At 39.9% G+C, this 121,896-nt stretch overlaps 2 protein-coding genes across 5 annotated transcripts; one reads left to right on the plus strand and one right to left on the minus strand.

The window, feature by feature from the left end:
* Positions 1-3,198: 3,198 nt before the first annotated feature.
* LOC124645009 lies at positions 3,199-8,815 on the plus strand. 2 transcript variants are annotated; one of them, XM_047184733.1, is made up of 5 exons: positions 3,199-3,393; positions 4,526-4,658; positions 5,857-5,994; positions 7,193-7,363; positions 8,522-8,815. In XM_047184733.1, the coding sequence occupies exons 1-5, from the start codon at positions 3,199-3,201 to the stop codon at positions 8,539-8,541; spliced, it is 657 nt and encodes a 218-aa protein (XP_047040689.1). In that variant the 3' UTR covers positions 8,542-8,815. The 2 variants fall into 2 exon arrangements, with proteins under 2 accessions (XP_047040689.1, XP_047040690.1); XM_047184734.1 differs by having other exon boundaries at positions 3,268-3,393; positions 7,193-7,354.
* Positions 8,816-16,145: 7,330 nt separating this feature from the next.
* Positions 16,146-121,634, minus strand: LOC124644798 (titin). 3 transcript variants are annotated; one of them, XM_047184370.1, is made up of 48 exons: positions 121,264-121,634; positions 107,994-109,653; positions 107,675-107,904; positions 106,213-107,577; positions 103,913-105,769; positions 103,683-103,826; positions 102,955-103,356; positions 102,458-102,856; positions 101,945-102,340; positions 101,062-101,862; positions 100,734-100,985; positions 98,144-100,647; positions 97,837-98,031; positions 96,311-97,718; positions 95,936-96,223; positions 95,576-95,807; positions 95,318-95,489; positions 95,054-95,240; positions 94,390-94,720; positions 92,983-94,309; positions 92,661-92,790; positions 77,063-81,511; positions 75,426-76,331; positions 74,861-74,910; positions 74,555-74,640; positions 73,985-74,205; positions 73,516-73,590; positions 72,872-72,976; positions 71,439-72,463; positions 71,274-71,334; positions 70,886-70,912; positions 63,476-69,574; positions 57,100-62,133; positions 26,678-29,626; positions 26,027-26,071; positions 25,714-25,824; positions 25,443-25,595; positions 24,277-25,248; positions 22,764-24,140; positions 22,374-22,661; positions 22,047-22,188; positions 19,376-20,088; positions 18,938-19,240; positions 18,553-18,849; positions 18,373-18,477; positions 17,651-17,845; positions 17,062-17,367; positions 16,146-16,739 (listed from the first exon to the last, which is right to left on the minus strand). In XM_047184370.1, exons 1-48 carry the CDS (start codon positions 121,418-121,420, stop codon positions 16,543-16,545), a joined length of 40,728 nt encoding a protein of 13,575 aa, XP_047040326.1. In that variant the 5' UTR covers positions 121,421-121,634; the 3' UTR covers positions 16,146-16,542. The 3 variants fall into 3 exon arrangements, with proteins under 3 accessions (XP_047040326.1, XP_047040324.1, XP_047040325.1); XM_047184368.1 differs by having other exon boundaries at positions 55,696-62,133; XM_047184369.1 differs by lacking the exon at positions 75,426-76,331 and having other exon boundaries at positions 55,696-62,133.
* Between the last annotated feature and the right edge of the window lie 262 nt (positions 121,635-121,896).

The following is a 121,896-nucleotide window of genomic DNA, read 5'->3' on the forward strand; positions in this document are numbered from 1 at the left end:
CTTAATTGTTCTCTGAAATGTTTTCAGCAAAAAATCTAAGTAGGAGAGGTACACCATACCTGTAATAACACTATTCCTACCACAATATTTTTACAAGTAACACGTACCTATATATTTTCCTTATGCATTGAGGTAGGTAAATCATCATATCTACTTTCCTCACTTCATCGTTTCAATTTGTCAGTGACAGAATTATACATTAAACTGTATTTAGTCTTAGAAACATGATATTTCACAAACGGTACCTAACTCGAGCCGTCTTTATTCGATTTGTCAACTTTCATCAAAAGACAGATTTATCAAAGCCGTTTTAACTAGGTACTTAATAACCTACGTATCGAAATTAGCAAAATTCGTAAACATAAACGATGTAAACGCCTAAGCATACATAGGTTATAGAAAGTGTAGATAGGTATGTACATATAATGCAAGTAGTATCGATGTTCTGAGCGAGACCTTGGACTAGTTTCTTGTAGAGTAAGTACATGAGCGGCTAAAGGTTTCCGATAACATTTACAATATATGAAATGCTTAGATTCATCTTAGTATTTCTAAATTTCGATCTTCCTATATTATAATCTCTTTTATGTTATTCAGTGACAGTGGAACTGCATCTTAAATGTACCTAGTAATAATAATATGCAATGGCGTCCAGGTCGAATATCGGCCAAGGCAGCTGACCTCGTAAGAGATCAGCTACGCTGGACATGTTATTTTCCACAAATGTACAGACATATCTACAAAGTGCACTCTGTCCCCCAACAGGAGAGAGGCGCTAATCAGGCGCTGGACCGACCATAGAAGCAGGTGTTTCCACTACTTTCTAAATTCCTGCTTTCCATGAAACGGATGTTTTGTGAAAATTCGCTAAAACCCGCAAGGCGATTTCGGCCCGATCGGAGAAATACTTACATAACTCCCGCGCACAGCGGTATCGCTTTGCGATTAGTAGACCAAGAGGATTTACCTATTATAAAAATATGGTACAATAAGACTAAAAAAGTACTACGAAAATAATCATTGGGAAACGCGGAACCAATAGCTAGTATCCATCTAAGTACCCTTTAATCCCTTAAAGGATAATGAAAATTTTTCATCCAATATTGAATATTGCACCGCGGCTTAACTTTTAATAGTATTATGGTATTACATTGTGCTCCGACTAATCGGATTTCACACAAATTAAAAGCTTTGAAAAGAATGTCATTAATTTATTAGCACAAAGCGATTACTAGATTGATTTTGCTAGCGGCGAATATTTAATTGTGGTTGAAATGTTTTATGCGGGATAGAAACGAACAAACGATCTTTATGAAGAAACAAATAAAATATTTCATATTGTTTTACACAATATCCCTTTGTAGAAATACTTAATTCAATTATTCTCTTTTTTATGTTACCTAATGTTTTGTTGATACTTATCAATAATGTAGTTTAATTTTCTAATCAAAAGAGAAGGTAAGTGCTTTCACAGGATGTGCAAAAACAACGTTACTTACCGAGTCACCGTACTGCTAAAAACCGCAATCTTTGTAGCGTCAATTAATATCTTACTTTCGAAAGCAAAAACTACTATATCTTTAGACATGACTTCTTATGTTTTCAGTACAATGCGCTGGAAAGAAAAGCTTTCAATGTACCATCAACGATAGTCTTCAAATAAAATATAATAATCCTTAAAACTATTTGTATTTTTATTTTATAGGAAACCTGTTTGTTATATGTGCCTTTTGTCGTGCACTTCTGAGAATTACTTGCTTTCTTCGCTCAATAAATACAACGAAGATGTTGCTCTGCTTCAAATATTATATAATGGCTATTGTTCGAAGTATTTCCAACTGCATGTACGCTTCAAACGTCTCAAGAGTTCGTATTACAGCGTTCCGCATAAGATGTAGCTTGAGTATCGTTAGGACCAGATAGGTATGCTTTTGAACATAGATCAAGGGCCATTTGATCCATCGTGATTGTCAGACGTATGCTGAATATTCGAACATGTAATTATTATATAAGCGTATTAACACACCAACTGAAATTCAATTGAGCATCGTTTTAGTCACGCTTTCCTAGAGATCTTGTACGAGCATACCGTAGCCACTTATATCTTCATTATCTACAGTAAAAGCAGTCTACAATAATAATTAGTCGAGTAACGAAAAAAGAGACCAACCAAGGAAACTTGACACGAAAAGCAAGAAACAAGAAAATATTTCTGCAGTTGTCGCCTCCGACCAGAACTATGTAAGTACCTACTTAAGTTTTCTAGAAGTCTTTTCAGTAGGAGTTTTTCCGTGAAATCACTAGGTATTCGACTTCAAGAAAATCCCGCATTTTGTGACGTATTTTATTTTTAATTCCTCGCAACCGTCTGAATAAATAGTGCTTATTTATATTAGCTGGAACGTTTTTTCTTCACTTAATGTAGATGCTTTTCTTAGAACCTTTTTAAGATGTTTTCTTAACTACCGACTATTCCTTTGCATTTAACATGCAGTTGACATTTATACCTGAACAATTTTTGTACAGTTTGACGCTCAACAAACCTTTTCGTGGAAAAATCGTGCAATATTTTAGCTATTACTTTACTAAGTTTTTTGAGATCTGTGTATTTACAGCAATCGTACAAAAATAATGGAAAGTATTCATACGAAGAAGATTCTAATTAACCGAAAGCTTTTAACTTCACTTTAGTTTGGTTATGAAAATGTAAGCAGGTACTTATGTGCGCTGCGAGACGCAAGCGAGCTCGGCTAATTACAAACTGTAACGCTCCTGCATAAACCTACATGCAAAGTTTTCCTTATTTATACAAGGCTATGTAAGTACGTACCTACGTATTATCGTATGTAATCAATCATAGTTTCATATTACCATAGCAGATACGATAACTTACTTAATTGGGGCCGGCTAAAGCTTATCGTGAGTATAAACTATTACATTACTCCAAAACATCCACTGAGTACATAATTTTGTGCGTTTATTTGGTAGGTATTTCATGAATACATATTTCGAGAATTACGAAGGGAATATGCTTCATTATCAAAGTTTGATCCATACAAAAGTTAATCTGCATTCCGGCGCAAAAAGTCTCACGTCGTATCATACTGGAGGAAATCCGGCCATTCCCGGAAAAAGCAATAAATCTTGCCTAGCCGCAGATAGAGAGATCGGGCGGACTCGAGGGGAGGGGGTGTAAATATGCGTACAGGACTGACTACTGAGTGTATAGGTGGTCCCGGGTGCAAGAGCCCAAGAGGCAGATCAATAGGCAGGCGTCCTGCGTGTCCCCGGTCCCGCCCGGCTCCGCCGCGCCATTCGCAGCTTGCTCTCCGCGCCAGCCGCACGCCGCCGCACCGCGCCGCACGCTCGCACTCGCGATACCAAGTCATGGAGGTAAGCTACCCAAACACTTACTCCACGATGCCACTAACAAATATTCTCCTTTATATTCATTCATTTTAAACTTTTATGTGCTCGTCTGCTAGTGCCTTAAAAAAATAATTAGTCACAACTAAACAGCGAAAGTAGATTTTTAAATTAGACATAATTATACCATTGTGCAAAATAAAATATGAACAAGTGCAAAGCCATTGATGTAGATCAATAAGAAGGTATTCATTGCTTGCAAGTATAAAAAACATTTTCTTATTTCTTAAAATGACAATTAGCAGAAGTAAATTGTTATAGTGAGGTTCTTGATTCGCATTTGGTTTTCTCGCATTGAGAATCGATTTCTCGGAATAATGCTTTGTGTTAAAAAAATGTTACTGAATATTCAAATTTGTTACATAATATAAATTAGTGCGCAGCATCCCGCTACAATCAGAGAGGGACGGTGGGGGTGGGGTACAGATTTGTTTGTGTGAGTTTACTCCGGAAAGTCGACAGTGATACCGTGTATTTTGTTCCTACCACTAAGTCTTACGACAATCTATCGGCAAATGAAAACATTACTTAGAATTCGGTGAAAGAGTTTGTGTACAAACATTACCTAGAGCCGAAAAAATGTTGATTACACAGCAATAAATATTAATGTATCCAGATGTTATTGTTCTGTTTATTTGTTGTTTGGTCTGCTATTTATGGACGCGTTAAAGGAGGACAATAATAAGAAATAGCTGTCAACAGTTAGCATAACATGAGTCAAACTGCATAGCGGCAGGACTGCCTATCGCGCAATGCCACTGGGTAGTGACCCCTGAGACATCCAGTTAATTTTAGCGGGCGCCATGACTGACTTATAATTAAAGTCATTGACTGAGCACAGCTAGTTATCGCTGCCACCTATCTATTGCTATGAGTCTTTGTTCTTATAATTCTTTACGCGTCAACTGGCTTCCCGATATATGCTGCGGTCAATATAGTTGTGTTGTTTCATCGTTCACCCATATCCTTAGGTTTATTTTTCCAAAATGCTACGCGTGCGAAGGTTTAGTAAGGATTGCAGCCTCGGCGATATTTCACAGCGCGCGTTATTGTCTTTCTTTGACTCGGACGGGATATTAAGGCCTGGTATTGTTTATAGGCTAAATACGTGTGGCGCCTGGTAGCAGGGCTGATCCTGCTGTCAGCTGTGATCGTGTCTGCCGAAGGTGAAGTATGGGAGGAAAGCGAGCACGAGGTTCTCATTCGCAGCGAGAGGGGCGCTAAAAATAGAGGTTAGTATTTAGAACGCACGAAACTAACGTTGCTTCCGATGCAGATGCATTATATTTCATCAAATATTGCATTTGACTAGGAAGAAGTTTCAAAACCTGATTCCAGTTGCAGCAATTCTTAGATCTGGCATTGTGGTCCATAGAAAATCAACAGTCTTCTCCAGTGCAAGGAAATGCATTTAATTGAAACCAAAACTTTTAACTCGTGGTATTTTTCTAAATTTGTATTAACTTACCGGTTTTTTTTAAGAATTTGGGCTTAAGTAATTCAATTGTTAGCTTTCCAAAAAGTTAATAACGTTTTTAGTTCTAATCCTTTTAAAGAATTTCCTTTGAAGAAGTACCGCTAAGAAAAATCTTGTAACATTAGAACAATGATCTAAGTAGTGGCCATTCGACGATGGCGTATATTCGTTCGGGTCCTTTTGTTTTCTTATTTGTGTTGCGACCCTACTCGCAGACATCTCGAAATAAATCTCTCGGGTCGCTGTCGGTCGCCCATCTGCACATGTTTGGGTTACTAAAAAACTCTCACAATTTTTACAATAAAAAGCCCTTTTTATTTAAATTAACGAGTATTGGAGCTCTCTACGCATGGTTAATTAAAATCTAAAGACCTTTTATAATATTGTCAGGAAATTAATGACATACTTAGTAACTAATTAATTTGTTTTGGTACGTTCACGGAAGTTGTTATTGAGTCTGTGTACATAAACATAGTGAACATAGTTTCTGAACATTAAAAGTGCTAACATACATCATATCAAGCTATGAAACTTAAATGTTTACTTGATTCTAATTCTGAGTAATCAGATCAATAGAAATAAAAACGGTGTAATTCAGTATACCTTGTAGTTTGAAAAATAAATCGCGATCAAACCGTAGATCTCTCTTTTCTCTGATCCCTGAAGGATATATTGGTGGTTTGTGGGAATAGTACTAATTTTATCCCTCTATAATGTTTTCACTGGACTACATATATTGATAAAACAATAATTAATCAATAAGACAGATTTATAAACAACAACAACAGCAGATGAAAGCTAATGCAACTCCAATTAGTAATTAGATTCCCCTCATTAGAAAAACAAAAGTAAACACTACCTAATGTTATCTGTTTCAAATTAACTTTTAAAGTAGAGGTGTTCTTACTTCCAAGTAATCTCACATGTAATTATTTGTTATTTAAATAACGTAGAGACTTGCCGCTACGTGCGCGGCGCTTGGAGCGAATGCGATTCGAAGACCAACTTTCGCTCTAGAAAACTGACTCTGAAGAAAGGGGATCCAGCCAGCTGTGAGAGCATCAAGACTATCCAGAAGAAATGCAAGAAAGGTAGGACTAACTTTGCAGGATTTTGGATAGGTACCTACCTCATTAAGGCTGGGTTGCATCATGTTACCATAAGGATAACCAAGCTATAATGAGCAGTCAAATCGCTGATTTAACTAACTTTGGCTTGGAAAGGCTATAGAATGCGAAGAAGACTGGTTTCTTATCGCTTTTGTGGTTAAGGTTTAAAGCTGCCTTTTCTCGATGCCTTTTCAGTGACTTCTACATCATGACAAGAAATAAACGTTCAAAAACAGCTGCAAAATACGGTTGAAATACCAGACATTTTATAGAAAGAAACGACTGCAGGAATTCCTGAAGTTCAGTCTTCCAAGCTAGCGTTCTAAAATACCTCAGGAAATATTATTTACCTCACCTCGGCTCAAATACTATTTCCGGGAAACTTGCCATTCAGGGAAACTGAGTTTGTGCGCACAATTTTCTGCAACTTTTATATTATTTTCCATTTACACTAGACGATCTTATGCAGAATTTTACAGCAATTAGTGTGCATTAATGCTCAATCCTTCTCCGTGTGAAAGAAGGCCTGTGCCCAGCAGTGGGACGAAAAAAAAGGCTGTAACAGTAACAGTGTGCATCAAGTCTTTGAATACTTAGTGTTTCTTTGTGTTGGTTGAACAAGAGAAGGTATTATGGTATTACTGCTGTTTTTGTAAAACTACTACAGAAATTAATATGATTAATCATTTAGGTATGTAACTTTAACCACGAAGTATCGTAAATAAGATATTCGTAACAAGTGACCTCAATAAACAAATAAGGAGGTGTTACAATTTTTTTTAACTTATCGAAAAAATCACGCTTAACTAAGTCACTACTAAGTTAACAAATAATAAAATAAAATGCTATGGAAAATTTACTACCATTTAAGTTAAATTAAACAGTAAGCTTCGATTGATTACTTTGGCAGCGAATGCACAATTGCATTAACAGCTGCAAGAGAGCTATTTCACACGAGCAATGGCTCGAACGAGCACCTAGCAATTTATCAACATTGCCTCTGTTTCGACTGCAAGCAATTAGAATTTCCGCCGTAGTCGGATTCAAAGCTGTAACATACAAGCCATGCTTCCGCTCAGTGATTGATGGCTGCAGATAGGTAAACTGGTAACAGTACCCTGCACAAAATTCACACGTGTTACAAATTGGTTATTAATTTTGAGCATTTTGTAAATGATAGCCTGCCGTTATGAGAAGTCTTCCTGGAGCGAGTGCAGCCCCAACGGTGAGATGTCGCGAACTGATATGCTGAAGGCCAACAGCGACTCTAGTTGCGACCAGAGTAGGCGCATCACTAAGAAGTGCAACAAGAACAAGCAAGTCAAGACTTCCAAAGACAAGGGTAAGAAAGGTTTGTTACCCTCCCACATTATTATTAATTACCTATTAACGGTGGTTCGGAGATTATTAACTTAGAGTGCTGCTCAAACATCATTGCTGTGACAGAAAAACTTTTAAGTAAAACCAAGAATTTTGAGTGAGGGTGGGTGAATCCAGTAAAACTTAACGTTAAGTTACGTTTGAGTATTTTTTGGTAAGGGATTTGGATTTTATTCACGGAATATTCCTTCTTTGTACGGAATCAGAAAGTAAGTTATGGTTTCTCTAGGGATCTTGAGGAAAATATTTTTACTTAGGTATCATTCATCCGAATTCTTCGTGCTCTTGGAGGTTTTAAAATATTTTAATACTACTTAAATATTAACTGGTCAATTTCACGTGTGCAAGTTACTATAATCTGTTCGCTAACATGAAAGTTATTAAAATGTAATCAAATTTCGAATACCAGGGCGCATCCTAACTGTGTTTCATTAATGACTTGTCACTTTCATATTAGATCAGAATACTGGCGTTCTTCCAACTGTGCCATTTCAGAGCTCTAAGTATTTCTCACTAACTGCTTGTTGTTTTTTAGAATTAGGTACAATCATTACCTTCGTCCAAATAATAATAAAAATAAGTAAGTAGGTACTTGCAAACTACCGCTTACCACATTGGTTACGGGCACGCAGTGCTATTCATCACGCTAGTACAAATATTATTACACTTTGTATTTTAATTTCATCAAGGAGAACTTTGAATACTTACATCTACGCCTTTAAGTTGTGAAGATACTTAAAAAGAAATAAACGACACTCAAAGGAAATTCGCATAGAATTTTTAAACATGTTCAAACGTCTGTTTAAACTTTTGTGTCGTCTGACTGGTTGGAAGGTCCCCTGCCCCGACCCCTTACCTGTCTTCGGTGATATGAAGACCCTTCGGCTTCATTCTTCATATCACTAAGCATTTAAATGAGAATTTCAATTCTTTCGACTAGTTCACATACCTATTAGTCTTATTTAAACAATTTCGTTAACAAAGTCCCTTTCAGTTTCTAACTATACAAATATTAATTTCAAAATAACTATATGTTAAACCGATCTCCTACGTGTAACGTACTAGTTTGTTACCATCGGATATCAAACATTTCTGTAATGGCCCGTTTTAATGTATTTCTCTTTTACAGGTCGCCGAAATCGTCAGTAAGATGAGATGCTCCTTGAATTATTTTTGAACTTTATTATTGCAATGATCTTGGTGCATCTGTTTATGTAATAGTGCCAAAATAGTGACAACACTTTTAAATCGTTTCTTACAACAATTCATTACTATAATTAGCTACAATATACACAGTACAATTTATCTCATAATATTGAATTGTATGAACACTAGATAATGTTAAGTAGTACATATTCATTTTATTAATGCTGGTAAATCGAAGTAATTCTTTAATATTAAGATAAATAAATAAGTACTTAAATAAGGTTGTTATTTATTTATTTTCCTGAGAGTACCTACCTTCCTACAACGTTCTTTCATACCGAGGCAGAAGCAGTTCTTTGTCATATTTCGTCGAGTCTGCTGCTTAGATTTCGGTAAGCTAGGCCTGCAAGCCCCTCAGTTCAATACTTATGCGCCAACGAAAACGAGGCCATGTCTGTCTTTCCCTGAGAAGCACTACTTATCTACTTTACCTTTATCTATAAGCTAAACTCAAGAATTTGATATTTATGTAATATAGATAGACTTGAGACGCAACAGGTTACCTATGTTAAAAGCCTGATGTACGTAGAATCGAGCTAGAATCACAGATGACTAAATTGTGCCACACTCTCATGCAGATGAGCGTCAAAAAAAGAGAAGCAAGTTCAAGATGAGAAATAATAGTTTAAAAAACTAGCTTCCAGCACGTACCTACTAAACATAACAACAAAATAATTCGGACATTTAGTTTGGTGTAAGTTTTGTCCAAAAACTTTTTACAAAAAAATAAAACCGTCTCCCAAAATCCATATCAGACCAATCCATATATTTGTGTGCGTTCGCGCAGCGGAATGTTGTTGAATTTAAAGATTTTAATTATGCAGATAATTAGTGTAAGACGTCCTATAATTGTGTATGGTAAATAAAAATTTGTGTATGCAGCCATTGTGGAGAAATTCACCAAAAACAGATTCCGCTGGGCGAACGTTGGCGAACGTTGTCCTGGCGGAACTTTTTTTAATCCATAGACTTTAGAAGAAAAGAGATGTGTCCGAAAATTAGTGTGTATTTGTGTATAATTGATTATGTATGAATGAAATCAGTGCATGCATAAACTTCGGAGAAATTCAAGTTTCCGCTACGCGAACGTTTGGCCATTAGCTAGTTTTCATATAAAGCGCTTACATAGAGAGCTGTAGATTTTTACATACGTTGTTTTGAATTTGTTTATATTTGTTTAAAAAACAGATTTAGAAAAAGTCGTAGGGTTTAAAAGATAAAAATATAAACGTAAAATACACTTATTAGGTCTTAGTTCTTAAAGTATGCAGTTTGGGGTCTAGATTTTCACGTTTACACAAACCTTGTAAGTGTCTCCAACATGTTGCCAAGTATCAATGATGTTCCGTTAGTAATTAAAAAGTTATAGGATATTTTACCATGAATAGATCACTGTTTACAAAGCAGTCGAATATCACGACGTTCTAAAGGAATTGCATGGTAAAATGTATGCCAATAATTAGTTTAATCATTCAACTATTCACTTGCAAAATTTCATGTCATTAAATTCAGTAATTAAAGAAAGACAATTATAATACTGACGGAGCATCGAAACCCTACATAATCCGACCAAGTTCGGATAGCTACAAAAAAGCGGCCGTGACATATGTCTAAGCAACGTTCTTAACTTGGTAGGTTAGTATTTATTAATATGGTACAGTTGCGTACACAAGCGTTAGGAAAAAATAAAACAATTGTATTTCTTGATTGAAAAATATTTTTTTAATAATAATACCACTATCTACGATAAAAATAAATCTTCAATTAACAAGTACTTCTCTATTTAAATATCCGTGTACAAAAATATTTTTATCATTATTACTTACATAAATTACTTAACTACGTGATTAAAAATAACGTTAATAAACGTTACGTATTTTAACTAAAATGTCGTAGATAGTGGCGTTATTATTAAAAAAATATTTTTCATTCAAGAAATGCAATTGTTTTATTTTTGCCTAAAGCTTGTGTACGCAACTGTACCATATTAATAAATATACTAACCTTCCAAGTTAAGAACGTTTCTTAGACATATGGCACGGCCGCTTTTTTGTAGCTATCCGAACTTGGTCGGATTATGTAGGTTTTCGATGCTCCGTCAGTATTATAATTGTCTTTCTTTAATTACTGAATTTAATGACATGAAATTTTGCAAGTGAATAGTTGAATGATTAAACTAATTATTCGCATACATTTTACCATGCAATTCCTTTAGAACGTCGTGATATTCGACTGCTTTGTAAACAGTGATCTATTCATGGTAAAATATCCTATAACTTTTTAATTACTAACGGAACATCATTGATACTTGGCAACATGTTGGAGACACTTACAAGGTTTGTGTAAACGTGAAAATCTAGACCCCAAACTGCATACTTTAAGAACTAAGACCTAATAAGTGTATTTTACGTTTATATTTTTATCTTTTAAACCCTACGACTTTTTCTAAATCTGTTTTTTAAACAAATATAAACAAATTCAAAACAACGTATGTAAAAATCTACAGCTCTCTATGTAAGCGCTTTATATGAAAACTAGCTAATGGCCAAACGTTCGCGTAGCGGAAACTTGAATTTCTCCGAAGTTTATGCATGCACTGATTTCATTCATACATAATCAATTATACACAAATACACACTAATTTTCGGACACATCTCTTTTCTTCTAAAGTCTATGGATTAAAAAAAGTTCCGCCAGGACAACGTTCGCCAACGTTCGCCCAGCGGAATCTGTTTTTGGTGAATTTCTCCACAATGGCTGCATACACAAATTTTTATTTACCATACACAATTATAGGACGTCTTACACTAATTATCTGCATAATTAAAATCTTTAAATTCAACAACATTCCGCTGCGCGAACGCACACATATATTTTTAAAAAACAATCGGACATTGTAATTCGTAACCGTACGAAAAATGATTGCCTCAGTATAGTGAGTTCAAAAACTACCTTAAAGAATAAAAGTATTTTCTGTTTGGCGCCCAAAATATATAACAAAGTACCCAAAGCAATAAAACAAATGCCAGATACACTGTTTAAAACCAATCTCAAAAGGTATTAAATAAATGCTACTATAGCATACAAGAATTTTTAAGTGAGTGATACACACATATTTGAAATTCTCTTTAGTGATTACAGTTATTTTGATCTCGTTTTTTCTTTAATTACCTACATATTTTAGTATTGTTTTTTTTTTTTTTTATATATATATTTAATTTTAATATCTTAAGCTAGCTTAAGAACCCTTTGAATTTTTGTGCGCCATAATAAGGCAAAACATGAGTTGATACTACTTATTATAACACCTATGCTTTGTACCATGTTTTACAAAATAAAGTATCTTTATCTTTTATCTTATCTTTAAAGACACTGAAAAGCAAAAAAATTCTTCTTCCACGCTACCCCGCGCATTGTCTGCGCGATTACCCTGGATAAGACCACGAAAAAAAGAAGCGCGTAAAAAATTAAAATAAATTGCTTTAAAAAAAAAATGGAACCTTTCTTTTCACTGAACTATTTAAAAATATTTTTTTGGTGTTCAATTATTTATAATAAATATCCGATTTATCGAACGCACACCACTAATTTAAAAATAAAACACTTTTTGTCCGTGACTTTGTCCTTGTAATAAGTAGGTATTGTCAATTTTGATTGTGTATTTTATGTGTTGACTTTTTAGTTGTGAAATATAATTACCTATATAAGTGCAAGTATTGCAAGTGGACTGAAAATGTTATAACTATGACGTGCGTGTTGTGTTTGAGAAAGTGATGCGATTATTTGTTGGTATGTTTTCACTTTTAACCGTCAAATCCGTAGCGGACCCTGATCGGACCCGAACATCAATGTCACCGTAAGCTCGGTTTAGACCCCAGATTTGTCCCCGCGAATGAGTCATACACTATCCTAATAATTTACGCTCATATTTATTTTCTGTCCAATCAAACCGTATTTGTGACTACTATATAGAATAACAAATAGAATATAATAAATAGAATAACTAAATAAATTTAACATATTTTTACGCCTTCAAACCTTCATATTTAGCATCCCGTTAGAAATATATCTTTTGAAAATCCAATCGTAATTACCGGGAATTCTGATCGAAGTCGCCATGTTTGTTTCATTTGTTGTTTTTTTAATGACGCATAGACAAGATGGCGACGGTGCAGCGGTGATAGAAGTTTTACATCGAATGATCCGATTCGTTAAATAACTTTACATTATTTGATATCATAACACGTTCCCGGACGAGCATGCTTAAGCATTCGTATTTTATAGTATAATTATGTCGCGGATGCTATAGCATTCCAAGTTTTTTGAGTATTTTTGTCAGTTATGCTTGAGCAGTTACTTTTTCCCTATAAAATATATGTAGCCTATTTCTTACTGTCACTGCTGACACAACCACCGACCGCTTACTGCCACATGAGACCTTTTATGCACACAAAGATAAAACACTGTTTACCCCTCCACTACACCTACATCCATTAGACAGCCAGGTCAGCTCCAAACCTTCACTGTTCCAAAGGTCTCGTAAATACAAATCATATTAGCCCAAACACGAGGTAATTTACATATTATTCAGTTGTCGAGTTCCCTCGAGCTTCTCTCGTCTCCATAATCAGGTCAGCTCTAAACCTTTACTGTTTCATAGTGTTATCAGACATATATCCGAGTCTCAAGTTATAACCTTATCTATGCTTACGATTTTCGTGAGTTGCCCTCGATTTCTCGAGGTTTCCATCATCAGATCCTGGACCTAATGACAATGTGACCATTTGGGAAATATACCCTTTCGACCAAAAACAAACATCCTAATATTGAGAATCACCTCCTTCTTTTGGGATTTGGTTTAAAATATTTGTTGACTTTTTAAAATCAATCAATTATTATTATTATTTCTCATCATCAACTACATTACTTTGGTAGTTACAAATTGCATTATATTTCAAAACCTTACCCTCCGCCGAAACAAAATCTTAGAATTATTGAGATAAATTATTAAGAAATAAGTAAGAATAAATTAAAATTACATAATAATAAAAATTCAACTAAAGTTAAAAATTATTACGATTGACGCAACACCAAAATAAAAAAATAATGCTAAAAACTTTCATACGTTATTTTTTTTCTAGTCGTGGTGGCCTAGTGGGCAAAGAACCAACCTCTCGAGTATGAGGGCGCGGGTTTGATTCCAGGTCAGGCACGTACCAATGCAACTTTTCTAAGTTTGTATGTACTTTCTAAGTATATCTTAGACACCAATGACTGTGTTTTGGATGGCACGTTAAACTGTAGGGCCCGGCTGTCATTGAACATCCTTGGCAGTCGTTACGGGTAGTCAGAAGCCAGTAAGTCTGACACCAATCTAACCAAGGGGTATCGGGTTGCCCGGGTAACTGGGTTGAGGAGGTCAGATAGGCAGTCGCTTCTTGTAAAGCACTGGTACTCAGCTGAATCCGGTTAGACTGGAAGCCGACCCCAACATAGTTGGGAAAAGGCTCGGAGGATGATGTCGTTATTTTTTTTCTTAACAACAAAAACAAATTGAACCCATAATTTAAAATTAAGGAATAAAATTGAAATAACTTGCTATTAAAAAAATATATTTATATGCTATTCGATTATTTTTAATAAATATCCGATTTAGGTATCGAATGCACACCGCTGATTGAAAAAAAACTCTATTCCACACTCTACTTCTTGTCTATGACTTTAATCTTGTAATATTGTTCATTTTATTTTATGCTGATTTTTTTTGTACGAAACATTTAAAATAAGTACGAAATGTATTGCAAATGGATTGAAAATGTTATAAATATGACGTTTGTGTTGTGTTTGAGAAAGTGATGCGATTATTTCTTGGTAAGTTTTCACCAAATTTGAAATGCCTAACTTTTCGATAGACTTAGAAACACGTAATTATTATCTAATTTCTCAATTAATGACCCCAATTGACCTATCGCAAGTTGTTGTCAAATAAGTGTGCTCTAAAGTTATAGATAAAATACTTCTGATCAGGCATTACGGACTTAGAATTCATGTGTTGAAAGTTAGTACCTATAATTTCTTCACTTCCAGTGTTAAGTGAAAAGGACATGCGTAATAGACTTTTTTTTCAGCAAAAAATAGATAATAATAGGTCTTTACCTATGAAATTGCCGTTTTGTATAAAAATATTTAAACGTTTTTTTTTCATGTATTTTTTATTTGTATTTATCAAAGTAATTACCCATGCAATCAATGCTTCTTTGCCAACGCAGTGGCAGTGAATTTATGTCCTTCTTAAAGAAATTAGCTGGACGGGAGGCAACCATTTGTTCAAAGGCATTTTTTACTGCCTCTCGGGTACTGAATTTTTTACCCGACAAAAACTTATCCAAATTCTGGAAAAAGTTGTAGTATGTGGGCGCAAGGTCTGGTGACTAGCGGATGACGGAAAAATTCATTCGTGTGTCTGTTGAGCAGTGCAAGGCACGTCTCGACGCGTACTTCGCGCTAGCGTTCATTGAGTTCGTGGGACACCCATTTGTTAAGCTTTTTTACCTTGCCAATTTGACGCAAATGGATCAATATTGTTTTGCCGCTAACGACGAAAGCTTTAGCCGTAGATTGTGTATCATCAGATTCCACAATCGCCTTTAATTCATCGTTGTCGACCAAAGTCTTCGGTTCAACTTTCAGGTCATTTCCAAAACGAAAGCGAGGACACCAATAACAGGGGCCCGATTCTCCTAAGTTAATAATGTCAAAATCTAATAGAAATCGAATCGCAATATGATCGTAATAGCAGTTTTAACCATATCGGGCATTCTGCTACTAATAAAAGACCAATCGTATTCGATTGACATTTGATTGGTTTGCGATTGGTCTGCTATTTTGGTGATTTTGGTTTATTCGGTAGTTTGCTCTACAATCATATTTGCTCATTTGCAGACAAAATGATTCATTATCGAATGACAGAAAAGGATAAAAACGTTTATTTCAAAGAAAAAATAGCGGAATGCCACATACGCTTCAATCGTAATCGAGTCGGGATTGGATCTCAGTCGAATCGAGTCGAACGTCAATCGAAGGCCGCTTAAGTAAAATTAGGAGAATCGGGCCCCAGGTGGTGCGTAAGTTAGCAGTGTTAGCTCCGTAAACGTCGTTGATGTTACGTGCCGCTTGTGCCGCGTTGCTGCACCACGGTACTCATATTCCATAATAACTTGATTTTTTAACGTATCCACGATGAAGAAGAAGATTGAAATGCGATGACAATGTAGCACTAATCAATAAACTAATGACTACTTTTGGAAGACGAATTCCATGTTTTTTTAATAAAATTAATTTGAAATTACAATTCTTAGCTAAACAAAAAATATTATCATTTGAAATCGCCATTACCGCAGAACGGCAATTTCATAGGTAAAGACCTAATATTATCTACCGTTTATAAACCATCCTCCTAGTCTGTATTCTGCTTATCGAGTTTAAAAGTGAAAATCACCTTCGTTCTATACCTTTCATGTTCATAGGATGTGAAAAAAAACAGTTCATTATTTTTAAAATTGCTATATTAAATCTTTTAATAGTCTGGCTGGTGATGTGATTTGAGCCTCACTCAATTTATCGAATAATAAATATTTTGCACCTATATTTAATACGTCTCCCTTAAAAAGTATTGAATGAGACTCAAATGGTCACACCAGTCAGTATTTTTACAATAAATTAGATAAATAAATAATTGATCCTTATCTAAAATAAATAATAAAATATTACATGCTGATACAAAAAAAAACATAATAATATAAAATTAAAAAAATGACAGACTTCGTGGGTGGATTCACTGTCTAGTTGAAGTAAGTGTATCTATACATTACTATCCGCCAACTATGAACTTTAAATATTTTGTCGTTAAATATCACAGGTTAATGAATGCGCGGACTTGTCGCATCACTTGAAGAGTTGCTTAGCGTAGTGCCATATTCTGAAGAAATACTCGTCGCGACGGAGCAGGGAGCCGCGCGCGTACGATCGGATGTCGGCGTCCATGTTGTGCTCGCGCATCCACGACGTCGTGGTCTGCGTGCTGAACGACGTCGGCTCCGTCATCTCGGTCTGCTCGCCCACCTCCTCGTCAGCGTGCGAGTCTGCAACAAGCAACAACAATTAACGCTTGCCGTTTGTAACAACTTGGCCTTCAACAATTTAAATATCATTTTATCTCTCTCATATCTTTATGGTACCGAGATTTAAGTATAATCACATGGACATTACGTTCAGCGGTAGTTTGTTTATGACTAGATATGAGAAGTATCTCAGGAGTAGGAACTTCAAAAGAACCATAATGTTTATGAAACTGTCGTTGTACAAAACTAACGTGGCATGCTCACCCGCCTACAGTAAAGTAGGTAAAGTACGTAACTTATGAATTAAATAATTTAGAATGGTATAAACTTTTGATCGACTTACCTTCTCCAGGTATAACCTTGAAGGGTTCATCTGACTCTAAAGGCTCACTGATTCCTATTTCATTGCGAGCGTATATCCTTATCATGTAGGTATGGTTATCACTTAAGTCTTTGATGTTGAACTTGAGCGTATGAGCATCGACTTTTCCAACCTCCATCCACATTGTTTTGGTGACATCTCGTATGGCTATGTTGTAGCCCAACAGTGGTGCTCCACCATCCCATTCGGGAGTTCCCCAAGACGTCATAACAATGTTGCTGCCCACAGTGCGTATTTCAAGAGGAGCAGTTGGCGGTGATGGCACAGCTACAACAAAAGTGAACAAGTCAGCAACACATGGCAAGAGTTAGGAAGCTCGTGTTTTTTACATACCCAGCCACTGTATGTAAGTATCGATATCAGAAGAAGGTGTGACTTAGCAAGTATGTTGGACACTAAATGTCATAATTCAGTCATTGAGCTTCTATTAGATAAACTTCATTGATTCGTTTTATAAACTGAGACGTTTTCGCATACGTATTATGGGGAGTCATGTGTTCATAACGGATATTTGTGAAACAGGTGGATGATGATGATGATGAATACTTACTCGCATGCTTCTCGAGTCTGACTCCCTGGGACTCTGCGGGCAAACTGACACCAATGGCATTTTCAGCAGATATCCTGAAGACCAGTTCCTCTTTCTCCTTAATATTTTCAATGCAATGTTCATAAACTGTACCACTTACAGTAATTACTTTGGTCCATGATTTTGCTTTAGCAGTCTTATATTCAATAATGTAATCTGAAATTAAAATTATTATGGGATAACTTGTCTGAACAATTTTTCACTCACGGTCGTTTAGCCCCATGGTAAGTTATTAATTAACTTTATTATGTTGTGCTGACCCAACTGATAGACTACATATATACATATTATAAATACATATTGTAACACACAGACCACGGCCACCAAGCATGCTTATCACACAAATGTCGACCGAACCGGGAATCGAACCCGGGACCTCAGCTTCGGCAGTCCGGCATGGTGAAATTTGCACCATCGAGATCGTCAAATTATTTGGACTATCAATATATTTTTTTGTTGGTTCACGAAAAATTTCATATTTTAATGTGTAGATGTATGTACATATGTACATGTCTTTATCACTTTTCTATACATCTGATCTGATTTGGTAGATTCCTTAGCAAACAATTGAACCTGGCAGGTGGCGTTGCTTTCGAATGAGGCAGTGCAAAGTTCGCGTAAGCTCTAGTGTTCCAGGTCAGCTCCTGCGTAAATGGAAAAAGGTATATGTAAAAATAGCTTACTTGTCACGATACTTCCTCCGTCACTCTCAGGCGCAGCCCATTGTAAAGTAACGGATCTTGAAGTAGTTTCTCTTACGGCAAAGTTTTGCGGCTGCGATGGTGGTGCTACAACGAAAACAGTATAAAATTTATTCTCTGTGCTTTTCAAGTCATTTTAGAAATAAAAAGGAAAATACATACACAAAGTCTTTCCTATAGTTATTTTTTCATCTGAGATGTAAGGCATGCTGGTTCCGATTTCATTTCTTGCGCATATCCTAAATGTGTAGGTAGTATTTATTGTTAGCTTCTCGATCTTAGCGATAGTTTTGGTAACTGTCGCCACATGCTTCCATTTCTTGCCTTCTTGTTTAATTTCGACACTGTAGTCGATGATGGGTGACCCTCCGTTCTTCTCGGATGGATGCCAAGTAATAGTAACAGAGTCATTGTTGATTCCGTAGAAGCCTAGTGGACCAAGCGGTGGAGATGGCACATCTGACAAAAAATATTTAGGTTAATCATAGATATGTAAAATGTTAAGTGCGATGTTTTGGGAATAATAAATTATGCAAAGCTATTTTACCCAGAGCCGTCTTAATAATTATAGGTTCACTCTCCAGTGCTTCAGAGAATCCTATGGGGTTCTGCGCCATGACACGGAACATGTATTCACAATTCTCGTTTAGTCTTTGTATGCAATATGTATCTACATCTTTGTCTACATCAGCCACTTTGACCCATTTGTTGGTGTCGGGTTCATGTTTTTCTATTGCGTATTTTGTCAATTCTAAGCCACCATCATCAAGTGGTGGTTTCCATTCAATTGTAACTGATTCTCTGCTGATTTCTCGCATCACAACAGGACCTTCTGGCTTGCTGGGTTTGTCTGAAATAATAAAAAATATATCGTGTATGAACAAAAGTATAGTAAATGTATAGTAACTGTATTAGTGGAGCTCATTGTTAGCGTTGTAGCTGCCAACAATGTAATCAATAACAAAAAATATACTTTTACACTCACCATAAACTTTAAGCAATAGATCAATGGATGTGCTTCCAGCTTTGTTATGTGCTTCAACTGTGTATTTTCCAGAATGAGAACGAGCAAGTTTAGATATCTTTATTGTGCTAACATTTTCTTCAGTAACAATTTCAATATCCTCAAGGTCTTCAATCTTGTTACCATTAAAACACCAATTGATAATTGGCTTAGGAATACCGTTAACTAATGCCTCCACTGACCATTGTTCTCCAACTCTGTGTTTTTGATTAATTTCTTCGTCAGATATTTTGATAATAGGTTTTTGTTGTACTTCTAAGTTACATGAAGTTTCGACTTCTCCATGTTCGTTACTAGCTATACAACTGTATCTGCCTTCTGTAGTTTCCGTTGCTGTGACAACTAAAGTGGCTACTCTGTTGATATACGTAGCTTTAGCAGTTTTTAATTTTTTATTCTCTTTATGCCACGTTATTTTAGGTTCTGGCACACCACCGAAAATACACGTGAGTTCTATATCTTCATTTGGTTCACTTATAGTATCTTTCAGTGGCTTTTCTACTGTTGGAGCTTGGCCTTTAACAATTTCTTGCACAAGAATGTATTCTGTTATTTCTGAAGATTCACTTACACCAACTTCATTGACAGCAAATACTCTAAACCTGTATGATGATTTTGTTTTCAGATTCTCTACGGAGAACTGCGTCTTCTTGATGTTCTCCACCGATATCCATCTAAAAAATATGAAATATTAATTTGAAAATATGTTTACGTAATTATTTTATGTTATGAAAATACGAAGTATGCGTGTGGCACCATCTATTGGACTTAATAATGAAGCATTCTCGTTCACGAGAGTGTCGTCTATCACAGAAGTTGCGTGTTGTATATGTCACCGTAAGATTACAAACATCGTTAGATTACAATCTATCTCGAGAGATTGTAAACTGTCGAATTATTGTAAACCGTAACACCTGATTGCAATTTAACGCATTATTTTTCGCTATATTATAATCTATCGATGAGAAATTGTCAAATTGTCAACTGTCCGAAAGCTCTCCCTGATTGGTCAGTCTTTTTGACAGTCTTTTTAAGATCGAGAGCGATGTAGAGCGGTCAAATTGTCAACTGGCGTAGAACGGAATGCATCTTGCGCGCTGATTGGTAGAACGTCAAAAAAGACAATGTTCTTTGCAACTCCCGGTGTCACAGCTCTTTGACGTGCAAAAATAAGTGACGGTTTAATTTTTTATAAAATCAAAAATTGTACTTAATTTTTAAGACTCAAATTACACACAATTAAAAATTGTATTAAAAATTGAAGTTAGTGACGAAAACGAATCGCTGCAAAACCGACTCCACGTAGTCTTGTCTGCCCTACCCCTAGAGTGCAATTCAAAACCGCGTAGGCGCGGAGGGGCGAGGCGGCCTGCGAGCTGAGGCGCAGGTAGTTTCAGCGCTCGCCGCCGCGGCTGGGGCTGGCCGGCAGAGCCGGCCAGCAAGCCGAAGCTGCGGTGGTGAGCGTGAAAACCATCTGCGACGATAAGCTCGCATGGGACCGCCGGAGCCCCGCAGCGCCGGAGCCGTGACAGAAGTTATGCTTGCTGCATGTTGCATGCTTACTTCCATGCTGGGTCAATTAATATGGGATGTGTTATATTTTAAACAAAAAACTCAGTAGGTACGAGTTAAAAAATTAGAAGGTAAATAAATATTTTTATGATGTCATTTAATAGTATTTAAGAAGTTTACTGTTAGAATGCATGCTACAAATTTAGATGCAAAAAAATAACCATCATGCTGAGTTGTATTTAGAGTGGAAGATAACTCGTGGCTAAGATAGTATTATTTAGATGCTCGACGCTTTATTAATTGTGGCTGACTTAGTAATTTAGAAGGCAACATACATTTTTGGGGGCGAATAATGATATTAAAAAGAAGCCTGTTTAATTATAGTTCGGCCATTCAGAGAATGCGTTCCTGACACGTCGCGATTGAACTGACGACGTAACTTTGCAATGGCGTTGCAGTTACGATAAAAATATTTTTGCTGGTTGTTTACCGTTTTAACAATTGAGGAGCATTAAAACAACATTATTATATCAATAATCAATGAATGTAGTTACGTCGTCAGTTCAATCGCGACGTGTCAGGAACGCATTCTCTGAATGGCCGAACTATAGCACCCCTTTTATTTTATTTTTAAATATTAGTTTGTATTTGAAGACAAAATACCTAACTGTATTTTTATAAGAGTTATTTTTATATAAATTTAATACTTGAAGAATTTTTGAAGAGCATTTATTTTATTTAACTGACACCTCTATTTCATTCCTAACTCTACGGGAACTCCATGGGAACAGAACGGCTGGTCGTGATTGGTCGATCTTACAAAAAGACTGACCAATCAGAGAGAGCTTTCGGACAGTTGACAATTTGACAATTTCTCATCGATAGATTATAATATAGCGAAAAATAATGCGTTAAATTGCAATCAGATGTTACGGTTCACAATAATTCGACAGTTTACAATCTCTCGAGATAGATTGTAATCTAACGATGTTTGTAATCTTACGGTAACATATATACTCTATCATATACACACAACGCACGTCGTATCGTAATAAATTATAATTGTCCCAAGCCATATCTTTCATGTTATTTACCAGAATGAATATAAAAATATACTTACTCAGTTGTGTTAATTTCTTGGTATTCCAGAATGTAACAATCTATTTCAGCATTGCCTTTCATCTCAGGCTCATCCCAACATAAGTTTATTGAGCTGTTTGTTGTTTCCAGAAGGTTTGGTTTTCCAGGAGGCGAAGATATATCTGTAGAATAAAAGTAACGTCAGAAATCAATATGTAGAATAAAAGTTAAATTTAATTTCATTGATATGAGAGATAAGCAATATTCTTTTTAACACGCTTATTCTAGATATGGTGACAGTAGGATAGAGGAGTAGATAGTAGGATAGAGAAGAGTTTTAGTTTCATTTGTTAAATAAATGACTTACCTATAACAACAACATTTATTTCTATATTTGCTTCACCACAGTTGTTTTCGAGACGAAGTCTGTAAACTCCAGCATCAGTATTCTCAACTTTTTTAATAGTGAGACTAGCAGACTGCGAGTCTATAGAAGGTTTAGTGTGTTTTGTCTTCTTTATTATTTTAGAATTGACAACCCATTCGTCGTTGGGTTGAGGCACTGCTTCATATTGGACATGAAGAGTAACATCACCACCTCGCTTTATTCTGTACTCACGGTCATATTCGAGAATCTTCGGCGGGAATTCTACAACTTTAAAAATATACCAAAGTTAATAAAATGAAGTAAAAAGGCTTAAAGTCAAAGATGCAATGAACTAAGATACTGTACTGGAATATGTGATGAAATACGCACCTTCTACTATCAATTTCGTTGAACATTTGGCATCAAATAAGACACACGAATATTCACACTGATCTTCTTCCGTACATTTTCTTATTATTAATGTACGTTTTTTAACATCCGATATCAATGTAAACTTTTCGGTATCTTCAACAACAGTCTTCTTTTTGTACCAAGTGACGTTCATGGTTTCATCAGGCAATTCTACAGTCAAATACGCGTCGGTGTTTGCAGGCACTACAATTACTTCAGGTAGTCGCAGATCGAAGTCAATAGAAGGTTCTTCAACTATCAATTTGGCTGTGCATCTGTCATTTCCGACCTCACAAGCATATGTGCCTGCATCAGTCAAGTCACAGTCGTAAACTTTTAGTTTCTGTTTCTTGCCGTCAATTGTTAGTTGAATATGATTAGAAAATTGAATTTCTGAACCATCTTTGAACCATTGCACTAAGGCGTCTCCCTTTGTTAATTCAATATCAAATGTTGCTTTGTTACCCTTGTTTACTTTCTGGTCTTGTAGTCGTGATATAATTTCAGGTGGCAATTCTACTACCGTCACTTCTGCTGTGCAGGCATCATCACGTAGTTTACATGTGTATTCGCCCTCGTCGTGAACTGAAGTATTCCTAATAAACAGTTTTCGTACATTTCCACGTTTTTCAAGTTCATACTTGTTTTTCTTTGGTTTGATTCTTTCTCCATCCTTCTCCCAAAAGACATCAGCAGTTTCAGAATTAATTTCAACTTCTAATATAGCAATGTCCCTTTCTTTTACTTCAAAATCTTGGAGACGTCTTATAAATTCGGGAATGGTTTCGTGAACAACCAATTTTGTACTTGTTTCTTGACCCTTCACTACACATTTTATGACACCAATGTCTGTTAGTTTAGTTTTCTTTATTCTTAGTTTATGTACGCGACCTTCCTGAATGATTTCCCTATGATCCATTCCACTCACTTCCTTATCATTATGATACCATTTAGTGGAGACAGTATGAGATGTATGACATTCCAGGATTACAGTCTTGCCTTCTTCAATTTCATAAATATTTTTCAAATTCTTGACAAACGTTACTTTATCGACGTCAATTGTTACTCTTGCGCCATGAGAAGCTTTTCCGGCGCTGTTGGATGCAACACATTTATAATCACCGGAATCTACTTCCGAGTCTACGTTTGCTATTATAAGTTCAATATTTTCCCCGTCAAAGTTTTGTGTAACGGTTTCAGATGGCGTGATTATTTGATTATTTCTATACCAAGTAATTGACGGTACAGGATTGCCTGTTACTTTTGCTTCTAGTTTTATAGTTCCATTTTCTTTTACCGTTATTTCTTGGAATCTGTTAATAAACAGAGGTGGCTCAGCATTTTCTTCAGTAGGTTCTGAAAGAAAGTGTTAATTTTTATTAAACTAAATTTGTACTATAAACAATTCGCTTATTAAATTACACTTTTAGGAATGAAACCAACACTTTAATATTAACTGCATGTAGAATTTAAATAAACTAATTAATCTCACCTTCTATGTTTATGACAGCACTGGTTTCCGCAGTTCCTTCTGAGTTGACAGCCTTTAGTGTGTACACTCCATCATCCTTGCCCTTCTTTGGTTTTATTATTGTTACAGTATGAGTGTCATCATCTGATTTTGTAGTTAGTGATTTAACAGGTTTATTATTTTTATACCAGCTAACCGTTGGTTGCGGGTTACCAACAACTTGTGTCGAAAGTACGACACTTTCTCCCTCTCTTATCGTCATACTCTTGAGTGGTTCAATAACTTGCGGTTTTTCTTTCTGGCCAGTTTTTATCTTCAAAACGATGGGTAAACTAGCTTCACCTTCTCTGTTTACAGCCAGCACTGTGTAGGTACCTTCTTGGAATTTCTTTACGTCGGATATTTTTAGTACACTACAATACATGTGCATATCCGATTCAGTAGCAATTGAGACGTTTTCACTTGGAATGATTTCTTCACCTTTAAAGAACCAAGCTATATCTGGTTCTGGAATTGCTACCAATCTACACTCCAAAAATATTTGAGATCCTTCATCAACATACTGAGCTTTCGGTCTCTTTGAAAATGTTGGTGGAATGCCTTCTAAAATGTCAGCTAGAGACGATTCTCGAGAAAGACTCTTCCTTGAAAGAATGGTCATTTCTGATCCGTGGTCAGATAGTGGAGCCTCAACTATTAGCTCTGTGGTACTTGATGCAAACCCAGCTGCATTTTTCGCAACACAAGTGAATGTTCCTGCATCTTCTGGAAATACCTCCCTGATCACCAATGTGGCAACGTTGTCATCGTCGTAGTACATTTGGAAGTCCTGTGAAGGTTTAATGATAGCCGTCTGCCTGAACCACGTTATTTGGGGTCTGGGATAACCTTCCACTTGACATTCAAATTGTACTGTAGATCCGTCTGGTGTATGTTTAGGTCGTAATTTTTCCGTAAATATTGGCGCAATTGCTTGCTCTTCTGGTGTTGGTTCTGGAAATAAAATATTTGATATTTTTTAGTTTATAATCACCACGGTGAGTAACACGTATAAGAACACCCTTTTAATAGCATACAGGAACTTTAGCCTAAAATATAAACATAATTTATCTAATCGCCTTTTTTCCGTAACCAATGCAAAAACAAGATTATAAAAGAAAACTGGTATAAAACTACAGAATGCTCACTTTCGAACACGGGAAGTTTATCAATCTTTTCATTAAGTTTCTTTTGCAAGTACAGTGTATAATTGGCTTCATCCATTAAGTATTGTGCAGGAACCCATCCCTTTTCTTCCGTCAGATGTTTACGTACAAACCACCAATCTTGATTCGTAGTTTCTGAAATAAAATATCGTCATTTAATTTGAATTTGTGATATATTGTACTTTATTGTGATATATCATGTATTTTTATAAAAGATTGAATTATGTCATGCACGTTTTACTATTTTCGGTACCTAATATGTAAAGTCTTTCGCCTTCCACTAAATTAATAGCCTCGTCTGTCTCTGCCACGTAAGAATATACTGCAAAGACTGTATCACCGCTCCGCACGTCCACGGGAGTTTCTGAAAACAATAATGGAAACGTCATATTTCACATGCATCTTTTTGCTATATCTCGCTGTGAGTTGATAGTGACTTGAGAATTAACTAAAAATAATTATTAAATAAAATAATAATTAAATATTTAATAAAATATTTCTCATTCTCTCATTTCATCATTAGTTCCTAAGCAACAAACGTTGATTTATATCCAAACTTAAGTTACCTGGAAATTCTTGTTCTCTAGCAATGCTCATCGATACATCAGCTTCTGCAATAAAGCCCAAGTTTTTTGTCATTACTATAAAAATATATATACAAACCTCTATTAATAAAGCGTTTCAGCGTTTCTTAAGCTCATGCATATACAACGCAATGCAAAGCTATTTCTACCAACAGTTTCTCCACGTTTCCGAGTTTAAAAAGAACTAGCCGATTTATCGCGGTTTCTCTCGCTCGTGGGAACTACTACTCGTACAGGGCTTAAGTATAGCCCATATTCCCGGCAAGAGCGTAGCTTTTCAACAGTGAAAGAATTTTTCAAAACGGTTCAGCAGTTTCGAAGTCTTTAGGGTACAAACAAACAAAAAAGTTTCGTCTTTATTATATTAGTATAGATAGACAAGAGGTAAACACGGAGTAAAAGTTTTATTAAACAGTATACGAATTCGGGCGCGTTTTAAACATTTGTTTATTTATTTTACTAAGATTTTTTCTGAAAGCTTAAGCGTATGGCTGGTAGAAACTAAGGTGTCAACACTGTAGAAAAATATATGCTATAGATTAATGAATGAAATAATTGCAAACATTAAGCTGTTACTTTGCCGTAAGCCTTTGAAGCGGACCAGTTTTTCAATTCAGATACAGTGTAGGGTACCTTGCAAAGTTGAGGGCTTTCTAGGTTTCCTCTTAGCTAAAATAGTAAGTTGTTCCTCTTCATATGTATCTTCATTAATTCTTTTGGGCTTAAATTCAACACTCAATTCTTCTACCTCGCTGACTTCATATTTTGGTTTTTTAGGCTTTCGTTTGATAACCATTTCAACATTATCGTCAGCTTCTGCTTCGCTAATTATAACTTCTTCTACTTGACTATCATCTTCGACTTCTTGTTTCAGTTGAATTGAAGTTTCATCAGCAGCTTCTGATATTGTAATTTTCTTTTTAGGTTTTAACTTAATTTTGCTTGAAAGTGACAGTTCTTCTTGTGTATACTGATCAACCTGCGGCTTTATATCGAAACAAACTTCTTCTTGTTCATCAACAGTGTACTTTGGCTTTCTATCTAATTTGATGCTGACGTCCTGAGAAATTATCGACTCATTTTCCTTTTTCTTAGGCTTTGATACTGTTATTGAGGATGATTCTTCGTGTGTCTCCTGTTTAAAATCTTTATTCTTTTTCAGAGGCATTACTACATTAGCAGCATTGTCAGATTTTTCCTCGTCACTTTCTATGATTTCTATGATATCTGGTTTATCTTCAACGTCCTCGTAAAACTTAATAGAGGTTTCGTTGGCTTCTTCGCTGAAGGTGGGTCGCCTTTGTGGTTTCAATTTTACTTTACTTGACATCGATATTTCTTCTTCAGCATATGAATCTAATTGTATATTAAACTCTTGCTCAACGTCTTCTTTTGTTTTAGTCGATTTGGGACGGAAGGTCACATTTTCAGGTTCAGTTATTTCAGGCAAAGTGACTGAAGGTTTTCTTACAGCTTTTAGTTTCTTTTTTATCGTGACTTCGTCTTCAATTTCCTCCGTCTTCTTGATGCTTGGGCGTTTTGGTTTGATAGTGAACTGTTCAGGTTCATCTTCTTTTGTTTCATCTTTTACGCCAGATACATCTTCTAATGGTTCATCTTTTTCTGAAAGTTCGCTTTGATTTTTCGCTTCTACTATATCTTCATAGCCAAACATAGGTTTCTCCAACTCTGTTTTTTCTATTTCAGGTAACTTTGGCTGCTTGTACACTTTTTTCTTAATTTTTTCTGCTTCTTTCACATTTCTGGATAAAATGCCATTTTGCCGAACGCTACCTAAATAAGATATAACGGGCTTTATTTCTTCTGGAGGCCAGTCGCTTACATATTTTATTCGACTTTTCAGCTGGAATTTTGGGAGAGTTACTAATGGAGCATCTTGTTTAGGTTTAGCTGCTGCTTTTTTCAACTTAAGTTTTGTGAATTGAGGTCCCTCAATGCTTTCTGCATGTTGAGGTTTACTTATTTCGACTTCTTTTCTCTCAATCTTAATCGGCGTAAGTTTGGTTTTTGATGGTTTTTTGATAGGTTTTTCGTCAGTTTGCAGATCATCTTTGACTGTTATTTTTTCTGGTTCTGGTTGACTTTCTGTTTGTTTTGCTTTTCTTGTCTTCGTTTTTCTCTTCTCAATTGAAGGAATCTCCGGTTCTGGTATAGTAGGGGCTTCTGGTGTTTCTTGATCAATTTCTGAATTTTCCAAAATTTCTGGTTTATCTTCTGGTTTAGTTGGTTGCTCTTCTGCCTTTATAACTTCTTCTAAGAATGGCTTACTTGGCTTATCTTTCTTTTTTGCTTTAGGTTTCTTTTCTACGACAGTTTTATCATTTACCTCTGTTTGTTTTAAATCCTTTTCCTCAGAAATTTCTAACACTGTGGATTCTGGTATATTTTCAATTAATTGTTCTTCAGTTTTAGATTCTTCAGTTTTAATTTTAGGTTCTTTCGTCTTCTTTTTAGGTTTTTCCTTACGTGGCTCACTTTTTGGTTCATCAATCGGCTTTCCTACTTCAGTTATTTCATCTTCATTTAGAGGTTCATCGGTGCTAATTACAGGTTCGGATTTTAATTTTTGTTCAGTTGTATGATCTTCTGGTTTAATATCTTCAATTTTATGTTCTTTCTCTTTGTTTTTAGGTTTTTCTTCAATCACATCACCCGGCTGTTCATCAATTATCTCTTCTTTTCCTGTTATCTGATCCACATCTTTAAGTTCTTCGGTTTTAATCACGGTTTCTTTCTTTTTCTTTTTGATTTTTTCTACACTTCGCTTTGGTTTCGTTTCTTCAATTAGCTGTACTTCTTCAATAGTTTGGATTTCATCCACTCTATCAATTATCTCTTTCTCTGGTATTTCCACTACATCTGGCTTGTCTTCATCCCGTTTATGATCCTCAATATTCTCTTGAAGTACATTATCTGGTTCTTTTGTTTCATACATTTTTGGTTGTTCTACTGTATTATCTTCAAAAGGTTCTGGTTGTTTAACAACCCTTTCTTTAATTTTTTCTGGCAAATCTTCCTTTTCTGGTTTAATTTCGCCAGGTTTAGGGTATTTCTCTTCTTCTACTTGTTGAGGTTTTTCAACAGTAAATTCAAACTCTTCTGGTTTTTCAAGTTCAACTTTATCCAAATCGGGAATTTCTTTGATTTTGATTGGCTTCTTTTTAAGTTTAGCTGCTTCCTTGATGTTTCGCGAAAGTTGACCATTTTGTCTTACACTACCCAAATATGTAATAGATGGTTTCAATTCAGCTGGTGGCCATTCTCTGTTATACCTTATGCGGCTCTTGAGTTGCACTTTTGGTAAGGAAACAGTTTGTAATTCCTGTTTAGGCTTTTGGACAGGCTTCTTAAGTTTTAATTGAGTAAATTGAGGACCTTGAATTTCTTGAGCATGTTGAGCCTCAGTAACTTTAAGCTCTTCAATTTGAATTGGTATTGGTTTCAATTTCTTTGGAAGTTTTAGATCAGCGGGTTTCTGGACATCTGGTTTAGCGTCTGTTTCTTTCTTGCTCGGTGTTTTTATTTTCTGTGGTTTCTTCTTATCCGCTTTCTCTACTTTATCTGCAAGCATATAAATTCTCATTTTAATGCACAGTTCGTGATTTAAAAAAAAAACGATTATCCTTTTTCCTATATTCATGATACGCGTCGACGCAAATGATACATGTCTGGACCCGGCTTAAAATTATTTTATCTTGTCACTAGCGGCCGGATACTCACTTCGCTACGTATAAAGTCCCCCATTTTGTTACATAAATGTGATAAATTAAGAACTACTCAACCGATTTTATGTAAACTTCACGTAAACCATGAACTAAATTAGTCCGAACATAATAATTTAATTTGGATTATAACAAAATTTTGGACTTTAAGACCCCTTTATGACAAAATTAAGGAGCAAAGAAATGATTATAAAAACGACGCATCATTTGGTTGCTCCTCAAGATAACAAATTGTTTCATGACCATTTTTTTTTTATTGCGATTAATATATTAGAGTGTGACTTAACGTTGGTGAGGTATGCCAGATGTATAAATAAGTAATTTATTTGTTTCCTGAATTAAAAAATATTAAGTGTTATCTGAAATGTGGTTGAAGTTACTTACCCTGAAATCGTATTCACCTTGTGCGTTAAGTGGGATCAAGAACTTATACTTACTAGTTGCGAAAATCACTTTTGGATGTAAAACATCCATCTACGAAATCCCTATTTGTGTATTGTGTAAATATGTATGTGGTGTTGTAGTGTAATCAATGAGTTCCTATGTATTGTGTACTGTGAGAGATGTTAACATGTGTATAGTGATGATGGGTGTTTTTGTTGTTTACATTCTTTTGGAAAAAACTTTTAGTGATTTTCTTAACTTTAGCCTTACCATCAGGGATAATCGTTTCTTCAAATATACTCTCTTCGGGTAGTTCGACGATCTCAACCGGCTCAATGTGTTCCTCTTCTGGAGTCTTTTCCTCTGTGACAGTCACGGTTGTGATCGGAGCTTCGTCATCTTTTTCGATGGTAGTGATCTCCGTGATCTCTTGCTTGGGTCCATGTTTCTTCTTGATGACTCTTCGAGTGGTTTTGACGGACTTAACGTCCCCAGTTTCAGAACGCACTTGTGTTACTTGAACAGTTTCGGGGATTTCCTCTACGACAGTGGCCCTATGTGTTTCGTGTGAATCTGTGAGTGGTGTGGTTGTGTCATCAATGAGTTCCTCTGTTGTGTGTACTGTGACAATGGGTTGTGTGTCGTCTGTTTGTTCAGTGGTAATCTGTGTGGTTTCGACCATCGGACCTACCTTCTTTTTGATGATCCGTGTAGTGATTTTCTTTTGTTTGGGCTTACCGTCAGGCGCAGTCGTTTCTTCGACCGTAGTCTCTTCGGGTAGTTCGACGACCTCAACCAGCTCAATGCGTTCCTCTTCTGGAGTCTTTTCCTCTGTGACCGTCACGGTGGTAATCGGAGCTTCGTCATCTTTTTCGATGGTAGTGATCTCCGTAACCTCTTGCTTGGGTCCATGTTTCTTCTTGATGACTCGTCTTGTCGTTTTGATGGATTTGACATCGCCTGATTCCGTTCGCACCTGAGTTACCTGAATAGTTTCGGGTGTCTCTTCTACCACCTTAGCCTTGTCAGGTTTGTGTAAGTCAGCGAGTGGTGTGGTAGTGTCATCAATGAGTTCCTCTGTTTTGTGTACTGTGACAATGGGTTGTGTGTCGTCTGTTTGTTCAGTGGTAATCTGTGTGGTTTCTACCTTCGGACCTACCTTCTTTTTGATGATTCGTGTAGTGATTTTCTTTTGTTTTTGCTTACCGTCAGGCGCAGTCGTTTCTTCGACCGTAGTCTCTTCGGGTAGTTCGACGACCTCAACCGGCTCAATGCGTTCCTTTTCAGGAGTCTGTTCCTCTGTGACAGTCACGGTGGTAATCGGAGCTTCGTCATCTTTTTCGATGGTAGTGATCTCCGTGACCTCTTGCTTGGGTCCATGTTTCTTCTTGATGACACTTCGAGTGGTTTTGACGGACTTAACGTCCCCAGTTTCGGAACGCACTTGTGTTACTTGAACAGTTTCGGGGATTTCCTCTACGACAGTGGCCCTATGTGTTTCGTGTGAATCTGTGAGTGGTGTGGTTGTGTCATCAATGAGTTCCTCTGTTGTGTGTACTGTGACAATGGGTTGTGTGTCGTCTGTTTGTTCAGTGGTAATCTGTGTGGTTTCAACCTTCGGACCTACCTTCTTTTTGATGATTCGTGTAGTGATTTTCTTTTGTTTGGGCTTACCGTCAGGCGCAGTCGTTTCTTCGACCGTAGTCTCTTCAGGTAGTTCCACGACCTCAACCGGCTCAATGCGTTCCTCTTCTGGAGTCTTTTCCTCTGTGACAGTCACGGTGGTAATCGGAGCTTCGTCATCTTTTTCGATGGTAGTGATCTCCGTAACCTCTTGCTTGGGTCCATGTTTCTTCTTAATGACTCGTCTTGTCGTTTTGATGGATTTGACATCGCCTGATTCCGTTCGCACCTGAGTTACCTGAACAGTTTCGGGTGTCTCTTCTACCACCTTAGCCTTGTCAGGTTTGTGTAAGTCAGCGAGTGGTGTGGTAGTGTCATCAATGAGTTCCTCTGTTTTGTGTACTGTGACAATGGGTTGTGTGTCGTCTGTTTGTTCAGTGGTAATCTGTGTGGTTTGGACCTTCGGACCTACCTTCTTTTTGATGATTCGTGTAGTGATTTTCTTTTGCTTTTGCTTACCGTCAGGCGCAGTCGTTTCTTCGACCGTAGTCTCTTCGGGTAGTTCGACTACCTCAACCGGCTCAATGCGTTCCTCTTCTGGGGTCTTTTCCTCTGTGACAGTCACGGTGGTAATCGGAGCTTCGTCATCTTTTTCGATGGTAGTGATCTCCGTGACCTCTTGCTTGGGTCCATGTTTCTTCTTGATGACTCTTCGAGTGGTTTTGACGGACTTAACGTCCCCAGTTTCGGAACGCACTTGTGTTACTTGAACAGTTTCGGGGATTTCCTCTACGACAGTGGCCCTATGTGTTTCGTGTGAATCTGTGAGTGGTGTGGTTGTGTCATCAGTGTTTTCCTGTGTAGTGTGTACAGTGTGAGTAGGTAATGTGTCATCTGTGTGTTCAGTGATATGTGTGGTTTCGACCTTCGGACCTACCTTCTTTTTGCTGATTCGTGTAGTGATTTTCTTTTGTTTGGGCTTACCGTCAGGCGCAGTCGTTTCTTCGACCGTAGTCTCTTCGGGTAGTTCGACGACCTCAACCGGCTCAATGCGTTCCTCTTCTGGAGTCTTTTCCTCTGTGACAGTCACGGTTGTGATCGGAGCTTCGTCATCTTTTTCGATGGTAGTGATCTCCGTGACCTCTTGCTTGGGTCCATGTTTCTTCTTGATGACACGTCTTGTCGTTTTGATGGATTTGACATCGCCTGATTCCGTTCGCACCTGAGTTACCTGAACAGTTTCGGGTGTCTCTTCTACCACCTTAGCCTTGTCAGGTTTGTGTAAGTCAGCGAGTGGTGTGGTAGTGTCGCCAACGATTTCCTCTGTTGTGTGTACTGTGACAATGGGTTGTGTGTCGTCTGTTTGTTCGGTAGTGATTTCAGTTGTTTCGACCTTAGGACCTACTTTCTTTTTGATAACTCTTCTGTGGATTTTCTTTTGTTTGGGTTTACCGTCAGGCGCAGTCGTTTCTTCGACCGTAGTCTCTTCGGGTAGTTCGACGACCTCAACCGGCTCAATGCGTTCCTCTTCTGGAGTCTTTTCCTCTGTGACAGTCACGGTTGTGATCGGAGCTTCGTCATCTTTTTCGATGGTAGTGATCTCCGTGACCTCTTGCTTGGGTCCATGTTTCTTCTTGATGACTCCTCGAGTGGTTTTGACGGACTTAACGTCCCCAGTTTCGGAACGCACTTGTGTTACTTGAACAGTTTCGGGGATTTCCTCTACGACAGTGGCCCTATGTGTTTCGTGTGAATCTGTGAGTGGTGTGGTTGTGTCATCAATGAGTTCCTCTGTAGTGTGTACAGTGTGAGTAGGTAATGTGTCATCTGTGTGTTTAGTGATATGTGTGGTTTCGACCTTCGGACCTACCTTCTTTTTGCTGATTCGTGTAGTGATTTTCTTTTGTTTGGGCTTACCGTCAGGCGCAGCCATTTCTTCGACCGTAGTCTCTTCGGGTAGTTCGACGACTTCAACCGGCTCAATGCGTTCCTCTTTTGGAGTCTTTTCCTCTGTGACAGTCACGGTTATGATCGGAGCTTCGTCATCTTTTTCGATGGTAGTGATCTCCGTGACCTCTTGCTTGGGTCCATGTTTCTTCTTGATGACTCTTCGAGTGGTTTTGACGGACTTAACGTCTCCAGTGTCGGAACGCACTTGTGTTACTTGAACAGTTTCGGGGATTTCCTCTACGACAGTGGCTTTATGTGTTTCGTGTGAATCTGTGAGTGGTGTGGTTGTGTCATCAATGAGTTCCTCTGTTGTGTGTACTGTGACAATGGGTTGTGTGTCGTCTGTTTGTTCAGTGGTAATCTGTGTGGTTTCTACCTTCGGACCTACCTTCTTTTTGATGATTCGTGTAGTGATTTTCTTTTGTTTGGGCTTACCGTCAGGCGCAGTCGTTTCTTCGACCGTAGTCTCTTCGGGTAGTTCGACGACCTCAACCGGCTCAATGTGTTCCTCTTCTGGAGTTTTTTCCTCTGTGACAGTCACGGTTGTGATCGGAGCTTCGTCATCTTTTTCGATGGTAGTGATCTCCGTGACCTCTTGCTTGGGTCCATGTTTCTTCTTGATGACTCTTCGAGTGGTTTTGACGGACTTAACGTCCCCAGTGTCGCAACGCACTTGTGTTACTTGAACAGTTTCGGGTGTCTCTTCTACCACCTTAGCCTTGTCAGGTTTGTGTAAGTCTGCGAGTGGTGTGGTTGTGTCATCAGTGAGTTCCTCTGTAGTGTGTACAGTGACAATGGGTTGTGTGTCGTCTGTGTGTTCAGTGGTAATCTGTGTGGTTTCTACCTTCGGACCTACCTTCTTTTTGATGATTCGTGTAGTGATTTTCTTTTGTTATTGCTTACCGTCAGGCGCAGTCGTTTCTTCGACCGTAGTCTCTTCGGGTAGTTCGACGACCTCAACCGGCTCAATGCGTTCCTCTTCAGGAGTCTGTTCCTCTGTGACAGTCACGGTGGTAATCGGAGCTTCGTCATCTTTTTCGATGGTAGTGATCTCCGTGACCTCTTGCTTGGGTCCATGTTTCTTCTTGATGACACTTCGAGTGGTTTTGACGGACTTAACGTCCCCAGTTTCGGAACGCACTTGTGTTACTTGAACAGTTTCGGGGATTTCCTCTACGACAGTGGCCCTATGTGTTTCGTGTGAATCTGTGAGTGGTGTGGTTGTGTCATCAATGAGTTCCTCTGTTGTGTGTACTGTGACAATGGGTTGTGTGTCGTCTGTTTGTTCAGTGGTAATCTGTGTGGTTTCAACCTTCGGACCTACCTTCTTTTTGATGATTCGTGTAGTGATTTTCTTTTGTTTGGGCTTACCGTCAGGCGCAGTCGTTTCTTCGACCGTAGTCTCTTCAGGTAGTTCGACGACCTCAACCGGCTCAATGCGTTCCTCTTCTGGAGTCTTTTCCTCTGTGACAGTCACGGTGGTAATCGGAGCTTCGTCATCTTTTTCGATGGTAGTGATCTCCGTAACCTCTTGCTTGGGTCCATGTTTCTTCTTAATGACTCGTCTTGTCGTTTTGATGGATTTGACATCGCCTGATTCCGTTCGCACCTGAGTTACCTGAACAGTTTCGGGTGTCTCTTCTACCACCTTAGCCTTGTCAGGTTTGTGTAAGTCAGCGAGTGGTGTGGTAGTGTCATCAATGAGTTCCTCTGTTTTGTGTACTGTGACAATGGGTTGTGTGTCGTCTGTTTGTTCAGTGGTAATCTGTGTGGTTTGGACCTTCGGACCTACCTTCTTTTTGATGATTCGTGTAGTGATTTTCTTTTGCTTTTGCTTACCGTCAGGCGCAGTCGTTTCTTCGACCGTAGTCTCTTCGGGTAGTTCGACTACCTCAACCGGCTCAATGCGTTCCTCTTCTGGGGTCTTTTCCTCTGTGACAGTCACGGTGGTGATCGGAGCTTCGTCATCTTTTTCGATGGTAGTGATCTCCGTGACCTCTTGCTTGGGTCCATGTTTCTTCTTGATGACTCTTCGAGTGGTTTTGACGGACTTAACGTCCCCAGTTTCGGAACGCACTTGTGTTACTTGAACAGTTTCGGGGATTTCCTCTACGACAGTGGCCCTATGTGTTTCGTGTGAATCTGTGAGTGGTGTGGTTGTGTCATCAGTGTTTTCCTGTGTAGTGTGTACAGTGTGAGTAGGTAATGTGTCATCTGTGTGTTCAGTGATATGTGTGGTTTCGACCTTCGGACCTACCTTCTTTTTGCTGATTCGTGTAGTGATTTTCTTTTGTTTGGGCTTACCGTCAGGCGCAGTCGTTTCTTCGACCGTAGTCTCTTCGGGTAGTTCGACGACCTCAACCGGCTCAATGCGTTCCTCTTCTGGAGTCTTTTCCTCTGTGACAGTCACGGTTGTGATCGGAGCTTCGTCATCTTTTTCGATGGTAGTGATCTCCGTGACCTCTTGCTTGGGTCCATGTTTCTTCTTGATGACACGTCTTGTCGTTTTGATGGATTTGACATCGCCTGATTCCGTTCGCACCTGAGTTACCTGAACAGTTTCGGGTGTCTCTTCTACCACCTTAGCCTTGTCAGGTTTGTGTAAGTCAGCGAGTGGTGTGGTAGTGTCGCCAACGATTTCCTCTGTTGTGTGTACTGTGACAATGGGTTGTGTGTCGTCTGTTTGTTCGGTAGTGATTTCAGTTGTTTCGACCTTAGGACCTACTTTCTTTTTGATAACTCTTCTGTGGATTTTCTTTTGTTTGGGTTTACCGTCAGGCGCAGTCGTTTCTTCGACCGTAGTCTCTTCGGGTAGTTCGACGACCTCAACCGGCTCAATGCGTTCCTCTTCTGGAGTCTTTTCCTCTGTGACAGTCACGGTTGTGATCGGAGCTTCGTCATCTTTTTCGATGGTAGTGATCTCCGTGACCTCTTGCTTGGGTCCATGTTTCTTCTTGATGACTCCTCGAGTGGTTTTGACGGACTTAACGTCCCCAGTTTCGGAACGCACTTGTGTTACTTGAACAGTTTCGGGGATTTCCTCTACGACAGTGGCCCTATGTGTTTCGTGTGAATCTGTGAGTGGTGTGGTTGTGTCATCAATGAGTTCCTCTGTAGTGTGTACAGTGTGAGTAGGTAATGTGTCATCTGTGTGTTTAGTGATATGTGTGGTTTCGACCTTCGGACCTACCTTCTTTTTGCTGATTCGTGTAGTGATTTTCTTTTGTTTGGGCTTACCGTCAGGCGCAGCCATTTCTTCGACCGTAGTCTCTTCGGGTAGTTCGACGACTTCAACCGGCTCAATGCGTTCCTCTTTTGGAGTCTTTTCCTCTGTGACAGTCACGGTTATGATCGGAGCTTCGTCATCTTTTTCGATGGTAGTGATCTCCGTGACCTCTTGCTTGGGTCCATGTTTCTTCTTGATGACTCTTCGAGTGGTTTTGACGGACTTAACGTCTCCAGTGTCGGAACGCACTTGTGTTACTTGAACAGTTTCGGGGATTTCCTCTACGACAGTGGCTTTATGTGTTTCGTGTGAATCTGTGAGTGGTGTGGTTGTGTCATCAATGAGTTCCTCTGTTGTGTGTACTGTGACAATGGGTTGTGTGTCGTCTGTTTGTTCAGTGGTAATCTGTGTGGTTTCTACCTTCGGACCTACCTTCTTTTTGATGATTCGTGTAGTGATTTTCTTTTGTTTGGGCTTACCGTCAGGCGCAGTCGTTTCTTCGACCGTAGTCTCTTCGGGTAGTTCGACGACCTCAACCGGCTCAATGTGTTCCTCTTCTGGAGTTTTTTCCTCTGTGACAGTCACGGTTGTGATCGGAGCTTCGTCATCTTTTTCGATGGTAGTGATCTCCGTGACCTCTTGCTTGGGTCCATGTTTCTTCTTGATGACTCTTCGAGTGGTTTTGACGGACTTAACGTCCCCAGTGTCGCAACGCACTTGTGTTACTTGAACAGTTTCGGGGATTTCCTCTACGGCGGTGGCCCTATGTGTTTCGTGTGAATCTGTGAGTGGTGTGGTTGTGTCATCAGTGTGTTCCTCTGTAGTGTGTACAGTGTGAGTAGGTAATGTGTCATCTGTGTGTTCAGTGATATGTGTGGTTTCGACCTTCGGACCTACCTTCTTTTTGCTGATTCGTGTAGTGATTTTCTTTTGTTTGGGCTTACCGTCAGGCGCAGTCGTTTCTTCGACCGTAGTCTCTTCGGGTAGTTCGACGACCTCAACCGGCTCAATGTGTTCCTCTTCTGGAGTCTTTTCCTCTGTGACAGTCACGGTTGTGATCGGAGCTTCGTCATCTTTTTCGATGGTAGTGATCTCCGTGACCTCTTGCTTGGGTCCATGTTTCTTCTTGATGACTCTTCGAGTGGTTTTGACGGACTTAACGTCCCCAGTGTCGGAACGCACTTGTGTTACTTGAACAGTTTCGGGGATTTCCTCTACGACAGTGGCCCTATGTGTTTCGTGTGAATCTGTGAGTGGTGTGGTTGTGTCATCAGTGTGTTCCTCTGTAGTGTGTGCAGTGTGAGTAGGTAATGTGTCATCTGTGTGTTCAGTGATATGTGTGGTTTCTACCTTCGGACCTACCTTCTTTTTGATGATTCGTGTAGTGATTTTCTTTTGTTTGGGCTTACCGTCAGGCGCAGTCGTTTCTTCGACCGTAGTCTCTTCGGGTAGTTCGACGACCTCAACCGGCTCAATGCGTTCCTCTTCTGGAGTCTTTTCCTCTGTGACAGTCACGGTGGTAATCGGAGCTTCGTCATCTTTTTCGATGGTAGTGATCTCCGTGACCTCTTGCTTGGGTCCATGTTTCTTCTTGATGACTCGTCTTGTCGTTTTGATGGATTTAATATCGCCTGATTCCGTTCGCACCTTAGTAACCTGAACAGTTTCGGGTGTCTCTTCTAACACCTTAGCCTTGTCAGGTTTGTGTAAGTCAGCGAGTGGTGTGGTTGTGTCATCAATGAGTTCCTCTGTTGTGTGTACTGTGACAATGGGTTGTGTGTCGTGTGTTTGTTCAGTGGTAATCTGTGTGGTTTGGACCTTCGGACCTACCTTCTTTTTGATGATTCGTGTAGTGATTTTCTTTTGTTTGGGCTTACCGTCAGGCGCAGTCGTTTCTTCGACCGTAGTCTCTTCGGGTAGTTCGACGACCTCAACCGGCTCAATGCGTTCCTCTTCTGGGGTCTTTTCCTCTGTGACAGTCACGGTTGTGATCGGAGCTTCGTCATCTTTTTCGATGGTAGTGATCTCTGTGACCTCTTGCTTGGGTCCATGTTTCTTCTTGATGACTCTTCGAGTGGTTTTGACGGACTTAACGTCCCCAGTTTCGGAACGCACTTGTGTTACTTGAACAGTTTCGGGGATTTCCTCTACGACAGTGGCCCTATGTGTTTCGTGTGAATCTGTGAGTGGTGTGGTTGTGTCATCAGTGTGTTCCTCTGTAGTGTGTGCAGTGTGAGTAGGTAATGTGTCATCTGTGTGTTCAGTGATATGTGTGGTTTCTACCTTCGGACCTACCTTCTTTTTGATGATTCGTGTAGTGATTTTCTTTTGTTTGGGCTTACCGTCAGGCGCAGTCGTTTCTTCGACCGTAGTCTCTTCGGGTAGTTCGACGACCTCAACCGGCTCAATGCGTTCCTCTTCTGGAGTCTTTTCCTCTGTGACAGTCACGGTGGTAATCGGAGCTTCGTCATCTTTTTCGATGGTAGTGATCTCCGTGACCTGTTGCTTGGGTCCATGTTTCTTCTTGATGACTCGTCTTGTCGTTTTGATGGATTTAATATCGCCTGATTCCGTTCGCACCTTAGTAACCTGAACAGTTTCGGGTGTCTCTTCTAACACCTTAGCCTTGTCAGGTTTGTGTAAGTCAGCGAGTGGTGTGGTTGTGTCATCAATGAGTTCCTCTGTTGTGTGTACTGTGACAATGGGTTGTGTGTCGTGTGTTTGTTCAGTGGTAATCTGTGTGGTTTGGACCTTCGGACCTACCTTCTTTTTGATGATTCGTGTAGTGATTTTCTTTTGTTTGGGCTTACCGTCAGGCGCAGTCGTTTCTTCGACCGTAGTCTCTTCGGGTAGTTCGACGACCTCAACCGGCTCAATGCGTTCCTCTTCTGGGGTCTTTTCCTCTGTGACAGTCACGGTTGTGATCGGAGCTTCGTCATCTTTTTCGATGGTAGTGATCTCTGTGACCTCTTGCTTGGGTCCATGTTTCTTCTTGATGACTCTTCGAGTGGTTTTGACGGACTTAACGTCCCCAGTTTCGGAACGCACTTGTGTTACTTGAACAGTCTCGGGGATTTCCTCTACGACAGTGGCCCTATGTGTTTCGTGTGAATCTGTGAGTGGTGCGGTTGTGTCATCAATGAGTTCCTCTGTTGTGTGTACTGTGACAATGGGTTGTGTGTCGTGTGTTTGTTCAGTGGTAATCTGTGTGGTTTCTACCTTCGGACCTACCTTCTTTTTGATGATTCGTGTAGTGATTTTCTTTTGTTTGGGCTTACCGTCAGGCGCAGTCGTTTCTTCGACCGTAGTCTCTTCGGGTAGTTCGACGACCTCAACCGGCTCAATGCGTTCCTCTTCTGGAGTCTGTTCCTCTGTGACAGTCACGGTGGTAATCGGAGCTTCGTCATCTTTTTCGATGGTAGTGATCTCCGTGACCTCTTGCTTGGGTCCATGTTTCTTCTTGATGACTCTTCGAGTGGTTTTGACGGACTTAACGTCCCCAGTTTCGGAACGCACTTGTGTTACTTGAACAGTCTCGGGGATTTCCTCTACGACAGTGGCCCTATGTGTTTCGTGTGAATCTGTGAGTGGTGCGGTTGTGTCATCAATGAGTTCCTCTGTTGTGTGTACTGTGACAATGGGTTGTGTGTCGTGTGTTTGTTCAGTGGTAATCTGTGTGGTTTCTACCTTCGGACCTACCTTCTTTTTGATGATTCGTGTAGTGATTTTCTTTTGTTTGGGCTTACCGTCAGGCGCAGTCGTTTCTTCGACCGTAGTCTCTTCGGGTAGTTCGACGACCTCAACCGGCTCAATGCGTTCCTCTTCTGGAGTCTGTTCCTCTGTGACAGTCACGGTGGTAATCGGAGCTTCGTCATCTTTTTCGATGGTAGTGATCTCCGTGACCTCTTGCTTGGGTCCATGTTTCTTCTTGATGACTCTTCGAGTGGTTTTGACGGACTTTACGTCCCCAGTTTCGGAACGCACTTGTGTTACTTGAACAGTTTCGGGGATTTCCTCTACGACAGTGGCTTTATGTGTTTCGTGTGAATCTGTGAGTGGTGTGGTTGTGTCATCAATGAGTTCCTCTGTTGTGTGTACTGTGACAATGGGTTGTGTGTCGTGTGTTTGTTCAGTGGTAATCTGTGTAGTTTGGACCTTCGGACCTACCTTCTTTTTGATGATTCGTGTAGTGATTTTCTTTTGTTTGGGCTTACCGTCAGGCGCAGTCGTTTCTTCGACCGTAGTCTCTTCGGGTAGTTCGACGACCTCAACCGGCTCAATGCGTGCCTCTTCTGGAGTCTGTTCCTCTGTGACAGTCACGGTGGTAATCGGAGCTTCGTCATCTTTTTCGATGGTAGTGATCTCCGTGACCTCTTGCTTGGGTCCATGTTTCTTCTTGATGACTCTTCGAGTGGTTTTGACGGACTTAACGTCCCCAGTTTCGGAACGCACTTGTGTCACTTGAACAGTTTCGGGGATTTCCTCTACGACAGTGGCCCTATGTGTTTCGTGTGAATCTGTGAGTGGTGCGGTTGTGTCATCAATGAGTTCCTCTGTTGTGTGTACTGTGACAATGGGTTGTGTGTCGTGTGTTTGTTCAGTGGTAATCTGTGTGGTTTCGACCTTCGGACCTACCTTCTTTTTGATGATTCGTGTAGTGATTTTCTTTTGTTTGGGCTTACCATCAGGTGCAGTCGTTTCCTCGACCGTAGTCTCTTCGGGTAGTTCGATGACCTCAACCGGCTCAATGTGTTCCTCTTCTGGAGTCTGTTCCTCTGTGACAGTCACGGTGGTAATCGGAGCTTCGTCATCTTTTTCGATGGTAGTGATCATCGTTACCTCTTGCTTGGGTCCATGTTTCTTCTTGATGACTCTTCGAGTGGTTTTGACGGACTTAACGTCCCCAGTTTCGGAACGCACTTGTGTTACTTGAACAGTTTCGGGGATTTCCTCTACGACAGTGGCCCTATGTGTTTCGTGTGAATCTGTGAGTGGTGTGGTTGTGTTATCAATGAGTTCCTCTGTTGTGTGTACTGTGACAATGGGTTGTGTGTCGTCTGTTTGTTCAGTGGTAATCTGTGTGGTTTCGACCTTCGGACCTACCTTCTTTTTGATTATTCGTGTAGTGATTTTCTTTTGTTTGGGCTTACCATCAGGTGCAGTCGTTTCTTCGACCGTAGTCTCTTCGGGTAGTTCGACGACCTCAACCGGCTCAATGCGTTCCTCTTCTGGTGTCTGTTCCTCTGTGACAGTCACGGTGGTGATTGGAGCTTCGTCATCTTTTTCGATGGTAGTGATTTCCGTGACCTCTTGCTTGGGTCCATGTTTCTTCTTGATGACTCGTCTTGTCATTTTGATGGATTTGACATCGCCTGATTCCGTTCGCACCTGAGTTACCTGAACAGTTTCGGGTGTCTCTTCTACCACCTTAGCCTTGTCAGGTTTGTGTAAGTCAGCGAGTGGTGTGGTAGTGTCGTCAACAATTTCCTCTGTTTTGTGTACTGTGACAATGGGTTGTGTGTCGTCTGTTTGTTCAGTGGTAATCTGCGTGGTCTCGACCTTCGGACCTACCTTCTTTTTGATGATTCGTGTAGTGATTTTCTTTTGTTTGGGCTTACCGTCAGGCGCAGTCGTTTCTTCGACCGTAGTCTCTTCGGGTAGTTCGACGACCTCAACCGGCTCAATGCGTTCCTCTTCTGGAGTCTTTTCCTCTGTGACCGTCACGGTGGTAATCGGAGCTTCGTCATCTTTTTCGATGGTAGTGATCTCCGTAACCTCTTGCTTGGGTCCATGTTTCTTCTTGATGACTCGTCTTGTCGTTTTGATGGATTTGACATCGCCTGATTCCGTTCGCACCTGAGTTATCTGAACAGTTTCGGGTGTCTCTTCTACTACCTTAGCCTTGTCAGGTTTGTGTAAGTCAGCGAGTGGTGTGGTAGTGTCGTCAACGATTTCCTCTGTTTTGTGTACTGTGACAATGGGTTGTGTGTCGTCTGTTTGTTCGGTAGTGATTTCAGTTGTTTCGACCTTAGGACCTACTTTCTTTTTGATAACTCTTCTGTGGATTTTCTTTTGTTTGGGCTTACCATCAGGTGCAGTCGTTTCCTCGACCGTAGTCTCTTCGGGTAGTTCGACGACCTCAACCGGCTCAATGCGTTCCTCTTCTGGAGTCTGTTCCTCTGTGACACTCACGGTGGTAATCGGAGCTTCGTCATCTTTTTCGATGGTAGTGATCTCCGTTACCTCTTGCTTGGGTCCATGTTTCTTCTTGATGACTCTTCGGGTGGTTTTGACGGACTTAACGTCCCCAGTTTCGGAACGCACTTGTGTTACTTGAACAGTTTCGGGGATTTCCTCTACGACAGTGGCCCTATGTGTTTCGTGTGAATCTGTGAGTGGTGTGGTTGTGTCATCAATGAGTTCCTCTGTTGTGTGTACTGTGACAATGGGTTGTGTGTCGTCTGTTTGTTCAGTGGTAATCTGTGTGGTTTCGACCTTCGGACCTACCTTCTTTTTGATGATTCGTGTAGTGATTTTCTTTTGTTTGGGCTTACCGTCAGGCGCAGTCGTTTCTTCGACCGTAGTCTCTTCGGGTAGTTCGACGACCTCAACCGGCTCAATGCGTTCCTCTTCTGGAGTCTTTTCCTCTGTGACCGTCACGGTGGTAATCGGAGCTTCGTCATCTTTTTCGATGGTAGTGATCTCCGTAACCTCTTGCTTGGGTCCATGTTTCTTCTTGATGACTCGTCTTGTCGTTTTGATGGATTTGACATCGCCTGATTCCGTTCGCACCTGAGTTACCTGAACAGTTTCGGGTGTCTCTTCTACTACCTTAGCCTTGTCAGGTTTGTGTAAGTCAGCGAGTGGTGTGGTAGTGTCGTCAACGATTTCCTCTGTTTTGTGTACTGTGACAATGGGTAGTGTGTCGTCTGTTTGTTCGGTAGTGATTTCAGTTGTTTCGACCTTAGGACCTACTTTCTTTTTGATAACTCTTCTGTGGATTTTCTTTTGTTTGGGCTTACCATCAGGTGCAGTCGTTTCCTCGACCGTAGTCTCTTCGGGTAGTTCGACGACCTCAACCGGCTCAATGCGTTCCTCCTCTGGAGTCTGTTCCTCTGTGACACTCACGGTGGTAATCGGAGCTTCGTCATCTTTTTCGATGGTAGTGATCTCCGTTACCTCTTGCTTGGGTCCATGTTTCTTCTTGATGACTCTTCGGGTGGTTTTGACGGACTTAACGTCCCCAGTTTCGGAACGCACTTGTGTTACTTGAACAGTTTCGGGGATTTCCTCTACGACAGTGGCCCTATGTGTTTCGTGTGAATCTGTGAGTGGTGTGGTTGTGTCATCAATGAGTTCCTCTGTTGTGTGTACTGTGACAATGGGTTGTGTGTCGTCTGTTTGTTCAGTGGTAATCTGTGTGGTCTCGACCTTCGGACCTACCTTCTTTTTGATGATTCGTGTAGTGATTTTCTTTTGTTTGGGCTTACCGTCAGGCGCAGTCGTTTCTTCGACCGTAGTCTCTTCGGGTAGTTCGACGACCTCAACCGGCTCAATGCGTTCCTCTTCTGGAGTCTTTTCCTCTGTGACCGTCACGGTGGTAATCGGAGCTTCGTCATCTTTTTCGATGGTAGTGATCTCCGTAACCTCTTGCTTGGGTCCATGTTTCTTCTTGATGACTCGTCTTGTCGTTTTGATGGATTTGACATCGCCTGATTCCGTTCGCACCTGAGTTACCTGAACAGTTTCGGGTGTCTCTTCTACTACCTTAGCCTTGTCAGGTTTGTGTAAGTCAGCGAGTGGTGTGGTAGTGTCGTCAACGATTTCCTCTGTTTTGTGTACTGTGACAATGGGTAGTGTGTCGTCTGTTTGTTCGGTAGTGATTTCAGTTGTTTCGACCTTAGGACCTACTTTCTTTTTGATAACTCTTCTGTGGATTTTCTTTTGTTTGGGCTTACCATCAGGTGCAGTCGTTTCCTCGACCGTAGTCTCTTCGGGTAGTTCGACGACCTCAACCGGCTCAATGCGTTCCTCTTCTGGAGTCTGTTCCTCTGTGACACTCACGGTGGTAATCGGAGCTTCGTCATCTTTTTCGATGGTAGTGATCTCCGTTACCTCTTGCTTGGGTCCATGTTTCTTCTTGATGACTCTTCGGGTGGTTTTGACGGACTTAACGTCCCCAGTTTCGGAACGCACTTGTGTTACTTGAACAGTTTCGGGGATTTCCTCTACGACAGTGGCCCTATGTGTTTCGTGTGAATCTGTGAGTGGTGTGGTTGTGTCATCAATGAGTTCCTCTGTTGTGTGTACTGTGACAATGGGTTGTGTGTCGTCTGTTTGTTCAGTGGTAATCTGTGTGGTCTCGACCTTCGGACCTACCTTCTTTTTGATGATTCGTGTAGTGATTTTCTTTTGTTTGGGCTTACCGTCAGGCGCAGTCGTTTCTTCGACCGTAGTCTCTTCGGGTAGTTCGACGACCTCAACCGGCTCAATGCGTTCCTCTTCTGGAGTCTGTTCCTCTGTGACAGTCACGGTGGTGATTGGAGCTTCGTCATCTTTTTCGATGGTAGTGATCTCCGTAACCTCTTGCTTGGGTCCATGTTTCTTCTTGATGACTCGTCTTGTCGTTTTGATGGATTTGACATCGCCTGATTCCGTTCGCACCTGAGTTACCTGAACAGTTTCGGGTGTCTCTTCTACTACCTTAGCCTTGTCAGGTTTGTGTAAGTCAGCGAGTGGTGTGGTAGTGTCGTCAACGATTTCCTCTGTTTTGTGTACTGTGACAATGGGTAGTGTGTCGTCTGTTTGTTCGGTAGTGATTTCAGTTGTTTCGACCTTAGGACCTACTTTCTTTTTGATAACTCTTCTGTGGATTTTCTTTTGTTTGGGCTTACCATCAGGTGCAGTCGTTTCCTCGACCGTAGTCTCTTCGGGTAGTTCGACGACCTCAACCGGCTCAATGCGTTCCTCTTCTGGAGTCTGTTCCTCTGTGACACTCACGGTGGTAATCGGAGCTTCGTCATCTTTTTCGATGGTAGTGATCTCCGTTACCTCTTGCTTGGGTCCATGTTTCTTCTTGATGACTCTTCGGGTGGTTTTGACGGACTTAACGTCCCCAGTTTCGGAACGCACTTGTGTTACTTGAACAGTTTCGGGGATTTCCTCTACGACAGTGGCCCTATGTGTTTCGTGTGAATCTGTGAGTGGTGTGGTTGTGTCATCAATGAGTTCCTCTGTTGTGTGTACTGTGACAATGGGTTGTGTGTCGTCTGTTTGTTCAGTGGTAATCTGTGTGGTCTCGACCTTCGGACCTACCTTCTTTTTGATGATTCGTGTAGTGATTTTCTTTTGTTTGGGCTTACCGTCAGGCGCAGTCGTTTCTTCGACCGTAGTCTCTTCGGGTAGTTCGACGACCTCAACCGGCTCAATGCGTTCCTCTTCTGGAGTCTGTTCCTCTGTGACAGTCACGGTGGTGATTGGAGCTTCGTCATCTTTTTCGATGGTAGTGATCTCCGTAACCTCTTGCTTGGGTCCATGTTTCTTCTTGATGACTCGTCTTGTCGTTTTGATGGATTTGACATCGCCTGATTCCGTTCGCACCTGAGTTACCTGAACAGTTTCGGGTGTCTCTTCTACTACCTTAGCCTTGTCAGGTTTGTGTAAGTCAGCGAGTGGTGTGGTAGTGTCGTCAACGATTTCCTCTGTTTTGTGTACTGTGACAATGGGTTGTGTGTCGTCTGTTTGTTCGGTAGTGATTTCAGTTGTTTCGACCTTAGGACCTACTTTCTTTTTGATAACTCTTCTGTGGATTTTCTTTTGTTTGGGCTTACCATCAGGTGCAGTCGTTTCCTCGACCGTAGTCTCTTCGGGTAGTTCGACAACCTCAACCGGCTCAATGCGTTCCTCTTCTGGAGTCTGTTCCTCTGTGACACTCACGGTGGTAATCGGAGCTTCGTCATCTTTTTCGATGGTAGTGATCTCCGTTACCTCTTGCTTGGGTCCATGTTTCTTCTTGATGACTCTTCGAGTGGTTTTGACGGACTTAACGTCCCCAGTTTCGGAACGCACTTGTGTTACTTGAACAGTTTCGGGGATTTCCTCTACGACAGTGGCCCTATGTGTTTCGTGTGAGTCTGTGAGTGGTGTGGTTGTGTCATCAATGAGTTCCTCTGTTGTGTGTACTGTGACAATGGGTTGTGTGTCGTCTGTTTGTTCAGTGGTAATCTGTGTGGTTTCGACCTTCGGACCTACCTTCTTTTTGATGATTCGTGTAGTGATTTTCTTTTGTTTGGGCTTACCGTCAGGTGCAGTCGTTTCTTCGACCGTAGTCTCTTCGGGTAGTTCGACGACCTCAACCGGCTCAATGCGTTCCTCTTCTGGAGTCTTTTCCTCTGTGACAGTCACGGTTGTAATCGGAGCTTCGTCATCTTTTTCGATGGTAGTGATCTCCGTGACCTCTTGCTTGGGTCCATGTTTCTTCTTGATGACTCGTCTTGTCGTTTTTATGGATTTGACATCGCCTGATTCCGTTCGCACCTGAATTACCTGAACAGTTTCGGGTGTCTCTTCTACCACCTTAGCCTTGTCAGGTTTGTGTAAGTCAGCGAGTGGTGTGGTAGTGTCGTCAACGATTTCCTCTGTTTTGTGTACTGTGACAATGGGTTGTGTGTCGTCTGTTTGTTCCGTGGTAATCTGTGTGGTTTGGACCTTCGGACCTACCTTCTTTTTGATGATTCGTGTAGTGATTTTCTTTTGTTTGGGCTTACCGTCAGGCGCAGTCGTTTCTTCGACCGTAGTCTCTTCGGGTAGTTCGACGACCTCAACCGGCTCAATGCGTTCCTCTTCTGGAGTCTTTTCCTCTGTGACAGTCACGGTGGTAATTGGAGCTTCATCATCTTTTTCGATGGTAGTGATCTCCGTTACCTCTTGCTTGGGGCCATGTTTCTTCTTGATGACTCTTCGAGTCGTTTTGACGGACTTAACGTCCCCAGTTTCGGAACGCACTTGTGTTACTTGAACAGTTTCGGGGATTTCCTCTACGACAGTGGCCCTATGTGTTTCGTGTGAATCTGTGAGTGGTGTGGTTGTGTCATCAATGAGTTCCTCTGTTTTGTGTACTGTGACAATGGGTTGTGTGTCGTCTGTTTGTTCAGTGGTAATCTGTGTGGTTTGGACCTTCGGACCTACCTTCTTTTTGATGATTCGAGTAGTGATTTTCTTTTGTTTGGGCTTACCGTCAGGCGCAGTCGTTTCTTCGACCGTAGTCTCTTCGGGTAGTTCGACGACCTCAACCGGCTCAATGCGTTCCTCTTCTGGAGTCTGTTCCTCTGTGACAGTCACGGTGGTAATCGGAGCTTCGTTATCTTTTTCGATGGTAGTGATCTCCGTGACCTCTTGCTTGGGTCCATGTTTCTTCTTGATGACTCTTCGAGTGGTTTTGACGGACTTAACGTCCCCAGTTTCGGAACGCACTTGTGTTACTTGAACAGTTTCGGGGATTTCCTCTACGACAGTGGCTTTATGTGTTTCGTGTGAATCTGTGAGTGGTGTGGTAGTGTCGTCAACGATTTCTTCTGTTTTGTGTACTGTGACAATGGGTTGTGTGTCGTCTGTTTGTTCAGTGGTAATCTGTGTGGTTTCGACCTTCGGACCTACCTTCTTTTTGATGATTCGAGTAGTGATTTTCTTTTGTTTGGGCTTACCGTCAGGCGCAGTCGTTTCTTCGACCGTAGTCTCTTCGGGTAGTTCGACGACCTCAACCGGCTCAATGCGTTCCTCTTCTGGAGTCTGTTCCTCTGTGACAGTCACGGTGGTAATCGGAGCTTCGTCATCTTTTTCGATGGTAGTGATCTCCGTGACCTCTTGCTTGGGTCCATGTTTCTTCTTGATGACTCGTCTTGTCGTTTTGATGGACTTGACATCGCCTGATTCGGTTCGCACCTGAGTTACCTGAACAGTTTCAGGTGTCTCTTCTACTACCTTAGCCTTGTCGGGTTTGTGAAAGTCAGCGAGTGGTGTGGTAGTGTCGTCAACGATTTCCTCTGTTTTGTGTACTGTGACAATGGGTTGTGTGTCGTCTGTTTGTTCAGTGGTAATCTGTGTGGTTTGGACCTTCGGACCTACCTTCTTTTTGATGATTCGTGTAGTGATTTTCTTTTGTTTGGGCTTACCGTCAGGCGCAGTCGTTTCTTCGACCGTAGTCTCTTCGGGTAGTTCGACGACCTCAACCGGCTCAATGCGTTCCTCTTCTGCAATTTTTTCCTCTGTGACAGTCACAGTGGTGATTGGAGCTTCGTCATCTTTTTCGATGGTAGTGATCTCCGTGACCTCTTGCTTGGGTCCATGTTTCTTCTTGATGACTCGTCTTGTCGTTTTGATGGACTTGACATCGCCTGATTCGGTTCGCACCTGAGTTACCTGAACAGTTTCGGGTGTCTCTTCTACTACCTTAGCCTTGTCGGGTTTGTGTAAGTCAGCGAGTGGTGTGGTAGTGTCGTCAACGATTTCCTCTGTTTTGTGTACTGTGACAATGGGTTGTGTGTCGTCTGTTTGTTCCGTGGTAATCTGTGTGGTTTGGACCTTCGGACCTACCTTCTTTTTGATGATTCGTGTAGTGATTTTCTTTTGTTTGGGCTTACCGTCAGGCGCAGTCGTTTCTTCGACCGTAGTCTCTTCGGGTAGTTCGACGACCTCAACCGGCTCAATGCGTTCCTCTTCTGGAGTCTTTTCCTCTGTGACCGTCACGGTGGTAATCGGAGCTTCGTCATCTTTTTCGATGGTAGTGATCTCCGTAACCTCTTGCTTGGGTCCATGTTTCTTCTTGATGACTCGTCTTGTCGTTTTGATGGATTTGACATCGCCTGATTCCGTTCGCACCTTAGTTACCTGAACAGTTTCGGGTGTCTCTTCTACTACCTTAGCCTTGTCAGGTTTGTGTAAGTCAGCGAGTGGTGTGGTAGTGTCGTCAACGATTTCCTCTGTTTTGTGTACTGTGACAATGGGTTGTGTGTCGTCTGTTTGTTCCGTGGTAATCTGTGTGGTTTGGACCTTCGGACCTACCTTCTTTTTGATGATTCGTGTAGTGATTTTCTTTTGTTTGGGCTTACCGTCAGGCGCAGTCGTTTCTTCGACCGTAGTCTCTTCGGGTAGTTCGACGACCTCAACCGGCTCAATGCGTTCCTCTTCTGGAGTTTTTTCCTCTGTGACAGTCACAGTGGTGATTGGAGCTTCGTCATCTTTTTCGATGGTAGTGATCTCCGTGACCTCTTGCTTGGGTCCATGTTTCTTCTTGATGACTCGTCTTGTCGTTTTGATGGACTTGACATCACCTGATTCGGTTCGCACCTGAGTTACCTGAACAGTTTCGGGTGTCTCTTCTACTACCTTAGCCTTGTCGGGTTTGTGTAAGTCAGCGAGTGGTGTGGTAGTGTCGTCAACGATTTCCTCTGTTTTGTGTACTGTGACAATGGGTTGTGTGTCGTCTGTTTGTTCAGTGGTAATCTGTGTGGTTTGGACCTTCGGACCTACCTTCTTTTTGATGATTCGTGTAGTGATTTTCTTTTGTTTGGGCTTACCGTCAGGCGCAGTCGTTTCTTCGACCGTAGTCTCTTCGGGTAGTTCGACGACCTCAACCGGCTCAATGCGTTCCTCTTCTGGAGTCTTTTCCTCTGTGACAGTCACGGTGGTGATTGGAGCTTCGTCATCTTTTTCGATGGTAGTGATCTCCGTGACCTCTTGCTTGGGTCCATGTTTCTTCTTGATGACTCGTCTTGTCGTTTTGATGGACTTGACATCGCCTGATTCGGTTCGCACCTGAGTAACCTGAACAGTTTCGGGTGTCTCTTCGACTACCTTAGCCTTGTCGAGTTTGTGTAAGTCAGCGAGTGGTGTGGTAGTGTCGTCAACGATTTCCTCTGTTTTGTGTACTGTGACAATGGGTTGTGTGTCGTCTGTTTGTTCCGTGGTAATCTGTGTGGTTTGGACCTTCGGACCTACCTTCTTTTTGATGATTCGTGTAGTGATTTTCTTTTGTTTGGGCTTACCGTCAGGCGCAGTCGTTTCTTCGACCGTAGTCTCTTCGGGTAGTTCGACGACCTCAACCGGCTCAATGCGTTCCTCTTCTGGAGTCTTTTCCTCTGTGACAGTCACGGTGGTGATCGGAGCTTCGTCATCTTTTTCGATGGTAGTGATCTCCGTGACCTCTTGCTTGGGTCCATGTTTCTTCTTGATGACTCGTCTTGTCGTTTTGATGGACTTGACATCGCCTGATTCGGTTCGCACCTGAGTTACCTGAACAGTTTCGGGTGTCTCTTCTACTACCTTAGCCTTGTCGGGTTTGTGTAAGTCAGCGAGTGGTGTGGTAGTGTCGTCAACGATTTCCTCTGTTTTGTGTACTGTGACAATGGGTTGTGTGTCGTCTGTTTGTTCAGTGGTAATCTGTGTGGTTTGGACCTTCGGACCTACCTTCTTTTTGATGATTCGTGTAGTGATTTTCTTTTGTTTGGGCTTACCGTCAGGCGCAGTCGTTTCTTCGACCGTAGTCTCTTCGGGTAGTTCGACGACCTCAACCGGCTCAATGCGTTCCTCTTCTGGAGTCTGTTCCTCTGTGACAGTCACGGTGGTGATTGGAGCTTCGTCATCTTTTTCGATGGTAGTGATCTCCGTGACCTCTTGCTTGGGTCCATGTTTCTTCTTGATGACTCGTCTTGTCGTTTTGATGGACTTGACATCGCCTGATTCGGTTCGCACCTGAGTTACCTGAACAGTTTCGGGTGTCTCTTCTACTACCTTAGCCTTGTCGGGTTTGTGTAAGTCAGCGAGTGGTGTGAAAGTGTCGTCAACGATTTCCTCTGTTTTGTGTACTGTGACAATGGGTTGTTTGTCGTCTGTTTGTTCGGTAGTGATTTCTGTTGTTTCGACCTTAGGACCTACTTTCTTTTTGATAACTCTTCTGTGGATTTTCTTTTGTTTGGGCTTACCATCAGGTGCAGTCGTTTCTTCGACTGTGATCTCCTCGGGTAGTTCGACGACCTCAACCGGCTCCATGCGTTCCTCTTCTGGAGTCTGTTCCTCTGTGACAGTCACGGTGGTAATCGGAGCTTCGTCATCTTTTTCGATGGTAGTGATCTCCGTGACCTCTTGCTTGGGTCCATGTTTCTTCTTGATGACTCGCCTTGTCGTTTTGATGGATTTGACATCGCCTGATTCCGTTCGCACCTGAGTTACCTGAACAGTTTCGGGTGTCTCTTCTACTACCTTAGCCTTGTCTGGTTTGTGTAAGTCAGCCAGTGGTGTGGTAGTGTCGTCAATGATTTCCTCTGTTTTGTATACTGTGACAATGGGTTGTGTGTCATCTGTTTGTTCAGTGGTAATCTGTGTGGTTTGGACCTTCGGACCTACCTTCTTTTTGATGATCCGTGTAGTGATTTTCTTTTGTTTGGGCTTACCGTCAGGCGCAGTCGTTTCTTCCACCGTAGTCTCTTCGGGTAGTTCGACGACCTCAACCGGCTCAACGCGATCCTCTTCTGGAGTCTTTTCCTCTGTGACAGTCACGGTGGTGATTGGAGCTTCGTCATCTTTTTCGATGGTAGTGATCTCCGTGACCTCTTGCTTGGGTCCATGTTTCTTCTTGATGACTCGTCTTGTCGTTTTGATGGACTTGACATCACCTGATTCGGTTCGCACCTGAGTTACCTGAACAGTTTCAGGTGTCTCTTCTACTACCTTAGCCTTGTCTGGTTTGTGTAAGTCAGCCAGTGGTGTGGTAGTGTCGTCAACGATTTCCTCTGTTTTGTGTACTGTGACAATGGGTTGTGTGTCATCTGTTTGTTCAGTGGTAATCTGTGTGGTTTGGACCTTCGGACCTACCTTCTTTTTGATGATCCGTGTAGTGATTTTCTTTTGTTTGGGCTTACCGTCAGGCGCAGTCGTTTCTTCCACCGTAGTCTCTTCGGGTAGTTCGACGACCTCAACCGGCTCAACGCGATCCTCTTTTGGAGTCTTTTCCTCTGTGACAGTCACGGTGGTGATTGGAGCTTCGTCATCTTTTTCGATGGTAGTGATCTCCGTGACCTCTTGCTTGGGTCCATGTTTCTTCTTGATGACTCGTCTTGTCGTTTTGATGGATTTGACATCGCCTGATTCCGTTCGCACCTGAGTTACCAGAACAGTTTCGGGTGTCTCTTCTACCACCTTAGCCTTGTCAGGTTTGTGTAAGTCAGCGAGTGGTGTGGTAGTGTCGTCAACAATTTCCTCTGTTTTGTGTACTGTGACAATGGGTTGTGTGTCGTCTGTTTGTTCGGTAGTGATTTCTGTTGTTTCAACCTTAGGACCTACTTTCTTTTTGATAACTCTTCTGTGGATTTTCTTTTGTTTGGGCTTACCATCAGGTGCAGTCGTTTCTTCGACTGTGATCTCTTCGGGTAGTTCGACCACCTCAACCGGCTCAATGCGTTCCTCTTCTGCAATTTTTCCCTCTGTGACAGTCACAGTGGTGATTGGAGCTTCGTCATCTTTTTCGATGGTAGTGATCTCCGTGACCTCTTGCTTGGGTCCATGTTTCTTCTTGATGACTCGTCTTGTCGTTTTGATGGACTTGACATCACCTGATTCGGTTCGCACCTGAGTTACCTGAACAGTTTCGGGTGTCTCTTCTACTACCTTAGCCTTGTCTGGTTTGTGTAAGTCAGCCAGTGGTGTGGTAGTGTCGTCAACGATTTCCTCTGTTTTGTGTACTGTGACAATGGGTTGTGTGTCATCTGTTTGTTCAGTGGTAATCTGTGTGGTTTGGACCTTCGGACCTACCTTCTTTTTGATGATCCGTGTAGTGATTTTCTTTTGTTTGGGCTTACCGTCAGGCGCAGTCGTTTCTTCCACCGTAGTCTCTTCGGGTAGTTCGACGACCTCAACCGGCTCAACGCGATCCTCTTCTGGAGTCTTTTCCTCTGTGACAGTCACGGTGGTGATTGGAGCTTCGTCATCTTTTTCGATGGTAGTGATCTCCGTGACCTCTTGCTTGGGTCCATGTTTCTTCTTGATGACTCGTCTTGTCGTTTTGATGGACTTGACATCACCTGATTCGGTTCGCACCTGAGTTACCTGAACAGTTTCAGGTGTCTCTTCTACTATCTTAGCCTTGTCTGGTTTGTGTAAGTCAGCCAGTGGTGTGGTAGTGTCGTCAACGATTTCCTCTGTTTTGTGTACTGTGACAATGGGTTGTGTGTCATCTGTTTGTTCAGTGGTAATCTGTGTGGTTTGGACCTTCGGACCTACCTTCTTTTTGATGATCCGTGTAGTGATTTTCTTTTGTTTGGGCTTACCGTCAGGCGCAGTCGTTTCTTCCACCGTAGTCTCTTCGGGTAGTTCGACGACCTCAACCGGCTCAACGCGATCCTCTTCTGGAGTCTTTTCCTCTGTGACAGTCACGGTGGTGATTGGAGCTTCGTCATCTTTTTCGATGGTAGTGATCTCCGTGACCTCTTGCTTGGGTCCATGTTTCTTCTTGATGACTCGTCTTGTCGTTTTGATGGACTTGACATCACCTGATTCGGTTCGCACCTGAGTTACCTGAACAGTTTCAGGTGTCTCTTCTACTACCTTAGCCTTGTCTGGTTTGTGTAAGTCAGCCAGTGGTGTGGTAGTGTCGTCAACGATTTCCTCTGTTTTGTGCACTGTGACAATGGGTTGTGTGTCGTCTGTTTGTTCCGTGGTAATCTGTGTGGTTTGGACCTTCGGACCTACCTTCTTTTTGATGATTCGTGTAGTGATTTTCTTTTGTTTGGGCTTACCGTCAGGCGCAGTCGTTTCTTCGACCGTAGTCTCTTCGGGTAGTTCGACGACCTCAACCGGCTCAATGCGTTCCTCTTCTGGAGTTTTTTCCTCTGTGACAGTCACAGTTGTGATTGGAGCTTCGTCATCTTTTTCGATGGTAGTGATCTCCGTGACCTCTTGCTTGGGTCCATGTTTCTTCTTGATGACTCGCCTTGTCGTTTTGATGGATTTGACATCGCCTGATTCGGTTCGCACCTGAGTTACCTGGACAGTTTCAGGTGTCTCTTCTACTACCTTAGCCTTGTCGGGTTTGTGTAAGTCAGCGAGTGGTGTGGTAGTGTCGTCAACGATTTCCTCTGTTTTGTGTACTGTGACAATGGGTTGTTTGTCGTCAGTTTGTTCAGTGGTAATCTGTGTGGTTTGGATTTTCGGACCTACCTTCTTTTTGATGATTCGTGTAGTGATTTTCTTTTGTTTGGGCTTACCGTCAGGCGCAGTCGTTTCTTCGACCGTAGTCTCTTCAGGTAGTTCGACAACCTCAACCGGCTCAATGCGTTCCACTTCTTCTGGGGTCACTTCTTCTGTGACAGTCACCGTGGTAATCGGAGCTTCGTCATCTTTTTCGATGGTAGTGATCTCCGTGACCTCTTTCTTGGGTCCATGTTTCTTCTTGATGATTCGTCTTGTAGTTTTAACGGACTTGACATCGCCTGATTCGGTTCGCACCTGAGTTACCTGAACAGTTTCAGGTGTCTCTTCTACCACCTTAGCCTTGTCAGGTTTGTGTAAGTCAGCGAGTGGTATGGTAGTGTCGTCTACGATTTCCTCTGTTTTGTGTACTGTGACAATGGGTTGTGTGTCGTCTGTTTGTTCAGTGGTAATCTGTGTGGTTTGGACCTTCGGACCTACCTTCTTTTTGATGATGCGTGTAGTGATTTTCTTTTGTTTGGGCTTACCGTCAGGCGCAGTCGTTTCTTCGACCGTAGTCTTTTCGGGTAGTTCGACGACCTCAACCGGCTCAATGCGTTCCTCTTCTGGAGTCTGTTCCTCTGTGACAGTCACGGTGGTGATTGGAGCTTCGTCATCTCTTTCGATGGTAGTGATCTCCGTGACCTCTTGCTTGGGTCCATGTTTCTTCTTGATGACTCGCCTTGTCGTTTTGATGGATTTGACATCGCCTGATTCCGTTCGCACCTGAGTTACCTGAACAGTTTCGGGTGTCTCTTCTACCACCTTAGCCTTGTCAGGTTTGTGTAAGTCAGCGAGTGGTGTGGTAGTGTCGTCAACGATTTCCTCTGTTTTGTATACTGTGACGATGGGTTGTGTGTCGTCTGTTTGTTCGGTAGTGATTTCTGTTGTTTCGACCATAGGACCTACTTTCTTTTTGATAACTCTTCTGTGGATTTTCTTTTGTTTGGGCTTACCGTCAGGCGCAGTCGTTTCTTCGACCGTAGTCTCTTCGGGTAGTTCGACGACCTCAACCGGCTCAATGCGTTCCTCTTCTGGAGTCTTTTCCTCTGTGACAGTCACGGTGGTGATTGGAGCTTCGTCATCTTTTTCTATGGTAGTGATCTCTGTGACCTCTTGCTTGGGTCCATGTTTCTTCTTGATGACTCGCCTTGTCGTTTTGATGGATTTGACATCGCCTGATTCCGTTTGCACCTGAGTTACCTGAACAGTTTCGGGTGTCTCTTCTACCACCTTAGCCTTGTCAGGTTTGTGTAAGTCAGCGAGTAGTGTGGTAGTGTCGTCAACGATTTCCTCTGTTTTGTGTACTGTGACAATGGGTTGCTTGTTGTCTGTTTGTTCGGTAGTGATTTCTGTTGTTTCGACCTTAGGACCTACCTTCTTTTTGATGATTCGTGTAGTGATTTTCTTTTGTTTGGGCTTACCGTCAGGCGCAGTCGTTTCTTCGACCGTAGTCTCTTCGGGTAGTTCGACGACCTCAACCGGCTCAATGCGTTCCTCTTCTGGAGTCTTTTCCTCTGTGACAGTCACAGTGGTGATTGGAGCTTCGTCATCTTTTTCGATGGTAGTGATCTCCGTGACCTCTTGCTTGGGTCCATGTTTCTTCTTGATGACTCGCCTTGTCGTTTTGATGGACTTAACATCGCCTGATTCCGTTCGCACCTGAGTTACCTGAACAGTTTCAGGTGTCTCTTCTACTACCTTAGCCTTGTCAGGTTTGTGTAAGTCAGCGAGTGGTGTGGTAGTGTCGTCAACGATTTCCTCTGTTTTGTGTACTGTGACAATGGGTTGTGTGTCGTCTGTTTGTTCGGTAGTGATTTCTGTTGTTTCGACCTTAGGACCTACTTTCTTTTTGATAACTCTTCTGTGGATTTTCTTTTGTTTGGGCTTACCATCAGGTGCAGTCGTTTCTTCGACTGTGATCTCCTCGGGTAGTTCGACGATCTCAACCGGCTCAATGCGTTCCTCTTCTGGAGTCTGTTCCTCTGTGACAGTCACGGTGGTGATTGGAGCTTCGTCATCTTTTTCGATGGTAGTGATCTCCGTGACCTCTTGCTTGGGTCCATGTTTCTTCTTGATGACTCGCCTTGTCGTTTTGATGGATTTGACATCGCCTGATTCGGTTCGCACCTGAGTTACCTGAACAGTTTCGGGTGTCTCTTCTACCACCTTAGCCTTGTCAGGTTTGTGTAAGTCAGCGAGTGGTGTGGTAGTGTCGTCTACGATTTCCTCTGTTTTGTGTACTGTGACAATGGGTTGTGTGTCGTCTGTTTGTTCGGTAGTGATTTCTGTTGTTTCGACCTTAGGACCTACTTTCTTTTTGATAACTCTTCTGTGGATTTTCTTTTGTTTGGGCTTACCGTCAGGCGCAGTCGTTTCTTCGACCGTAGTCTCTTCGGGTAGTTCGACGACCTCAACTGGCTCAATGCGTTCCTCTTCTGGAGTCTTTTCCTCTGTGACAGTCACAGTGGTGATTGGGGCTTCGTCATCTTTTTCGATGGTAGTGATCTCCGTGACCTCTTGCTTGGGTCCATGTTTCTTCTTGATGACTCGTCTTGTCGTTTTGATGGACTTGAAATCGCCTGATTCCGTTCGCACCTGAGTTACCTGAACAGTTTCAGGTGTCTCTTCTACTACCTTAGCCTTGTCTGGTTTGTGTAAGTCAGCCAGTGGTGTGGTAGTGTCGTCAACGATTTCCTCTGTTTTGTGTACTGTGACAATGGGTTGTGTGTCGTCTGTTTGTTCGGTAGTGATTTCTGTTGTTTCGACCTTAGGACCTACTTTCTTTTTGATAACTCTTCTGTGGATTTTCTTTTGTTTGGGCTTACCGTCAGGCGCAGTCGTTTCTTCGACCGTAGTCTCTTCGGGTAGTTCGACGACCTCAACCGGCTCAATGCGTTCCTCTTCTGGAGTCTTTTCCTCTGTGACAGTCACAGTGGTGATTGGAGCTTCGTCATCTTTTTCGATGGTAGTGATCTCCGTGACCTCTTGCTTGGTTCCATGTTTCTTCTTGATGACTCGCCTTGTCGTTTTGATGGACTTGACATCGCCTGATTCCGTTCGCACCTGAGTTACCTGAACAGTTTCAGGTGTCTCTTCTACTACCTTAGCCTTTTCAGGTTTGTGTAAGTCAGCGAGTGGTGTGGTAGTGTCGTCAACAATTTCCTCTGTTTTGTGTACTGTGACAATGGGTTGTGTGTCGTCTGTTTGTTCGGTAGTGATTTCTGTTGTTTCGACCTTAGGACCTACTTTCTTTTTGATAACTCTTCTGTGGATTTTCTTTTGTTTGGGCTTACCATCAGGTGCAGTCGTTTCTTCGACTGTGATCTCCTCGGGTAGTTCGACGATCTCAACCGGCTCAATGCGTTCCTCTTCTGGAGTCTGTTCCTCTGTGACAGTCACGGTGGTGATTGGAGCTTCGTCATCTTTTTCGATGGTAGTGATCTCCGTGACCTCTTGCTTGGGTCCATGTTTCTTCTTGATGACTCGTCTTGTCGTTTTGATGGACTTGACATCGCCTGATTCGGTTCGCACCTGAGTTACCTGAACAGTTTCAGGTGTCTCTTCTACTACCTTAGCCTTGTCGGGTTTGTGTAAGTCAGCCAGTGGTGTGGTAGTGTCGTCAACGATTTCCTCTGTTTTGTGTACTGTGACAATGGGTTGTGTGTCGTCTGTTTGTTCGGTAGTGATTTCTGTTGTTTCGACCTTCGGACCTACTTTCTTTTTGATAACTCTTCTGTGGATTTTCTTTTGTTTGGGCTTACCATCAGGTGCAGTCGTTTCTTCGACTGTGATCTCCTCGGGTAGTTCGACGATCTCAACCGGCTCAATGCGTTCCTCTTCTGGAGTCTGTTCCTCTGTGACAGTCACGGTGGTGATTGGAGCTTCGTTATCTTTTTCTATGGTAGTGATCTCCGTGACCACTTGCTTGGGTCCATGTTTCTTTTTGATGACTCGTCTTGTCGTTTTGATGGACTTGACATCGCCTGATTCGGTTCGCACCTGAGTTACCTGAACAGTTTCAGGTGTCTCTTCTACTACCATAGCCTTGTCGGGTTTGTGTAAGTCAGCGAGTGGTGTGGTAGTGTCGTCAACGATTTCCTCTGTTTTGTGTACTGTGACAATGGGTTTCGTGTCGTCTGTTTGTTCCGTAGTGATTTCTGTTGTTTCGATTTTCGGACCAACCTTCTTTTTTATTATTCGTCTGTGGATTTTCTTTTGTTTGGGCTTACCGTCAGGCGCAGTCGTTTCTTCGACGGTAGTCTCCTCTGGTAGTTCGACAACCTCAACCGGCTCAATGTGTTCCTCTTCTGTAGTCTTTTCCTCTGTGACATTCACGGTGGTGATTGGAGCTTCGTCATCTTTTTCGATGGTAGTGATCTCCGTGACCTCTTGCTTGGGTCCATGTTTCTTCTTGATGACTCGCCTTGTCGTTTTGATGGATTTGACATCGCCTGATTCCGTTCGCACCTGAGTTACCTGAACAGTTTCGGGTGTCTCTTCTACTACCTTAGCCTTGTCTGGTTTGTGTAAGTCAGCCAGTGGTGTGGTAGTGTCGTCAACGATTTCCTCTGTTTTGTGTACTGTGACAATGGGTTGTTTGTCGTCAGTTTGTTCAGTGGTAATCTGTGTGGTTTGGACCTTCGGACCTACCTTCTTTTTGATGATTCGTGTAGTGATTTTCTTTTGTTTGGGCTTACCGTCAGGCGCAGTCGTTTCTTCGACCGTAGTCTCTTCGGGTAGTTCGACAACCTCAACCGGCTCAATGCGTTCCACTTCTTCTGGTGTCACTTCTTCTGTGACAGTCACCGTGGTAATCGGAGCTTCGTCATCTTTTTCGATGGTAGTGATCTCCGTGACCTCTTTCTTGGGTCCATGTTTCTTCTTGATGACTCGTCTTGTAGTTTTAACGGACTTGACATCGCCTGATTCGGTTCGCACCTGAGTTACCTGAACAGTTTCAGGTGTCTCTTCTACCACCTTAGCCTTGTCAGGTTTGTGTAAGTCAGCGAGTGGTATGGTAGTGTCGTCAACGATTTCCTCTGTTTTGTGTACTGTGACAATGGGTTTTGTGTCGTCCGTTTGTTCGGTAGTGATTTCTGTTGTTTCGACTTTAGGACCTACTTTCTTTTTGATAATTCTTCTGTGGATTTTCTTTTGTTTGGGCTTACCATCAGGCGCAGTCGTTACTTCGACTGTGGTCTCCTCGGGTAGTTCGACAACCTCAACCGGCTCAATGCGTTCCTCTTCTTCTGGTGTCACTTCTTCTGTTACAATGACGGTGGTAATCGGAGCTTCGTCATCTTTTTCGATGGTAGTGATCTCCGTGACCTCTTGTTTGGGTCCATGTTTCTTCTTGATGACTCGTCTTGTAGTTTTAACGGACTTGACATCGCCTGATTCAGTTCGCACCTGAGTTACCTGAACAGTTTCAGGTGTCTCTTCTACCACCTTAGCCTTGTTGGGTTTGTGTAAGTCAGCGAGTGGTGTGGTAGTGTCGTCAACGATTTCCTCTGTTTTGTGTACTGTGACAATGGGTTGCGTGTCGTCTGTTTGTTCCGTAGTGATTTCTGTTGTTTCGATTTTCGGACCAACCTTCTTTTTTATTATTCGTCTGTGGATTTTCTTTTGTTTGGGCTTACCATCAGGAGCAGTTGTTTCTTCGACGGTAGTCTCCTCTGGTAGTTCGACAACCTCAACCGGCTCAATGTGTTCCTCTTCTGGAGACTTTTCCTCTGTGACAGTCACGGTGGTAATCGGAGCCTCATTATCCTTTTCAATGGTAGTGATCTCCGTGACCTCTTGCTTGGGTCCATGTTTCTTCTTGATGACTCGTCTTGTCGTTTTGATGGATTTGACATCGCCTGATTCCGTTCGCACCTGAGTTACCAGAACAGTTTCGGGTGTCTCTTCTACCACCTTAGCCTTGTCAGGTTTGTGTAAGTCAGCGAGTGGTGTGGTAGTGTCATCAACGATTTCCTCTGTTTTGTGTACTGTGACAATAGGTTGTGTGTCGTCTGTCTGTTCGGTAGTAATTTCTGTTGTTTCAACCTTCGGACCTACCTTCTTTTTGATAATTCTTTTATGTATTTTCTTTTGTTTATGCTTACCGTCCGTTGTTGTAAATTCTTCAACAGTAGTCTCTTCAGGTAGTTCGACCACCTCAACAGGCTCAATCTTTTCATCTTGTTTGTCGATTGTTTTGTTTACTGTGACTTCCTGTTTGGACCCATGTTTCTTCTTTTTTATTTGTTTCTTTACCTCAATTGTTTTAATATCATCAGTCTCTGGTTTTACTTGTGTGATTGTTACCATTTCAGGTAGCTCTTCGACTTCTATGGCGGTTTCTTGTGTAGTCGTCACATGGAGAGGCTCTACGAAATCGTTGATTATGTCATCGGTACTCACTGTAACAGATTTTTTCTCATCAGAACATATTGACGTTTTACGCACGGTTGTCGTTTTAATTTTTTTCTTTTTACGTTGTTTTTTTGTCAAATCAGTTGGTTCCTTGTCAGACTCTTCGACCAGTTCTAATATTACAGGAGATTTTTCTTCATCACTTATCTCTTCAATCTGCACCTGGGCCTGCATTTTTGGTATGTGTAAAAATTCATCAGGCATTTCAATAGTACTTTTCTCGTTAGTATCAGTTTCAGATACTTCATCCCCTTCATATTCTTCAATATTTAAATCGTGAACAGCCTCTATCTTTGGCTTCTTTGTATCCTCGTCTTCTATAGTTTCTTCAATCACTATATCTCCTTGATCAGATTCGTCTTGTCTTGATCTCTTCTTTTTTCGTATTATGGTTCGCTTTGTTTTAATTTGTATGGGTTCTGAATTACCCGGAGCTTGAACGAATTTCGTAACTATCTCTTCACTTTCTTCTACATCAGATGACTTTGATGACGTCTGAGTTACTTCTGAAAATTTTATATTTGTTACAGGGAATCATCGAATTGTTTCAGAGAGTTCAATTTTGTTTTTTTTTCAACAAAATCCATAATTTTATTGCAGTAATGATTCATTTTGCAAAAGGTTAGTAATTAGTTTAGGAAAGTTATGCAGTGTGTATTGATATTTTGTTGTGTTATCAAGTTGTTATGTCATCCACAAGTGTCGAAGTTGGTAATAGTTGGTAGAGTATTGTTTACTTAGTATCTAGAAAAACTTGTGAGAATTGGTAAGTAAACGACATTTTTTCTGTGAAACATCCTGATATCAAGGTTTTCATTATCTTATTTTCCAGTTGCATATCAAATTATTAGGATTTTAAGAATAACCAAATATTTTAAATAAAATTATAACCATAAGCTCTTCTTATGTCAAATACATATTTGTTACTATAAAGTAAAAAATAACTAAGCTACTAATAAGCCGTTTCACCAGAGTCCAATAATCTATGTCAATTGTCTGGCCCTGTAGATACGCGATACCATTAAAATCGTTTCAGTATTTTCGCATTTATGGTTATTATATCAGGTGTCAAGTTAAATGCTGCCACGTCACCGAACGTCACGGTGTTGTGCTTCAATGCACCATTATTTAATTTAAAGTCTATAAGAGAAACTTGAAATACAATCCTACAATCTGAGACGGCAGCACTGATTGAATTGAAACAAAGATGCAAAACAGGTTTTTTTAGATCAAAAAACACAACAGAATAACAAAAATATGCGTTTTCACTCCTGGAGTGAATCAAAATCATATTCAATAAATGCACGTCGCACATCTATTAGTAGCTAACAGTTTCCAAGCAAGTGTTTTGAAAATAGTTATGATGTCCTCCTTGCCGATTATCGGCTACGGCAGCTGTTCTACAGCGCACAATACTATAGTGCATTTGCGCAGACACAAGTGCACTCACTATTCCTTCCCTCTCATAACCCGATGGAACGGCAATCCGATACGACCGGAGAGAGATCAGGCGCAGGATCGACATTAACGTGCTCTCCGATGCACGGGTGTATCAATCACCAACTTCCAGGCTCCGGGCTGCTTTGTGAAAGTTTCCAAAACCCACAAAGCGACTTCGGCAAGACCCAGGAATCGAACCCAAGCTCGACCTCGTGCTCAGCAGCTGCGCATGCGACAGCTAGACCAACGAGGCAACATCTGGTATTATAGCCTTTCAAATCCAGTGGATGGGGGGAACAATAAACCCGCTATCATGAACTACAATCGTAAATCTCAATGAATAATTTAACAGTCAGACAATCGTAGTTAGGGGACCGTTCTATTTTTTATTTATTAATGTTAACTTACCGTGAGTTTCAGCCTCTTGTTTAGTTATCAATATATCATGACGATCCTCGTCAGTTGTGGTGATTTTGCCCTCTAACAATTTCGGCTTCTTTTCAGAGTACGGTACTGCTTGTTCAGCTACGAATTCTGTAGAAACTTCTACTTCATTGGCGACTGTAAAACTTTTACTTATTTTTTGAGATATTATTTCTGGTATATGCAATTCGGTTTCATGTTGAAGACTTTCACTGTCTGTAATTATTAATGGTGTTACACTAGTTGATGTTAATTTTGTAGTTTCAGTCTGTGTTGTTGGTGTAATTAATTCTTTGACTTGAGTTTCTGCAACGTTTTCAGTGCATTGAACGTGTGTTAACAAAGTAATAGATTTTTCAGCTTTAGCAGTTTTTATTTTGTCTGTTTTGAAAGTGTCTTGTGAATCTTCTTGTGTAATTTCATCAACGGTTATACTTTCTGTGGTATTCAAAGCTATCGATGCTTTTTCCTTAGGCGCAAGTTGTTCAAAGTTTGTATTAATTTCACTCTCATGTACTACTACAGAACTTTGACTTATAGGTTGCATTTCAATATGTTTCCCGTGTACGTTAATCTCTTCACGTTCTGAAGTTCTCATCAAAGTAATATTTTCTCCAGCAACTACCTCCATTTGTTCAATGGGCTTCATTTCTAATAATTGTTCTGTTACTTCTTTAGCTGGTTCTTTACTTATTTTCATATCTTTTGAATACTCCTGAGCTACATTTTCCGAAACAACATAGGATTTATGAGCTTCCACGTCCAAAGATGCAGTATTCATGTCTGGTTGTAAGAAACTTGGCATGTCTTCAAGGTTTTCTACTACATGGGGTTTGATATTTGATACTTCTTGATGAGTTATATGACTTTTATCCGCTCTTTCCGGCTTTTGCTCATCTACGTTATCAAAAGTTATAGGTTTTTCCCCTGCAATTATTTCAGTTTGCTGAATAGATTTCATTTCAGTGATCGCTTTTTCAGCAGTTTTATAGCTATCGTCACGACTTAGCATTTCATTTGATATTTCTTGCACTACATTTTCAGATGTAATGTAGCTCTTGTGTAACTCGAGCTCATATCGGATTGTACCTTCAGTAGGTTCATAGTTCACATCTGTGGTTTTGACACTTTCTACTAAATGAGGTTGAATATTTATAAGTTCGTTGTAAGCAACTTGTTTTGTCAAAGCATTCTCATCTTTAGAAGGTGTGTCTTCCAAAATTTCAAATTTCTCTATTGGTACAGTTTGTATTGTTGTAATGTGCTCATTAGCTTTTATACCTACTTTTTGTTTCACGCTTAATGGAGCTACATCCTTCAGCAATTCTTGCTCCTTCTCTTCTCCTATCGTGTCCGTTATAGTAATGTGTTGTTTAGGTTCAATAATAATGCCCGGTACTTCAGGCTGTACCGCTTTGTCTGTTTTTAAAATTGCTTCCGATTCTTTTAAAGTAATTTGTTCTATTTGAAGAGGTAAATTAGTAGTGTAATTTTCTTCAACCTGTTTTAGGGAAAGAGTTTCCTTAGTATCAATGTCATGTTCTTTTTCTGTTATTTCTACTTCCGTTACAGTAATATGTTGACCAACTTCCAAATTAACGTCAGGAACGAGTTCCTTGAGCTTTTCCAAAGTTTTTATTTCTGTAGGTTGTTCTTCGTAGTTTATCTCTTGAATAACAAGAGGTTTTACTGCTTCTATAGTTAGGTCACCAGTTTCTGGTCGTCTGTTATCCACCAAATCCATTTCCTCCTCAATTTCGGAAGGTTGTAACAATTCTGTATTAAAGTGTTTATGTGTTGTTAAACTAATTTCGTTTGTGATACCTTTTGGAATACGAGTTTCTGCTAAAGCCTCTTCTTTTTCTGCTAAAACATTTTCGGATATGCTCAAGCTATCTGTCGACTCTATAGTAAATCCTATTTGTTGTGATTTCATTTCACTTTGTGACTGCAACATTACCTCTTTTTCATTCACAATACATTCATTTATTCCTAAACTTGAATGCAATGGTACATCAACAGTAGGTTTTATCTGTCTTCCTTCCGGTATTAATCCTTTTGTAAGCAAGTCTTCTTCTTTTTCAGAAGATGTTATTTGAGTTATGTTAACATGTTGCTTCGGTTGATAACTTAAGTTTACTGTTTCACCTTTGACTGGTTCCAATGACTCTAATGTGTTTTCTTTTTCTGTAACAATTGTTTCTGTAATGTCCAAAGATCTTTGCTCCTCTATTGTACCCGTCGATTTTCGAACTGTAAGAAGGTCTTTTTCATACGTATCTTCTACTTCACATATAAATGGTTCCAGTTTTTCGACGGCCTCCTGTACTCCGTGAGTAGTGGTTGCACTTGTATGTATTGTTTTAGGCGTACTTAGATCCTCAACGTCTTGACTAACATGTACTTCTGTGCTTAGTATAGATTGTTTTTCACTAATTGACGAAAGAGCGGTTGTTGAGAATGGTTCTTGCATTCGGTTCAATACATTTTCCTTTTCCACTGCTTGTATTTCAGTGATTTCTTTGGCTGTCGTTTCGATTATATTTGTTGTTGCTTTAAATGAATCTGTTTTAGTGTCTATGAATTCAGTCTCCTTCTCACCTATCAATATTTCTGTGCTCTGTATGTGTTTTTGTAATTTATCACGAGTCATTGAGGCTTTTGAAGTTTTTACAGAGATATCTTCAAACTTTTCGACCATACTAGATGGTACAACTTCTGTATCAATTGAACTACTATACGGAACGAACCCAACCGATGCGTCTTGCTTTGGTTGCAGCTGTTGAACATCAAAGTCTTTTTCTCTGTCGACAGTTTCAGTGTAGCTAGTAATTATGGCTTCAGATTCGGTGATTGCTCCACTAATAGAAGATTGAGTTAATGGTTGCTCATGTATCAGTGATTCTTTTTCACCTAAAATTATTTCAGTTTGCTCAAATGTATTTTTGAAAATAGGCGTTGCACTGGTATTTTGTAATGTTATTTTCTCATCCTTAAATTCTTTGACCATCTCACTGGTAATAACTTCTTCAGTATGAGCAGTTTTCCCATAAACTTCGTCAATTTTAGACGATGCTGTTTTGTAGTCTGTTTTCGGTTTTGAAGTTTCTTCTATATTATCCGCATGTGAAAGTACTTCCGAAGTTTGTAAGCTCCTTTGGCATATTATAGAAAGTTCTGCTTGTTGATTTTCAGGTACTTTCGATAATGGTAGTATATTTTCTTGTTCAATGGCTAAGTTTTCGTCATATTGTGGTGCTTGTAATGTTGTAAGAGATATTATGGGTTTTGTGGAGCTGTCCACTTCTTTATTGATTAACTTGTCTTCTGAGGAGTGAACAATAATCTCTTGTTGAGATATAGCTTCTGTTAATGTCGCTCCTTGTCTGGCAGTGGCAAACGATAATTTATTTATGTCTTCTAGAACTTCCGGTGCCAGTTCGGATCTACTTTCTTCAACCAAAATAGCTTGATTGGAGTCAACATTTAATGAGGCTAAAAATGAATTTGGCTTGACCATAGTATCCAGGACATTTTCTTTTTCATTGTAATTGGTCGTACTCACGATTAATTCTTTATGCGCTATATTTTGGACACTAGCCTGCTTAGGGACATCTTTAACAATGTCATCCGAATAACCTACGCTTGAATCTACTGTAACCTCTGACAGCACAGCAACTGGTCGTCCAGAAATATCAGTTGATGCTGTAAATGATTGTGGTTCGGAAATTGTATTATATTCACTTTCCTTCTCGTGTTGCATCGTTTCCGTTACATTCAAAATGCCTTCAGCTGGAATTAACTCCGGGTTTAAGAATTTGAAATCGGGCTTGATATCTTCTTGTAGAATTGATTGACTGTCTAAGGTTTCATTCTGCGATACTTGCACTGAAATCAAATTACTAGAGACCATTTGGGCTTCTTCGTAATTTGAAGTCTGTGTATCGAGACTAGCTAGTGTGTCCCGTGAGTTAACCTCCATAACAACAGCAATTTTGCGATCAGAGTCTATATCAACTTTAGCAGTTGATGTTGGTTTTGGTTTATCAGTGACAAGATTTTGTTCAGTGGAACTAACAACTACTTCCGTGACATTTAAACTTTCTTTACCGATAAAAACAGCTTGAGCTGCACTCTGAGCTATCTTATTTTCTTCAAGCTGTGAAAGCTGTTCCTGAACATTTGTTTGAAGGACTGTTATTTCTTTCTGTAAGTCCCTTGATTCTGATGCAATTTCAGACAAGTTTGGTTGTTTGGTAATGAAGTCAATTTGATCGGCTGTGTTTATTTCTTCTAATTGGGGGGTCTTTAGAGGATGGCTAGATCCTGATTGTGCATGCACCACCTCGGGTAATTTATTGAGTGTTAGTTTATTTTCGCATTCCGATAATTCAGTTTCTGATATAGTTAGGGGTATATTAGGAATAAGTGAAGAAGCTACTGATTCGGGTTTTCTAGACCTATATTCTTCTGTAGATTCACTATCGTGTATAAAAGGATAAGAAACGGTTTTAGCTTGATTAGTTATTACGGATTCTACTGCAGCATCTTCCATTGGCTTATCAGAAACTTTAATATTATCGGTAGTTGTCATTTGCATTGTTTCTGATGTAATTAGGGGCTCAAATGCTTTATAATCAAAATCTGCTTTAGCTGTAACTTTGTCTTCCTTCAGTACAAGATCTTTTTCACTTTCATGTACATTCACTTCATGTACATCATTTTTGTCTAAGACCGATATTGCAATGTCAGCATGAAAACCAATTACTGATCGTGTTTCTTCCATCGAAGTCTCAGAATCGTGTACACTAGTTTCTACATTAAAAGAATGTTGAAGTTCATTAATACCAACTGTGGCCTTTTTATGGGATACTGTGTCTGCCACAAATTCTGATTCCTTGATGTGAGATGTAGTAATTATATTATCTAGACCTGTATGCAACATTATGTCTTTATTTACAGAAACTTGTGCTGGCATTTCTTTCACCGGAAATTCTCCTTCCTTTTCATGCAATTCTCCGATGGAAATAACCAAACTATCTTTTGCTGCAATATCTACATTTGCTTCTTGTGCTGGAGGCATTTTAAGCGCTGATAGGACTCCTTCTCGTTCTTGAACATTGTGGACTTCTGTTACTATTTGATTCGAAACGAGAACGTCCTTACGTGCCATTTCCGTGGGTACAATCAGCTCAGGATAGTATTTTCCTGACTTGTCTTCAACAAAAACTTCACCAACTTGTAACGACTCTAACAAGTTGAAATTAAGCTTGGATGTAGCTGCTTTTTCTGTGTTTACGTTAACTACGTCAGTTTCTTTCATTTCTTCATTAATTTCAAGAACATTTAATCCTACTAATGGTGAGAATGCAATAGATGCATTGGATTTTTTGGTAGGTGACTCTTGTAGAGGAGATTCCTTAACAGAAATAATTTCTTCTGTTATGTTTAGAGCATCTTTTAAAATCATAGTAGTTTTAGCTTTTTCCGCGTGTTTTTCATCTTTTTCTAAATCTGTGGTTGTGACATTTGCATGAATTTCAGTTGTCACAAAAGATTCTGCTGGGACAATGCCCTTGTTTGCAATATTTTCAGAAGCGCTTTTATTTGTTTGGTAATCATCTATAGAACCACTTACTTCAACTTCTGTTACAACTAGAGGTTCAATTTCGTTTATTGATGGTTTTATTGCAAGTTTATTATTTTCTTTTATTTGCAGATGCGCTTCCTTTTCATGAACTTCTTGTACATCAGCGATCAAAGAATAGTTAGTATCTAATTTCAAATTGGCAGTAGCATCTGTTGATGTCTTGTCAGATAGTATATGTGTCACCTGACTTGCGGGAACTATCTCTACCTTATTGTCAGAAATGTCAGTTGCAATTGTTGTGAGATAAGGTATTTCATCTTTTTCAAGAATACCAGTTTCGTCTTCAATGTAATGTTCTTGTTTTTCTTTGGGTTGGTGTGTTTTAATGGTAATTAATTGTTCTTCTGTACACTGGTCTTCTATTTGCTGTTCTTCTAAAGATATTTTCTGTTTAGTGTGTTTTTTGCGTTTGACTTGTTCTTTTTCTTTGATATCTGTGGAAGTATAGTATCGTGTTTGAAGTGAAAAATATATAAATAAACATGTCTTTTATTTTCAGTTTTTGACATCAAGACAAGATAATAGAAATGTAAATGTAGGTACTTACTTTACATTTTCTTTGACTCACATAAAGTACACACATGAAGCACATTCTTGAAGCCATATGCAGTATTTAAATGCTGTATAGAATAAAATAACACACGTTTTAAGCTGGTTTTAAAAGCAAAAAGCAGATTATGATAATGGTTTTAAAATGGTTAGTGCAGACTTCCATAATTTATTTATGGACGGTGAATTTATCTCAAACATTCCGCATTATAGGTATAACATGTTATAGGTGCTAAAATATTTTTTAACCAGTGCGCAAACTTTGACAGCTTAGTAAATAGTAAATTAATTAATAGTAAATAATATAGTTAAACAAGTTTAAAGAAAAAAAATGTATATTAATAATGAATGATGATCGGTCAACGCGATAACGTCATATAACATTATTATTTAAGGTACGTTTTGGAAGCGAACTGGTGACTTCCAACTGCCAACGACACGTGCAGCGACTGCATGGGTCTTGCTCTAAATGCTTGTGAGTAGTATATTTACTACAATAAATTATTACGGCTTCAACCGCGTCCCTGATCTACTTTGCACAGCTGGATAAAAAAAATTGTTTATGTAGCCTTCTTCGATAAATTAATTATATAACACCAAAATAATTTTTCAAATCGTACCGATTTCTGAGTTAAGAGTGATAAACAAACAAAGAAACTCTGCGGCATATAATCATCATCATCAGCTCTACATTCTAAAAAATCCTTCATCGTCTACCTACAGTTAAACGTCAAATTAATATAATTGACAGCTCCGCTCACTCACCAGCTCAATTATTTCATTATTGAATGTGAGCATTTTTTGTACAAAGATCAGGCATTTAGCCGGTCTCAGACCGACTCAAAACTTTCAATGGAATCATGATTTTCTTTAAATAAAATCGTGGTGAGCATCGGGTCAAGTCTACAATCTCTAAGTCATATTTTTTTAATATCCAATGGTGAAACATTCACTGTAAAAATAATACCTACAGCACGCACGAAGAAAATAAAATTCAAAATAGAACCTAAACCATTCACTTTAAATAGTTCTATGAAAAAATGAAACCAGATAAGTAACAAAATAAGCGAGTGATTAATATTTTTAATATTTGATAGTAAGAATAAAGCGTCTGCAATTCATTCCATCCACGGTATCATGTCATCTGAAGCATTTATTTAAAACACTTATAAAATGAGTTTCTAGGGAAAACTTACCTTGAACTTCCGACAGTTTGGTAGTATCTAAAACAAATAATTTTTGATTAGCAACTTTTGTTTAACTAATTACAATTTGCTGAAACCACTTTCAGTAAACCAAACTGCTTTCTTTAATCATCAAAGCGTCTTGGTTACGAAAAGACAGTCAAGGAAATAACCCAAGAGCGCGCGCACACTATAAAGATTTAGTCAGCCGATAGTTGATTTTTGCTCAAGATGAATGGAAGTACGAACGATTAGGTTTTTGGTCGGTATAAGACCAACTAAAAACTTTGATTAAATTCACGATTTTCAAAAAAAAATGTTTTTCCTACCTAGGGTCAACTAAATAGTCTGCAGTGTGCGTGCCGTGCCTAATTTTATTTCTAAAATACTATGATAATACCTTTTATAACCGTAGTAGTATGTACTTCCGCCGTTTGTTCAGCTGCCGACTCGACTATTACCTGTAAAATAGGAACAGAACTCATTACGCTATGCCAAACATATCCTTTCACTTAGAAATCGATATCTTTTTTTGCAAAACGATATCAGTATACAGGATGCATACCTCATGTGCCTCTTTTTGTTCCCAGGACCGTGGTTTAAAATCTTCTGGATAGAAATGCGCAATTACTTCTTCAACCGAAGAATGCTTCAGTTCCACCATTTTCAAGAAAGCACGGAATCCAACTTTAGCAGCTATTACATCTTCGTCCTGCGTAGTTTCTTCCGTAAGTACTTCTGTAATAAGTGCTCCGTGACCTTGTCGCTCTACCAAACGAACTAAAGCCGACTGGGATTGCGGAACTCGTAACGCTGGGAAATATTGAGAATCGTACAGACTTTCGATTTGTTCTATTGTGAGGCCGTTCCTCATCATGAATCCTATTTTGGCTAATTCTCTTAGTGGAGATTCACCAGGGCCGAACTCTTTGGCATTTATGACTTCTAACAGCTCATTTATTTCTGCTACTACCCGGGAATCACCTTCAACCATTCTTATTATGCCTTTTTGAGTTTCAAATGTCTCTTCGAACGGCTGAACCATTTCCTCCTTGTCTGGTTGCGATGATACTAAATAATCATGTGGAGTAATAATCGGCTCTGCTTTTTCTTTGCTGGGTTCTAACTTTTCTTTTTTATCGGCCTTCTTGTAAGTGGCAACATCTACAGTTTCAACATAGTCAGCTTCAGTGACAACTTTCTTTGCTTTTTGTTTGTCTATTTTCTTAACAGGTTTCGGTTTTTCAGTTGTTTGCACTTCTTCTATTACAACTGCAGAGTCTTTAACATCTTCAGAAACAACCTTAGCAGTTTCCTCCTGAACAATCTGTTCTTCGCGTTTTGCAACTTTTTCTAATCTGTCTTTTATTTTAAGATGTTTGGCTTTTTTAGCCTTATCTGTGCTATCATACACTTGCAATTTTGCTTTAGTAATAGCCATGCCTATGTCACTGACTGCTTTGCACATGTATGTTCCTTCTAATGCTTTAACACACTTTTTCACAGTGCATGTTGTACGATTATCTTTGTTTTCAATTGTAAAACGTTCGTCCGTCCTTATAACTTTGTCGTCTTTGTACCAAATTATTTCTGAAAAGAAGTCGCTTAGCCATTAGTTTTCAACGAATATAATTAACTAGCTTTTGCTTGCGACTTTGTTCGCGTGAAATAGTGACTTCCGGCAGATTTTTGGATGGCGATATATGTCCGGAATAAATTTTATTTTTATATTTTTTAGCAATAAAAACTATCCTATGTCCTTTCTCAAGTTCCAACCTATGTCTGTACCAAATTTCACACAAATAGGTTCTGTAGTTTAGGCGTGAAGAAAAGACAGATAGACAGACAGTTACTTTCACATTTATAATATTACTTGGGATTTACGTTATACTTAGTTTTGCTCAAAAGTTTTGTACTCAAAAGCTTCTTTTAACTTAAGAAGTCTCTTTGAAACTTCTACATTTAAAATTTGACCGTAGCAAAAGGGTTGAGTTTTACCTGGCGTCGGATTTCCACTGTACACGGCTTCGAAAGTAACGGTTTCACCTTCATCCACTCGTTCTCCTAGAACATCTTTCACAAACGTGGGTACTGACTGGGTTGCTGTAATTAAAAACAAATTAATTATCTCAATTCTTACTTAAGACTCTTTAAGAAACATCATCATCATCCTCCGAGCCATTTCCCAATCATTTTGGGGTCGGCTTCCGGTCGGACTCTTTAAGAAACATACACGACTTATTTACTATTAAGAGATGAAAATACACCGCTGCCGTGCACCACCGGTCATACCGAATTAGCGGATTTTAATACTCATACATCGCCCGACCGCGTGATCTTACTGGGCATATCAAAACCGCGCAGAATTTAATGCGATATTGATATTCCATCGTTCCGTGCTAGGCACTGTTACAAAATCCGTATTACTGCTACCGCATTCCATAGAAAGCAGAGTGATGTACGTATTTTCCTAGTTTTAGCTATAATATGGACTCGTCTTTTGAATTATGCTTCTTAACTTTATTAAAAAATAAATAAAAATTGCCCTGGCAACCAACTCAACAATTGACCACTGATATATTTTGTTCAAGGCCTGGCTAAACATGATTTGGCGACTTGTTGTGATATTCATAAAATCTTACCTTTCAAGGCGGCCTGTAGTTCCTCCATGTGAGTAACCCATTCTGGTTTTCGATATTCTTTGGTTCCAATTATACCTATAATATAACATAAATATAAGTTTTCAATTGAAAGGTGAGTTCGATAACAATTGTGTTTTTTATTTAAACCACTAATATGAATCCGTGAATCATAAGGTAGTCCCGGATCCCGTGTAGCGTATGCGCCATCTCACAGTTATATTACCGAATTGATTTTGGTGCCCAGTATTGCACGGATAGAATTTTTTTTTACAATGTGTTCAGTGTGAACAGTATTGTTTGATGTAAGTTTGGGTCGAGAGGAAGGGAATGTAGGAGAAGGCATAAAAATAAACTATTACGAAAATATAAACTAGCTGCTGACAGGTACTGCAACTGAAAGCATAAAAAGTATTAGAACATACAAGTATGTATTTTATTTTTGCTGTCGACGACAAGTAAATGTACTTACTTTCAACAGAAAGTGCTGCAATAGTTGAAGTTACTCCTAATGGATTGAATGCTTCAAATACGATTTCCCCAGTGTCGTCTTGATACACCTCGGGTATTATCAGTATTGAAGTACCGTCTTCCATTTCCTCTATTTGATATTCTTGGGACTGGACAATCTCTACGCCTTGTTTGCGCCATCTAATTTCTGGTTTGGGAATGCCTATAGCCTTTGCCTCGAATCTAAACAAAAAGGTGATTGGAAAAATACGAAAACTATTATTAACTACAAATATAATTTAATGGAATATTATGAAAGCGTTTCAAGTTATTAAAATATTAATTTTCTCTATATTGTAATCATGGAGTGTATCGACGGCAATTTTTTTTGCAAAGTGCAACTAATTTGATCCTTCCTACGAGGCTTATTAAAGAAATACCTCTACTTATTCTTTGAGATATTTTCAAGTTATTTTTCATTTAAGATAAAAATATTTGACTTATTTTTATTATTATTTCACATGGTTATAAGATAAATAAAGTAGGGATACTATTGCTAGTAGATAAATGATAGTAAAACCAAATTCAGCACCTGGTTAATTCTCCTTCTGTAGTAGTTACAACCGTTGGTAAGGCTTTAACAATACGTGGAGCGAATTCCTCAATGTCACTCGTTTTCTGTAAATTATTGTGCAAACACTTCAGTACTTTAGTAGATGTAGGTATTACAAAAAGTATTAACCGTCGTACCACAAAAACTTTTAAACGATGTTGAACACTTGTCTAAAATAAGGCCAATTTATGACGTTGAAATAAGTTCCGTTTTGCAGCCACACTTTTTTAAACAAGTGTGCAACGGAGTTTAAGTTTTTGTAGTAAGGCTGTAAAAGTTAGTTACCTCATCGCTCAGTATATCCTCCTCTGAAGCACTGGGTACATATTCATATGCTAGAAAAAAAGTAACCATTAAAAAACATGTCAATCGGTCGATGCTATCACTCACAAGTGCATAATTCCTGTGCAATATTCACGAGTCATACTGTGGCCGTTAATGTGTTAAGGGATTCTGTTTATGGTCGCGTTGCTGAACTGTCCTCAATTATTTTAAAACAAAAGGAATTATACACCCACATTATCAATAACTGGATGCGACGCAGTTAACATTCACGAAGCTCTCATAACACAAGCGATTTGATTCTATCCTTAAAGTCAACGTTACAATAGTACTACGTAGTTTCTGTATTTATAGCTATAGTTTTATAAATTAAAAATAATCGATATCGATACTGAAGCGTCGATCAAAACTCCAAACTTCAAATTGTTCTACAGATGCATGGCAAATATGATAAATGTTGTTAGGTGTCTCGAGTTACAGTGAACATTATACAATCCTTCTTGTGTTTTTATAATACATGCAAACTAAGTATTCTCATGCAGTGTGGAAGTAGAATTTACATCGCTACCTTCAACATCAACAGTACATTCGCAGTTACAACTTCCAAATTCATTTGTAGCTACACATCTGTATTTTCCTGACATTTCAGGAAAGGCTTCTTTTATGCACAATTCACATAAGCCCGATTCTTGTCGGGCAACTGTAATATCTCTAGCTCTTTGGACAAGTGTACCGTCATGATACCAATCAACTTTAGGCCAGGGTTGCCCCTTGATTTTACAAGAAAGTTTTATTGGTTCCCCATCCATTATAATCACTGATTCTAAGGGAGTAATGATTGTTGGCGCTTCCCCTGTAAATTCCTTTTCTGTTTGTTCTAGCAGTGAAGCAGAACATGAAACTGATCCCGCAAAGTTTTCTGCTCTACATGTTATGATTCCTAAGAAATCTTTGCTTATATTTTCAATGCACAGACATGAAACATTTTCCCTGTCGGTTACATATATGTTAGTTAATTTGCTTTGTTTAGCATATGTGGTTACTTCTCTCGTGTCTATGAACCATTGGAAAGAAGCAGTCGGACTTGATGAAACTTCAGCCTCAAGTAATACTATATCCCCTAAAGTGACCGTTTTTGGTCGAATAGGTTTAGTGAATACGGGTGGTGAAATCTGATCTTCATTTAATGATTTTAGTAGTTTAATGGAACTCGCCGATTTAGCCACCACATTATTTTTTTCTATTACAACTTCATACTTTCCTACTTTCTTTTTGTCTACATTTTGTACTTTTATGGTTGATATCCCATTTTCAGTGTGTATGATACAGTCGTCAATTTGTTCAAGGGGTTGATTGTTGCGGTACCAGGTCACTATGTTATCATCCACAGGCTCAAACACAACAGATAATTCTAATGTGCTATTTTCCAATACGTTCAAAGCCTTAATTGGCTCAATTATTAATGGTTCCACCTCTGTAAAATATAGTTCTAATTAATTTTAATGTCAACCATGAAACGTATTTTTATGGCCAGGAACAAAAAAGTCTGTACTAACAATTTCAACTTTATGTCATGTACAAATTATTTTTTATGTTAGTATTTATTAGGACAAATAAATGAAATTATGAGAACTTTCCATTAGACTGATATCCTAGGTGCCACCAGACATCACTTATTTACTTAGAAATAAAATGCTAACGAGCTTTATTTGTACCCGACAACCTATTTACGATCTGTAAAGTTAGTTGAATAAAAAAATATATACAAGCCGTTATCATTATATTTTTACTAGGTTTCATTCGTTATTGAAAATGACAACAGACTGGCGCTTAAAAAATGTATAATAATATGTAACGTATTTAAAATTATATAACTGAAGTTGGTCCGTTTTGGAGATATAAGTGCAGAACGTTTTATGCGTGAGTCCAACTCGCACTTGGCTGGTTTTAAGAGAAAATAAGGAATGTGTGGCGCTACTGAGACCTCAGTCCATATAATGGTAGAAGATATCTAGTTTTACAAATGTAATTTGCAAAAAAAAAAATGGGAATTGCTTATAGCCTGCGGACTGGATTTGATATTTACAGCGTTTGTTAAATACTTGTGGAGATAACCATGCATCTGTTTACAATAAAAAACTTTAAGACCCCGACTGATTGGTATTGATCTAACCTTACCTAATATAACAAATAAATAAACCTCACCTTTCTTTTTATCTTTCTGAATCTTTTTCTTTATCTGCTTTCGCGTAACTACAGTAGTGACTTCTTCCTCGATTTCTTGAACTGGTTGATCCTTTTCAACTACAGTTGTCTCTTGAACTATGCTCTCTTCGACAGACTTTTCTTTCCTGATTTTTTTCCTTTTCTTTTCTTCAGTTTTTTCAGTTGTCTCAATAGTCTCTACCTCAAGACTTTCCTGTTTGATGATTGGCTTGGGGGCTTTTACTTCTTCCACTTGCTTTTCCTTCTTAACTGGCTTAAGCTGCACCTCTTCAGGCTTCTCTTCTTCGGGTGCCTTTTGCTTGGGAATAGGCTTGAGTACAACCTCTTCTTTCGGTTCCTCTTCCTTCGGTCGCCTTCTGCCAGTAGGCCACTTGGGCTCCTCAGGTTTCACCTCTTCTACCTGTTTTTCCTTCTTGACTGGCTTAAGCTGCACCTCTTCAGGCTTCTCTTCTTCGGGTGCCTTTTGCTTGGGAATTGGCTTGAGTACCACCTCTTCTTTCGGTTCCTCTTCCTTCGGTCGCCTTCTGCCAGTAGGCCACTTGGGCTCCTCAGGCTTTGCCTCTTCCACTTGCTTTTCCTTCTTGACTGGCTTAAGCTGCACCTCTTCAGGCTTCTCTTCTTCGGGTGCCTTTTGCTTGGGAATTGGCTTGAGTACCACCTCTTCTTTCGGTTCCTCTTCCTTCGGTCGCCTTCTGCCAGTAGGCCACTTGGGCTCCTCAGGTTTCACCTCTTCCACCTGTTTTTCCATCTTGACTGGCTTAAGCTGCACCTCTTCAGGCTTCTCTTCTTCGGGTGCCTTTTGCTTGGGAATTGGCTTGAGTACCACCTCTTCTTTCGGTTCTTCTTCCTTCGGACGCCTTCTGCCCGTGGGCCACTTGGGCTCCTCAGGCTTTGCCTCTTCCACTTGCTTTTCCTTCTTGACTGGCTTAAGCTGCACCTCTTCAGGCTTCTCTTCTTCGGGTGCCTTTTGCTTGGGAATTGGCTTGAGTACAACCTCTTCTTTCGGTTCTTCTTCTTTCGGTCGCCTTCTGCCAGTAGGCCACTTGGGCTCCTCAGGCTTTGCCTCTTCCACTTGCTTTTCCTTCTTGACTGGCTTAAGCTGCACCTCTTCAGGCTTCTCTTCTTCGGGTGCCTTTTGCTTGGGAATTGGCTTGAGTACCACTTCTTCTTTCGGTTCCTCTTCCTTCGGTCGCCTTCTACCAGTAGGCCACTTGGGTTCCTCAGGCTTTGCCTCTTCCACTTGCTTTTCCTTCTTGACTGGCTTAAGCTGCACCTCTTCAGGCTTCTCTTCTTCGGGTGCCTTTTGCTTGGGAATTGGCTTGAGTACTACCTCTTCTTTCGGTTCCTCTTCCTTCGGTCGCCTTCTGCCAGTAGGCCACTTGGGCTCCTCAGGCTTTGCCTCTTCCACTTGCTTTTCCTTCTTGACAGGCTTAAGCTGCACCTCTTCAGGCTTCTCTTCTTCGGGTGCCTTTTGCTTGGGAATTGGCTTGAGTACCACTTCTTCTTTCGGTTCCTCTTCCTTCGGTCGCCTTCTACCAGTAGGCCACTTGGGTTCCTCAGGCTTTGCCTCTTCCACTTGCTTTTCCTTCTTGACTGGCTTAAGCTGCACCTCTTCAGGCTTCTCTTCTTCGGGTGCCTTTTGCTTGGGAATTGGCTTGAGTACTACCTCTTCTTTCGGTTCCTCTTCCTTCGGTCGCCTTCTGCCAGTAGGCCACTTGGGCTCCTCAGGCTTTGCCTCTTCCACTTGCTTTTCCTTCTTGACTGGCTTAAGCTGCACCTCTTCAGGCTTCTCTTCTTCGGGTGCCTTTTGCTTGGGAATTGGCTTGAGTACCACCTCTTCTTTCGGTTCCTCTTCCTTCAGTCGCCTTCTGCCAGTAGGCCACTTGGGTTCCTCAGGCTTTGCCTCTTCCACTTGCTTTTCCTTCTTGACTGGCTTAAGCTGTACCTCTTCAGGCTTCTCTTCTTCGGGTGCCTTTTGCTTGGGAATTGGCTTGAGTACAACCTCTTCTTTCGGTTCCTCTTCCTTCGGTCGCCTTCTGCCAGTAGGCCACTTAGGCTCCTCAGGCTTTGCCTCTTCCACTTGCTTTTCCTTCTTGACTGGCTTAAGCTGCACCTCTTCAGGCTTCTCTTCTTCGGGTGCCTTTTGCTTGGGAATTGGCTTGAGTACTACTTCTTCTTTCGGTTCCTCTTCCTTCGGTCGCCTTCTTCCAGTAGGCCACTTGGGCTCCTCAGGCTTTGCCTCTTCCACTTGCTTTTCCTTCTTGACTGGCTTAAGCTGCACCTCTTCAGGCTTCTCTTCTTCGGGTGCCTTTTGCTTGGGAATTGGCTTGAGTACTACCTCTTCTTTCGGTTCCTCTTCCTTCGGTCGCCTTCTGCCAGTAGGCCACTTGGGCTCCTCAGGCTTTGCCTCTTCCACTTGCTTTTCCTTCTTGACTGGCTTAAGCTGCACCTCTTCAGGCTTCTCTTCTTCGGGTGCCTTTTGCTTGGGAATTGGCTTGAGTACAACCTCTTCTTTCGGTTCCTCTTCCTTCGGTCGCCTTCTGCCGGTAGGCCACTTAGGCTCCTCAGGTTTCACCTCTTCCACCTGTTTTTCCTTCTTGACTGGCTTAAGCTGCACCTCTTCAGGCTTCTCTTCTTCGGGTGCTTTTTGCTTTGGAATTGGCTTGAGTACAACCTCTTCTTTTGGTTCCTCTTCCTTCGGTCGCCTTCTGCCAGTAGGCCACTTGGGCTCTTCAGGCTTTGGCTCTTCCACTTGCTTTTCCTTCTTGACTGGCTTAAGCTGCACCTCTTCAGGCTTCTCTTCTTCGGGTGCCTTTTGCTTTGGAATTGGCTTGAGTACAACCTCTTCTTTCGGTTCCTCTTCCTTCGGTCGCCTTCTGCCAGTAGACCACTTGGGCTCCTCAGGCTTTGCCTCTTCCACTTGCTTTTCCTTCTTGACTGGCTTAAGCTGCACCTCTTCAGGCTTCTCTTCTTCGGGTGCCTTTTGCTTGGGAATTGGCTTGAGTACTACCTCTTCTTTCGGTTCCTCTTCCTTCGGTCGCCTTCTGCCAGTAGGCCACTTGGGCTCCTCAGGCTTTGTCTCTTCCACTTGCTTATCCTTCTTGACTGGCTTAAGCTGCACCTCTTCAGGCTTCTCTTCTTCGGGTGCCTTTTGCTTTGGAATTGGCTTGAGTACAACCTCTTCTTTCGGTTCCTCTTCCTTCGGTCGCCTTCTGCCAGTAGGCCACTTGGGCTCCTCAGGCTTTGCCTCTTTCACTTGCTTTTCCTTCTTGACTGGCTTAAGCTGCACCTCTTCAGGCTTCTCTTCTTCGGGTGCCTTTTGCTTGGGAATTGGCTTGAGTACTACCTCTTCTTTCGGTTCCTCTTCCTTCGGTCGCCTTTTGCCTGTAGGCCACTTGGGCTCCTCAGGCTTTGCCTCTTCCACTTGCTTTTCCTTCTTGACCGGCTTAAGCTGTACCTCTTCAGGCTTCTTTTCTTCGGGTTCCTCAGTATCTTCTTCATGTTCTTGTTTTGTTTTCTTTGTTTTACGTCGCCATACAGGTGTATCTTCATCCTTGGTTTTGACTGTTTGTTGCTCAGTTTCATCAATTTTCAATATTGCAGTGTCTTTTTCGTAGGTCATAAGTTCTTCAACTTCTACAGTTTCTGTTTTTTTGATTGATTCTCGCCTTACCTTCTTCAAAGTTACGTCTTCTATTTTTTCCTTCACCAATGGGGCCTTTTCAACCTTCGTTGGACGCAGTTTGATACCTTCCTGAGTCCAAGGAATTGAATCTTTTCTCTCGTCTCTGATGATTGGCTTCTTATCATCAGTGCGTGGTTTTTGAGAAATCTTCTTTTGGATTTCCTCTTCATCTTCCTCTGTTTGTAATAACGTGACATCTTCAGTGGTAGATAAAGTTTCAGTCAATTTATCGTCACGTCGAGGTTTTCTCCATGATTTTGTTTCCAAGTTTTGCGTTTTGTCTTCATCAATTTCGGACTGAATTTTTAGTATATTGCTATCTTCAGTGACTAATTTCTTATCCGTAGAAAGATCTTTGGTACGCGGCTTCCTCCAAGATTTAACTTCTAATACTTCTTTATTAGTGCTGGTAATTTCAGTGTCATCTTTTACTTGTAACAATGTAGTGTCTTCTGTTATCAACTTTTTATCTGAAAATGATTGTTTTGTTTCTGGTTTTTGCTTTCTCCAATGCTTAACCTCAAGGCTCTCTTCTTTTGTCTCTTGTTTTGACCGCCGCCAGGGTATGTTTGAAACAAGTTTTTGTGTATCTACTTCTTGCACATTTTGAACTTTCAGTAAATTACTTTCCTCTGTGGACTGGTATAATGATTTACTGACTTGTGTTACATCAACATCTTCAGTACTCGAAGTAGTTACATCGGTCTTATCATGGAAAGTCTTCCGTACCGTTGTACGAGATTCTGCAAAAAACAGATAACATGATTTGTGTGAAAAGTTGTGATAAATATTCGAGCTGCAGTAACATTTTATTCGTATTTTAATTTTTCGTTCTATTTAACACCTTTTTTGAAATTGATAAGTATTTAATTTGTCCCTATATTCGTATCGGCAAGTAATGCATTCAAGTCTTGTAATATTACAGCTGTGTGTAAAACTGTCTATCTTAGAACAAAAATAGATGTGGAAAATATATTGTTAAAAATTACCCAAAAGTGGTTGTAAAATAAGTTTAAGTCTAATTTCAGATTTTCAACTTCAGTTATTATACAGTTCAAGCTTCTTCCCGCGGTTTCACCCGCTTCCCAAATGGAGACAATAATCCTGTATCCTTTTCCCGGGTCTAAGCTACCTCCGCTTTAATTTTCAGATTAAACGGTTCAGCCATTCTTGAGTTATAAAATATGTAACTAACATGACTTTCTTTTATATATATATAGGTATGTACATAGATTTATTTATTTACTGTACCGTTACTATCAAGTTCTGTTTAATAGATGCGTGCTTAAAGATGTGTCGCTTTTCACAAAATTTAAGTGGACACTCCAAGATTTCCCTCCCATTATTTTTTATATTTTTCTAGATATATTTACCTCGGTAACACTACAAGAGCTTTAAAATATGTTTCAATGTGAATCAGATATGATACATTATGTAATGGAAGTTACAATGTTTTACTAGCAATAAGATGTGAACTCAAACACAACTTTGTCCTTTGTGTATTTATTTAAGACACGACATCGTGCTATCTCATTCAATCTTTTGAAATTGACAGTAAAAGAATAATTAGAATTTTAGGCCTAAATGGTATCTTGTATATAAAAATGAATTGCCTTTCTTTATCTTCTTATATATAATAAAAAATCGGTAAAAAACTTTTAAGTTAAACGGTTTTATCTTATCTGCACTGAAAACTAGAAAATAAAAAAATAGTTACTTACCTGTCAACCTACGTAGGTGGTCCCGGTCATATTAAACTAAAATAAAAACGTGGGGCCCATTAACTATTGCTATAGTACTTTCTTCTAGAGGTATAATAGGTGTGGATTGCATCGACTTACTATAATCGTAACTGGAGATTTTGACAATCAATAATCAGCCGTAGCGGCTTCACCAGCGAACGCCGAGCTCATGATCTACCAAAGTATAAAGATATGCTTTGCCATAGGTAGGATTTCACAGGGGCCCCACGTTTTTATTTTAGTTTAATATGACCGGGACCACCTACGTAGGTTGACAGGTAAGTAACTATTTTTTTATTTTCTAGTTTTCAGTGCAGATAAGATAAAACCGTTTAACTTAAAAGTTTTTTACCGATTTTTTATTTTCTAGTTTTTAGTATTTAATGAAAATGCGTACCGAATATTCCTCATTCTATCTAATTCATTTAGTGTATCATTATTACACGGTCTCTTACCTGACAATTTATTACAATCTAATTCCTCAATACATAGCCCTTCCAGATACTTTTTTTTTAACAACCCCAAAAATCATCACATGACCTCTCCTGCTGTGGGTCAGCAGCGGTGAGGGAGTGTCAGACTCTTGACTAAAAACCGTTTTGTTCCGTCGTAGGCCTTTTATGTACCAGGGCCGCGGTAACTCTTTCGAACAATCTCGCAGCCCAGGCAGGCCTTGGCCCTGTTGGGCCCCGCTGGAGTTACTGACAGTTTTCTACTTGTGAAGCCCTTTCATTTGATACCCGTATTGGTGGGATTGATAAAAAATTGTTATCAGCCATTTGGTAGCGGCGGCCATCTTAGATTTCAATTTTGCATAGTAAATTGTATTCTACTTGTTGAGACCTTTCATTTGATACCCATGTTGATGGGATTGATAAAACCTACGTTATCCGCCATTTTGTAGCGGCCGCCATCTTGGATTTAATTTTTTATAGTATATTGTATTCTGTTTGTTGAGCCCTTTCATTTGATACCCATATTGATGGGATTGATAAAACCTACGTTATCCGCCATCTTAGATTTCAATTTTGCATAGTAAATTGTATTCTACTTGTTGAGACCTATCATTTGATACCCATGTTGATGGGATTTATAAAACTTAAGTTATCCGCCATTTTGTAGAGGCCGCCATCTTGGATTTTAATTTTATATAGTACATTGTATTCTACTGGTTGAGAACTTTCATTTGATACCCATATTGATGGGATTGATAAAACCTACGTTATCCGCCATTTTGTAGCGGCCGCCATCTTGGATTTTAATTTTATATAGTACATTGTATTCTACTGGTTGAGAACTTTCATTTGATACCCATATTGATGGGATTGATAAAACCTACGTTATCCGCCATTTTGTAGCGGCCGCCATCTTGGATTTCAATTTTTTATAGTATATTGTATTCTGCTTGTTGAGCCCTTTCATTTGATACCCATATTGATGGGATTGATAAAATCTACGTTATCCGCCATTTTGTGCCGGCGGCCATATTGGATTTACAATGTTATTGATATTACTATATTGTATTGTCATCGGAATTAAAGGTGTATACAAAATTTCAGATTAATCGGTTGACAGGAAGAGGGTGAAATTTGAATTACTAAATTTGACCCAAGAATGAATAAATAATAAATAAAACAAACGGGGTAAGCTAAATAAAACCGTTTAAAAATGACTTGCTGTTCTTTAGTCTGACTAAAACTCGAGAGTGGTTGGATCAATTTGGCATTTTTTGGTTTTAAAATATTTCAAGAGGTCCGGGGAAGATTTAAAAACGATACGAAATTCGCTGGATCAGCTAGTTTTGCAATAAAACTCACCATAGCGTCCAGCCACTTAACAATGTAAAATACGTATACCTACCTATTGGCTATTTGGTACCTCACATTCTATTGGATACTGATACTTGGACCGATCTAAAGACCAGAAATCGCTTTTCCGTCTTGCTCAGTCTTAGCAGACATCACGGTTCATGAGGTACAGCTTTGGAAACCAGCAGACTGACATTGACATTGGAGTCTTAGTAATAGGGGTCGTTTTTAACCATTATTGGGTCGAAAGTCTAAGAACTGGAAGTAGTAAAGTACCTACAAGTACCTGCACTAATATTAATTCGATTTATTAAATCGATAATAAATAAATGGGTATGCTCCCAGTCGATAGCGATGGGGATAATTTTTTTAGGCCTTTTTTTTTTCTTTTAGTAATGAATTAGTTTTTTTTTTAATTTATTTATTGTAAATATATTGTCTAACAACTAATTCTAATATAGAATAAAGAGCGTTACAGCACCGAAGGAAAGTATCTACAGATTAGTTTATTATATTAATTTTAATACCATGAAATAAACTCTTAATAAAATGTAATAAATTACGTATTTGTAATTAGCGTTTTACGGTGTACAATACACAATATTACCTTTTTTTTAAGGTATCGCTCAATGTCCATTTTAACAAATGCTAGACAAAGTTTATGATTCTAGGTCAACAGAATAATTATGTATACTGAAGGTTTTGATTCCCTAACTGAGTATCGAAAATATATGTATGTATTTTGTTTTTTTACAGACCCAAGTCTTAAGAACTGGCGGTGAATATATACTCTCAGATCAGGGAACTCATGCAGCACTGGACGTTTCTTAGGCTGTAACGACGACCAAAATGTGTGATTGTGAAGGATTGCTACCGACCTCATCTCTACCCGTTCCTGTGCAAAGGAGGTAAAAGACAAAAGACAGGGGATGTGGATAACGCAGTGATCTTTGGATTTGTTCCTTGAGTGGACCGAAACACTAGAAATCAAGGACTGGGCACTAATATGCAGATAAAGAAGATACCAACTCGATCAAAACCATCAACTGTTCTAAACCACTATTGCAAAACTATAAAATTACTGCGCGCGCATCGTGACGTTCCCTAGATTCCGACGTTACGGACTTTTCGTGAATGAATCCGGGTGGTATTAAAATATAAGACGTTATCACTTTTTTTTAAAATGCCAACCATTGAGTCAACTTTTGCCTGACTGGTTTAGTCTACAGTGTGCGGATACTCTAGAGGCATTCACTGCATAAATAAATAAAAAAATAAGTAAAAACACGCTCTTATAAATGTACGGTCAAAGTTCATTACAAGATCTTTCTAAGAAGTATGTATTTATAACCACACGGCTGTGATACGATAGTCGGTTATGCAATGCCCACGCCTATCTTTCAGCTTCATCACCAGATTATTTCGATAGTTCTATATTATTTTATTGTCATCATAGATAAACACAACTGTACATTTTCAGGAAGCTAAAATAATTTACCTTAGATGACCAAGACCATGTCCAAGACAATATTATTGGAATGTGAACAAAACTATCGATATAGTCACAAAATATTGATTTATTATTACAATTTTATTTTGATTATCGGTCAGTGAGTGACAAAATGATGTAACTTTGATCGCACATAAGTCATAACTCATAATTATTTATTCAAATGTCTTGTAATTTTGAGACTGAGCTTGCTCTAATACTTACTCTTGGTCATCGAAAACCTAAACTCCTAGCTTTGTCCACATGAATGATACAGGGTGGTGAAATAGCCGCGAAACGCTTCGAGAAAAGGATGGTACGGCCGTGCCCGCTTTGCTCGAGTCTTGGCTGGGGCACTGCCGGGCCCCCAGATTTGACTTTACATAGAATAAAAGTGTGTGCCCATTTTGATAAATGACACGTCGTTAATTCGAATATATTGAATGCACTTATATTTTGGGAAGTAAAAAAAATATCGACGGACTACTTTAAGTGGGATGCCGTTTTCAATCAATCGGAATTATCGTTTAGAACTAGAGAGGGGGCAAAATGTGCGTCTGAAAACCACATTGCACACCACTAAGCTTTTTAAAACTACCACAAACGACTAAACTGGAAAGAGTAGGTACTCTTTTCACTTTTTCCAACAATTTTTATTCAATCGCCATCTGCAATTAAAATCTTTATTTTAAAATCTTTATTTAAAAATTAGGGTCCAGTAAAAAGTTAAGAGATTATTCAATGTAATCGGGAACGATTCTCACTTTTCTACAGAAATCATGTTGGTGCAGACTGCAGATACTTCTATCACTACAGATAATAAGAAAAAAAATCAAAACAGACCTAGAGTACGAGTATATTAAAGATCAGCTCATCAAAAATACCTAGTATGCGGTTTTTAGGGGTTCCGTACCCAAAGGGTAAAACGGGACCCCATTGTTTTCGCTCCTCTGTCCGTCCGTCCGTCCGTCTGTCACCAGGCTGTAACTCATGAACCGTGATAGTTAGAGAGCTGAAATTTTCACAGACGATGTATTTCTGAATTTAATAAATATTTTGGGGGGCTTCCATACAACAAACGTGATTTTTTTGGCCGTTTTCTAAATAATGGTACGGAACCCTTCGTGCGGGAGTCCGACTCGCACTTGGCCAGTTTTTACTTATTAGCTGTTTTCCTGCGGTTTCACTCGTGGGAACTACTTACGGCCTATAAGGGGATAAAAAATGACAATGTTACTCGGAGATGATGTAGTAATTTCGGAAGATCAAAAAAGTTTTCCCTTTTATTATATTAGGTAGTAGCAGGTTTTGAAGCAATACATTGATTATGCTTAGGATAATTTAAAGACATATTTATTAACATAATTTTGTAGTTTGAAGTTTAATTCCCATAAATGCGACCTGAATTAATTCTGACTGGACTCTTGCGCCAACAGTCCCCCAACAGCGAATTTTATATTTTTTTCATTTATAATACCTATCTATATATTTTTCTGAAGCCTAGTGCCCAACTTACATAGGGGAGCCGTACGATCACGTCGATGGAAAAGCAACTCGAAAATGCTCGGCGGTTTTGACGTTTAGTTTACAAGTGTACCTCTAGATGTTTAAAATGGTCTAAATTAATTCAATATTGGAAAACAGACCTTTGTATTCTATAAAAAAGTATGTGATTCCTGCTTCAATTACATTATAAATATTTGTAAATAGTTTTTAATTCACTTTACCTTTTTATTTTTAGTTCATTAAAATTACTATACTGAATCAAACCGTAGCCGCGTAGGTCCGTACCGTACAGTTAACCGTTGGTCAACCTATATGTAGGTACCTTATAGAATAGTTGAAGTTATTATGTAGCCCAATCTTTGAACGTAAATAAAATAGCAAGGTATTATCATTTTGTATGCCTGAAGTCCAGATCTGCGGAATTTAGAAGAGATGTTCTATTTTCAAACTGACTAAGAGCGACCACAGACAAACTTATTTTTCATGAATTTCGAATAGCAACTGACAAGCATGCATAGGCAGGAAGAAATGGTGCCATAAGGCCGATAGGTCAGGCGCCTTCTTCTAGATCAAATGACATAAGATGTTACGTATGGAGGGTTACCTACATAACTATAGATTATTTATTTAGGGTTTTACAAAAATAGTTGGATGCAGAACTAATGCGTAACAAAGAGCTTATTTACCGATGTACTATGACGATAAGATATGCTGATATGGGGAGGATTAAAGTTTGACGTTAAAAAAGTACTGTTTAGCAGGCAAGTTTGAATAAATGACTTTGAGTTTGATTAGAGAATTGCTTCTGATTTCTAGAAACCACGTGTTCGTTCGGTTCCTTTTCATTCTTGCGAATGTTCTGGAAATTAATCTGATTATTTAATTAAAATTTGAGTTTGGGTAGGCTTACGTGTGTATCATATATATTCTGGTGGACTGAGCTGTCTGCGGATTTAGTTACCTACATATTGAGAAACAACAGCACCTCCCAGGAGTTAGGTGCGAAAATATGTTTAATATGTGGACAAATAAATGCATGCATGCAAGAAAATATTTGCATTGGATAGGCTCCGAAACAACTGAACGGATTGAAAAAAAAAATTGTGAAGCTACTCTGCCGCAACAAAGCAAAATCTAACAAAACGGCAAAACACCCTGAAACCAGTGAAATAACTACGCCTTCGTTCCAACCAAAAACAGTCGAGAAACTGAAAATCGACACAAAGTAGAAATATATCTTAAAATAGAGACGACTTGATATAACAGTGAACGTGCAACAGAAAGTACATAGGCATAAAACGAAAAAGTGGATCACTGCACTGACAATATTAACTAGGTGCTTACATATTGGAAGGGAAATTGAATGGACAATCTTAATGCTTTTATCATTAGCATTGCGACATCGATTCCTCTTTTGAATTGTGAATACTTTCATTCTATGTCCAAAACGTAGGTCTTCTATCGCACACAAACAACCGAAGTGATTTTCTTCTGGATATCTATATATATATATAAATAAAACCCGCTTTCCGTTGTCACGACATAACATGAAAACGGCTTGACCGATTTGGCTGAAAATTAGAGGGGTAACTTAGATCCGGGAGAAGGTTTTAGGATAGTTTTTGTCACCATCCGGCTACGGGACACGGGTGAAACCGCGGGCGAAAGCTAGTAACCAAAAAATGGAATAATTCCTAAAAAAAATAAATACTTTTACAAAGCCGGGAAGCGACGCTAGTTGATCCTATTTTAGTCATGTCTAACTACTTACATACGGTTCAGTATATCTGTGGTTTTTGCCGAACGCTCTCAGATGCTATGCTATTCAAATCTTGCCTTATCATATCAATGCATAGCATGGCGCAAACTAAAATAAATCATTGTTTAAATACCATACATTCTTTCGTAATTTTGAATTCAAGCATCATATGAAAAAAAATGGAATTGCTTGATTAAATGAGGCAGACAAAAATATAGTAATATTCACGGATATAAAAGTAAATCAGTACCCATTACAATTCATTTTTTAAATTACTCTTAGGGCGAACATGACCCTTAGTAGGTAAATGTAACTTTTATAAGATACCATCCTGATCAAGTACTTAAATGACTTATTTGTTCAGGTTTATTTTTCTTGCCGATACGTACTTACCACTAAACTTACCTTACGTCCAGTTTTACTTGTCCTCTAATACCCTTGGTCCTGAGGTGTTCTATAGCATCATTGTGCAATTAACTGTTTGTCAATGGTTCCACATCATTCTAATCTAACTTGTGTTTCTGTGTGTGTATGTGTACTTGAGTTTTGTTTTGTTTTCATTAAGAATTTGGATAGGTGTCAAGTAATACCATATTTAAAAATAAAAATGTAAAAACAATAGTCCAACATTCTGATTTCAAAATGCTTTAAATTATCTTTCTATAAAAGCTGGCATCAATTAACTAGCGTTATTAAAAACAATATAATCTCTAGGAGTTATAGTTAATCAACTGCTGTGTTTAGTTACGACAGTAACAAAAAAAACATGTGACTAATTAAATCACCACTGTGATTGGAATGGCATGAAGAGAGAAAAAATAGAAGTTTAGATAGAGTTGTGCCAGTCGGATGAAAGAAAGCAACCAAAGCAACCTCGCTATCCATCACGGTACTTGCTGGACACGACAGCATACGCTTACTGTTAAATATAGCTCAAGTTCAACTGTCTGATGGATAACAGGCACTAAGTGTAAGTGCGTCGTGTTTAATGTAAGATGATAGTACCTCTACTCTACCTACGGCTGCTACGAGCATGTCACAATAGAGAGTTTGAAGATTGTTTTGTTGTGTATAGAATAATGCGAAATTATTATTAATTTATAGCATTTATTAAACAGATTTCACATAAAGGTAACATACAAAATTTTTATGTCATAAATATATTATTAAATAATCTAAGAATTCATTTAGTCATAAAATACTGCCACGCCTAATAACTTAATACAATTAGGTGAAACATACAACACATTTTAATTTTAACAATATCGTGCACTTAAAAACAAACTAAGTTAAAGATCACTGTAACGTTAAACTATAAAATCTCATTCAATTTGGATTTGTACTTGCAAAAAAATTAGGTCATCAACATAGGCAGTGTTGTCAAAACATAGAAACTGGCAAGGCAAGTAATGCGTGCGTACTTTAAGTCGTTTGAGTGGTGAGCCGCAAGGGTGAGCGACTTAGTACACTAACTTTATGTTTCTTTGTCATAGAAGAGTTGACAGCGGAACTATAGGCATGGCAAGATACAACCACGAGTAACTTTGTGGTCCGCGAGAACGACCCGGCTTCCCCTACACCCGCTATCGCAAACCTTGACATCGACATACTAGATCGCCGTGACACCGACAAAGTTAGTCGCAGCTGTTAGGTAACGTCAGGAGGCGCGGGTCCGCACCCCTCGTGCAGCAATGTTAGGGCTCACTGATCTTAAACATTATGCCAAAATCTAAATCGGACAATACAAACAGTGATTCATGCTTAGACAAGGTGAAACTTGAAGCGGGGACTTTTATACAGATGATTCTTCGGAGGTCTTTGATATTTACATGGTGAATACCTTTTACTTGACCACAGTACACGCGACAAGTCCCAGATTCAATAACTATCTGATAAACTGCACCTCAAATGAAATGACCTTTGCAAAAGATGAACATAATTGAGATCATTTTCATAAGATACACAGGTTAGCATTGCTATTTCGTAGAAACTTACTAAAAATATGTAATCTGGTGCACTAACAGCATTTTAGTTGCTGCTGATGCAAAAGCTCAGTAGTGAGTTTATACAGAATAGCTAGACAGATCTCAACACAAAAAGCGTAAAACGTTTTTACTAATTATGGTTAATAAGGCCAAATAAATAATTCATTAACTTTAGCAGGCTTATCATTATTATAAATGAGTATTGGGTGAAAAATACATTTGATGTTTTGTTGAGAGACGCGTCTTCGTTTTGTAACGCAATTTCAGTCTAATATACAGTATAATCGTTCAAAGTATACATTTACATTTAGTAAACATCGTAGCGGTAAAAGCAAAACAAAACAGTCGTAAAATGTCTTGTGTTCATGTTAATCACAGTTACGTGTGTCCAACTATTTAGTAGCTCCTGGTCGATGCTCGCCGGGTCCGCCTGTCGCCTGCCTCGGGGTAAGACTAGGACTATTTACACAAAAAGCTTAAATATACAGCGATGTTAGATGCGGAAATTCGCCCAAATAGTACTACAAGTTAAATTTACAATCGAGTCGATTTGCAATTCATGTTAGGGTTTGCGATTGTTGCGCTGTCGTGGTGTGACGGAGGTGCCATTTCAAGCTACGTTACGGAAGAAATGTACATATTCTGTACATTGTTGTACGCAAAAAAGATGTTTGCTTTATATTCCGTTCACTGCCAGGAAGCTGAGCCTCTGGTAGTTAACTTTTCACAAAAAGAACTGGTTGATTTACTTGTTTAGATACATTTAAAATTAATATCGGTCATTCTTTTAAGTGACAAAATCTAGCGCATGATAATTTTGTACCCTGATTATAATTAGATAGGAAACGTTTAGACACAGGAAAACCTTAAAGAGATTGACTAGAATTTAAATGAAGACCAGCAAAGTTAAAAGATTTCAATACTTTTATTATAAAAGAAGAAAATTTTAACTCTTTATGAGTCATATAAAAAGAAGAAGAATACTTTCCTTAGAATTAAAACGAAAATTAATTCATTACCTAGTCATATTTCAAGATCAAAATAAGCATGCCCAAACGAACTGCACCCCATTCGTTTTTCATTTTAAAAGAATGAACAATATGAATAAAATCTGGTAAATACATTGTAAGCTGTGATTTTTATCGATAAGTATCATAATCAACAGGCAACAATTCTGTTCCTGTCAAAATTACAAGTTTTGCGTACAAGCTTGAACATTTCTTCAATTCCATAACTAAAAGCACACCTCCGTGGTACAGCAGCAACCCTCGTGACGTGTCAGACTGCGCGGCCTATCGGTTGCCTCATGGGCTAGGTCGGTAGGATATTGGTAGGTTCACTCGCGGTAGTTTGTGTCATTTTGTCAAGATGGTGATCATGGGGGTGTGTCTATTAAGCGGACGTAAGTCGTTATACTGCGGTAACCGCTACGATTTTAAAGCCATTTAATTTAATACTATACTCGCATGTCAACTTTCAGTGTTTAATTCTATGTAGTAGTTTTCACCCGATCTCAAAGTGATATAAAGATGAAACAAAGAAACACTACATTAATGGATTAAAAGTGCGCGACGCGAGCTCGCTGCCTGTATCTATGTCTTACTTTTGACGACTAGCTTAGCCGATGTCTCGACTTGGCCGGCGGCTGTGGTGGCCCGGCAAGTGAAGGTTCCAGTATCCTCCTCGTACGTGTTGCCGATTAGCAACACGGCGTTGTTGCCTTCGTGGATCATCTGGAGAACACAACAAAATAGGCATTTATACTACCTGTAACATGACCTATCGTGCCAGACTTAGCATGCAGTAACAAGTGGTTGAACTAAAATTGCAGTTGTAAACTGGAGTTAAAATAAATACCTATTTGATTAAAACTACTTATCGTGAAAGAACTCTTTTAACAATGTTAACAGTATTTTTTTATTTACCTGGAAGTCCGGCGTTTCAGGGATAAGAGCACCTTCTCGAAGCCACTGAATCGTCGGTTTGACTTTGCTGGTTATTTGAGTTTTGAATTGTGCTGGCTGTCCTTCATAAACAACCAGATCTCGTAGAGGTGTTAAAGTTGGCAGATTATCGGCCTGATCAGGCTGAGTTACTTTAAGTTTTGCGGCAACAGTCACTCGGCCAGCCGAGTTGTAAGCAACGCATTTATAGTCACCCTCGTCTTCAGGGAACGCTTCAGATATGCGAAGAGTGTATTCGTCCGCAGTGCGTGACATTTGGAAGTACTTCGACGGCTTAATCAATTTTTCGCCTTTGAACCACTGGACTGTAGGCGCCGGCTTACCAACGATCTTGCAACTGAATTCAATGGCTTGACCTTCAGCAACAACCTTATCTTTCAGGGGTTCAATAATTTCAGGAGGCGCGTTAGCGGCTTTAGTTTGAGGTTTTGGTTTTTCTTTGGTAGCAGGGGCATTAACGGAACACTCAGCGTCACACCGTGCCTCTCCAGCGCTGTTTATAGCAACACACTCATATTTACCCGAATCTTGGGGATAAGCTTCAAGAATAAGAAGGGTGTATGTGCCATCTTCTTCTAGTATTTTGTTTCTGATATCCGGCTGAACTTTCTTTCCGTTCTTCAGCCAGTAAACATCAATAGGCTTTGTTCCAGTCACTTTGGTATCAAACCTGACTAGTTGACCGGCTGTCACATTAACGTTTTGAGCTGTTAAAGTGAAACTTGGTGGTGCAACTCCACCCCTTCCTTGCTTTCTGCGCTCTTCTACAACTAAGTTAGCGCTACATTTAGCAGTTCCTCCGCGGTTTTCAGCCACAGCTGCAAACACAGCAGAGTCTTCAACGAAAACTTGCCTGATGATAAGAATGGATTTGGTGCTAAATGTGTGGATCTGGAAGTCAGCGGAGTTTTTAATGGGGAAGTTCTCCCTGTACCACTTGATGGTCGGCAGTGGGTCTCCATCGAATTCTACTTCGAACCTGGCTTGTTCGTGTTCGAACACACGGCAAGGTTGCATTTTCTTAGTAAATACTGGAGGCTTGCTAGGCTTCACAGGTCCTTCCACTACTCTTTCCTGTGTCTGAGCTTTATGTTCCATTTCAGTTGTTTCAGTAGAAGTAATCTTACGTGTTATTTCTGTATCTCCGACCACTTCCTTCTGAATTTGTTTCTGTTTGGCAACATGTACTTCTTTTCCATGAACGGTAGATTCAGATGGGCCTGGCGGAATTCTAGGCTTCGCTACTTTCTTCTGCTGTACTTGTTCAGTTGTAACTTCAGTTTGTTCCCTGTAATAAATAAAAATGTACATAACCGTAGTGACCTAATTTCGATATATTTAAATATTTATAATGCAAGAACTACTTACAGGGTGTCCTCGTATCTTTGAGCCATGCCCTTGGCAATAGAACTACTAGCGATCTTTTCCCCAGGAATAGCATATTGATGAGTGGATTCTCTAAATCGACTTTCCTTAATAACCTGCTCATTTTCGAGTTCCTGCAGTTTATTGTAATACTCTTCACTCTTCTTCTTCTTGACAGTCTGTTGCCATTCTGTTTCCGGCTCTTTGATGACCTTCGGTTTCAACTCAGGCCTGTGGTCAATAACTCCCTGTCGTTGCAAAACTTGCCTTTCCTCAAACGTTTTCTCTAATTCTGTTTCAGAGCGCTGATACTGTGTAGTTTCATCGTACCATGCTGTGTATGAAAATAATGTTTTAATATGATTTCCACAATGATTGTTAAAATATTTTCAAGACATACCTCTCCCAGAATCCGTTGGCAAAGCTGGCAGAAGCAATTGGTTTAGCTGCACTCCTTTTGGACAAATAAAGGGAAGGTAACGGGAAGCTGGGGGGTATTTTTTGTGCTTAAGCGGTTTGTTGTTGTGTGCGTGGTTTGGTCATGTATGTTAGTGCAGTATAAGCTGTTTCTGGTATGTATTTATAATTCTCAATACACTTTATGTTTATTGGGTATTGTTAACTGCAAATTAAGCGTAATGTCTCTACCCAAATGTGTGTAACTTACGTCGTGGAGCATTCTTTAGAACCCCTCTGTAGTCGTCGTGTCTCGGAATAACTTTAAGTTCAGTCGTGGCCAAAGCTTCGCCTGCTGAACTCCTAGCAATAACTTCGATTTTACCAGTGTCGTATTGCCTTGTCTTAGGAATATCGAAATGATACATTCCATCGTACGTCAGTTTGTATCTAGAACCCTGAAATGGACATCAAATGTTTTAGTAACAGTACTTTTTGGGAATTATTAGAAGAGTAATAATGTCGTGATAAATACATTAACGATGGTGTTGCCATTGATGAGCCACATCACTCGTGGTTTGGGGTGTCCGGTGACTCGGCAGCAGAAACGAGCCCATTCGCCTTCCTCGACGGTCACTGGGTCTGGACGGCTTACAAAGACTGGCGGTGATCGAGCCTTTGTCTCTTCTGCTGCTTCTTCAGGTACCCTAAAAGTATATTTTATGCGTTAATTTAAGTTCTTATTGGTATGTTTTCTTCTCATTATAATTCGTTTGAAATCAAAAAAACTTACATTTGCCAAGCGGCTTCCATTTCTCTTATTTTCTCAATACTCTTCATGTGCTTAGGTAATTGAGAATCATAAACAATACCAGGTTTACCAGCTGTTTTGATAACAGCTCGGGTTTCATCCATACCGTACAGGTTGGTTGCACGGCAAAGGTATTCACCACTGTCTTCAGGATAAACCCAGCCAAAGTTCATAGCCACGTAACCAAAGTCGTAAATAGGCGTGAATCGGTTCTCTGCAAAAACAAATGTTTTTGGGAAATGAAAGAAAATATATTAACAATATGCCTTACTAAAATATACCTAATGCATAAGGTTATATATAGATTTGTAAAAATACTAACTACATATCACGTAAACTTACTGTGCAATAAGGGTTTTCCATTGAAGAACCATTCCACTTTCATGTTAGGATCACCAACAGGAGCTAACTGGCACTCAAACTTCGTGGACTCCATTTCCACCAAGGTTGTTTGGCTTTCAATCTGGGTTACAAAGCGTGGCGGCTGTTTCTTGTCAGCATCATATAAGTCATCTTCAGTCAAGAAAATTTCTGAAGTATACTTCTTAATGGTGGCTTCCATCTGAGTGAGTGCCTCCGATTTCTTCATTCCTCGTGGTACTTGATTTTGCAGGATAATATCCGGTAGTTCTGTCAAATGAAATAAATAAAAATAAGGAATCGCAATATCTTACCATTATTTAAATCGTTACACATTTTTATTTCTCCTATACTTACGTTTACAAGACACTGTAGCTCTAGTGAAATCTTCGCCAATATCATTTACTGCACGGCATACGTATTCACCCGAGTCTTCAGCATAAACGTACAAAATGTCAAGTGAAACGAAACCCATATCATAAACAGTGCGGTACCTATGGCCAGAAGGCAAAAGCTTGCCATTACGGTACCATTCGATACGCAATTTCGGGTCTTCTTTAGGTTCCACGCGACATTCAAATCGTACGCTTTCTGATTCTTCAACTGTGTGCGACTGGATCTGAGTGATGAACTTAGGCGGGCTGCTTATAACAGGTTCTTCCTTTGGTGCATCACTAACACGGCCCCTTTCAAGCTCCTTGATCTTCTCTCCGCTCATACCTTGTGGAAGCTGGGACTCTAATACAATATCACGCTTAGCACTGCAGGTGATCTTAGCAGTAGTGGTTGCGGAACCCCATTTGTTGGTAGCGCGACAAGTATACTCTCCAGCATCACGAGCATAAATATAGTCGATGTCCAGAGCGATAAATCCGAAATCATTGAGCATATGAACTCGCGATCCGGTTGCGAAAGGTCGGCCATTGTAGAACCAATCAATTCTCATAGTGGGATCACCAACTGGTTCAACACGACAGTCGAAGTGAATCGGTCCACCTTCAGGGACATCAATGTTGTCTTTGATTTCTACGATAAACTTAGGTGGGTTGGGCTTTTCATCTTCAACTGTAATTTCTTCACGCTTGTGCAGAGTCTCCTCCAATTTCTGGATGCTCTCAGTACCAGACTTGAAGTGAGATGGTAATTGTGGTTCCAAAATGATACCTTGTCTTCCCTTGACTTGTAGTTTGCAAGAAACAGTTGCTTCTCCATGTCGGTTGGTGGCCTTGCAGGTGTAGAGACCTGCGTCACGTTGGTATACACCACCAATTTCCAATATTACGAATCCGAAATCATTAATGGTCTTTACTCTAGATCCGGTGAGAAGTGGCTTTCCATTATGGAACCATTCTACTCTCATACTCGAATCATTAACAGGAATAAGACGGCACTCAAAGTGAGCCGAAGAATTTTCTGATAAAATGAGGTCTGAAGGTGTAGTGGTGAATTCAGGAGGATTACCAGTCTCAGCTTCTGGAGTCATGGAGTCTACAGTACCAGTGTAGCCTTCAAGGGCCGCAATTTTATCAATGGTTCCTTCCATGCCTTTGGGTAATTGTGATTCCAGAATAATGTTTCGCTTTCCTTGTACTTTCATTGTGGCTGTTGTAACTGCCTCTCCATAATTGTTGTATGCCCTGCATAAGTATTCACCAGAATCTTCAGGGTAAGTTGGAGAAATTTCAAGGATGACAAAACCAAAGTCGCAGAAGGTTCTGAACCTGGAACCAGCCTTAAGTGACTTTCCATTCCAGTACCACTCCACCTACAAAATGAATAAATCTTATATTACAATAAAAAACAACAGAACATAAACTCTATATTTTAAAAGGTTGGGTAAAATTGTGGAAACAATTTTATATGAACAACATTATGGATCTAACCTTTAAGTTAGGGTCATCAGTTGGTGTTAATCTCGCTTCAAAGTGTGCATTTTCTCCTTCCCGAAGGTTATCGATGTTTGAAAGCGGCACTGTGAAGACGGGAGCTTTACCCCGTTCCTCTTCTTCCTTGACATCTTTTCTGCGTATCATGGAGTCTTCGAGAGTCTGCAGTTTTTCCAACCCACCTTCCATGCCCTATAAATAAAAAAAATAATTATTGAGTTATAGATGTGTAAATAGTTTCGAATTAACTATAAATAAAAATGTCTAAAGTTACTTTAATCTGTATTTATTTAATTGTACTTACCCGCGGTAGTTGCGAGTCCAAGATTAAATTCTCCTTTGAAGTACATTTCAACGTAGCCTTTGTAGAATCGCGTCCGAGCTTATTAGTAGCCACACACTCGTATACACCTGAGTTTTCTTCATAGCAGTAAAGAATATCCAATATAACAATTCCGAAGTCATGGAAAGTCCTGTACCTGTGACCATGAGGCAATTTCTTGCCATTGTAGAACCATTCAACTTTTAGGTCTGGATCATCAACTGGCACAAGTCTAGCCTCAAAGTGTGCACTTTGACCTTCTGCTAACTTAGTCACGTCTTGAATTTGAGTAATGAACTTAGGTGGCACAGCTGATGCAGGCGCAGGCGCTTGCTGTTGCATTCCTTGTAGGCTTTCCAATTCCCTGATTTTAGCCAAAGAATCAGGCTGTAAGCTATCGAGATAAACTCCACCCCTTCCGAAGCAAGTTATATTAGCCTTAGTGAAGTCTTCGCCGTACTTGTTATACGCACGGCAAACGTATTCACCAGTATCATGGTTTTGAGTGTATGCAATATCAAGGACAACAAAACCAAAGTCTGAAACCGTTTTAATTCTAGTAGAGTGGCGCAGAGGTTGGCCGTTATGATACCATTCAATTTTCAAGTCTGGGTCGTCAACCGGCACAACTGTGCATTCAAAGTGAGCCGATTGACCATCCTTCAAACCTTCAATGTTTTTAATATGAGTGGTAAATCTTGGTTTCTGTCCTTTGCTCTTGTCAACACATTCCAACTTGACGCTTATTTCCGCTTGTCCCCATCTGTTGGTTGCTCGGCATGAGTACACTCCCGAATCAGTTGTCTTAGTTCCAAGGATTTCAAGTACAACCATACCGAAGGCATAAACTGTACGAATGCGATGACTAGCTTCAATAGATTTTCCATTGTAGAACCACTCAATGACCATACTTTGATCTCCTGTTGGAATGAGAGATGCTTCATAGTGGGCAATCTGTCCCTCACTAATGTCGACAATATCTTGGAATACGGTTGTGAATTCTGGAGGTCTTCCAGTGTCATCATCAGGTTTCTGACCTGGCTCTCTACGCAGAGACTCCTCCAAGTTTTGTATCTTTTCCAATCCTTCAGTGCCTTTAGGATGTTGTGTTCTCTCAATAAGGTTTTCTTTGCTAGTACAGAACACGGTTGATGATGTAAAGGCTTCACCCCTCTTATTGTAAGCCTTACAAGTGTAAATTCCGCTGTCTCTCTCATACACATCAGTCAAGTCCAAAGTTACAAAGCCAAAATCGCTTGTAAGCTTGAATCTTGAACCTTGTTCTAAAACTTTTCCGTTAAAGTACCATTCAATTCTGAGGTTGGGATCATTCTTTGGTTCAACCTGTCCTTCGAGGTGAAGGGCTTGTCCTTCAATTAATTGATTTTCTGCGGCTACAGGTACCACCCATTCCGGTTTCGGGTACTCTACATCAGGTACAGATGTTCTCCTAGATTTTGACAAACGTGCTTCTTCTGCCTGTTCAACTGCTTCCAATCCAGCCTTTCCTTGAGGGTGCTGAGTATCGAAATATATGTTTTTATCTCCAGTACATCTTAGCGAGCCTGATGTAGTTGCAGAACCCTTGCTGTTAGTAGCCTTACATGTGTAAATACCAGAATCTTCTTCGTAAGTGTGAGTAATATCAAGAGACACATAGCTGAAATCGTGTGTACTCTTATATCTCGAACCGGATGGTAGCGGTTTATTGTTGAAGAACCATTCAATCTTAAGTGTAGGATCCCTAGAAGGCTCAACGTTACATTCGAAGTGTATATTTTCACCTTCTTTGCATAGAATATTGTTCAGATGAGATATAAATACGGGTATTTCATATACAGGTTCAGGGGCCTCCGGTTTGCCAGCTTTAGGCTGTTCAAGAGCACCTATCCTATCCAAAGATTCAGGGTGAAGCGTTTCACCAAGTAGCCAGTGGCGATCTTCTATTTTAATGGAAGCGGTTGATACAGCTTCTCCCATTAAGTTGGTTGCTTTGCAGGTGTAAATTCCAGAATCGTCGATCCTAACACTGTTGATGGAAAGAGTTACCAAACCAAAATCGAATGTACTCTTTAATCTTGAGCCGGTTGTGAGAGACATACCATTCTTGAACCATTCAATTCTGAGGTTAGGGTCAGTTCGTGGTTCTACTTGGGCTTCTAAGTAAACGTGCTGTCCTTCAACGAGTTTATCATAGCTCTTAAGATGTGTGGTGAAGATTGGTGCCTGTTGAACGCCTGAGTCCACAAACATCTCCGGTACTTTGTTCATGGCGGCTTCCTTCAATTGAATTTGCTCCCAAGCTTCAGGTCTCATTGTCTGATCTACAATGGTTGACTTTGTCTTGATCTTCAGAGAAGCAGAAGATACTGTGCTGCCAGCTTTGTTTATCGCTTTGCACATGTAAAGGCCAGCGTCTTCGGCTACTACCGAATTAATGTCTAAAGTGACAAATCCGAAATCATGAGTGGTACGGAATCTGGAACCTGCAATTAAGATGTAAACGTTTAGTATTTTTTTAATTCATAAAATGATATTGAACTTTATAGCCAGATATTTGTGAGAATCTTACCCATTTTGAGTTCTACTCCATTGATGTACCACTCAAATCTTAAGCTTGGGTCACCAACAGGCACTACTCGTGCTTCGTAATGAGCATGCTGTCCCTCCCATAATTCCGAGGGTCCCGTAAGTACTTGGGTAAAGATAGGCTTTTCAAACTCGCGTTCAGGCTCATCAGGCCTTCTTTGCTGTGGTTGTTCAAGTTGCTGGATTTTCTTCATACCCTCTGGATGTTGTGTATCCATTTGAATGGCTGCCTTTGCTGTAAAACAAATAAATTATTAGAATACATATTCATAGGCATTCACGTTCTGGAGAGATTAGAATACTGTAATTACTTTTTATTCTCATGGCAGCAGTCGTTACCGCTTCGCCCAATAGATTGGAAGCTCGGCACATATAGACGCCTTCATCTTCATCACGAACATGGGTGATAGTCATCGACACATAACCAAAGTCGTGGGTCTTCGTAATTCTAGAACTGTCCTCAATAAGTTTCTCATTTCTGAACCATTCCACTTTAAGGGTAGGGTCACCGACTGGAATAAGTCTACAGTCAAAGTGAGCTGTTTGACCTTCCTGAATGTTATCAATATTTTGAAGAGGTTGAGTGAATACTGGTCTTTGGCGTGTTACTGGTTCTGGAATTTCGGGACGTTTAAACGGTTCCGCAGATTCTAGCTCTCGGATCTTTTCCAAGCCTTCAGGACGTTGAGATTCCGATATAATGCTTCCTTTTGCGGTTACTGTCATAGATATAGATGATGTACACTGGCCTAATGCATTAATTGCCTTCACTGAGTATTCACCAGCGTCCTCAGGGACGCAATGCTGAATATCTAATGACACGTAACCAAAATCAAAAGTGATATGGAACCGTGCAGCAGATTGCAGGGCCTTGCCATTATGGTAGAATTCAATTCTCAAGTTAGGATCATGTACCGGCTCCACCTGGCATTCAAAGTGAGCTGTCTGACCCTCAAATACATGAGTCGTTCCACGTAACTCCGTGACAAACCTAGGTGGACTAACTTTAGGTTCTTCAACTTCCATCCTTGTATGATGGCCTTGGGCTTCAAGTTGTCTAATTTTCTCCAAGCCATTTGGATGCTGAGTGTCAAGGATGATACTTCTGTGCCCTGTAAATATTATAACGATTAAAAACGTGAAATAGGACCGTACAATTTATTGGTTTCGTGAGGTATAAAACGTTTAATTTACCTGCAACCTTCATCGTGCATGTATTAACTGCTTCCCCGAGTTTATTAGTGGCCTTACACATGTAAGTTCCAGAATCTTCAGAGTATGTGTACAGAATATCTAAGGCAACATAACCGAAGTCATGTGTTGTCCTGTACCTGTGGCCAGCTCTTATCTTTTGTCCATTAAGGAACCATTCAATCTTTAGATCGGGGTCGTTGATCGGTTCTACTCTACACTCGAAGTGTGCATGGTCTCCTTCTTTCAAGTTCTCCAAGCTCGTCAGGGCTGTTAAGAACACTGGCCTCTGACCTGGCTGCTCCTCTTGCACCGGTTTTGGTCTCTCATACTGTTCTAGTTCTTGTATCTTTTTGAGACGTTGCTCATCTAATGTGTCTAAGTAAAGTCCGGCTTTAGCTAAAAAAATCAACGAAATATGTATGTTAATTTATGTTTTTGTTTTTACTATTATACAAATGATAACCTTCGTACTGTTTGATGTCATTTATTGAGTATTGTTTTTTAATTACTTACCATCAACTTTCACAGAGCCAGTGGTGACAGCTTCGCCGACAGCGTTAGTAGCTTTGCACATGTAGGTGCCGCTGTCTTCAGCGTAAGCATACAGAATATCTAGCGCAACATAACCAAAATCGTATGTTGTCTTGAATCGATGACCTTGTTGTACAGGTCTACCGTTACAGAACCATTCCACACGCATAGTGGGATCGTTAACTGGAGTAAGGGTAGCTTCCAGATGTACTGGCTTGCCTTCACTAACTTCAGCGTTTTTCAATGGCTTTCCGAATTGTGGTTTCTCAGCCACGAAGCTCTCATCCCGAACTACACGTTTGTAGCGACTGTCATCTTCGAGGTACTGTATCTTTTCAAGAGCACTCTCATGCTGTGTATCTCTTATGATGGATTCCTTAGCTGCAATAAAAAAATATTTATATTAGTTTAATATTTTATAATATGTAATCGGGATTTTATGTTAAAGGATACTAAGTAACACAGTTGTTGATACTCACACTGCACGTTCAATTTGATTGAAGAGGTGGCTTGGCCCAGGTTATTAATAACCTTGCAAGTATATTCACCAGAATCTTCTCCATATACTGTTAAGATATCAAGTGCAGCAAATCCGAAATCATAAGCTGTGCGATAACGGTGGCCGCTTTGAAGGACCTTTCCATTAAAGTACCACTCTACCCGCATATTTGGATCTGGGTAGGGTTCAATGCGGCATTCATAATGAGCACTCTGGCCCTCTACAAGCCTCGATGGTCCGTTCAGTTGTGTGATGAATCTCGGTGCCTGATTGACGGCTACTTCGACGTCCTCTCTGCGTCGGTAGCGAGAAGAATCTTCCAACTGCTGGATTTTCTCTAAGGCACTCTCATGCTGAGACTCCAGTTGAAGCGATGCTTTAGCTTAAATTAAAATAAAATAGTTTGAATGATATCTCAAGGCTACTGAAGCTTTAATTATTATGTATGTAATGTTGTTTGACTGTTGCGATATCTTTATTTTCCATAAGAATTACAACTTATTTACACGAGAAAACTTAGAATTAATTTACAGTCAGTAAATATTTTCTTACTTAACTACCGTTTAATACGTAAAATTAAATAGTGTAAAGATTACAGATTGATACAGATAAATACTTGAACATACCGGGGATACGCGTAATTGGAAGTGGCATTTTATTAAGGTGCCATAGTCTGATGAAAAAAATAAAACAAAAAGCTTTACTTACATTGAACGAATAGTGTAGATGATGTTACAGCTTCACCTAGTTCGTTGATAGCACGGCATGTATAAGTTCCAGAATCTTCTGGATTTACATATTTCATATTCAAGGCAACATAACCAAAGTCATGCATAGTTGTCAAGCGGTTTGCTGAAAAAATAAATTGATATTGATAAATTGATTTCAATAAACTGTATTTCAGTAAATCTAATGTTATTTACGTTTTGGATACTTACAAGCTTCAATAGGTACGCCATTGCGTAGCCATTCCACTCGGAGTTTCGGATCACCGACAGGAATGAGCCTTGCTTCGAAATGAGCAGCTTGGTTTTCAGCTACTCGTATGTCCTTCATAGGCATTGTAAACACCGGTGCTTGTGTAATAGATTCATCTTGAGCACTGTGTCTTTGATATCTAGAAGTATCTTCTAGTTGGTTAAGTCTTGGAAGAGCTCCTTCGTGCTGCGATTCCAAGTAAATTGATTTTCTAGAATGTACAATAGCAATTCCAGATGTAACTGCTTCACCGAGAGCATTAATAGCTCTGCAGGTGTACGTTCCGGAATCTTCAGGTAGGCAAGACATAATGTCAAGAGCAACAAAACCAAAGTTGTTGGTTTCCGTAAATCTTGATCCACTCTTTAGTGGTTTGTTGTTGTGATACCATTCTACTTTCATAGTAGGATCTGAAACAGGTATCAGCCTGCACTCGAAGTGAGCTCTTTGGCCTTCTTTGATCTCAATGTTTTTCAGTGAGGTAGTAAATATTGGTGCTTGCGTAGTAACCTCATCAACGAAATCGGTCCTGTGATGTTTAGACCTATCTTCAAGTGATTGAATTTGTGTAAGACCGGCTTCATTTTGTGTTGCTCTGACTATATCTGCAGTGCTGCGGCAAGTCAATCTGCAGCTGACTTCATCAGTACCGACGAGGTTGACGGCTCTGCATGTGTAAACACCGGTGTCTTCAGCAATCAGGTCAATTATGTCAAGTGCGACATAGCCAAAATCATGAATCGGGCGGAATCTGTGCCCAATGGTCACGGGGTGCCCGTTTTTGAACCATTCTACTTTCAGGTTAGAATCTGTCACTGGTTCAAGTTTGCATTCGAAATGAACATGGTGACCTTCAACAACATTATCGATAGACTTTGGTTTTGTAATAAACCGAGGTTTTATATTTATGGACTCATCAACTACCTCACTCTTCTTGTAACGTGAGGCATCTTCCAAATATTGGATTTTTTCTAGTCCTGATGGGTGTTGCGACTCGAAAATAAGATCTTTTTTAGCAATTACTCGTAAAGCACAAGAAGTTACGGCTTCACCAAGTTGGTTTGTAGCTTGGCATGTGTATACACCTGAGTCCTCAGGATAGACACTCAGAAGGTCTAGGGCAACGTAATCAAATTCATAGGCCGGCCTAAACCTGTGTCCTGTTTTAATCGGTCTTCCATTGCAGAACCATTCTACTCTCATGGTTGGATCACCAACCGGTTGCAATCTACACTCCAAATGCACATTGGTCCCTTCAACAGTCTCAATGTTATGTAAAGCTCTAGAGAATTGAGGTGCCTGCCTCACAGTAATATCTTCATGTACTTGTCTGGATCTACGCGCTGCATCTTCCAGCATTTGAATTTGTTCCACAGCTTGTTCATTTTGCGTGTCAGTTAGAATATCTGATCGTTCAATAACACGAACCATCGCGGATGTGTGAGCGGATCCCAGGTGGTTTACAGCTCTCACGGTATATTCTCCAGAGTCAGAAGATGTTGCGTGTATGATGTCGAGTGCAACAAATCCAAAGTCATAGTAAGTCCTGAATCTTGAGCCGACTGTCACGGCTCTTCCATTATGGAACCATTCCACGCGCATGGTCGGATCACCCATGGGTTCCAACCTGCATTCTAAGTGAATATTTTTACCTTCTGATACTGGAGCTGGATCAGATAGAGGTTGAACAAAAACTGGTTTAGACTTGGAGATTTCTTCAATCTCATACATCGGTTCCACAAACTTGGACTCTTCAATGTGCCTAGTCTTTTCGTATAAACCACGGTGGATACTCGACGTGTCAATACTGGATCGTGCTGTAATAAATTAAATCGTTATTTAAATAAAACAACAGCATTTTCATATAACAGAATTATTCAGACCTTATTATCTACATGTAGTAGTTAGAACATGAGATTACAATAGTTCTCAAAACTATGATCTACTATCGGCCAGCCCGCGCTTCGCATCGTATAAATGAGGAACCTTTCTACGGATTTTGTGTAAACTTCACGTAGATCATCTACTAAATAGTCCAAACAAAGTCTAAACAATTTGGTTTGAATAGGTGAGATTTTTGTTATTTATAGAGATTACGAGTTGATGAAGTTTTCGCATAAAAATAACTTTACATACAAGGTACAAAATAGTTCTTATAGACAGAATAATAACTATAAAATCATGTAATATTTCAGGTATCAACTGCATATCCAGGTTTGTCGAATGCAGCTAAACAAGAAACAATTTATGTAATACTTACTTTCCACTGTCATAGAAGCACTCAGTTGGGCTTCTCCAGCTGCATTGCGGGCTACGACGGTGTAAACTCCGGTATCATCAGAGCGAACGCTGGCAATATCCAATGCTACGTAGCCAAAGTCATGGTACGTCTGAATGCGATTAGCACTCTTAATCTGCTTTCCGTTAAAATACCATTCTACAGTCATAGTCAGATCACTTTGTGGCTCTACTCTTGCTTCAAAGTGAGCGCTTTGCCCTTCTACTATTTTATTAGTACCCTTCAATGGTCCCAAAAATCGAGGCTTTTGTGTAACCCTCACTTCTTCCTCAGCACGTCTTGAATATCGGCTGGAATCTTCAAGATGTTGAATTTTTTCGTATCCACCTGGATGTTGAGATTCGGCGATAATATCTTTCTTTGTTACTATGGTTAGGTTAGCACTGGTAGCTGCCTGACCAAGAGCATTATAAGCTCGGCAAGTGTAGTGACCAGCATCGTGTATGGTCACAGATTTGATTGTTAATGCGACATATCCGAAGTTAAAGAATGTAGTTATTCTTGAACTGGCTTCAACAGGACGCCCATCTTTCAGCCACTCAACTCTCAGAGTTGAATCACCTACTGGTTCGAGGCGAGCTTCAAAATGAGCGAACCCACCTTCCTTAATATTGATTTGATCCTTAATTGGTGTTTTGAACTCCGGTTTCTGAGTGCTTTCAGGTGCTTCCTGATAATACTTTTGGTGTTGTTGTTGCTGATATGCTTCCAATTGCTCAGTCTTCTCAATGTATCGTCGTTGTTCTGGTATGCCAAGATCGGCAGTAACTGTACTCCTAGCAGCTACTCTGATCGAAGCGGTACTAATGGCTTCACCTAACTTATTTACAGCTCTCACTGTGTACGAACCTGCATCTTCAGCCCGTAGGTGCATGATGTTAAGGGAGACGTAACCGAAGTTGAAGATTGACGTGATTCGCGAGCTAGCTGTAATGGGTCTACCATCTTTGTACCACTCTACTCTCATAGTAGGATCACTGACTGGAGTAAGTTGAGCTTCGAAATGGGCGTTTCTGCCTTCTTGTAATTCACCAAGCTCTTGAAGAGGCCTTATAAATTGTGGCCTCTGCGAAATCTGTTCTTCTATTGACTCTTGGTGCTGATATCTAGAATAATCTTCCAACTGTTGAATATATTGTAAGCTCTCTGGGTGTTGGCTTGTTCTTTCGATGGTTGCTCTTGGAGTTACTTGCAACATAGCCTTAGTTTCTGCAACTCCTGTTGCACTTATTGCTCTGCAAGTGTATTCTCCAGTATCTTGAATGTTAAGACTGAGCATGTCGAGAGAAATATATCCAAACCGGAAAATTGATGTAAACCTAGAACCTGAAAATTAATGGTTACGTTAGTATGTTTCTATTAAAATTATGTTTCAAAATATATATTTATATATATAATCGATAAGTAAGGGTTAGAGACTTACTGGCTTCGATACTTTGTCCATTTCTTAACCATTCTATTTTCATCGTTGGGTCGCCAACCGGTTCTATCCTCGTTTCAAAGTGTATTTTGCCACCCTCCATCTGTGAAATACTCTTGAGTGGCACAATAAACTGCGGTGGAGGATAAACTCGATCTTCCTCACCAGGAGGAATGTAAGGTCTTGCCCTTTCCACGTGCCTTAAGTAAATGATTTCTGGTCCAGGAGCAGGTCTGTAAAAATGTGGCATATAAATACGAGTATTCTTTATAAAATCATAAAATGGTTATAAGTGTATTATTATGTTCAATCAAAAACTTACTCTGGCTCGATAATCTTTGTAGGCCGCGGCAAGTGCAGACGCTTCTGCTCAGGCGGAGGCTCTTTTGGTACTTCGACGTAGAGCCTTGCCCGAGTGGCGGTGGAGCCTGCGACGTTCTGGGCGGTGCACTGGTACCATGCCGCATCCGACGCCTTGGCTCGAGGAATGTCCAGCGTCGAGGCCCCACCATCGGTATTAATTCGTAACTCTGGATTGGGTATTATCGGAACGCCGTCCTTCTGCCATGTGATCCGTGGTGTAGGTGTGCCAACTGCGCGTGCATTCAAAATAACTGGTTCTCCTTCGCGAACACTTAAAGTACTGAAACGTTCAACGAATTTCGGTGCAACTACTTGTTCCTTTTCGATGACGTTTAGTCTGCACTGGAAAGATGTTTCTCCACTCTTGTTGCGCGCTACACACGTGACTACACCACTGTCACTAAGTTCGACGTTTGTAATCATAAGCGCATGATTACCTGATTCGTTTACTAAAATCTTATGATTATAATCGTCTCGAATTTGTCTATCGTTAATGAACCACGTGACTTCTGGGTAAGGTCTGCCTGTGACGCGGCAATCGAATCGCGTCATTTTGCCCTCCGTGACATCGCGGTCTTGGCAGACTCTTACAAATTGCGGAGCGAGAGCTTTTTCACTAATTTCTACTCTTTCTTCAATTCCTGTTTGTTGAGAGTCCATGATATACTGTGATCTTTGATCTTGCACATACGTCTCTTGCGGAGATTCAACAGCAAGATAAGCTGATGTGACAATGCATCCATTAGGATTTTCAGCCAATAAAGTGTAATGGCCAGAGTCAGACTTTTGTGTATTCCTTACCCTAAGAGTCGTTTGATTATGTGTAGTGACAATCTCATGCTTGCTAGTATTAACAAGCCGTTGTCCATTCTTGAACCAAGTCACGCGCGGCCTCGGGTTACCAGATAGTTGTACCTGGAACTGGGCATCAGCACCTTCTTGAAGTTTAGAATTCCTCGGCTTTTGTGCAATTTTGGGTGGTGACACTGGTCCAAGCGTTCTGTCAATTTCAGTACTGATGTGAGTGTCACTTTCATTCACGTATCTCTTAGTAATTGTTTCTCTGAATGATACTTCCCTTAAAAGTCTGTACTCAAAGGTGTCCACTTTGAAATCTTCTGTGGATGAATAGTCAGTGCCATTGGTGTATGCGACTTTTTGTGTTTTACTGGACTGTTCTGTGGAGTACCCCTGTGTACCATACGATTTGTGTTCCACGCTCTCACTGACGTGCCTGTAGCTCTGTTGCTGCGAGGCCTGGTGCGCGGGCACCGGGACGCCTTCAGGCTGAATGTACACGGAGCAAATAGCCTCGCCGTATTGATTGCGAGCCGTGCATGTGTATTCGCCCTCATCACCCGGCCCGATTTGTTTAATTAATAAGGACACGTCACCGGTTTGTTCGTTGTAGCTCATACTATACTTATTGCACTCCACCAGTGGAGCTTTCTTTCTCGTCCACGATACAACGGGGGTAGGATTGCCTCTAAGTTTTCCTTCGAATTTTGCATTTCCGCCTTGCGCAAACCTTGCATTTTTGAAGATTTGCTCAAAGATTGGGGGAGAAGGTTCGCCAGGCCTGCCTAATGTGACAGGCAAGCGATCGCCAGCAGATTCAACTGCAACAAATAAAAAGATACCATTAACATAACTCATTAGCATTATCATCATATTAAAAAAACGGATGTCGTTACTTCACTAAACTTAATCTAGATTAGTAAGATGGGTAGAAGTATAAAACAGGTGTGTAACCTTAAAATGATTAGTCATTAAAATTATTTACGTGACGCAAAGCGCACAAGATTCAATTTGCTATGCCAAATAGGTATGGAAATTAATATATGTATTAGGTAATAACAGTTTTTAACCGACTTCCCAAAAAGGAGGAGGTTATCAATTCGGCCGGTATATATATATATTTTTTTTTTTCTATGTATGTACATCGATTACTCCGAGGTTTATGGACCGATTTACGTGATTCTTTTTTTGTTCGACTCGGAATAGCTGCCAGTTGGTCCCATAGTCATCAGGTCAGGATCTGATGATGGAAACCCTGAGAAATCGAGGGCAACCTTCGAAAGTTGTAGGCATACATAGGGTAAAAACTTGATACTCAGGTGTACGCCTAAAAGCACTATTCAACAGTGAAGATTTGGAGCTGATCTGATGATGAAAACCAGAGAGGGTTGAGGGAACTCGACAGCTGAATATGTAAACTACCTCGTGTTTGGGCTTAAATTATTTGTATTGACAAGACCTTTGCAACAGTGAAGGTTTGAAGCTGACCTGATGATGGAGACCAGAGAAAGTCGAGGGAACTCGACAACTGAATATGTAAAATACCTCGTATTTGGACTTATATTCTTTGTATTGATGAGAACTTCCCACTTGTATGGATAGTGACAACTATACGTATCACTGAAAAGCTTTAAATAAAAAACTTTTTTACAAAAAAATTAAACCGACTTCCCAAAACACTAAAAAGCAAAAAAAAACTATTTTTAGGTGCATCGGCCTAGAAGTCGGTGGCAAAATTAACTTAGTAACATCCATTAGACACCGAATTCTAGGCCGATGCACCTAAAAATAGTTTTTTTTTGCTTTTTAGTGTTTTTTATACATGATGTCTTCAATCTTCCTGCATAATCAGCATACATGCTTCATCATCATCAGCCTATCGCAGTCCACTGCTGGACATAGGCCTCTCCAAGTGCACGCCACTGAGATCGATTTATACATGCTTAGTATTCACATATCTAACATCTTGAACCTATTTTCACCCGACTTACCCAAAATGGGTAAAAATACGTAAGTACCTTAAATATGTTATCGGTTGCAACATTTTGTGTGTTATTAGTTAGTTTAATTTATTTGAAGAAGTATCTTCATGTGTATTTTTAATAGTATTTCTAGTAGTTCAGTGAATCAAACAGAAATAAATCAATAGAAAGTCTATTTCGTAAATAGAAATAAGGTACCTACTCCGGAAACCTACTCTTATTTGTTAAAATTTTTTCATAGCGCTCATTGCTGTTAATTATATTCGTATATCAAGTCAATAAGATGACTTGAAATGTACAAAACTTTTTCACTGAAAGAGAGTGGGCATCTTTGGAAGTCAACTTTTTGTTAGCTAGAACGAAAATTGTTGCATGGCTATATGATAAACTACTTTTAGTTCAGATTTGTGTTTTAATGTAAGTTGTCCATGTTCGTAAATAGTCGTGTGATAAATATCAAAGTTCCAGGAACGCGCGCGCGTCGGTATTCCAGCTCTGCTCGTATTGGATGCGCGTGAGTCACGGGAGTGACGAAGCGAGCGAGCTCTTTTCGCGCATCTATTTTAGTATCTACCACTCGGATCTTGTTACGATCACCATTTTGGTGGACTCTTTCGTTTCTCCACATATTCTTAAATACGTTTTTTAAAACCGTTTTAAAACTGTGGTTTTATTTAGAGCTTAGTAACGTAAGTTACATTTGCACGGTGGTGTATTTACAAAAGAACAGTTAGGTATGGGCACCAGGCAGTGGTCGGACATACAGTCCGGACAAGGACCGGTTCTGCTCTGCTGGTGTTATGTCAAACAGGCATCGGTGAAACTTGTCCGCACTTATATTTTGTATCATGCTACATAATCCTAGGTAGGCCTATAAGACAAATTTGAAAATTCGGTCAAAATTTTTAGTAAATTAATAATTCTTTGCCTTCAATGTGAAAGCAAATTATAACGCTTTCATTTAGAACAATGTGCCGAAGAGGGTACACAATAAAAATGTGGCACCCATATGTTTATAGTGACATAGTTATTACAATACAAACATTCAAGGTTTGCTTTTTAGGTCAAGGTCATGTGGTACCTTATTATATAATTTTTCAGGTAATATTGAACAATGCGATGTGAAACGCCTTTATTTCTTCTATAAAGTAATATAATACGGTTTATCTCTCGTGGTTCGATTTTATTAAGTGTATATTTTAAGTGAAGTCACAATCAAAATTATTACGTAGGTTTCTTGTAAGATGTTTCTGTACCTAATTAGAAAATAATGAATGCTTTCAGTCCCGATTGGCAAACGACCAAAGACGACAATAACATCGCGCCGAAGCATACAAATTCATGAAATAATGTTATAAATCACTCACATTCAATGTTCGCAGCTGTGCAATCATTAACCTTATGTTAATATTAATTATGTACGTACATATGTAAAGACAAGGTGCAATTTATTTCCGAAATCGGCTACTAGACACCATTTTAAAAAGGAAACTTAAATACACTAATGATGATTTAAAAACATGAGTATAAATGAATAATGGTGCATGCACACGTTATATAACATTCGCAGTATATACTGTATTTCAATACAAATAAATAAGTTCTCGGTTGACCCTTAAAATCGAGTGCATAGGTGTAAAACCGCAATGAGATACCGTCAGCCATGCAAGTTGAACTACTTACACTTTTACTTTTGAATAGCGGCAATGAACTTTAATATTCCGTTAACTAACATTACATATAATAAAAATGTACTATAATAAAAAGCTTAAGGTACATACAACTCTGGTTATTTTTAGATAACATTTTAAAGGACGTTTAGCTTTTGCTGAAGACCGTACCGGAACCACGAACCGACCGCGGTGGTCACCTACAAGTAGTTCAAATTGTTTTGCCTTATCTTCTCATTAAGAAGAAAAATGCTTATATCAATTTAAAATATGGAGACTTCCCACATAAATTAGGCAAAGCTTTGTTTCACCACATTAAGTAAAATATGCCATCGACACTTCTATTGAAAAACTCGATGTTTTCTAACAAGTGACGATCACAATCAACAATGGCATCAAATATAAAACAATGGTAGAGGAACACATTCCCACGCTGACTACAGCTCACAAAACCGAACATTATCTAAGTTTGACATCTTATTAATAAATGTAACAATTGCACGAATTAGCTTGGCTTGTTAATAGGGCATTGTTGAGCCATGCTTGACCCAAAGCGTTGAGTCGCCGGCATTCGGACCACAAGCCTGAACCAATGCGCGCCATATGGTCACTGGCCCTCGATATGAATCATACATACATTCAAGCACCACGTAACGTGAGATTAACTCAAGCACCTTTCTACAAAACTTAATGTTGTTAAAATGTTACATATGCATGCATTGTAATTTTGAGGTCATTGATACCTCGCAGGAACGTTTTCTACAATAGTGGTAATTCAATGGTAACAATAATCTATAGATTTAAAGATATGTATAGATAATAGCATAATGTCACAGAGTTACAAAGAGAGTTGTTTTAAAAATTACCTATGACAATCAAGTGGTTGACTTGCTTTTCTCCTTGCTAGGCTATTGGATAGTCCGTGTCTGTACCTACTCTTTTGACGACCGCGTCCCCGTGTTACTGATATTAATGCTCAATTTTGATATATTGAAATTATAATTTTTAATCGATTTTCACGCGGAATTTCGCGTTACATTTAGTAAAACAGCTTCCTTTTTTGCATCCACCTAAACTTACATAAATCATCTTGTCTATGCATACTAGAGCATCTCCGCGTCCATTTTTTGCTTGTATTTTAATAATTCAACCTTTTTTAAATTTCATGTTTTTCTCAGTGGTATCTCGGGCAGCTATCAGAGTTATTACAGCCGATATAATTGCTGGCCCCGCTACTTGCCTCGCGTAAAAGAAATTGCAGACCGCTTCTTAATACCAATTAATTTAATCATTTTTATTTATACTTCTTGCCTTGTAGGTATGTGGCCTTTTTACGCCCTGTTATAGCGATCGAGTGTAAGTACTGACAGTTGCAACGATAATTTATGAAAATGAGGCAGGTCGATTATAATGTAAGTAACTTTAACGTTTAGTAAGACAGTTGTTTTTATCGCAGATCAGTAATATCAGCTCATTATACCTATCTAGACATAGAAAGATAAAAAATAAGGGTTTTTATTTTAATGTTGCACGTACACTATTCCGATATCTGGTTAATGTAAATATTGGTAAGTACGTTACGTAGTTAAACTACGTTTGATCATTAGGGTAATGATTAACGGCTGTTTAGAAACTGGACAAATGTGTTTACGAGAAATAAATATGAATATCAAAATATGTTTCGATAGATACAAATACTTATTAACTTTGCACGGTTCTTGAACACGGCCTTTTGCATATTTTGTTAGTTATAATTGTAAGAAATATTTGTACGGCTAAGTCTCTTAAATCTTATGGTTGATATCGCAGTATTACCTAGTAGAACACCAATCAATTTAGGTCGTAAGGGAAAACTATCAGATGCAGTTACAATAAGCCTTCTTTTTAATGGACATGAGCGTCGCGAATATTCACCATTACATTACGTAGGTACCTAGCAACACGTCGAAAGCACAGCCTATAGAGATAGGCTCTAACCAGTACTACAACACTACATAAAAGAGTTCGAGTTGACCCCGCGACCCGGTGTCAAGTCGGTAAAAACCAAACGATTCTTACTTTCGCTTTTGCTTTTTATTCAAACACAAATTCTAATTACTCTATGGTGTAAGCCTATTACGTTTTGAATTAAGAACTTGACCAAAAAGGCTAAGTGTTGACCCTGTTTTTGTTGATATAAAAAGGATTACTGTAGGTAAGTAAATATGGCGAAGAATACACCAAGTCTAATATATCATACTCTCAATTCCCTCGAAAGACTCGGTAATCCATTTCCAACTGCGTATAAAGTGCATTGCTTATTATTACAATCTTCTTTCTCTGGTATAAAAGATGTTACTAAACATTTTTCCTTGCAATTTATATTCTTAAACGTTAAAAGCTTTGAGCTTGAAACCTTTTAAGTTTGTGGAACATTAGGTAGATAAAGGAATACAAATCTTTGTTTATGCTGTAAGAAGTATCGGTAATGTGATATCCAAGTTAGTTTGAACGCTATCATAACTCATCTTCAGGAGAAAGCTAACTTGTTCGTGACGAGCGCACACGGATAAAATTATTTAAGGTTTAGACTGACAACAGAAATACACTAGACATGTTACAAACTTAAATGATTTTATGGTATCTATCCAAGTTCTCTTTGTTTCGTGGTAATATCAAATAGGTAATATACTATTATTCTTTGATAAAAATCATTGTTAATTAATTGTAAGGTGTCATCAATAAAATCAGTTGCATGGACAGAGAAGAAAAGCTGCACCGACGTTAAATGGAACCACTCGGGGGTTATTTCGTCAAAACACTATTATCTAGTATTTGTTTATTAATGGTGTTTGGGGTATAATTTGAACTACGTATATATGTATTGTGCAGTGATGCTATTGTTCAGAGTAAGTTAGGATGTTTGCTTATTAATCACGCATTAACAACTGAACGGATTTTACTCAAATTACGACTTAGGTATAATGTTTACTAATACTTAATTATAGCTTATAACTGATTACAATAAGCTAACAATTTATGCTGGTATTTACTCAATACAAAATTCTATAATAAAACCGGCCAAGTGCGAGTCGGACTCGTGCACGAAGGGTTCCGTAAATTACAGTTAAATCAATCTATCTCAAAAACTATAAGAGATACTTTGATCAAACCAAAAATCGTTGAAAGAGTTAATTAGCATGCATCACCTCTATTTTTTTTAGAATTTTATACCCCGTAGTTATAAAAATAGAGGGGGGGGACATACTTTTTACGACTTTGAGAGCTGATATCTCAAAAACCGTTCACTTTAAGAAAAATGTTTTTTAGAAAACTTTATATCATTTTAAAAGACCTTTCCATTGATACCCCACACGGGTATGTACATCGAAAAAAAAAATTTCATCCCTCAGTTACATGTATGGGGGGCCCCACCCCCAATTCTTTTTTTTACTATTTAGTGTCATATTTTTGTAGCGGTTCATACAACACATATTCCCATCAAATTTCATCACTGTAGTACTTATAGTTTCCGAGTAAATCGGCTGTGACAGACGGACAGACGGACAGACGGACAGACGGACATGACGAAACTATAAGGGTTCCGTTTTTGCCATTTTGGCTACGGAACCCTAATAAATGAATTTCCTTTCGGAATGCTCTCTTAAAATTATGTTCGAAATAAATAAATAGTGTAGCTCCGTAAGTAACAGTGAAAGAGTTTCAGGGTACAAACAAACAAAAGTGTTATCCTATTTACTTACTATATTAGTATAGCTATATAGATTAGTATAGAAGATAACAAATGTGATTTATAAGTAAGCACTTGCTTTTGTTGGTACTGATTGATGTTTGTGTACAGTCGTAATTAGCTAATTAAGACCACTATTGTTTTTACCAAATAATATTTGAGTATGCTAATGGCAACTCTAATATTACTGTAAGTTTAATTGTTTGTTTGCCGTGTACTATCCCTACCAGTTTTCTTGAGTAATAATGTAATTAATGTAAAGCGGAGAAGATATCGATCAGAAAACAAAATCAAAATAATGAATACGTAAATATTTGAATCAAACTTGACAATAAAGTTTTATAGCTAGTCGCTTTCATTGAGGCCACACATGTGTTCATAGTTAATTAAATCAACACGTACTTACTTAATTGATGCTGGTTTGTGTTTACAAATTGGAGCATTTTTTCTTGATCATTTTTTGTCTACATCAGTGAAAAAAAATGCTACTGACTTTACGTTACCAAGCCACTTAAACAATAGCCTAATGTAATGCCTCCACCAATTATAAATTTAATCTTAAAAAACGCACCGAGATAGTCTATAAGCAAATCATCACGGCATGGAGCGAAAGTTGCCTCGGCTTGTTCATTTTTAACTGTTAACTCAGATAATAAATTTGGAGATAAGCGCCGTAAAAGTGCTATCCGTACAGTAAGTGTTGTCTCGTCTGTTACATATTATTTGCGAACGCTGAACCCGACACAGCCCGTGATTTCATTATCTATAGTAGTGTGTGACTCTAGAGCTTTCGAATACTTTACGAATCGTGACTTATCTGCGTGTCAACTTAACATCCGTGTCTATAACATTGTTAGTGAGAAAAGAAGATGGATCAAAATTGCCCCACGTCCTATAACAATGTGACGTATCTCAAAAAAAAGATAAAAATGTTTAAAAAAATATGGCATACTCTCTGATTTATTTTTTTTACACCTTCATACGAAAAAAATGTTTTAAACATTGTTCAGGCGCTGTTAAGAAAACATCGTTCATAGGACTATTTATGGACTAATTTATTAAATTATTTTGTTGTTCGATAGGGTATACCTCACAGGTGGTCCCATAATCATCAGGTCAGGATCTGATGATGGAAACCCTGAGAAATCCATGGCAACTTTTGAAAGTTGTAGGCATGCGCAGGATAAAAACTTGACTATAAGGTGTATGTCTTATAACAATATGCAACAGTGAAGGTTTGGAGCTGACCTGATGATGGAGACGAAAGAAGGTCGAGGGAACTCGACAACCGAATATGTAAACTACCTCGTGTTTGGACTTATATTATTTGTATTGAATTGACCCTTGCAACAGTGAAGATTTGAAGCGACTTGATGATGGAGACCAGAGAAGGACGAGGGAACTCGACAACTGAATATGTGAACTACCTCGTGTTTGGGCTTATATTATTCGTATTGATGAGAACTTTCCACTTATGCGGATAGTGACAACTGTGCTTGTCACTGAAAAGCAAAGCAAAAAAAAACAATGAAGTCGGTGGGGAAATAAACTTAGGTACATCCATTAGACACCGACTGCTGAGGTAGTTTACATATTTTGTTGTCGAGTTCCCGCGACCTTCTCTGGTCTCCATCATCAAGTCGCTTCAAATCTTCACTGTTGCAAGGGTCAATTCAATACAAATAATATAAGTCCAAACACGAGGTAGTTTACATATTCGGTTGTCGAGTTCCCTCGACCTTCTTTCGTCTCCATCATCAGGTCAGCTCCAAACCTTCACTGTTGCATATTGTTATAAGACATACATCTTATAGTCAAGCTTTTATCCTGCGCATGCCTACAACTTTCAAAAGTTGCCATGGATTTCTTAGGGTTTCCATCATCAGATCCTGACCTGATGATTATGGGACCACCTGTGAGGTATACCCTATCGAACAAAAAATAATTTAATAAAATAGTCCATAAATAGTTCTATGAACGATGTTTTCTTAACAGCGCCTGAACAATTTTTAAAGCATTTTTTTCGTATGAAGGTGTAAAAAAAATAAATTAAAGAGTATGCATTATTTTTTTAAACATTTTTATCTTTTTTTTGAGATACGTCACATTGTTATAGGACGTGGGGCAATTTTGTATGGATTGTGATCCATCTTCTTTACGGCACATCATACTATGAAATGATCGCATTGTATTAAACAATGACCATTTGAGCAAGAAGTGTTTTCTAATGCTTTGTTAGTGAATCAAAGTAGCGTTCGTCGTGCATAATTTCTTATCGACTTTTGTTACCATCTCTGAGAGCAAACGTGGTCGAAAGTTTTGACTTGCGCTTTCGTTGTGAAATTTAAATCACTGTACCGCTCGCGGGATGGAAATTGAACACATTGAACCATGCGAATATTATTTTCCCATTACGTTGGAAATTTTTCCTCGTGATGTATCTTAATAATTTGTTTCTTATACGTATGTAAACGTCGACATTTAACGTCATAGATTGATAGCTTTGAAAGTAAACTACCGACGTGAGTGTCATTTGTCATCCTTTGTTTTGTTTTTATTAAGAGAAATTATGTTTTCTGTGCCATTAGAACTTCCATCATATCATTGTCAACAAGAGTTGTTGTGGTCGCTGAAGGTAACCACGAGTGCATTTGTTGTGTTAGTTATAGTGCGTATAATAATGTTCTGTCGGAGAGGTGTTGAGGGCGGCCGGGCGGCAGGCACCGCGACGCGCTACAGTTACCATGTTACGTTATAATGGCTGGTGAGCACGCTCTAGCTATGCGCTAGACGGAACACGCCAACACGTTGAGATGATCATCTAGCTGTGGCGCCGCCGACCGTTGGCCGACACGCGCCCCTATCACTGCGCCCGGCACAAAATGTACGCACATACGCACGGCCAGACCAGCCTCGATGCAACTACGGCTACAACCGATGCCGGTTATTTTTTATTCCGACAAAAGCACGTCATATTGATACATCATGTTACCAATCGTACTTTTTTAATGAAATAATCGATTGAATCCATTCAGCCATCACATTGATACTGCTTGTTCGATTGTAAAAAGTGAATGAGATAGATATTTTATGCCGTTTCTATTGAACGTCGAACGCGAAGAGTGAAAACGTTGCTTGATGCCATTTTACCGGCGTTTTTCACGTCATACTCTAATGACGCTATTATTCTTCAGTTCTCAGTGTACGTCGAAATAGAAAACCGATAATTAAAGCAATCGAGGTAAAAACTAGTAAATGCGCCACGCCCTGTTACGTCGGATGCACTTCTCGTATGGACTGTTATTATGGGTCGAGGAGACTCTGTTGTGTTTTTATTGATATGTTACCTCGAGCTTACACTTTTTACGTGAAAGGTCACTCAGTTTGTTTGGGTCATATTTAGCAAGTTGACTTGTAACCACTTACTCCTATCGAATGGATTTGAAACTCGACACGTTAGGTTTTCATTCAGTTACGATGCAATAACTTGTATGGCTAACGTGACCTTACTATGCTTCAAAGATTTATGCCAGATAAAGGAACTATTCAATAATAAACTAGACACATAAAATAAAATAGTGGCTACGAGATGATAAAATCAATTAGCATTATTTTCCCGATGAAAATTTCTTGAACAATACCTTCGTAACGTAGCGAGTTTATTTTTTTAATTTGGTGGGTAGTTATTAAAATTAAAGTTGATTGATTGAATTGAAGACAGAAATGCTAAAGACATGATTTTCGTTAAGTATACTTCACGAGTGAGTCACAGCTGTATACAGCTGAATACAATGTGCGTGTGATGCCCACTTACAGTTTTACATAATTCCATAAGACGGTCAGTTTGTACAACTGGGGGTTATGTATGTCTCCTCTTTATTATATGAATCTTCATGTACTGGTGTATATAGGTATGACCAGACATATCATTAAACGTAAAAGAATAGAAAGAATTAACGAATAAGAATTCTTGTTTAGATGCCAAATCTCGTAAAAGTCTACAAAGAGCGACCGATATCCCGCGCGATATAAATGTTAAGCTTGTTGACGATACGTAATCGAATTTCGAGACGAGCTGTTTTCATTTTTATTTCTGGAAATCGCGAAATATTGTGAAACTTTGCCTCACGCAAACACTGTTAGCAATCTAGATACCCAAATATGTAGGATTCAAATACATTAGATAGGTGTAGTCTTACAAACTAACATGCTAATATTGTAAAGTTAAATGTTAGTGTCCAATCGTGTTCCATTGTTGATGTACATTGGTGAGTGTATAGTCTGGCCAATATATTTGTTTAAGTCAAATGCTGCATACGTATTGGGAAAAAATAATCCTTGAATGGAAACATATTTGTTCAGATTCCATGTATGGATAAGACTTTGCGCCTTATAAGTAAACAAGTTCTTAATGCTAAAACAAGTTCGCACTGCAACCTTAACGGAGAGACGAGCGAACTCACGCCATGATCACTCCGATCTGGTGTCCGTTTAACTTACATTTTGAAAATATCGCACAAGTTTTAATTCGGGGTTGTACCAGAAACGAAGTGTCAACAGCTGTGAGTTCAGCCATCATCACTCTTTTCATATTTTTGTTAAATACATTCGCTGCATTTTCATTGCAAGTGGACAATCATTACGCATAGTTTTTTTTTGACACGCGCCTTTGGGTGGAAGTGCATAAGTGGGTCATGTCGGTGGCTGTGGCTCCCGACCGCGAGTTGCCCCGCGGGCGACCCGCTTGCGAGTGTCTTTAGTTTCTTCCTGGTGCGTAACTTTATTTGTGCATAGCGCTTTTCCACCGCGAGCGAGATAGTGCGGCTATTCTGGGGCTGGCGCGTGGGCGCCGCGCGCGCCGAGCGCCCGCCGCGCTCCAGCCTCCGTACAATGGGATGAATTTCAGGATCATAATACATCAAAATATTCGCATTAGCTGTGATTACTGAATATTGGTTAGATTTAATTTAAAGCTAGGTACAATGCAATTAGCTTGGTATCGTGTGCGGGTAGAATACACATGAGCGGTGTGTGAGGTGTGGCACATACCTTGCTGGGTGAGCATCTGGCGCGTGTAGTGCTGCTCAGTGCGCTGCACGCGCTCCTGCTGCTGCATCACTTGCTCGCGCCGCTCGGTGTGCTGCTGCACGCGCTGTTCGGAGCGCTGCTCGGAGCGCTGCTCCGACCACCTCGACTGCTTCTCCATTTTGCCGCCACTGCAGCACAACGCACAAAAAACTCTCACTCGACGCTAATTGTCCTTATCGAAAAACAATCCTCGTTTCGGCGCTCGTGTATTAAGAAATAATTACGCCACTGCGAAAAACTTATACTAGTACACGGGTTCATTTAGCAGAAGTCAAGTCATTATAACCCAAGTCCAACATCCAAGACGTCGGTCGATTGCGAATAGTTAGCGGATAGTGCGGTGTGAGAGCAACGCGCGCTGCGCCGGCGGCGCTGCGAGGGCGGCGGCGGGGGGCATGCGACCGAAATACGACGGGTTATTTCGAGCCCAGCGCACTCCCGCGTGCCTGCCGCACGCGCCCCACTCCGCGGGCGCCGGGCCCCCTCACACCCGCACATTTTGCATTGCTAAACAACCTAACAAAACAATGCACTCTCCTGACAACACACTATATCGGTAACTAAGGAACTACTCCCACGTGCTTTCATGACAAA

Source organism: Helicoverpa zea, chromosome 31 (genome assembly GCF_022581195.2).
Source record: "Helicoverpa zea isolate HzStark_Cry1AcR chromosome 31, ilHelZeax1.1, whole genome shotgun sequence".
Classification (NCBI taxonomy): domain Eukaryota; kingdom Metazoa; phylum Arthropoda; class Insecta; order Lepidoptera; family Noctuidae; genus Helicoverpa; species Helicoverpa zea.

Bases quoted from the DNA above. Each gene is read 5' to 3' on its own strand.
- LOC124644798 (XM_047184368.1), bottom strand. From the start codon at position 121,420: ATGGAGAAGCAGTCGAGGTGGTCGGAGCAGCGCTCCGAGCAGCGCTCC. The intron at 103,827-103,912 runs GTAAGTATCCAA...TTATTTTTTCAG, and splicing joins TGGCGTACCTATTGAAGCTT to CAAACCGCTTGACAACTATG. The intron at 103,357-103,682 runs GTAAGTAAAGCT...TTTTAATTTAAG, and splicing joins ATCTACACTATTCGTTCAAT to CTAAAGCATCGCTTCAACTG.
- LOC124645009 (XM_047184733.1), top strand. From the start codon at position 3,199: ATGCGTACAGGACTGACTACTGAGTGTATAGGTGGTCCCGGGTGCAAG. The intron at 3,394-4,525 runs GTAAGCTACCCA...TATTGTTTATAG, and splicing joins CGCGATACCAAGTCATGGAG to GCTAAATACGTGTGGCGCCT. The intron at 4,659-5,856 runs GTTAGTATTTAG...TAAATAACGTAG, and splicing joins GAGGGGCGCTAAAAATAGAG to AGACTTGCCGCTACGTGCGC.